Here is a 144179-nt window from a genome sequence, read left to right as displayed (position 1 = left end):
TATATACAGTACTTGCTCCATAGAGATACATTACAACAGGCCATCAGAGAATATTCTGTCATCAATATGTCAACAGATTTCAATAAATAATAATGTCCTTTAGCAGTGAGTAACATCACTGGTGTTCTGCCACTCCCTTTAGTTTGTTATCTACGACAGAGCAATTAGAAAAAAAAGGAACGTGAATTCTTTATTCACATGCAAACAGACAGCAACCCATTAAGGTGACAGAGCAACATCATTATAATTTGTGTTGTATTGTATTAATGCGGTTGCTTACCCATTGGAAAGGTTTTCATTCTCTTCTCAAAGTAGGTGAGATGAAGTGTGTTTATTAAGTACTGTCTGCAGCACCAAGTACAATGGGAATTGATTATAATGTTTTACAGGTGCTAGACAAACAGTTAAAAACACCTGCAATACGGAACACAAGCTCTTATGCAAATGGTATGTCACCCACAGAATGTATTAATTTGTTATGCAATCTGCATCTGAGACCTGGATTAAAACATTTTAATTAAACTGACTGCCATCCTGGCTGCATATTTGACACAATATTGACAGTGCAGTAGTGGCTGTTTCTAATTTTATGTCCAATCCCTAAATATTGCAATACAGAAACCATAAACCCTGCACTCAGTTTTTGAAACTATCATTCACTACCACAGGAAATCCTTGGTCTAAAAACAGACAGCAGAACATGGCTTCTGGACAAAAACATCACATCAAATTGACTTTTTGCCAGCATAATATAGTTCAAAAATATTCTTTTATATGAAAAAACTATTTTGTTATACAGAATGCAATTAAGAAAGAATGTAATTTTTCTCCTTAATGAATATTAGGAATACAGTCTGTCACTGATGCAAACACTCAATTTATTTGAAATGCAAATGGAATTGTCTTTGTAAATCAGCAGGCCAGCACTCATAGCTGGAGGCAATCCTTGAAGGGGGAGGCTGGAGTCCCCAGGTAAATCAGAATGCATGGCTGGAGGAGCACAGATGGCTCTCAACCCTGTCTATGGACAACATTCCCAAAGGGACATACTAGATTTTATAATCAGAGAGAGCATGTATTACACAAGTTGTATAAGCGACTGTATGAGTACTATGGGTGCCATATATATATATATATATATATATATATATATATATATATATATATATATATATATATATATATACTTTTGGCTGATGGGTTAGATGGACAACCCTTTGTGAAAGGTAAAGGTGAATGGGCTGCTCCGGGACTGAACATTCACCAGCTGAATCTGATTTTCTTTTTGCCCTTAGCGTCTTGTCTTCACTACAGGTTTCCATTGTTTTATTAGCTAATAATTCAGAGCCTTCTGCTTGATGTCATGATCTAAGGAAGGGAAGGTCTGGCCAGTAGTTGGATGAGAGGCTTTAAGTGAATACTGCAGTGAATGAAGTGGTTGTGACGCCTCTGTAGGGTTAGAGGTCACTCTTCTCTGTATTCTATTACTGTAACAATACCCCACCACCTCAGTTCAATCTCTGCATTCCCACCTTTCCTATTTTGATGCAATCTTCTGAGACTAAAAATGAATGTGTGGTGTGCTAGTGAAAATGTGGTGTGCTAGTGAAAATGTGGTGCTGCCTATTCACACCAGGACCTGTAAGTGCTTCTAGATATTTCCTATGAAGTTTCTTTACTTTTTCCCTCCACTGTATATCAAGACCACCTTAAAGAGTAAGTAGCGGGGTTTTGAAAAATATAGCTTTATACGTCCTGACATGTTGCTACAGCTGTTTAAATAACAGACCTGTCACTGTTTCTTTTCCTTGTGAACATCCTGACAACTTTTTACACTTATCATTTTAAAGTCTGTTTCAAATGTCTTTTCAACATGTCAGTACAGTCGAGTTTTAGATCAGGGGCGTGCCCTCTGATCACTGCGGTGAAGAGCGATTAGAAAAAGAAACTGCAAGTTCTCTGGCGACATCATGGGTCATTGGCCAAGAAAACCGACTTTAAACTTGTAAGTGTAAAAAGTTGTCAGGCTGTTAACCATGACAGTGACAGGTACAATATTTGAACAGTTGTAACAACACATGGGGATGTATAATGATACCTTTTTCGAAACCCCTCTTTAAGATCTCAGCTTTTCATTTAAAAATCACTATATAAAATGTATTACACAAGCTCATTCTGAAATAAACTGGAACCAACACAAGCTGTGGGTTGCTGCACAGCCTCAATTTTGCTGTGTCCTTGTAGTCTTGATGATTTATCGCTTGCTTAGAACCAGACTCTTATGGCACCACAGATATTTAACCTTGGTTATGCAATCCATTACAGAGAGAATGCATTCAGTCACTGATAAGTAGGAAGGGTGAACTCATCAATAGGAATCTGACAAGCCATCTTTAAATGTTTAGCTTTTAAAAGCTGGCAAGCTAGAGATTGAAACATTTAGGATGGAATGGGTTGCATAGTAGGCATATACACTTAGTGTGATAGTTATTTGCTTAAATCTACGATAAACATGTACAGTATGCAATAGAGAACCAGACCCAAAAAGATTATACTGTAGAAATTGTTATACCACCAACCTTGATGTCAAACTTCATGAGTATTTAATACAATGCTTGAAACCCCCTGAGTTTGCATACAGTGTAACTTGTATCTGTATATTATCCCATGACATTAGATATCACCATTTCAGATGGTTTCTGGACTCTTGAATATTTGAACTGCTTCATAAAGATTGTAAGTCGCCCAGGATAAGGGCGTCTGCTAAGAAATAAATAATAATAATAATAATAATAAAGAACACATATTATGAGATAATAAGCTTAAAACTTTAAATACTATTAAAACAGCTAACCTCTGCAGCACTTGCCTATGTCTGAATACCAGTCTGCTGTGCTATTATGATACAGTAGATTTTACACACAATAAAATTAATTGCAGTTTTCACAGCAGTTGATAGTCTTTGGAAATGGTGCTCGTTATCTACTTTTAAAAAGCATCAAAAGGACTACAGTGATGAGACTGCATGGAGGCGGCCCACTGGATCTTTTGTATATATTGTATAGTCTTATGACTTTTGCACACATGAGGTCAGTATCTGCGTTTTGCAGAATTTTTTACTGGAAATCTACAGTTTTATTGTTATCTGTGGTTTTAGAATGTTAGGCCATCTTAATTCTCTTCCCATTATAGCACAGATTATTGGACCCTCACACACTGAAGGTGCCATTTATATTTAATAGCTTGAGGGAAGGGTTATTGTATGGTCATATACGATATACATTACTACGAAAACAAAACATAACCATTCACTCCTTGCATTGTGCCCTTGAAGTGACCCCAAAGCTCCTCTGTGCTCCTCCTTACAATATCCTGCCCGTTCCATTGAAGTCCAGTGTAATTAGGCCACATAACTTTTCAGGAAAACAATATAATTGTTTTTATTAAACCCTGTACGGGAAGTGTGATTTCAATGGGAAATTGGCTCAAATTTAAAACATTTTAAAAAATTTAAAAAAAATAAAACAAAGCTGCTTGCTTTTGTAATCTTGAAGAAAACATAATGTAATCATTGCAGCATTATGTAAGCACTTCTGAGCCTAGTAAGTAAACTTCCTTGAAAGTAAGGTCACGCTTATCCACCCTCAGGTTATTAAAAAATGTAATCAACATTTCTCAGCTAGGCTAAATGGGAATAGCAGGGTGAGAATGTATTAACTGAATACAGATGTCCCTAGTGGATGTGAAGGGCAGGAATCAGCCTCAATAAGACCTCATTTTGGTCAGACTTGCATGGACTACAGTATCGGATAATCGGTAATACCCCCAGTTCACATCCCTGAGTCCAAGCAGAATGAAATGTGGAGGAAAGCAGGAGGAAAGGAGATTAAAAGATTAAAATAAGGCATTATCGATCAAGAAGGGATACTGGATGATGAATGTATTATCTTGGGAATGGTGACATCAGAATGACATTATCTGACCCGAGCCTTAGGCAAACCTTTGAAGGCTGAGAGACTGATGCATGCCATTACTACATCTACGATTGATTATTGCAATGATCTTTTTTTGTGGTATTTCAAGTTGTGTTTCATCTCGATTGCAGCTTGTCACAATGCTGCTGCCAGAGTTTTAACTAGAACAAAAATATAAACACATTACCTCTGTGTTAGCAGCCTTAGATTGGCTTCCAGTACAGTTTAGGATTGATTTAAGTTCCTGGTTTTAACTTATAAAGCTTTAGATGGCCTTGCTCCCCTTTACCTAAATGATTTGCTGACCCAATATTACCCTATTCGCTCTCTTAGATCACAGGACGAAGTTTTACTTAGTATTCCATGGACAGAGAGGAAAAAGGCAGGTGGCAGAGTGTTCAGCTTTAAAGCACCAAAGTTCATTTGTAAGGGGGGCACCAGCTCTTGCTGCTTTTAAATTAAGATTAGAGACACATTTTTATAAATTAGCTTATGTATTTTAAAGGGAAAACTTTAGCAGCCTATTTTTTACTGCTTATATATGTATTTATTTATTTATGTATTTATTTTTATAGTACTTATTTTTATCAACGCTTTTTAAAGTAATACTGTAATTAAAATGACTTGTTTAACTACTGTATGTAATTTAAGGCGGTATTTGTATTTTGTCATGTTATCTTTTACTTGTTTTGTATGTTATTCATTTGTGTTTTCAGGTGATTTATTGCAAAAGACACTATATAAGTAATGACGATTGATTGAACTAACCTAATATTTATGGCTCATGTAATTGACAGATTTTTTAGCCGGTGTCTACCGCAGAGTGCCCTTTTTGACCTTTTTTTAAATGAGACCGTAATGCATCAGTGGACATCTGGTGTGTGAATTTTAAATCAGCAAACAAATCTGAGTGCTCAGGACCAGACCTCTGAACTCTTAAATTATTCAGAGGTCGGTATAAGGGCGAAGAAAGTGGGGAATGAGGGCTTACTGGATTATATTATATAATACACCTTTACCAAATTGTCTTCAATAGCGATTTGCCAAGGGTCAATGACAAGGGAGCTACAATGGTATGAGCCACTGGTACAATGACACCACAGTGATGTCAGTTTCATATTTTGATAATGGTATCGCAGTGGTAAGAACCAATACATATAGGAAATACACTGTAGTAGCATGGTACCGTATCAATATCAGTGTGCTACCACAGCAGGACCACTGCATAGCATCTGTTCAAAATGAATTGTGGTGATTGGGTTTCTTATGGTTTAAATGGTGTTATTTAAACCTTTTTTTTTTTGTAAGGGTTGTCTCTGAAACCAGGTCTAAAAGTTCCAATTCTCATGCTATCAAGCACATGTGATTCACATTTTGATAAACAGCTGCTTCTGCATTCTGAGAGTTTTTTAGACATTTTCTATTGACATTTTGCACTTTGTTTAAAACGTTTATGCCTAAGAGTCATAATCATTTCACAACACAATGTATATATAATAATTGCATTAAATAAAATAAAAAAAAACAGTGTACAACCTAACCTGGAGTGTGTATCAAGTAGATATACAGTATGCTGGGCTTACTGCCTTTATGACAGACAGACATATCTGGCATTCAATAGTTTTTCCTGGTATTCTTTGTGAAATAAGCAATTTAAAGATGTTATTGAGAAGTATACCAATAAAAAAATAAAAAATAAATACATTTGTATGTTTGCACTATTTTGAGACCATAAGAAAAAACAGCATACATTGTGCAAAACTAACAAGGAACAGTTTACAACAGTTGAATTATACTCAGGTGGTTTGTAATGAATTGTATTAATGTATTGAATGGTGGCACTCTTCAAGATTGTTAAACGAGAAACACAAATAAACAAGAAACACAATAAACTGGTACCTTTGCATCAACACTTAGTATAAAGTGTTACCCAATAAACTGATATGAGTAGCATTGTGACAGCATTAATCACACATATGTTGAAGTAGGATACTCTGTACTACACTAATACCCTAATGTTCAGAATATGGGTTATATCTCTTAAGTAATGTGTGCCTCTTGCATAATGCAACCCTTTTGTATTTGACAATCAAAAACACCATTGCATACGATATTACTATAACCTGTGAATACTGGACATCGAGTGTATTATGTGCAACCTCAATCCAATGCAGTTGAACTGCAAATATGATTGTGGAAATTGAATGTTGTTCTCCCTGTAATCACAGGAACTATGTCAGGTTGAATTAAGTTCTGCCACAGATAAGGCCTTTATTCATCATGTAACTGGAATCACAGCAACAGAACCCCCTCCAATAAAGAAGCAGCATATCAAGCTGTCTCATTTACTTACTGTACTTAATATTCCCTCCCTGAGATGCCAGTTTGCAGCGGTAGAATTCTAGCAGTTTTTATAACTAAATGCATCCAACAACTAGGGAGAAAACCCTTACCTCAAGTAACATGCATTACTGTGTAGTAGTGGTTAGGGCTCTGGACTCTTGACCAGAGGGGTGTGGGTTCAATCCCAGGTGGGGGACACTGCTGCTGTACCCTTGAGCAAGGTACTTTACCTAGTTAGTAAAAACCAACTGTATAAATGGGTACTTGTATGTAAAAATAATGTGTACATTAAATAAATAAATAAATAAATAAATAATGTAATTCTATGTAAAAATAATGTGATATCTTGCAACAATTGTAAGTCACCCTGGATAAGGGCGTCTACTAAGAAATAAATAATAATTATACTTATTACAGAACCAGATTTTGCTAAAGCAGAACATAGTATTTACTTATAGTATAGAATTCTCTCTCAGTCTCCTCTGTTTTAGTACCACCAAGTTCATATTTCTAGGAGTAGATACATGTCTCTAAATACTGTAGACAACATACAATCCAAATAGAAATAGAAATAACGTCAGATGAAAAAACACCTTGGAACAGGGAATTACCAGAATTCTGTTTATATTTGACATAATAGTAACTGGTACCCATAATCTTTGGTAAATCCCTCAATGAATCTTTGCCTAAAGACAAAACTAAAATTGAAACTAGAAAGATTCTAAATTATTATGCATGCTGCAACAACAACAATAAAATCATAATCTCTATGCTTAGCTTGAAAGTGTGAAACAGAAAACTTGAGTCTACATGTAATTGCAGTTCACAGCATAAGAGAAACATCTTCTCTTGTGCACTGCATGCTATTATATGTTTTTTCAAGCTCTGTTTGGTTCCCACGTTGGCAGAGCTACTGTTTAGAGTCAGATGGAATAAAAGTGGTGGCATTCTAAGAGTTAATGTTTATAATCTGAAAGGAATGGGTGATACTGTAAACACGCCTTAAAATGCCAGTCATTCTTAGCTTGTGGAGGACGTCATACTGTTTATTAAAAACATTAGGAGTTGCTGAGTTGGTTGCTTTGACTTCCAGGCTAAAAAAATAAAATAAAATAAAAATAAAAACAACCAAAAAAAAAATGCCTCAGGCTTCTGCTTTTTTTTTGGAACATTATGAGTTCCATTTTTTGGCTTATAGTTTATAGTTATATAAAACCCTGTGTGCAATATTAAAAGCATAATACTACATTCACTTAGATATGAAAGGAATGAAAGTCTGCTGCAAGAAGAAAGCTGTTGTGCATTATTACACTATGAATAAACCGTGAATCCAGGCTCCATTTTGAAGGAACAGATGCAGGACATGAAGAGGCTGCTTGACACAATGAAACTGAAGGAGGCCAAGGCTGCAGAGAGCTGGGGAGATAAAGACAGCTGCTGAGGCAGGGGAAGGTTGGGGGTGCTTGGGAAATGTTTGTAGTTCTTGCAATATTTGTGTGAAAGGATCAGGTCTTTTTTTTTGGCTTTCAGACTGGCTTGAAAAATGATATTCCCTGAAACATGTTTCATTGGTAATGTCAACTGATTGTTTGTAATCGATCGTTCATGTACATTAACAATTTGATGCTTGACTAGAGCTCTTGATTATAGCATTATATTTCAAACTTGGCAAGACACCTGCATTTGAAATTGTTTTCATTGGAAAAGCTGCATATTTTGTGCTGATTTGAAGATTTTCTCCATGAATAACACAGATTATTTAAAGAACAGTATGTTTATGTACAAGCTCTATCTATCTATCTATCTATCTATCTATCTATCTATCTATCTATCTATCTATCCAGTGTTAATCGCTGCTTTTGGTACAGGTAATTGTATTTGGACATTTAAACCCTGGACAGGTGGCAAACAAAGGGAATGTCATTGCTTTGGGAACCAATACCACATACAAAAGTACCTTCAACAATGCAAGGCTGTTTCTTTTACTTTTCCACCTTAGAAAAGCATTCCATCAAGTCGTGTTATAAGAGTTTTTTTTTTTTTTTTTTTAAACAGCTTCAGATTCCAGTTAATAAAAGAAAAGACTAAAGAAAAAACAGAAATAAACCAACGGGTCAGACAGGATTCTAGAATATTAAATGACACTGAACACTGCAAACCAATATTTCAATGTTTTTAATCAAACGATCATGGCGTGATGCACGTACAAACCCTCATCTCTGCATTATTGTTTATTTTAAGGAAAAATAATTCCGTCAAGGGTTGGACAAGAAGCTTGAAAAAACCTTGAGACTGCTGAATACACGCACACACGCACGCATGCGCGCACACACACACAAGGGCATTACCAAAGTGTATAATTTTTGCATTTTTCAGAGAAGCTAAATATGGTATAATATGCTTCTTCTGGAAAACAGAAGGCATTCTTTTTTTCATGGCAACACATTCAACATGTCCGGGCTAAATTAATTACCATACCAGCTGTTGCCTGGATTTGAACAGGTGCACTTAACCTCTTTCAGTTCACCAGAATGACCCACAGGCATATTTAATATGTTCATTGTGAAACATCAGAAATGAACACAGCTAGATACAGGATCACTTTCTGACAGAGCACCTGAGAAAGCAGGGATACTGACAGATTATGATGCTAATCTTTTTTTTAATATATTTTTCATAAGCCTTGTAAAATCCTATGACCACTTCATATAGCATAATGTAAATACTTACATTTGTTTGTCTTTCATCTGATTGTTTGCCAAGATCTGAGCTCTTGAGATATGAACTCACAGAATCTGCTAAATTCCCACGTATCCGCCACACCCACACAAGGCATGGGACTTGCCAGACTCTGACGCTGGACCCCTATTTAAAAGCATCAGCTAGTCAAGGAGTTCATATCACCACTTTGTTTAAATAATCACTTTATATTATAACTTTAAACACTCAAATCATTACATTTGCAATACCAAGGTTTAGCTCTGACAGTGTATTTTTCTTGTTAAAATATATTTTAACCTAAACTTCTTTTACTCTAGCATTACATTATTGTAATCCAGTCAGGGAAAAACATTAGTGTTCATCTACAACACAGTTTTAATAATATTACGTCTAAAAAACACAATCCCTGTTAAAGGAAATATCTCATGCTTGTTTGGCATATGGCTATGTATTCAATATGCCACACATTTGCTAATAGGAGACTGGCATGTTGGTGCAGGCAGTGTACAGTGGAATAGTTTAAGTCAGCAAAAAGTCAAATTAAAAAAGTCAAATTTACTGGCGGATGCAGTGGGAATAGCGTGATGCCACAACACATGGGTAAGTGCAGCCCTTTCCAGGGAATTCAGGATAGGTATCTTTGTCCTAGTAGCCACAGGCAATATGGGTACTGAAGGAAACACCAGATAAAACCTCCCTTCTCAGACAATTTTGGATTGATGGGTAGAGCAGCTGCCTTTGAACCACAGAGTTGCTGGTACACTGCTAGCTATAGCCACCTCATACATTGATGATAAAACACTGTGATAGCTACAACTGAAGCTGTATTTTTAAGAACGGTTTACTCTCTATTAACATTTTAAAATGAGTCATCACTTTTCAAAGCTTTCATGTTTTTTGTCCACTGGATAGAACCAGCAAAATCTTTTTAGTCTGTAGAGAAGGTTACACATTCCTGTGCTTTGATTCACTCAACAGAGTGCCAGACCCCCTATCACCGATAGCATTCTTGCACTAAAGCATTCTTGCTTTAAAGATCAATTGAGAAATTTCAGCCATGCAGTTATTATTCATTTCTGCTATCCAACATTGATACATCCATAAAGACTATCTAAATAATTAATAGCCTCCTGTTAAAAGGACCTAACTGTTAAAGCATTTGCATTTTTAGGTGCTTCTGATGAGTGGGAATGAGGCATTCTTCCAAGGACAAGCTACATTGTCTAAATGAACAGAACGCTAAATTTTTCCAGTGATAAAAGCAGCAAACAAACCATTTGTTTTTGCACCTCACATTTAGTACAGTGTTTTTGCTTGCTAATTAATTAAAGATAATAAGATCTGGTCTAACAGTTTAACTTCAGGATTTTATTCAGTAGCATATATGGAATGTATTCCTACCCAAATTAGATTTTCAGGATCTTGGAAAACCTAGGCAACAAATAGGGCGAGTTCAATCTCTTTTTTTCAGTGCAAGGTGGATGGCCCTTAAAGCAACAGATTTTGTGATATAGCTGAGTGTATGTGACTGGGTAAAGATACGCCTCATACCCAGAAGATCATACAGTTAATGTGTACTTCATTTTCCCTTTTCCGATGAAGGGTCACTTCCTCTCCCAGCACAGAGGCATTTTCCTGCTTGTCATGATGATGAACAATACAATACAGAATGAAAACAGACACTTAAGCTTAGAAACTTGATTAGAACTCAGCATAACAGAGTCTTAGTCAGTATCGTTTAGGTGGCACACCCTGGATTTTAACTATGTGTGGCTTTTATATTCTTTTACCCTTTTCATTAGCATTTATCAGTGTAAATATAAAGGAAAAGAAAAGAAAATCACTGGCCGAGGTTTACCCGGCGTACTCCCTGTACAGATGTTTTCCGCTTCACCACACATTGATGTGAACTCACCGAGCAATTAGTTAAATTGCACTCCAAAGTTTAATGAGTGTAAACAGTAGTTTGATTGTGATGTGTTTTCACTGTTTAAAAACACAGTGTGATTCTAGTCCCTTTGGTGTTATTCTTACGTTATGGAAAATATTGACATTCAATTGTAATAATTGAGCTGTATTTCAACTCTACTGCAGTTAATCACAGTATGTTGCAAACACAGCTCTGCTGTTAAACTCATCCCTTTGGTAGAGGTAAAGAACATAATCTGTGTGACGATAGTGAGATTGCAGTGAATTTACAGAGAAACCATTATATATCCTTTGAAATCATCTTTATAGTAAAAAAATATATGTCTTATGTCAGTCTACACAACACCTGCTAGGGCGAGCCCGTTAACACATTAATGATACATTTCATTTATTTTTTATTTTTTGTATAGATGTACCAGTTTGGTGCAGTGTAAAAAGACCACTTCTTTATTTCATATCCTGTTTTCACGTCACCAAAAGCAACAGGAACTGGACTTAGTATGTGATCACCTACAAAGAAAAAGGCATGAATGATGGATAAAAAACAGACAAGTGGGGTTAAGCGTGTTTAACAACAGAAGAAAAAACAGAGGAAGCTATTTCATAATCCAATATGAAGTTAAAAAAATCTGTTCCAATCTTATTTATTAACTAAATATATTGTAAATGTACTTCAGGGTCTAAACAAGTTATTAACTGAACCCTTCTTTGAAATATCTAAAGTGAAGGTGCATCAGTAGAGCTTCAGGACATCCCACCACTACACTGTGATCCAACTATAAGTTCATATGTATTTATCATAGTTTACCATAAGTTTTGACCATGCTTTACCATACTTCTGTATATGATAAACTTATTACATAAATAGGACTAGCTTGTATGTTGACATGGCACTACAGATATCAGAAGAGGTATGAGTAAGGAAGTATAGCTGAAAGTGATTTGGATCCAAACTGACTGCAGATTTTTCACTATGGTTATCCTGCCAGACTAAATTTTCTTAGGATTGGCTTGTAAATACTGTATGCTGCAGAGGTGGACACAGTACTGCTTTACTGGTGCAATGCTGGCCAATATTGGATTAAGAATGCTGTACCAGTCTTAGCAAGCTTCATTGCAGAAACCACATTGAGTTTATTGACTGGTAAATAAAGTATTTTCTTGTTAACCAGTTGTCAATTATAAAAACCGTCACACGGTTTTAAAACTGAGAAACAGAAACCTTCTCTCAAGTTAAACTACTTTTTTCTTTTTTTTTCTTTTTTTTACAACAGCATCATAATATATATATCATCTTATTTATTATATTGTCCTTACATTTTTTTTGTTAGTCCATGGTATAAAAATACATTGAGAATGGACTTTCACAATAATATTAATGCCACAAGAATACACTTTTAAGATTGCATCCCCAGAAACACACTTTATGAAGAAGAAGCTATTTTTGCATTGAGATGTTCTTCACATTATAATACTAGGAGTCATGGCTGTCACATTTTCTGATACTCAGTAATGTTAGGCATCAGTAAATTATCTCTGCATTATGTCATATTTTTTCCCCTTGATTCACTCGTATATAAATGCAATGTAAATTGGACACAGATTTGAGCCAATACAACCACACAATGACATAAGCCATATTTGGCGTTAATGTTCGAAGGAATGACAGTTTGCTAAATTCCACAGAAGGCTTTCATAAATCTAAGCCTGAGCTAAACTGGCTTTAGGCTGAATTGCATAACTGCGCCTCTGTAATATGACTGTTAAGAGATTCATGTGGCGTTTTGCGTTAGCTTACTGTTAACTGAAGAAAGTGAAAGTGTTGCTTTTGCTTTTTTAATTACTAATATTTCATATTTTATCATGTTTCATGTTGTGTTGTGTTATTCATATGGTTTTGTATTGCTTTTTTCTTGTGTTGAAAGTACTTTGATTTTTTGTTTGTATGTTAATCTTGAATTGTGAATATGCAGATGTTTCAAAGATGAGTCTGCTGTTGCCTGGTACCTAATCACTTCATGTGATACAGTTCAAATTCACTCCCGTGACTTAGCTGCAATCTGACCCTACAGCAGAGATGCCAGGATGCAGCTGTTCATCTATACTATTGTAGTTGAAGCATTTGCTTGAAATAACAGTAAGAAAAATATTTTACTCACAATATAAGTTACTAAAGTTTATACAATTTAAGAATATGGATTGTAAACCATTGGTTACCTCCTCTGACAAGAACATTTCTGGAACCTATAAAAAAAAAGACGCGGTTCTTGAAGCATTGAGAAATACTCCAAATTGAAAATTGAGTTTATAGACTGGCAAATAAAGTATTTTCTTGATAACCCACTGGCAATTATCAAAACCTTGAAAAAGGTTTCTAAAGCTGGGAACAGAAATATTCTCTTAAATAAAACCACATTTTATAACATTTGTTATAACAGCTTTACGCTATCATCTTATTTACTATATTACATTGTCTTCAGCAGAACAGTTTGTTCTATACAGCATAGACTAACCACATGAATCACAGCTCTTTTGAATGTTTTTAATATACAGTACTGTTGTTGTTATTGTACATGTTTTAAATGATACCGCATACACACCCAGGTTAGCAGCAATCCATTGCAGATTGCAGATCCAATGAATGGCATTTTGTTTACCTTACGTGAGTAACAAAATGGTGGTATTGTGTCAGCAGGCTTGAATAGTGCAGTTTGTATTGCTTATCAGTCAGCTCAGCTACTTTCCTGTGCTTTTTACCACATCCTTTTCAAAGGGTCTAGTACGGTAGCTATATTTCTTACTCAGGAACCAAGAGTTGAACTTCTTCTGCAATACTGAGCACAAAAGTTACAGCACATCATTGCTCATACTGACTGCATGGTGTGATGGTGCTGTGTAGGACGGTTTAAAATGGGAGATGTACATTGACCAATGTTTGGAAATTGGTATGCAATAGGGGCTAATTTTTAAATGTATGTTCCATTGCATTATATAGAATTGATGTGGGGGGAAAAGTTTAATCTACAACAATCTTGTAACACAACAAATGACCTATAATTCTAAAATTAACACATGCACTGTTTACAAGAAACATACTACTTTACCATTGCTGCATTCCATGTTATTAGGTAATAAATCCTGAGGATTTGTCTTACAAGAGACAGAGTGTATAAAGAATATGCTTCCTTCTGCAATGCTGCAGGTTTTATGCTGTGTATATAAAAAAAAAAATCCTTGGAGGAAATGTCTTGTACAGCACAGATACATAAATGGATTTAATGATTACAGTATTTAACAGTGATTTTTTAAATCAAGGTTCATTACCAGTTCAGACATAAAAGGATGTGGTGCAGGTTGGACCCACACAATGGTGCCCATTAGAAACTGTATTAATTGTAGCTCACACAGCCTTCTGACAGAATTGGCAAGCTGTTATTAGTTAGTTTGGAAACGACTCAACCATATAGGAAGCATAACTTTCTTTCATCCAAGTTTTAAAAGTTCATGGTCTTGTCAGACAAAAAAAAAAAGAAAATCAGGCCAAATGTTAGTGATTGTTTTGTGAGATGGGAGTTTTAGGAAGTATAAAACAATGTACTTGTATAAGTCTAATCCAAACGTACAGTAAACTTGTGTTTATTGTAGTGTATTGCCAACAAAAAGAAAACAACCTTCAGGCCTCTAACTGGTGTTTGATAGATGCTGTGAGACCCAGTATACCTTTATATATTGTGGTACTATTGTTGAAACTCCAGCACGATTTGATAAGAGTCTTTTGAATCAGCTATTGACCCTTAGTGGTTAAAAAAAGCCTTTAATAAATATACTATAAGTATTCCTTTTCCTTTTACAATCACAACGTTCAACCGTTCACAGATGACCAAGGGATAGGTATTATGTATGTTGAAAGTTTTGGACAGTACTAGTACTGTACAGGTATTAGCTGCTAAATTCTAGTTTTATTTGTGAGCTATCAAATATTTCTGAGCTATCTAAGAGAGAGAAGTATTCTGTGCTCACTTCTTTTTTTCAAATGGACACCAAACAGTACCTCAGTATTGACCAATCACGGCTAGCATTGGTACAAAAGTTTTTTATAACATTCTACACATTTGATTTTACCCCATGTTTTTCTCCCAATTTGAAATGTCCAATTGCGTTTTTTTTTAAGCTCAGCTCACCGCTGTCACCCCTGTGCTGACTCGGGAGTGGTGAAGACGAACACATACTGTCCTCCAAAAACGCTTGCCATCAGCCGACCGCTTCTTTTCACTCTGCAGGCCCACCATGCAACCAACCCAGAGCTACAGCTTCAGAGGACAACGCAGCTCCTGGCAGCTTACGGGCAAGACCGCAGCCGTCTGGCCAGTCTACAGGGGTCGCTGGTGCGCTGCGAGCCAAGGACACCCTGGCTAAGCCCCCCCCCTCAATTGTGCGCTGCCCCCTGGGAGCTCCCATCCAAGGTCGGCAGTGGAATAGCCTGGACTCGAACCGACGACCTCCAGGCTATAGGGCACATCCTGCACTCCATGCGGAGCGCCTTTACCAGATGCGCCACTCGGGAGCCCCTACTCTTTATTTTAAAAGTTTATTTGCCTAACAGAGGTAAACATTGATAGCACCCCTCCTAAAAACAGTTTCTAAGGCTTTCTCAAACTCAGCTAAAAGTGTCATGAAAATGATAATAACACAAGCTTCCTGTTATCCAAAAGTTACCATTAACTGCGGGGGAATAATTCTGCTCCACTAGGGAATTCACAAGAAGCGTATAATATGTCTTAAGGAAGTTAAAATTGGGCAGCAATCTCAGACTAAAAGAAAGTATACTCAGTATGTTCTTGTCACGGTGGTCCCTTGGCACTTATTGGAAAGAACAGAGAACATGTCAAGCAGAAAGCCAGCTAAGAAAAAGCATGAGAACCGCTCTCATGCTGGGTTAGATCTGCCAGCCTGTCTGAAAGCTCAATTTAATCAGCGGGGAGAAAAAAAAAAATCGTTAGCATGGCTTCAACAACAACATCACAGAATTACTAACAAAACAACTGAAACATAAAAGGCAGGAGTCCAATAAAGATACCTGAAATTAACTAGTAGAAACATAAAACGGCCAGTCAATACAGATGTATAGTAGGAAGAACACTAAACATGCCACACAGTAAATAGAACATCTGTGCTACTCATGCATCGATTTCATCTCAGTCTTTATAAATAGAAGCTATATCACTAAACCACGGGTGTTTCCTGCTGCTTTTATGCAGCTATGTTGATGATAGTGGTGAAAGAACATGGTCTAACAAAAATGGTTTTATAACACTACAACTTTTTTGGACTATTTCAAAAACTGTGTTATTTTATCATATGTTTTTTTTTTATCATTGTTGTCATTATAATCATCATCATTCTTATCTTCACAAAAGAGATTAAATACTAAACTGTTTTCATACTGCGTAGTGTTCAAGCCCAAGTTTCTTCATATTGTCTGCTTACAGTTCCTTCAGCCTTCCTTGACATGCTGTCAGAGCTGGATAACACGTCTTATGATGCCTTGCTTTAACTTTCAGTAAATTATTAAACAGTAAGACTGACAACAGCCATATTTCATGGACACTCAGAAGCTAAGCCAAATGTAGCTTTGTCAGTACTATGAATATGAGGTGCTTCAGGAAGTGACGCTAGTTCTTGGACAGCCAATTCTCCAAATGTAGGGGTCACTGTGCTGTTGGAGATGAGCTATCCTTTGAGTTAGATCACACTGAGACCCTGTCTACTTTGTAGACAAAAGATTCCTTAGTATTATTTCTAAGAAAACAGCAGTGGTGCCCTCTCAGATTTCCAACAGGTCAAATTCTTGCCTTGCTGAATCCTCTCTTCCTTGGTTATGTGAATTCTGTTGGAAATGAGCTGTTTCTTCACTTCTGTATACATACCTTTAAATAAATATAAACAACTGTGGAGGCTACACCGGACCTTCCTTAGCTCTAATTGTTTTTTTCAGAAATGTGTTTCAGAACGAGGGCCTGAAGAATTGGCTGTGGCCATGCTATTACTTTATGTTCATATTCACTTTTACTCTCAATCCAGTAGAGCAGGCTTCTTATTACTATTATAACCAAAACTTCACCACACCTGGACGTATCAATACATCACAACCGAGTAAAAAGGATTCTTTCCATCTATCCCATATAAAAAGTGTCCCCTGAGGCTGCCAGTTATACAAACACAAGGAAATGAATGACATCACCCTACAGACCAAAACCAAAATACAGTACTGTAAACACTACATAAAAAGATCTTTTTAAAAGCCTGAATATATTTTAGGCACAACAATGCAAATTGTAGTCTCTGAGGAGGTCACTGTCAGATGCATTTAAAGGCTGTGTAAAAGTCCCTCCCACATTTCTATCTGGTGAGATCACACAGTGTTTCAGTAAGTCATTTTCAGAAGAAAGGAACCATAACTATCATAGCAGCCAGTGAGACAAACACAGAGGTGATTCAGATAAGCATTCCCTGGAGAGAATCGATTAAAAACTCCCTTGATTTAAAAGGAATACAGTGTTTCTATTACCTTCTTTACAGGAACTGTTATCTAATGAAACATCCAACACCTTAACATTATTAAACTCAGGGTTGAAGGGTGGACTAGTGCAATTTGATTTCTTCTCTGAATGTTTGGAAAAATCCTTCTCCCAGCGTAAATTCACTCAGCAACCTTGATTAGGTGGATTTAAACAGAATTACTATCCCTAGCCAACAGAGTGCACAAGTCATTGTGAAATTCAGCCACTAAATATACATAATCTCAAAATGAAAAACAACTTTAATAAAGCTCTTTAGCAAAATAATCAGGGTTTAACTACAACATTTGTACAGAAATTCTGTTTTGGACATAATTGGTAAAATTACATCTGGTTACATACTCATCTCTCTTTTTTTAATCTCACAATATGAATGTATTGTGGTACATCCCAAATGATCTGTTTATTTGTTGTAGTCTTGATGGCAACACCTTTGGCATCAAATCATTGTGGTGGTGTGGTGGGGCACTAATTAGTTCCACATATCTGAATATATTTAAATCTCTGCCCTGTGCATTTACTGCTATATGGATGCTATAATGCAACAATCAAATAAACCCATACCCATTCCCCATGTGGGGATTTACACAGAAATTTGACCCAAAGTGGGGGGATTCCATCACTTGCATGAAAGCTCATGATCCTTCTTATTTAAATACTGAATACTGTAGACTCCCTTTTGCTGGTTTTAAATTGGTCTGATGCATTTGATATGGTACTAACACAGAATCCATATTAACAATTAGCAAAGTCTTTGATGTAAATAAATAAATAAAAAATAAGATTGCATTTCAACAAAATATTGCTTGTTTTACATTCACCTAGCCCCAGACTCAGTGGTTTTGTGCATTCTTAAGATACAGCTTTATCCATTGCCCAATTGACAAATTAAAAAAAAAAAATGTAATGTGTCCCTAGGCAGACAAGTAGTTTATTTGACGTAGGTATTAGTAGATTATACAAAAATGAAGATAACACCTTTCTAGCAAAGATATTATTGTTTTTGATTGGCTGCGGAACCAAATATTATCACAATTGAGGAAGTGAAAGATTAAATCAGCATTTCTCATAGTAGGTAGTCTATCTGGAACAGTCAGAGGGGAAAAAAATGTATAATGCCTTCAAATATCTACAGCAATACGACTATGAAGTGACTTGCAGTCTAAATCAGTTGTGTGCCAGTGCAGAAGCACAGACTGGCCTTGAGATGGAAGATTGCGTATTATATCCTACACCCCACTGGTAAATATTTGCATACAGTATATGGCCTTAATATTAATATGCAACCCTTTAATCATGTACACTTTGGAAAATTAGGAAGGCTAGCATGGTGACATTGAAACATACTAAATATCAAATACCCCGACTGAAATGTTTACCTAAGATGGTATGGAATAATTCAATTTGGGATATGTTGCACTTGGAAACCTGACATGGCATCAAGACTTGGCATCAAACTGGGCTGTATCAACTGTGACTTGACCTTACATATCTTTGTATCAACCCGAGCCGAGAAGTGGGTATATCACACAACACACACACCCTGGGGTATCATATTGTGATTATACAATAGCTATGAGGTAATTTGAAATGGAAAACAGATAACAAAAATAGGTGTAAATATAAGTGTGCTCACTTTGACAACACAGCCAGTTAAAATGAATAAGGGGAGGATCCTTGGCATTGTATTATAAAAAATGACTAGCAGTTAGTTTAATTGAACGGCAGACAGAAATACAGATGATTATTTATAGATGTTTCCTAGAATATATAATGACATCTAAAAAATTGGTAAAATTGGTCGATGTTCCAGCAAATGCTGATATCCCAATATTAACCATCATCAATTATTGTTAAACCTATATATAAGGGCCATTTGGACTGTAATAACATGGCAACTGCACATGCAAGTACATAGTAGCTGCATAGTAAATACACAACCAGCTGTGTGAATCCTGTGCTGGCTGTATCAGCTGTGACGTTATATCTGTTGTGGTACAGTGCATTGGATGCTCCATATCAACGGGTGCAACTCTTTTTCCATCAGTACATTTAAAATCAATTTAAGTGAATGGTAAACCATTGCATTTATAAAATAACATGTTCCAATCAACTGTCAACATGACAAAAATCTAAGGGTAAAAAGAAGGGCATAGTTGTGTTTCTTGCTCTTTAATATGAATCTCTGTAACTGCTGTAATGAGGGATCAATAGACTGCCTGTGAGTCTGAGGGCACTGTATTCAACTGGGTAGAAAATGTGTCAGGATGATAAAGGCAGGATAGCAGGAGGCATAATTATAATATATATATAATATAATATATAATACCCAGCATGCAGATTTTACTGTATCCCTATCTCTATACAGTCCTGTGTCACCCCTGAAGTTCTGGTGCAGATTTACAAAGAGATTACACATTCATAGCAGGAACTGCTGGCTAACAGGGGAGGGCCACAGGTGTCCACATGGAATCAATATGACTTGTTTCTACTTAAAGCCGTAGTGCAACTAAAATAATATTACATACATTATAAAACATATAGAAAACACCAGGAAAGGGAACCAGATAAATGCCTTTGTGCCAAAGTGCTATTTACAGTAAATAACATGTTCTCCATCTTGCTTTCAAACACCAGGCTTGGTAGCAGTTGGCAAATTCATTCACCATCTTCATCATTCATTAAGAAAATGTTTCAACTGTAGTATTAAATAAGTCTAGTTCCCAGTGATTTTCCTTTAGCAAAATAGTGTTTGTAAATGAAGTTGTATATTCAGGCTTGCAGCACGCATACAATTACAGTGCATTATTTCAAATGCAATAAGTACCAAAAAAGATATATTAATTATTCAAAAGCTTATTCTTAAGCCATGTTCTAGGTTTTTGATTTTTTACATGGAAATGTTTTTAAATTGTATTGCATGTTCAAATTCTGTTTTTAGACTAAAACACCCCCATGTCAGAAAAATATATAGATTCTGTGGTGATTTGACTAACCACATGGTTTCCTGTAACTGTCTACCCAGAGTAGAAACAGTATTGTCAGACTAATTATCTCTCAGTCTTTGCTGTCGCTTCCAAATAAAAAAAAAAATGTAATGGCGGCAAGCAGTACAGATGATTATTTATAGAAACATTTTTAATGCAGTGTGTAATGACATTTAATAGAGAAATTCAGTGTTGTAGAAAATGTGATATCACAATATAAACCATTAATTTTTGGTTAACTCTTTATATTACAGGGTCTCTATTTAGGCTGGAATCACACAGTAACAGCACATGCTGTTATACAGTAGTAGGTGCATTGTAACTGTGTTAATCCTCTGTTATTACAGTGTATTTAAGAAACGTCATCTAAAATACTACCCAATCATCTATTTGCCCACATTAAAATGATATTGATTTTCAAGGGGCTCCCAAGTTGCGCATCCAGTAAAAGCACTCGCTAGAGTGCAGGATACGCTCTATAGCCTGGACGTCGCCGGTTCGAGTCCAGGCTATTCCACAGCCGACCGTGGACGGGAGCTCCCAGGGGGCGGCGCTCAATTGGCCGAGTGTCGTCCTGGGGGAGGGAGGGTTAGGTCAGCCAGGGTGTTCTCGGCTCACCGCGCACCAGCGACCACTGTAGTCTGGCTGGGCGCCTGCGGGCTTGCCTGTAAGCTGCCCAGAGCTGCGTTGTCCTCCGACGCTCTGAGGTGGCTGCACGGTGAGTCTGCAGAGTGTAAAGAAGCGGGCGGCTGACGGCATACGCTTCGGAGGACAGCGTGTGTTCATCTTCGCCCCTCCCGAGTCAGCGCAGGGGTGGTAGCGGTGAGCTGAGCCTAAAAATAATTGGGCATTTCAAATTGGGGAGAAAATAATAAAAACTAACTGGCAATGACTAAATTAAAAAAAAAAAAAAAATGATATTGGTTTTCCAGTTGCTATATACAATTCTTTCATTTAAGAAATATGTCCTCAGATGTTTGAGCATGTATACTTGATTCCTTAAATAACTTTGGGAATCTCTATAATCCAAGCTAGGATTTTAGAGGTTTAATGCCTTCTGCAATGGTGGCACCTATATTAGCACAGCTGTTAAGTAGATAGAGGAGATCCAGGATAAGAAGGAAGTTGTGACCTGTTTTGGTCCAGAGGTCTACTGAGCTGCTTGTACTTATAACAGTTCTTTGATTTTGCAAGATTTTATTCAGCAAGCAAAAATGCATCACTATCTTATGCATACATACAGATGATAGAGAGGTAGCAGCAGCAACAGTTCTTAATTCACAAGCACATAACCAAGAATTCAGCCGTCTCTACATGTGGAGGCTGTAGAATTTACAGTACTCCAAGAAATAAATACATCTCTGTGCAAATGCCAGGGTGGAAACATGTGGCTGTTTTGCCTTGGCAGGTTGGTGTGATTATGTGACTCCTGCTACAGAATTAAGGTGAGGCCCTCATGGAAAAACCTTCAACTGTGAATCTCACTGTCACATCATAATACCTCCCCAAATTAGAGTTTTATTTTCAATGCTTGGTAACTAATGATTAAATATTTTTTAATAAAGATGTTCATGAACATTTGATGCAAATTTACCAACAATAATCACTTACCTCACTTACCCCACAAGTTTTAAAAAATAAAATACCCATCTAAATTGCTTATCATAAACTCATGAATCTGGATAAGTTGCAACCTAGTCTTGCCCTCACCCTTACTTTGAAAATTAATATATTTTAGGTAATGTAATTACATTTGATTATCTAACTTGCACTGTTACCAAACAAATGTAATGTTCCATAGACTGCTTCTATCACAGAAAACTTCTTTAGGTGCTTACAATATTTTCAACTCCAACTGAAACACAGTATACCTTTGGGTGAAAAAGTATTGAGTCAAGACCATGTCAATGAGAAATGAACGAAGACATGCCACATTCTCAGAGATACAGGGTGTTTGCAGAGCTTTTTATTGATTTAGGCAGTGGCTCCTTGTCCTTGGCATTGAAGTCAAAGTATAGGGAATTCAGACTTTGCTCCATGTAGCTCTGGGCATGCTTGGCAGGTGTATGGATCTGGGCCAGCCTCCCAGTTGGAGTGCTGCTTCTCCCAGCAGGAGTCCTTGCTACATAAAGGTCACATGCATGTGACGGATTGGATTGGGTTTTGTTGTTTTAGGCAGTGAAAATTCTGTGGACAGATATTACCAGGCGTCAGACGTTGAACAATGTAATGAATTTCCCAATGCATGGGACAATAGCGCTGCTCTAAAAGCGCCACGCTCCCTTAGTCGAGCATTAAGAACACACCTTTATCTCACATGACTCAGACAGTGCTTACATGATCCGGTAACCATGACAACATTAAAAACCGGTAACCATGACAACATTGTGCATTCTGTCTGTTTCAACAGGTTTTATTCAGTTGACTGAATATGTTCTGCGGGCAACTGTTTTTTTTTTGTTTTGTTTTGTTTTGATTAATCAATAGTCTCTCACAAAATGTGGATTTTAACACAGGTTTTTTGTGTTTTATTTTTATTATTTTAAATAACAAGGCAACCTGACATGTTGCATCTCAAGGATTGCCCTTTGTAACCTTAACCCCAAAGCTAAACAAATAACCTTTAAAGATCCCTTTTCAAATCATGATACACTTCACCTGTGATGCACACCGTGAGGCCTGTCTGCAGTGCTTTCTTTCACCATCACTAGCTGTAGGTACTTCAATATACTGCATAGTACTTTCCCATACGTGCTCTGCAATATATATCTTAGCGTATCTTTGCTATCTTCCATTCTCTCTATCAGTAACCTGATACTAGTCTTCAGCTTTTTCTCAAAGCATTGCCACCTTGACTGTGTCACTCCTTGCAGTGCAGCATTACTTTCCCTTCAGTCATTAACTGGTACCAGGGTTCTTTCCAGTGAACCTCTGGCTGTATTCATAATGTGCTATGACTATTCCCTGAACAAAGAGTAACTGTTTAGTTTTGTTTTCTACTGCTATTGAATCACCACAGATTCCCATTTTTTATTTTATTGAATGGCTAAGGTGTATTCTACTGTACGGGTCAGAGGTTTTTGTTATGAATTCAAATGCTGTGTTATGAATTCCAAAAGTATGTTCAGTCCAACAGAGGAATACACTTGCCATCACCATTAGGCAGTATCAGACATGTGCGCCCATTTAAATTCACATAAAATTCAAATATTATGAAAAAATACCATGTGATCCCATGTAAAAAAAATAAAGAAATAAACACAGTACCATTGAAATACACTATAGTTTCCTGTAGTATACTGCACTACATACTCAACTGCATAGTGTTTTTGGACAGAGCAATTGTATCTTTTTGGAATAAAATGCTGGATAGAGGAGAAAATGTTACAAGCTGCAATTATATGTACTAGTAAACAAAAAACAAACAAAAAAACTGTTATCTGTGTTATAACATTCCTAAACAGAAATGCTTTGTCTTTATGAAGACATTAACTTGCACTCCAGCAAGCGATAATCTTGAAGCCCTTCTATGCTCTGTCAAAACAGAACAACATTTAATTAATCTTCCTGTGTCCAGACTCATACATGTTTCCCTCCAAACTGATGAGGCTATTCAATGGCTGCTGACAGATGTTGGGCCAGGATAAACATTTCCTAGAAACCCTTTGTTGCTCTATTAGGAAGGATGGTGTTTCGAAAACAATATTCCAGTGAGAATTATGTATTACTATAAACAGTATAAATGTGGCTTTTTTTATTAAAGCTTATAAGTAGTGATTTTACATTTTATGTTGTACAAAAAAGAAGTGTGCAGAAATTCCATGAGACTAAACAATAGATATTATAGTAATTCATGTTTTGTTAAGGCCTCAATGGGTATAAATACAAAAAAACAAATACTGTTGCAGATTTCAACCCCTTTACCAATGATATCATCTATTTAAAGTGCCTCTAGCGGTGAATCATCCGCTGTCATTACACCACTTTGGTGCCTTCATAATTACTGTAACTTACATTAACTGTTCATTGCATTGTGCAGTAGACAGAGGAAGCTTTGCATTTGAATATAACAAACGAGAAACCAAAAGATTTTCAGCTCAATGAAAGAGTGACTAAAGTCCCTTAACACACGACACTTACTTAATTGGTCAGCCAAGTATAAAAACAGCCACAGCTTACCTCCTTTTGTATTCGATTGCACACCTCTCCACCTCTTCCATCGCCACCCTTGCAGCTACCCCTTGACTTATTTAGGGGGGTTCTGATTGCCTCGTCCACATGGCCAAGCAACCGTCCCTCTGCCAAGTGGGTTCAAGGCACACATGTCGTATAGCAACATAAGCACAATCCTATCAATAGAAATCAATTCAATTCATTTTAAGGTGTGGGTTTTTCTCTGATCTCCTGAATAAGCTGTAAGATAATTGAGGGATAGATGGGTTGTTTAGAGCTACCAATTACGACTATCTTATCTGTCATTGTCTTTTAATGTGGCTGAAAACTGAAGAAAGTAAGTCTTTTTTAAACATATCAAAGCTGAAGTTCTGAATGCTGTGGTGGAGTATGTTTCAGCTGGGTTGTGTACATTTACTAAAAGTCTATTTACAAATGTCGGTGCGCATGCTTAGTGTCTGCAACATGGTGTGACTAATTCCTCTGGGAACAGAATCAAATGCCTCAATCTGTATGTCGGAGGTGGAGCAGACATACCCTCCACAGAAAGGAACTAGGACAGTTTACCAGTGAAATCTTACACATAAAAGCAATCAATTGATGCTAGCACAAACTGAACAACCATGTCTAAAATCAAAGACTTAGATCACCATAAGTAACTTTAATTTAGTTCTGATACATCCCCTATAAGGATTGACATATTATTATTGATTGCTGCATAACATTATGTGCCTACTTATTTGGTTGTCTTTAGCACTTGTGTAGGAATGGTTATCCAATAAATGTTGGTGCTGAAACTACTTTTAAAAAGTAAAATAAGAATGTTTTTAATTCTATAAAATGCTTATGGACATCCCTGGATGTGAAATGAAAATGAATGTTGATGTGATGATATTAAACATACTAATATTACTTACGCTCCACATGAAAAGGAGCAAGTCATTTTAGTTTAGTTTAGATATCTTTAGTTTAGATGTTTAAGTCAACCTTGGCAAGGAATACAGTACAATCTTATTTTCATATGACAGCAATCTTATTTTACATAATGCTTGTTGTCTTGCTTTTTCTAACAGTGTGCCCAAGTTTGGTGACCAAGGGGTTAGCTGAATTACATTGGACAACCTGTTCCAGGTTTCCTGATATTCTGATTAGTTTCACACAATCCAAATGCAATGACAATAACACAATTACAATGACCACGGGGAAATCCACCACCAAAATAACATAACCATTTAGCTTTAACTGAACAATTGAAGTTTAATTCACTAATTCCCATTCCAAAGTTACATACAATAACCATTGAGGTATTTTTAGGTCTGTGAAAGACAGTTCTCTAATGGTTACACTCCGATGAACCAGCTAAACTTAGACAGAAGACATGTTTCAGACATGTACTATGGTCACATAGGTGTTTTTAACTTCTTTAGATAGTCACTAAGATAAGAATAATACAAAGTGTTTCTAAACAACAAGAAGAATACATTAGTTCAGACAGCTGTAACATTTCATTCCTGTACCAAGTAGCACTTAATGATTATAAAATACTATTACAATTTTGTCCAGGCAAGGTTTTGCCCACACCAAGGCTCTTAAAGTTTGTGTACGCTCAGGGCCGGATTAACCCAACACTGGGCCCTAGGCAAGCATACACTTGTGGGCCCCCTATCCCTGAACAAATAGCCACACACACACATATACATACAAACATATATACATATACATATACACAGCTCTATATACAGTATAGCCTTTATAACTAGCCCTCCACCCTTTTACAGCTATAATTCTCAGTTTTAAGTTATTATGAACGACGGAATGAATCTGACAGAAAATTAAACTGTAGGGGATATGCTAAATACATTTCAGAATAAAACCGGAAAAAACTGAAGCCTACGTTAAATCCTGCAGCACAGCTTGACAATGACTTCCTGTTTTACTGAATAAAAAGGCAACAGTTCAAACAAACAAGGAACATCATATGAAGTTGAAAAACTGTAATATATAGAAGGCTGCTCAAACTTTTGTTTACTAACAGTAGCTCCACAGTAGTCCACGAAAATAAATAGTAAAAAACAAACATGCCGGTACCCGTACATTGTTGTGTCGTCAAATGCATTACAATTTACTGTACGCAAAATTGTCAATAATGTTTCCTTGTTTTTTTTTTGTTTTGGTTTTTTTTTGTTGATCGGGTGGGGTTTGACTCGCTTCATTAAATAAAATACCCTTTTCTCCAGAGCAGAGAGATCGTCAATGTTTTGGCATACAAGTAAGTTCGGGTGTTGCATATGGTAGATTTCTGTACCCTAGAGAATTTTGTACTCTTGATGATTCCACACCGACACAGCTGTATTTTTTCCAAAGATCGCTAGACGTGAACGGTTGATGTTTCTGAACAGTATTTACATGTAATAAAATGAAAATGTGTTTTAAAAGAAAGAAGTTTTATAAGGTTACCTTAATGACGGGTTTCGTGTATTGAGCAAAGCAGGAGGCTGAACGTACTGTATATCTTATTTTGCCACAGAATTAGTTTTGTCTTGTTTACAATATTTGTTGCAAGCTGCACCAGAACTCAATAGCTGTGCTTGAGAACACAGCGGGGCTCGGGCACAGCAATATTGCGCGTGCATGTCCACCGATCTTTGAAAAACTCTATGGGGTACAGAAATGTGCGTAACACCTGTCAGAACAGTTTGATTTTGGGACACATGCCTCGGTTTGAATGTCAGTGAGTGATTTTTTTCCCAGTTGAGGCGCAAATCTGAGTTTGGGCCCGAGACTGCATACCTAGTTACCTGCATTAATCCGGGCCTGTGTACGCTGTTACTGTTTCTGTTACAATATTACATAAGCAGCTAAACGAGACTTTCATAAGTGGACGCTGTGTTACTCAGTGTTGGCTATAATTGAATGTATTTTGACTGTAAAATGAGACTACCAAGTATGCACCTGAAAACGTTTTCTCATACAGTAATGACTGTAATTGTAAATGGCCTTAATTAACACAAATGTCAAACTTGGAACCAAAAAAACAGTTACAGCATCAGACTTTTTAATTAGCAGAACATTAAATACATTAACTTCATAGCTCCAGAGGGGCCGTGGTTATGAATGGGTGTCTTGAGCTTCTGCGTAACAATCAAGCACCACTGAAATCTACCGCTGGTGTATCAGTAGAAGAATGTGCCAAATAAAGTGCTCATAACATTGTGTACAGCTCCACTTGCAGTCAGGCCCAGCTCTCTTCCTGACTGAGTAATCCTGCTACTTCAGTAACTGCACAAATTCCATTCTATGTACGCATCACAGCCTAATATGGTCATATACACGTTTGACTGATAGAAAACTATGCAGCTACATCATGTTGTGCTTTCAGTGGTTTGATGTGAATGCTGTGGTTTTCCTATTTTCTTAGTTTTATACAGAAGCATACAATACATATTACTAACAATAAAGCAAACTTTCTCTGCAGAAACTGGCAGAGGTTATTTCATTGTGTTTTATTTTAAAAGGGCCTGCTGAAATAATATCCTTGCTATTGTGTAGAAAATAAATATGAGTGAAGTTCAGGTTACTGCAGCAGTTTTCCAGCAAATGTATAATCACAAGTGCTGGTAACTGACAGTTTATTGTGATACTCAGAAAACGTGTATTGAACTACAGTTTACACCCTCTATTGTGTAATGTTGGGAGATACATTTGTAAAAGTTGTATTTAAAAATCCTCAGGGGTAAGTAAATGTATATATCATTCTGACTCTATTCAAAGCTTTACATGCCCCAGAGGGGTGTGTGTTCAAGGTTTCTCACTGTGCCTAAAATAAGATTTGTATGTGGCAATATATTTTCTTTATTCTATGTCACAATATTACCACAATCCTAACTGTATTACCTGTGTTGAGATACTACTTCTCTAGTCAGATGCAGTGAGAATCAGACTAGTGGCTGCAGGGGGACAGGTTAATGGCTACACTCTGGTGTACCAGATATACCTAATGAGAAGAAATTATAGTAATAGCGGTGGGTGGTGGTGCTGGCAATTGGTGGTGGGTTGTTGAGAGACAGGGTTTAAAGGTTGGTATTAGAAGAGCGTGGGTGAAGACTGTTACAGTATTAGGTGATCACCCAATCCACACAAGTAAACAAAAAAACAATGCATGACAAGATTGCAGGGTTTAGAGTAAAAACAAGTTCAGCAAGAGTCTTTCTATAGAATGAATGAAGCAAACTGGGAACAGTATTGTGCTCCATCTGCAAAGGAAGGCTAGGAAGACTACGCTTTTATTCCTTTGTTGTTGGTAAAGGAAGTCCTAGATCATTTGTTATTTAACCCTAACACAGCTTGTACTTGGACTGATGTAAGCAGTCCACTTCTAACCCTGGAGTACACAGTCTGATATGCATAAAAGAAGAAATATGAAAAAATACCTAGCACAAAATATTATATTTGTGTTTGTGTTTGGCTGTAGGACAATTACATTTAAACAAACAGAAACGTAACAGGGGTTTTGGCTGGTTGTGATACTGGTATCCATGAAGTTATTTCATTATGCTTATACCTGAGACAAATGTACAGGGTGATTATTACTTTGAACTACTGTTATAGAAAAACATTCCGGTTGGTGCACCAAATGATGGTCTATAAGATTGTAGATCAACAGCAGGGGTCATAAAAGCCCTCTAACACAAATTGCATTTACATTTTCAAAGTTCGGGAAGTGCAGGGTTGCATCCTGGCTGTGTGAAGTTGTCAATCTTCACTATAGATTCATAGGGCGCTGTGACACTCTGGCAGATAGGGAAGTTAAAATCTTTAGGAACTATTTCTCCTGAGCATGCTATAGCAGACCCAACTGGCTAGGTGTGCGGTCACTACAAGCAGACACCTGCAGGGCTGCTTTTTGTCCTTTAGGATCCAGTAACTCACCAACATCCACTTTAGAGCTCCTGGATTTACTGAAACCGTTGGCTTGGTTGTGGGATCACAGGATGGAAACTGACCTTCAGTTCTTCTGAACTGCTTTGGGGTGTTGCTGCAGTGAGGTAACATTCTAAATTGGGAAGATAATTAGGCACATTTTCAAACACAGCACCTCTTAATTTTTTACACAGCAGCTTCACAAAGTGGCCAATTGGCTTTTTAACCACACTGTATGTTTGAATAAACATGTTTGGATTTAGAATTTAAGTGACTTTTATGCAGTATATAGTTACTTGTTACGCCAACACACACTATAATGATACTTCCATTTAAATTAATCTCTTTGTGGAGATAAGCTGTTACATATTTTGTATTCAGTCTGACTGGAGACTTTACAGTTGTATAATTGTCTGTTTTGACTGAGATTCCTTTCTAGTGGTATTTTCAAATGTTGCTCCTCGATAATTTAATCACTTACAAATACCAGACCCAACAATTCCCACTCACTTAAAAGCACACGCACGCACGCACGCACGCACGCACACACACACACACACACACACTGCCAATTATATTTTCAAATCAACAACTTTACAACCCACCTACAATGCATTTCGTCACATTTACTGACGAACAGCAAAGTTAACAAATGTATTTCCTTTGTAAAATACATTAAAAAAAATAAATAATCAAACATACAAACCCCCTTCTATCTATCCCCCACGTCCATGTAGATTGAATGAATTTGACTGTGGAGAAGGACCTGACATTGATATATCAGGAGCACCAGCTGTCTGGGAGTGGATCACTATTGGATGACTGACACTTTCGGCTTCTGTGAGTTCCAATCAAACAATGGAGTGGAGCTGTAGTCTTTGTTACTGAGAGGGTTTCCCACCACCGCTTTTACCTCTGATATGCTAATACAGGAATTGCTGTGTGTGGAACAGAGAGAAAAGAAAGCCTTTCTCAATAAGACTTTGAATAAGTGCTGAAAGTGGCACAAAGTTAAAAATGCATATGAGATTCTTTTATACCACATGGCTTTTAGTAAAAGAGGAAGGAGCCATCTGCTTCCTCTGTACAGCGGGGGAACAGAACATGAGTTTTACAAATTACTTAACTTTCATAAATGAAAAGGCATCCTAACAAACTGAATTTGGCCGAGCAATACAGGAATGACTTTATTGATGCACGCCATATTAACACTGTTTTTACAGAAACTAGCACTAATCAAATTAGCACTGCATGAACGGTGTCTTAATTTCTCAACCTCCTTCATTGCATTTGACAGCAATTGGTAAATCAGGGGGACTAGGTGGCACAGTAGGCTAATCCAGTGGCACAGTAGGCTAATCCAGTATCTTTTCTTGCCTTTCATCTCTGAGGGCCAGGGTTTGGGTCACGCAAGTGAAATATACTAATATAGTACTTCTCCCTTTCACTGCACAGAAATACAAATACTATACTTTTTCTTGGTTAATAAACCATGCAAAATGGTCAGCGCAGAAAAAATATTAGTCTGTAGTTTATCTAGATTAATATTAGACAAAAATACTTCAGTTACTCTGAAACAATGATAATGCAAGAATTCAGTCAATGTGCTATATCCTAGATATATGCAGGAAACCACTTGTGTTTTGAGAGCTTTTCCAGACACTAAGACTGGCCGCTTATCCACTTCACCACTCATTAGAGCTGTAAGTGGGTTATATTTCCATTAGGACCTGCCTCCAATAGTAATTAAAGTGAAATACAACAGAATAACAGGATGTTATGCTATTTAAGCACTAATCAAATCGAGTCTCATTATTTTGAATGGAGAAGGCAGAGAGATATACTGGTATACTGTATGCATGTATCTGGTAATAAAAGTGGGTTTGTTTTCAATTTCAACAGTATACATTGCTTTGCTTTTGTATTTCAACCTTATGTTCAGTTTTCTTTAGTTAAATAATTTTCTTGAAGTAAATACTATATGAAACAGTATGATTTGCTTATTAAAGTTTCACTTTATTTAATGGGACCTACTCAACATTAGTTCGTTGATAGGCGCTCCTACATAAGCTGCGTGGGAGAAGGCAAAATTACTGTACCAACAAATGTATTCAGAAAGGTGAGGCAGATTTCAAAGCAGTAATTACAGTACAAACTCTGAGGTTGTACTGTAATTACTGTTCACTGTTTTTTTTTTTACATGCGCATGTAAACTGGGCTATCAGGATTCAAATAGAAGGAGGCATTCTGTATTTCACAGTCCAGCCTGGTGCATCTCACCCCAGGCACTATGTTTATGGCAAGCCAAATGATCATTTGGAGATATCTCAAATTCATTTATAGATATCTTCAAATATTTTAAGATATCTAAAACACATTTAGTTATATCTGAAAAGGATTTCCAGATATCTTTAAATGGAGCTTTAAATGAAATATCTTTAAATAATTTTCAGCAGTGTGGAGTAGTGGTTAGGGCTCTGGACTCTTGACCGGAGGGTCGTGGGTTCAATCCCCAGTGGGGGACACTGCTGCTGTACCCTTGAGCAAGGTACTTTACCTAGATTGCTCCAGTAAAAACCCAACTGTATAAATGGGTAATTGTATGTAAAAAAAAATAATAATGTGAAATCTTGTAACAATTGTAAGTCGCCCTGGATAAGGGCGTCTGCTAAGAAATAAATAATAATAATAATAATAATAATAATAATTCAATTTAAGATATCTCGAAATGACTTCCTGTTCATTTAGAGATATCTCAAAATGATTTAAAGACATCTCAAAATGCATGCTAGATATCTCATTTAAAGCTCCATTTAAAGATATCTGAAAATCATCTCAGAATTTATTTTAGATATCATAAAATGATGTAGAGATAGCTTTAAATAATTTATCTAACATAAATATAATAAATATAACATATAATAACATAAATATTTCAAGATATCTTAAAATGCAATTTGAGCTATCTCTAAATGATCCTTTGGCTTGCCATATTATGTTAATCTCACTACACTCCTGCCTCTATGCCCCAGACTAGCCTACCATGTGCTATTATTGATACAAGCTGCATAAAGGCTTACTGCAGCATTCTCTGGTATAATACCAAACATAGCAAAAGCATGGTAACACCTAGGCAAGTTTTGTTTTCAATTCGTGCTCAATGCCCAGAGAAAAAACACACTTTGAATAGCATCTGCTGTCCCCACTTGGGGACTGAAAAGTGACTATAGAGTAAGTTCAAAGTTACATGTATACGTGTTGTTACTTCTGCAAGTGTGGATATGCCAGGAGTATTTCGCTTTAAATGAATCGATTAAAGAGAAATGTACTAATAGACCACATTGAGCCTTTGTCAGGGAAGGCAGTATGGCAAATTGACAAATGTATTGAACACTTGTAGCTGTAATGCAAAGTTTAAATCAACCTTATGACATTCTAATAGCAGATGCTATTAAAGAACAACTTAGTGTTAGTGCTTATTGAAATACGGTGAGAAGCTAGTGACATGATGATGTATTGAAAAGGATTATTTACACTCAGTAAATGTTATTAACCTTTCATGTCAACCTGTTCAATACACCACCATACTGTGAATACAACAGTACAGTATCTATATCCATTGTTCATTCGCCAGTTCCAGCAAGCAGGAAGTTGCTCAGACAGAAAGTAGTTGGGAAGCTCCTTCCAATCAGTATCATAGCCATTGTTGCTTTGGTCACAGCCACTTCTTATGCCTTTTAAATTGCAACCTGAAAAAATACATTACATACATAAAAGGGCATATTGAACATTACTCTCTGAAATAACCAGGTGAGATACTATAACTGAAAAGTCTCACAGCTGTGTGACATCATCTCCTGTGGAATGTTGACACAGTTGTGAAATGTTGGCAGAGCTGTGGAATGTGGTAGAGTTCAACATTTTCCATTGTGAATGCCTTAATAGAGCATTGCGATACAAAGAGAGAAATGGGTCTTTTGTCCACCATTTGAAAAGCACTGGACCTCTGGCGCAGTATTATCATTCAGACTTAATAGACCGATTTTGAAGAAAGTGCAAAGTTTGCTTCCAAACTGCTGTAAGAAAGAAAAACCAACATTGATATTTTACAATAAGAAACAACTTTGGTGCAGTTAATTAATTTTTATGTTGACTTGGTTCTCAAGTCTATATCCATGTAAGTACACAGCAATGGCCATGTAAGAGCAGGAACTATTACTAATTACTCACTTATTACAATGTAATTCTATGTCTATTCATGCCCTGTATGTAAGTGCTGCCCATGCTTTTCACATGCTTTTATTGTTTATTACAATGGTTTACTATACAATAAAAGGCTATGAGGTCTATACAATTTACCAATCTAAAGACAGATATTATCGAAATCATTAAACATGCCACTTCCTGGCTTTTTATATATTTCACACAGTGAAAATAAACCAAAGTGACTGTTAGTTTAATGTCTAAATGTTTTCATACTAAAATAAACTATGAAAATTCAATCACAAATGTTTCGATTAAAAACCTTTCTCACTCAATATTTCCCTGTTTCATTAAAAAAAAAAAAAACTATCATACAAACTGATATTTTTTTAAAATATAACATTTAAAGTAAAGAAAGCTGGGGAATTCTAACACCAGGAGCAATGCATATAAATACAGACATATAGTTCAAAAACAGAGCATTTAGATAAGACTGTTGAGACAGAAGTATCTTGGTTATAGAGATGCATCAATTTGTGTTCAAAATCTTCAACAAACTGGTTTTCTTTTAAGAGCCAGAATAAAAGTATAATATTTCCTTGGTCAGCTAATACATTAAATCCTGATGTTATGTCAATACGTTCCTATAACATTCAAGATGAATGGAGTGGTGTAGGGTCATTAGTGCACAGAAGTGAGCTATAAAGGGTCTTGAGTATCAAAGGGATGGTACTATAAAGTATGCCTGCTTCATTTAATTAACAAACAGCATGGATGCAAAGCTCCCCAGTTTAGCACATCACATAATGGAAAAGACCATCAGGTTTGCCATATTGTTCGCAATTCAAATTACTTATTTTATTCATATTTAAAGTCAAATGGATCCCTTCTTTGTAAATCATGGAGCCTATTCCTATTCCTACATATCTAAAAAGATGTACTTTAAAGAATTTTTGTTTTAGTTTTTTAGCCATTAAGAGGGTTAAAACAAATGCCAGCAGTTCTAAATACTACAGAAATACACAAGTGAGACTCCCAGGTATATTCAGTTACACAAGAGCCCTGTGTTTTAAGTAATTCAATCTGTTATTATTGAGACAGAGTAAGTAGACTCCTGAAGATTTCACTGGAGCAAAAATGTTATTAACCCATTATAGGCTAAATATGCAGTCCTACATTTTGTAGACTAAATATTAATCAAAATAAGAACAGTATATGTGGATCTACCGTTAACATTTTTATTGACCAACATTCCTGGTCATTTTCTTTGCAGAAAATGTCACCACGTCCCAAGGTCAATGCTATTCCCCTGTGACTGATTGCATGGGAGCTTAAGCTTCTTCAAAGCAGATGGGGAATGTTTTTTTTTATGTTTTCATTTTAATGAAGGCACTTACAACAGGGCTGTGTTTGTATGGTGTTGGTAGACAGTGTGTTTAGGTTTTAACTAACCAGGATTTGAACCAGTGACCTTTTGGTGTACAGGCTGTAGTTCCCCCTACAGAGCTTCCAATGCTCAAGGAATGAACTGTATCTTAAATTAGATTAGATGCTTGGTGTTCCCTACAAGGCCATCATTCTTACAGTCCAAGTTGCACACTTTGAATTACAAGATCTTGGAGCACATCATGCAATTAGGGTGGAAATACATAGATGTTTGTCTGCAACAGACTTACAACAACTACATGTAATTGCTTTTTCCTTTTTCTCCTTTTCCAGTTTCTACAATGATCTTAACTGCTCAATTTAACATTAAGATATATCCCAATGCATATCCCAACAATACAGTAGATAGTTGCATAATACACTATACTTTTTCGTCTCACACAATTAAGAACATAAGAACATAAGAACGTTTACAAACGAGAGGAGGCCATTCAGCCCATCTTGCTCGTTTGGTTGTTAGTAGCTTATTGATCCCAGAATCTCATCAAGCAGCTTCTTGAAGGATCCCAGTGTGTCATCTTCAACAACATTACTGGCGAGTTGGTCCCAGACCCTCACAATTCTCTGTGTAAAAAAGCACCTCCTCTTTTCTGTTCTGAATGCCCCTTTATCTAATCTCCAGTTGTGACCCCTGGTCCTTGTTTCTTTTTTCAAATGAACACATCAGAGTTGAAATATTTAACACATGGGTTTTAGTAATGTATAGTGAAAATGCTTTTAGAGTCTAAATGACATCTGGCAACATACCAAAAGCTGTTTTCCATCTTCATTTAGTAGTACAGTTTCTAATGTCTGCTGAATGTAAACGCCTTCGTTAAGATCCTCCAAATACCTGCAAGAACCCACACACAATCTCATTTGTTTTGAGAGCTATTTGTGGGACACTATGGCCTAAAACTAGGTTTGAACTAATGTATATATATATATATATATATATATATATATATATATATATATATATAGAAGATCCACATATTGTATTGATTTAAACTTTAGAAGATACTTAAGTAGAACTATTAAAAGGCAACAACATTGCTTGCATGGATGGTCGGTTGCACATCATATCTACCATTACATATCATTGGTGTTAATTGCTGTGTTGCCATTGACGGAAATCATATTTGGTATTAAAGTGTTATTTTATGCAAGCCTGCATTTTCATTACAAAGAACAAATATAGGTTAATGGTCTCACTTAAAGCATTGAGGGAGTCTAAGATTAAAGTACAACTATACAGTACACAGTACGATCACTTAAAGTCTTTTAATACAACTAGCTGCTGGTCTACTTATTTGACCAATATTTGTTCAGAAGTTGATTTTGTTCTTTTTTTTTCTCAGGGATTTCCTAATTGTTGTCATTTGCCCCAATGATTGTAAGCATCTGTGATGGCACCAGCAGGCACGCCACCTCTTCATGTTAAAATAACAGTGTCTCACTGTGTTGCTCAATTTTATGCTGGAACCTAATTCCCTGGAGTCTGTTTAATACACATTTCCATTGTTTAGCTTTATGTGCTTTATCAGAAATAAATTCCGATTGAGGTAAGAATTATCAAATGTATTCTATTGGTAAAATAATTTATAACAGGTTTTTTTTTTGGTACCGGTAGTCTAAAGACCTACTCAGACTATACTTGCAATTGTACACATTTTTATTGATTTGTAATAGATCTTTTTTTTATGTGGATCCTGGAGGCAGAAAAGCTTGCAATCAATTTGTCACAGTGCATCTCACAAATAATCCAATAATACAACACATACAGATATTATGTTTAAACCTAAATGCTAAACCACTCACAAAGCTGATATGGCACTGAATTAAATCTGAAATGGTCATCCTCGTCATGAGGTGTCTGAGCAGTTCTCTATGATATTAAAGAACACTATGTTATAGTGGACATACTTTTGACACTACCAGTGATATTTTGCTTACAACCAGATAGCATTATAAAACTGCTTTTATATTAAACAATTTTCCACTTTTTATTTGTTTTTTGTTTTATTTTATTTTTTTTACCAATCTTCCAGATTAGGACCTCTTAATTCAGTTACATTTAATTAAAATATTAGTAAAACACATATTTTTTTGAGTGTCAATCCTTTTCAATAGGCCTAAGAGTTTTTACCTTGGTAAATTATATTCTGGATTTCAACAACGTTGACCTATTCCTCTCAATAAAAACTATAAAAAAATTAAAAAATAAAAAAAGACTTAACAGGGAGTGACTGTTGCTAATGTACATGAGGCTGCAGGGTAGGTCTGGCTAATAAAGGTTAATGGTGTGCAGCCTGGCCAGCAGAAGCATTCGTTAATTCAGCTGTCCCCCTTCCAGCGCAGAGGAACAGCACTCTATAGAAGATGAATGTGTAGGGGAAGGGAGTAATTGAGATCGATGCAAGAAAGGGATCCTTTTGAATATGCAACATGTAGACAGGCATGACTAGGTACTTCAGCATACTAATGAAATACAAACATTAGCAGAATTTTTTTCTGCAAAACAAAAAAAAACATGTTAAGACTGTTTTTTAAAGAACATTTTGATTAATTACATAAAATGTGCAGTTTACAAACTGTTTTAGAGAGGATTAGAAGAGTACTCTCTCTCTCTCTCTTTTTTTTTTTTGGCAGCATGAGAATGTTTATAAACACACTTTAAAAACATCCCCAAAACCGTTGTTTAAGTTTTGTAAATATGTGAAAAATACAAAAAAAGCCCTGGAATTGTTTATTCAAGTTTTTTCACTTCAATGTTTTTTCTCCCTTCAGAATAAATGGTGCTAATTGAACACCAGTAGCTACTTAGTGTTCTTCTTTCCAGAGACTTAATAACAAGTTGCTTTGAAGGCTGTCGAAATGTAATCCTGGTTGCTTCATGCTGGCAACACATTAAGGAAGGGTCATTGGGGAAGCAGCATGCATTTACCAGTGCTGTAATTTACCACACAATCATCTATTGTGTTTTTGTGTTATTCTCTTTGATGCATGTGTGCAACGTTTCTTTCTTTTAGGGGTGTGTCAGGAACAGTTCATCCATTTACAGAATCGGGTTTTAAAGCCTACGTTTGAAATGAAAGTCAGACAAGGCTGTTTACAATATACTGTACCTTTAAGGTTTAGCCTTTTTGAAGACTCCCGTCTAACCCCACCTCCCAATCGAGGAAATGCATTGAGTGTGTTATTACAGTAAGCGTTGGACGCACAGTCCAAAAATATAATGTGCTAGTGTCTATCTTCCCATGAAAAACAAACCTCTTTATCACTTGAATTATATCCAGACAATTTTTTTTTTTTTTCCATTGCTTGTTCAACTGAAATACTAATTTCTTGCAAATGAAAAATACATACAAATAATCCCTTTGGCTACCCTTTGAGAAAAAGGTCAGTGCAAATGTATTATAAATTGACTGTGGCTGCTATGGAAACTTTCCCACACATACCCAGTGGGTGGATTAACATAGTATACTGAATTAAGGTAACAGCTGGTTCTCAATAACACTTGGCTGTTGCAACTAATGAGAATGTAGGCATGTTTATGTTTTGTCCCTATATACATTTGGGAAGCTACACCAATCTTCCATCTACCTGACCCAAAACTAATACTTGCCTCTGTCTTATGAACCAGACCCATGTGGTACATTCATTTGAGAGGGATCTCCTTCAATCAGTGCAAGACAAGTTGCTGTGAATCCTTTGCCAGGCATTTTCACCATCCATAGAAAGTAACAGCTTTTCAGAGCTGCTAATGTCTCCATCCTTGTCCCAGTCAGCAGGTACAGCACCACATTTATCCCCATGCCATGCTCACTACTTTTTGCAGCCACTATCCATTTAAACTTAGGCACTCTAGGCTTCTTTTTTCACCAATGAGACAATCACTGTGTCTTATCTTGTGTATTGAGCCTTGGTACAGTTAAGTCTAGAACTGTGAAATAAAGAATTAAAAACATGTTTATGCTTTACATGGATGTGTTACAGTTTCTGTGAAACTTTGGTTTTGGGTGTTTTTCTTTGTGTTTTAAATTCTTTGTTGCTGCTTCGCTTCAGCTATTAGATTACAGTATGTTTTGGGCAAGTAAAAATCAGCTCATATGATGTTAAATGTCAGTATCCTCATGATACACTCATTAAAGAGGAAGGAATAGTTCAGTGCCACTTGTTTTTTTTTTTCAATTGTTTTTCTCCCCGTTGATACATATGTACAGCAGGGAATATTGTGGATGCAGGTCTAAGTGAGTATGTCACACTTTACATACGGTATCTAGAGAAACACTGGTCCTTTTTGATAACATTTTCCCAGGACCTTTTTAACAGTTTATCAATGTTTTCAGAATATTAAGGCAAATATGATCTGTCTATCACTTGAATTTTAACATACCAGTCTAGTTCTGATGAAACTTTCTAAGAATGTATTTTAACACAAATTATTAATAGCATATCATAATATAATATTTCTCTGTCTGTCTGATTATCAGTCTGTATGTTACACTTCCCAGTTATATAGCTGTAAAACAGGTATGTGTGTGGCAAGGTGCCCGCCCCTTTTATTATTATTATTATTATTATTATTATTATTATTATTATTATTATTATTATTATTGTGTTTATGTGCGGGTTATGTGCAGCACCTGTTATTATATATTATTCGAGACCAAAATGTGAGTAAGGTCATTGTTTAATAGGTAATTAAGGCTCCAGCCACAATATAAAAGACCATCTCCAGGCTCCTCTCAGAGCAGAGTTGTGAGGAGAATTAAGGAATTAAAGAATGAATGCTACCCGCCAGCGAAGAAGGTACTCGTTGTTATATCAGAATAGCCTTATAGTTTTGTGTTTTTGGTTTACTTTGGTCCATGTGCACTTTTGTCTATTGTGTTTTGTTTAAATCTTTGTTTTATTATTTAATAAAGATACGGCTGCTGCCGTTTTAGCCCGTACCTTCCGTCTGTTTTGTGCTGCTTCTTGAATCTGACGTCACCACCCACACACACCGCTCTAGCCATCTGTGACAGTGCAGCATGCAGTAGGCTCCAGTTATGGTAAAAAGTGAATGTAAGTTTATGTAACTGATTGCTCTAATGGTATAATGATGTGTGTTTTATCAAATGTTTTTAATAGTGTTTATCAAATAAAGTAACCAATCCATAAATAAACAACTCACTCATTTAAGTAGTTGAAAGTGTTTTGTTGTAGACATAATAGTGCTAGTAAATAGCAGATGTTGTTCATAGTATTTTTCCAATAACCAGAATAGATTTATTCATTATTGTACTGGCAATTCCTTGACTACAATATTCAGTGTGCAAGAAAACAGTTTAAGGGGAAATTATATGTAGAACCAGCATGTGATACCCAATGTCTCCAAAAGATTGTTGTAATATCATAATTAAAACAGTGAAAAATACACTTCACAAATGTGTCAGTTCTGCTAAATTACATCATCCTTTTACCAAGGACACAGTTAGACTCTTACTGCATGCTAATTGAGCCATTATTCAAGCTTTGCAGTTGTTGAGTGCTGGCTGATGATGTCGTAAGGGCCCTTTATATCAGCTCTTATGCACCAATGAAGAGCAGGGTTCGTTAGCAAAGTAGGCTCTTCTGGTACCTTCTCTGCCTAAACATGTGAAGACCGCTTTGAACTTTAATAATAATAATAATAATAATAATAATAATAATAATAATAATAATAATAATAATAATAATAATAAGTGTCTTACTTTATCTCTAACTTTAATCAAATATTGTAACTTGGACAAAATCATAGAAAATACATTCTAACATTGGCATGGAACGATATGCTCAAAAACAAGGACTGAAATAGCCAGTTTATCTTAACGCCCAAGTGTGATCTGACCCACTTTTTAACTTCACCAAATACAATAAAGATACAATGTAAAGGGTTCCGTGACAGAGCAGGTTTACGAGTACTGCCACAGCTTCAGCACAACAGATATGTTTAAAAAACACCTTCACAGTATTTTATTTTTTAGGAACAATGGCAGCATTTGATTTGCATAACCCTCAACAGATCAATTTAAAGGAAACTGTCTTTTTGAGCAACATTCCATTTTATGTTTCATTCACTGAACAATTTAAGCACCAAATCTTGTACATCTGTTATGACTGGTATACAGAAATCAAATTAGTTTGGGTTTATACACTGTAGCATCTGAATATTCCTGTGAAAGGCAAGCTCCTTAACATGCTCAGAATTTCAATCAGCAGTAACACATAAGGAAGCAAACGGGGCTCAGGATTTATTTAAATACTTGCACTCTTTCTAGAGCAGCAATATCCTTTTTGTAACGAGGTGACCAGAACTGAACACAATATTCTAGATGAGGTCTTACTAATGCATTGTAAAGTTTTAACATTGCTTCCCTTGATTTAAATTCAACACTTTTCACAATATATCCGAGCATCCTGTTGGCCTTTTTTCTTATAGCTTCCCCACATTGTCTAGATGAAGACATTTCTGAGTCAACATAAAGTTTTTTTCATAGATTCCTTCAAATTCAGGATCTCCCATATGATATTTATAATGCACATTTTTATTGCCTGCATGCAGTATCTTACACTTTTCTATATTAAATGTAATTTGCCATGTATCTGCTCAGTTCTAAATGCTGTCTAGATCATTTTTAATGACCTTTGCTGCTGCAATAGTGTTTGCCACTCCTCCTATTTTTGCGTCGTCTGCAAATTTAACAAGTTTGCTTACTATACCAGAATCTAAATCATTAATGTACATTAGGAAGAGCAGCAGACCTAATACTGATCCCTGTGGTACACCACTGGTTACCTCGCTCCATTTAATCCTCTAATCAGTACTTTCTGTTTTCTACATGTTAACCACTCACTAATCCATGTGCATGCATTTCCTTGAACCCCTATTGCGTTCAGTTTGAGCATGAATCTTTTATGCGGGACTTTGTCAAAAGCTTTCTGGAAATCTAAATAAACCATGTCATATGCTTTGCAATTATCCATTGTTGATGTTGCATCCTCAAATAAATAAAGCAGGTTAGTTAGTTAGACACGATCTCCCTAAAACCATGCTGACTGTCTCCCAGGATACTGTTACCATGTAGGTAATTTTCCATTTTGGATCTTATTATAGTTTCCATAAGTTTACATATAATAGAAGTCAGGCTTATTGGTCTGTAGTTACCTGGTTCCGTTTCATAACAGCGCTATGACATCACCGCGATGGACATTACAGCACCGACCATTACAGTGACTGCCCATAAGAACATAAGAACTTGTTGCAGAATTGATATATATATATATATATATATATATATATATATATATATATATATATATATATATATATATATATTTGTATATGATTACTCCTCCACAGGAAATCCGGGATTGGGAACCGATATAAGGACATGATGTGTTTGGATTTTTTTTTTTTTTAATGTATATTTTGTAAAGATTTGTTTTTTAAATAAAGAGTTTAACTTTATATTGTTGTCCTTGCTTCTCTGCCCTGTCGTATCCGTACTGAACCCACTGTTTTCTTTCTAGCATGACGCTTTTATCCAGAGCGAGTTCACTTTTGTTGTTTGAAATTAAAATGTTGTAGTCAGATAATTCCCCTTTATGTACTTCCTTGGTACGTAGTTATATACACAGTTGTTTGTCAAAGGTATCCCAATGTATGCTTCTGTTTGCACACATTAAATGGTGATTCCTTGTTTCTTTGAAAATATATTTATTGAGGGCTACAAGAGCACAACACAAACAAAGCAGTAGGTAACTGTAACAAGCTGAACTGACAGTTTTTTGTTTTGGAACTTTTTTATATTTGAAAACAGAAGAATAGGGGGATTTTAGGAATGTACCATCTACATATATTTACCATAAATAACTGGGGTGTTTATAGGAATGTACTATATACATATATTCAACATTAATTGTAGGGTGTTACACTTCCATAAATTAGGGTTTGTAAACTTTGGACGACCACTGTATACGCACACACACACAGTATTAATCTATTCTCTAGCAGTTTACAGGATTACATTTTTAGGTGCCCTGCCAAACGGGCAAACAAACGTATCTACATATTGTGGTGGCGCTGGACAAAAGAAACACACCAAAGGCAGTTTTGGGGCCAAAATAGTGGTAACAACAACCACTATTTATTTCTTCCTTGAGAAATGGACGCTCTGAGAAATGGGATGGGGGGGCTGCTAGTAAACAAAGAGAAAACATACACACATCCAAAGCTTTTCAAGGTGCAAGGTAGAAAGATTTTAAAGTTAAACAAACATAGTACCCGCACACTTATATATTATGCTCCAAAGTGTTTATATTTTTTATTATACCCAAGATCAACATTTAAATCTGTAAAAGAGCTTCATCAAACCTGGTGTGCAACACGAGTCTCCCTGACACTGCTAGGTCATATTAAAACCTGCATACTGAGGGGGGCGGGTTATGTCGGCCAGGGTGTTCTCGGCTCACCGCGCACCAGCGACCCCTGTAGTCTGGCCGGGCGCCTGCGGGTTTGCCTGTAAGTTGCCCAGAGCTGCGTTGTCCTCAGACGCTGTAGCTCTGAGGCGGCTGCACGGTGAGTCCGCAGAGTGTAAGAAGCGGGCGGCTGACGGCACACGCTTCGGAGGACAGCGTGTGTTCATCTTCGCCCCTCCCGAGTCAGCGCAGGGGTGGTAGCAGTGAGCTGAGCCTAAAAAAAATAATTGGGCATTTCAAATTGGGGAGAAAATAATAAAAATAAATAAATAAATAATTGGCAACGACTACATTTATAAAAAGAAAAAACAAAAACAAAAGAAAACTGCATATCAAATAGTACTGTGGCCCTGAAGTGCTAAACACAAACAAATAAAATGTTAGCTACTAGAAACTAAGTGGGTCGTCACTGAATAATACTGAGACAGACACAGAGCATTTGGGTGTTAACACGCTGCACAGGCATGCAGATTTAATAAATCATTTTATAATACAGGCCCTACACTAGGGTACCAACAATGGTAATCCTAGCGCCAGATTTAATAAAGAAAAGAAAAAAATAACAAAGCTAAAAATAAAAGTTTGCCACACAAGGTGAACGCTAGTCCCACTAAAAGGAACGTTCTGCCCCAGGAACCTAACACTACGCAAACCCTCTCTATACTATTTGGGATCAACATCCCCTAAACTGACCCACTTCTGGGCTCCTGGAGTCCCAGCATCCTCACGGTGACTCCAGCTTTCTCAAACGGCCTCGGTCAGACATGAATGACTTACAATCAAAAAGGTAGCGACATGCCACAAATTCCAAAACGGAAAGTCGCTACCTTTTTGTTTGTGAGACACTCACTTTTTATCTGTTTGTAAGTCAATTTTTTTTTATTTGTAAGACGCTAACATTTTATTTGCTTGTGTTTTGCACTTCAGGGCCATCGTAAAATAGTGCATGGTTCAGCATTAGCAGTAATAATGACTGTGATAATGGCCTGACATAACAAATTTGTATCAACTCGAGTGATAATAGGACATCCTAAAAGTGTATCACATGCTGAACCATGCAGTATCTTTTGTCCGTTAAGCTAAAATATTACATTAAATTCAATTTTTGAGCCTTTACTGCAGATTAAGAGGTAACCAGTGGCAAATTATTTTGTTTCTGGTAGCTGGATTAACATTCAGTAAGTACTGAACACTGGACACGGCTGAAGTTTTATTTATTGTTCTCACAGCTAGATAATATGTCATACACAGTCTCCATAAAGAGGAAAGCATGCAGAGGCATGCTTTGTATTGCTAATGCTGCTAAAATACTAATACAGTATAATCAAGTTTATTTTATACTGAGATACAGTAAACCCTATACATACCAATCATGGTCAGCCTTGCAGGCAAAGAAACACCACAAGTATTATTGAAGCATTTGATATGACAATAGAAACTAAAACACGCACACAGTATTGATGTCAACTTTTCATATCGTTAATAATAATAATAATAATAAGAAGAAGAAGAAGAATAATAATAATGCATTCCATGTGGTTCCAGAATGTGATCCCATTCCCTTTATGATCTGTTCTACTGTGATAAAAAACAGAATGTTCAAAACAGCCACAGGTACAAGTAATGCCATTTTCCCTTAAAGTCTAGTGAAAAAAATAATCTTGGGATAGTGGCTGCACACATAATTAATGTACTGTCCTACTCTTTATGCTGAAAGTGCACACATTCATAGACTTGAGTATTTAGTTTTAATTGAAGATTTGTTGTTGCTGACATACACCGATAGGTAATTTCAAACCAATGAAAAGATTTGCTGAAGGATAAGTGGACAACAATGCTTGATGCTCACTGTAAAATAATGCATGTTGTTCCTGACTGAAACAAATCTAGATCAATGGGGTATCTTGAGGACCAACATTGAATACCACTGTCCTAAAGACAGGGATGCATGCAGGGAACAGATGATTTATCAGCCTGACATTGCCAGAGGTTACAGCTAAAAATCCAGGAGAGATGAACACAAGAAATGCTCAGTTAGCAAGTCTGTTCATTAGTTTTACATCAAGTGTTGTCAAATTAAGTTCAGAATGTCAGGAAAACAGATTGCTTTCAGCCTTTTGGGTATACGGTTGTGCTTTGGTTTAATCCGTGAACAAAGCCTGCTTAGATGCTGCTTCTATAAATTGAGCACATAAATCCATAAATGAGACAAGTTACACAATTGCTGAATAAAAAATAAGTATTGGAAGCTTCCATCAATCCCCTAACAGACTATTTATTTTGTTGTTGTAATTCATGGAATCTAAGACACTGAGCATCTTTGTATCACATCCCGTGTATTATTCACAACTTGTATACTTCCCTTGCAAAAATATATAGAGTATATACTGTATATAATTTCACTGGACATGATCCTCATGGAGGTGTGACCGAATCGTTTGGGCTCCAAGGCTGGGAAGCAACTGATACTTCTCCCAAGGGGCATCTAGAGGAGGAATGGAAAGATGACAGTGATAGTTAAATTTGGCCGGGGTCCCCATTGACTCGCGGAGAACCTTCCTCGTGGAGGACAAATCCAGCGAGGGCTGGGCTTCTAAGGCTGGGAAGTGAGCTTCACTTACCCCCAAGAGGGAGACCGTTGCAGAGGAGGGTGCAGTTGCAGAGGTGGAGAGCCAAATAGAAGAGGAAGCATAGTGGAGGAAGAGGGGAGGATAGTGGGAAAAAAAAAACGCAACACAGGGAGCAAACGCAAGGCCTGGGGTTTAAACAGAGGATTAGCAGATGTTATTGGTAGGAGGGAAGTAGGGGGAGGAGCCCTCATTCATGCCCCTGAATAACACACAAGTTTACAAAAATATGTGTATCAAAGTTATACTCCCAAAATTAATATGTTTTTTATATTATTAGGCTTCCAAGCTGGCTTGGGAACCCTATTGTTATTGTAAATATTTTTTATTATTATTATTGTCGTTTTTCTTCCCAAAACTTTAAACTGCTCCTGTTCGCACAAGGTGTAACACATTTTTTGGAAAAACCTTTCAAAATCTTCTTCTTGGGAACCAGTGAACCAATTGATCTGATAAATTTTACTATCAAAATGGTTCTGTTTGCAAACCGTTTAACCAAATAACTCCTAACTTGGTAGGCGTCATCTTGGAGACAATGGAATTAAAATATGGCAAAATGGTGTTCTTTCAAGATGGCAGCCAGACATACGTTTCGTTCTTAAATTTAAAACCACTTCAGTTGAACATAATTTAGTTGATTAACTCCAAAGTTGACAAGTGTCATCCCTGTGTCAATAGAATTGACTTTTTAAAAAATGGTGTTTGTGCATAAAGCATTATGTCCACCTGACGCATTTCTTTAAAAACCTTTTAAAATCTTTGGTCAAATGTAAAACTTGCTTATAACTCCTTACACAGTGTATATAGGTTAATGGTTACTATAGAACACAGATAGGAACCAATATATGCTCTATAAAAAAATTACCTTGATCGTGACCTTTGACCTCTCCTTAAGGTTAAACGTAAAATTAACTGATAACTCCTTACGGTGTGGAGATAGGATCATTGTTACTATTGTGTTAAAAGTTATAAAGCATCGTGAGATAATGAACTAATGCAGTATTTTCAATTGAAATCATTGTTAGCAATGCAAGTCATTTGCTATTCATAGGACAGTGCATTTAAACAAATTATTATTATTATTATTTTGTTTATTTAGCAGATGCCTTTATCTAAGGCGACTTACAGAGACTAGGGTGTGTGAACAATGCATCTGCTGCAAAGTCACTTACAATTACGTCTCACCAGAAAGACGGAGCACAAGGAGGTCAAGTGACTTGCTTAGGGTCACACAATGAGTCAGTGGCTTAGGTGGGATTTGAACCGGGGAACTCCTGGTTACAAGCCCCTTTCTTCAACCACTCGACCACACAGCCTCCTATATACTTTGTATGTGCCAAAATTAGATCTGACTAGGGTACTTTACGTGAAAAAATAAAGAAATGTATGCTAGAAGAGCTTTCATTTGACCAGTTTCAGTTACTGTAACTGGTTTGTTGGTGTTTGTGGTGCAAGTTTTGAAAACTATAGTTTAGAAAATGTGAGACTGCATACAGCCTGCACACATCTGATAGTGCGTCGAATTTTAATATAACAGTCTGGGAAAAGTATCATTAAAAAAAACAAAATGTGTTCAGACTTCTGTAAATAGATTGTTACCATTCAGCATTTTTTATTTAATAAGGGATCACCAAACTGATTACAGTAAGTCTGCAATGCAGTGTCCATTTTTCATAAATTAAGGATTAAAGACATTGTTAGTTACAGGTATACCTGAATATATAGTATAATAGTGGCATCTTCATGAATTATTTTGAGAAGAAAAAAAATAGGAGCTGAAGAAAAGCCAGTTAGTCCTCTTAGGACTGTTGTTTACCCACATGATTTCAGTATTAAAGACGAAGCCAAACAAATGTTTTGTTTATGTGAATTCTGCAAATGAAAACTAAAGAAACTGGAAGGATTATGCAATGTTTTTAAACACTTCCTGGAAACAAAAGTCAAGTTACTGTGAAAAGGGAAGTCTAATTATACTCCCTTTGTAGACTAGGAGGCAGATTACATGTAAAAATCTCTTTCGTTTGTGATTTATCGCCACAACAAAAGTTAGCTTTTTGTAAATTTACAGTTTGTATTTCTTATAAGTAAATGCATCATGTATTGAGAGTGTCTTATTGTTAAAAGTGCCTTTTGGACAAGCAGACCGTGAAGAGAAGCTGAATTTCTCAAGCTGTACCAAATCATTTCTGTATAATAAGTGACACTCTACACATGACATTTTAATGAATTATACTCCCAAAAACAGAGATTGTACTCAGGAAATACTATTGACAACTTATTTTTCTTGTTGTTTGTTTTTATAACACTAGAACTTTAAAAGACAGATATGAAAAAGACCAACACAAAAAAGAGCCACCTTAGGGTTTATAACTATCTGGAAATACCACCCATCAACAGTCTAAATAAAGCACCAATGTAGAGATCATTATATCATGAAGGCATGGACTTGTATTGTGACAAAATTGAAAAACTGTACAGATTGACAGTGAAATGTTACATTTTCGTATATAGTGCAGCACATGTGTATTCATCCAATGTTGGGGAACTTTTAAAAAATAATCTGTTTCAGTTACAAATTATGTTAAACAAATTATAACTAGTTACAATAAGTTATTATTTTGAAAAGAAAAAGTTACAAAAATGAACTATTACAATTACAACTTACTGAAAAGTGTAATCAGATTATAGTAATGTTTTACATGTAGTGGGTTACTCCCCAACACAGTTCATGTCTGATATGGTATTTATTGCAATTGTATTATACATTAATAATGTTTATATTTTTTTAAAATTTAAAATACATATCAACCAAATATGTTTGTGGTAGATGTTGTTGGTGAATGCTAGGTAAAATCCAAGTGGAAGTGGATGTTCAAATAATTTCTTATAAAGTTTTTGGACTTTGTTTATTACTGGAAGTTAATGATTTCAGAGTTTCAGTAGAACTGTGATGGAACCCATGTAGTTAGAAATCTGTAAGGTTAATATGATTACTGTTCCATTAACCTGGATATAAAATAAACAGCTTGTGCAACAAGCTAAAGGCAATTTGAACTCAAAAGAGAGCAATAGTTTTCTGTTTAACTGTAAGCAGCTGTAATCTGTAATTTAAAATGTGTGTAAATACGGTAATAGCCAGTAATTCAAAATCAAATGGGAAAAATGTGAAATGGTTGTGCAATTGTGGTGGGCAAGGATCTGTTTTAAGTTTAGGTGCTTTAAACTTTCCAAGTTTTTAAAAATCACTGAGATATGATAAATAAATTATACAAAGTGAATCTAAACAACTGGAAGACGTAAAGTTTACTTTGATATTTCATACACATACCAAGCATCTAGATCCATCAGTACATTCCTGGGCAAAATCTTCTTCAATCTAACTTGTATGGATTGGCTCTGTTGTCATCGTTATCAAACCATGACGCCAGATCGAGTGCCATAGTTAAGGTTCAATTTAAATCATACCTGTGCTGCAGATGCTGTACTTGTGTGCCTGTTGTCTGGTTCTCTGGAAGTTATATGGTTATTCCTCATCATAATTCCAGACAGCAGCCTCTACTGTATCTGCTTGAATGAAAGATAATTGTGACATTCCTTTGTTTACTTACTTACATACTTCCTTACCTAAATGTGTATGGGAAGAAAAAATAAGGCTGAACTAATACATTAAATATTTAATATATGAAGAATACATGTGAAAGGTTTTTGAACAACTTATTAGTGTGCTCTTTAAGATCACTGGATTCAATGCAATTGATATGACAGCTGGGAGATTTTCTGGAAGACAGACAGTGAAATTATCATTCTACTTGGCTTAAAAACAAAAGGACATTAGAATTAAATTTGTATATGTAAGCAATGCACAGATCAAGACATGCTAGCTTCCAACAGTTTTAAGGCCAAGGTGCGTGACCACACTTTTTCAGCTCCAATCAAGAACTTGATCACATGATCACTGGTTATGTGATCTGGAAAGTGATCACCAACTTCACCAGGTGAGTGACTTGGACCCAGTAGTGGCATTGTCATGTAAAAACCTGGTATGTCACATTTTCAGATTCATCAATAAAAAAAGATGGAAAAACTCTGTAACACAACAATTTAGTTGCAGAAAATATTATCAGGTTTCTGTAGACACCCCTCAATCATTAAAGCAGCTATGACAGGAATGAGGTAGATTACAAATGTGAACAGACATGTCTGACTTTGGGTACTGATTGAGTAGCAACAGGAATATGGGCTTTCAATGCAGTAGATATTTTCCTGAGCAGGATGAAACTTTGCAAGCACATTCCTGTCTATGTTATGCTCTACTGAGTGGCTTAAGTTAAGAAGCTTTTATAAATGATTGTCCAGAATCTGAACCCAGATAGCCGAGGAGTAGCAATATGGAAGAGGGAGGAATTAGAGATACTAGAATATATTGAAAAAAAATTAAGGATGAAGCAGCCCTCTGTGCAGTAATACCACGTGATCTTTATGAGCTGCACTGTGGCCAGAGATCAGCACAGATTGCTGTGCTTGATGTTATCTCTACAGGGAAAGCATGTTATCACTGGGATGAAAGATGCTTAAGCCAGAGCGCAAGAAACAACATGTCTGACAGACATCTCCCTGCATATTCAAATACTCAAGTTATACCGAGTAAGCTTCACGGTGATCAAAACAGTTGTATTTGTTCAATAAGGTATTCTGAATTATCTTGGTGATATAGCACCAGATTTATAATGCCTCCTACTGTGCACAGTTTGCTCCACTTTTGTTAAGTTCGAAAAACTGGCAAAAAACTGATACAAGCTGAAGCACTGTAAAAGGTATCCTGAGCTGTTTACTTCCGATTTTGGAACTTGGTAGTTTTATAACATTACAGTTTCTTTATCCCCCTCACAAAAATACACTTCGATTCAGGGACCAAAAGAGTCTACATTCTAAAAATGCATTTCTAATTGACTCCATGTCTCATACCTGTGTTCTTGTTACTCAGCATGCTCATTGGAAAAGGGTTTACTGAGAAATACAGCTCAAAACAAGAACATACAGAATTTTTTTTTTTTTTTTTTTTTAGGTACTAGTATGTTTTTTTACCCAGTGGTTTAAATCACAAACCCAAATGTCTTTCTAAACCAAGGGAATCACCCTGTTTTTCATGGCTCTTGTTTGTTTTCAGTTGTAGTTCATATTCTTTTAAATGAAATTACAAGTACAAACAAATTGTACTGTGTATTTGGAACACAGCCCAGTCCCAGTACAAGAAATCTAGTGGAAAATTTTAGCAACAGTTTAGTGTGCCAAGAACTACTCAAATCATATGTGTTATAATCATTTAAAAGATGACACGCACAGGGAATCCAGAAATAGTCAAATCAATCATATCCATTTAGAATTGCAAATAAGATATCTGAAATGGGTCCTTGTCATTTCTTGTGCCATCGAGCTCTCACATTTCATGTGATAAAAACCAAGTTCCAAAGAAAATCTAACCGACTTATTATATCTAACTTAGTTCCGAATTTAGCTGGTGTCAATCAGATTGAAAAAAACGTTTTACAGCCACTATGTAGGGATCCAATACTTTTCAATGGTCCATCTCTCTGTCATACTTGGATTGTGGTTGGACCTTATTTACAGATGAACTCTCGACTGCACTATTATGTCATTTTCCACTAGGATTCTGGTAAAGAGAAGCAATTGTAAGTATGTGTACCAAGATAGAAAGAAAGCTACACAGTTAACACAGAGAGCAGAATTCATTAAAGCATACTGTATGATCTATATGAGTTCTGTATGAGTTCCTCACAGAGCACTAGCAACATTATATTCTGGAGCCATTAGACATGTTTTTTTATTTTATTTCTTTAAAACCAAATCAGCTTTCCATCTAACTATCGAGTGCAACTGAATTCATGAGCTACTGTTTTGTTAATATGTCCAACGTTTGAGCTACTCAGGTCTACCGTCTTCAGTTTCTTACTATTGCAATTTTGGTCTTAAGCGATTATATATATATATATATATATATATATATATATATATATATATATATATATATATATATATATATATATATATATATATATGTAGAGGACCCGATTGTGTCTAATACTGTTTATCAGTAAAGATGAATTGAAGAGCGGGGGAGGGGGGGCATGATTATAGGGTCAGGTTTGATAATTTAGCACCAGTAGGCTAAACTTTCAAAACAGTTAAGCACCAATTTTCAAAATGATTTGCACCCCTGGACATGCCTGACATCATCACCCCACAGAATCATCTTAGCAAAAGTGATTTTTCCCTGCAGAGAAGGGACGAGTTAATAAAACACAAACAAAGCACATCATTATAAGGGATTGTAAACAATACCTCAGCACTCTGCGCAGCATTAACCCTTGTCATGCACACAACTGGCAGACTTCGAAAGTCACCCTTGTCTCAGTTTGTTCTCCAAACTTTCCAACCATCAAATTCATTCAAAAGCCCTTTGTTTGCGCTGCAGAAAATGTATGTATTTGTTCAAAGCTAGTCAGTTTCTATTCAAAAGTAATCACTCCTATGGAAAAGACTTGATGCAAAACAACATTTTGTTCTTAAAAATGTATATGGTCTCATATATACAAAAACTTCTACCTGGCAAATTAGGCAGGAATGTATCTCTCAAATGCACCAATACATCTTTATCAATACATCTTTACATTTACTTAAAGGCCACAGAAAGTAGCACCTTCAGGTGTCTGAATTGATTTCAGGTTGCAGTTGGATAAAGTTCTGATAATTAATTACTACTGATGTCCTCAAAATTCCCTTCAGTAATAAGCCTCCCAATTCTAATTCCTTAAAAAGCAATGTCCAGCTCATAAGGAAAACACATAGCCTGTTTGACTCATCCCAATCTACGCTCCAACCTTGTGTGTCAAAAGGCCAGGTTAGCAAATCTAGTTCAGACATTGGCTGGTGGTTTGTGGGCTAATATCCAGCTGGGCTTCGGTATAAAAACGTGGATTCCTATGAAGAAACAACAATTCTTTACAGTTTCAGTCCACTTATTGTTTTAAGATAATATTTGCAGTTTCTTTAAATTACATTGAAACTAACAATTAGTTCAATATAGTTAGTTGAAAAAAAAAGCACATGTAACTTCATATATGAGAAAACACAGTAGAGCCTAGAATACAAGGCATTTGTTTCTCTTATAGGTTATGAGTACAATATGATTTTCAATATTAGTTGAGTTCAACTAGTTGTGTTTATTGTGCTTTAAATATTCATAACTGTATAAAGTAACTAATTTAATAGCTGTGAAAAATAGGAACCACAATCTGATTAATTGTTCTTCGTCGAATGTTCAAAAAAACAGAAAATAATAAACTTCCCCTCAGTAACCCTTGTGAATGATTTCACTTATTTTAAGGTTCATAGCCCCTTAAAATCAGACCCAGACACAAGAATTTGAAGTTTTTAATAGCACTTCTGTGCTGTTTTATTAATTACAGAAATCAAAGACAAATGAACAAAAAACCCAAAACAAAGCCTAACTCCATCGTAGGCAGGTGGCATTCATTTATTATTAGAGCCAGGTGTACCCCATCCTGGCTGCCTCCTGTGGCATTCTGGGGGTTGTAGTCTTTTGGCCCCTCCTTGACTACATCTTTTCCCCTTCTTCCCCTTGGTCTGTTACACCCTGTTCTGAAGAGCCATGAATTTTGTTACTGGCACATTGTAAGAAAAATTAATAAACACAAAAAGTACTACTGAGAAAGCAAAACATGTGGTCTTTAAAATATTTAGCTCCAGGAAGTGGCCCTATAGTTATGAATGACTCCCACTCCCCCTTCATATAATGGTTTCTTACTGTGTCGTCCAAGCACATAATATAATGTTTTGTTTCAAGCCAAGAGAAAACATACCAACCAAGCACGAATGGAGCCGTGTAGATTAAATAGGGACAGTTTAATAATACAATTCCTTAATAAAATGCCTTATCAGTACTGAATAATATCATGACCAACAGCTTCAGCTTTACTCAGTTTTTGGGACCTTGTAACTGGTACGAACAATGTTGTTTTTTGGCAGTGTTTTTCAGAAAGTCTGTTCGCTGAATGAATCATCAAAGAAAGCCATGTGGCTGAGAACCCATTAACAATACGTTTCGACAGACTACTACTTTGGTTTAAGTTATGCACAGTTTCCCTCATCTTGATATTCAAGTGATGTTTTCAGTTTGAGTAATTATAAACAGAAGATACAATCTTAGTTTGCTGTTGAATAAACATTTAGTTACCTACTAGTAAATGACAGTCACCTTTAATATAAGTATTATGAATGCAGTTTCCTAAATCTCCACAAAGCACCAACCACACTTAAGGCTAAAATATATAAAACAAGTCTCTGCCAACATGAGATGTAAAAAAAGTGAACCCCACAGCCAAAAGCTTGAAGCAACATGTAAGTAAAGGGTTCATGAATCCCCTGACACTGCGACTCACTTCTGCTTTTCAGCACAATGTACTACAGTTGTTGTGCAAACAAAGCTTGTGGTTATTTCATAACAGTCCATACAACTTCCATTTTCTACATATAAGTGGAAGAAACTATGTTCCCTGTAAATGCAGTTGATAGTCACAAGTAAGTTATTCTGTATGGTAAAAGTGCTGTTTACTCTGCTTATACTATGCACTTATTGTAGTTTTCTATGGTTTTACCATTCTTTACCATCCAGACAGTGTCAGGAAGCAATGAAAAATGCAAACACGATGCTTGATTATATACAGTGGATTATTATCTGACTAGAGGATTAATTGGTTCAATTAAGTATTTAAGGGTATGATAGTAACACATATCTGGGCTAGAATGGCCTTCACTGTGCACCACTGCTATGTTTCAAACCTTGAAGATGAATAACGTAATGTCTGTGCCTGCATTGTCATAAGTGTAAATGGTGTATATTATTTATGTATTTTGTTTCTGGACACCTTGAGATGTGTTGAGTGGGCTGTGTGATTTTAAGCTTGCCGTATTAGTCATTACATCGACAGAAGGCAGTGTGAGCGAACTAAGTTTCCAAATCAGCTGTAGACTTCTCCTGGGCAAGCATTCTTATTTGTGAATCTGTCCACCAAGCTATCTTCTATGAAAATATCTTGCACTTACTGAAACAATAGCAGCAACAAGGCCTGTTTTAATGATCTTAAAAACACCCCCCTAAAGTTACAGTGTTCCTGTGAGGTAAAAAAATAAGGTGCCATACACCTTTAAGAGAGTTATTCCATTAATTTCCGAATGTTTTCCTTGTGGTTAGTAGTATTTTTTTTTTACAGTTTACCAGGCTTGCGGGCCAGTTTGTGTGAGTTACATTAGCAGGCCAGGGTGGAGGTGTGTAGGTGTTGATGGCCATAAGCTCACAAGGAATATTGAACACCACAGTAAAACTACAATGGAAGTAAATGTAGCATGAATTACCAGGGCTTTGGACTGGCAGCTGCAGCTCATAATTACAGAACAGATTGCCTCGGCAATGAAAATGCAAACAGAAAATAACTTGTTTTGAATTTGCCTGGCATCAAATGAGACAGGTTTGACAGTTATTTAGTTCTGAGATACTGGATGTATGGTAGAACTTTCAGGGCTAGTTTAAACACTCAGAAACACATCTCCTGCTATAATATAGTATGTATGTATTTTGCAATGCCTATCCTTTTATAACCATATGTAATATGGGAATAAACTCCCCATTACCTGAATGACAGTGCATCCATTTCCTTGGAGAGTTCTGCATGAATACAGTTCTTTACAGCAACTTTTAAAACATATTTTGGAAAATGGAGGGAATCTATTAAGATATTTGGTAAAACCATGATATCATTGCTGACTGGTTATGGTGTGCAACCATGTTCTATAAAGCAAGGCAAGTTTGTTAAAAGGTTGAACAAGGTTTGGCAGTGGTGCCATATACCAAACATGCCCTGGCAATAGTAAACATGGTAAATGATGGCCAAATGGGCCATGTTAATAGTTCAAGGCTGAATCATGAATAAATATATAGTTTTTGTGTAACTATAGCCAGCAGTTACTGATCCAGTTGATACCCTTTCACTGCAGTAGCGGATCATACCAGTGTATAAGTACTCTTTTCATTGTGACCAGTGCTACCTCATGGTTTTTGTCATCCTTCAGTTTCCATCATTAAAACTCTCTGTTTTTTGGGTTTTTTTCAGTACAAAAATCTCTGAAACAGAATGTTGCAATTTACACAAGGTACTGCAAAGCAATCCATCAACTGTGGATGAAAGAGTTTTGTCACATTTCTGCAAGTGCCTGCAAGTTTTGACTTCTGAGGAAATGACTGACTCCCTACAGGTTTTGGCATATGATGCACATTTGCTAATAGGTTACTGCATTCTACCTATTAAAAATTCATTTAAGCTAGGTGTGTAAGACAAGTGGTTTTTTTGGAAATTACCTTTAGTTATGGGAAAAATCTTTGTACCATTTGAAGTAAACAGGATGTTTCAATTGAATGATTTATTTTGTTGTGGGTTAGCCATATGATCCATTGAAATGTATTTAAAAAGATGTACAGTAGCCTACATATAAATAAAAAAAGATACTTAAATAATGTTTCAATATACTTTTATTCTGTCTATATTTGGCTTATATATACCGGTATTTTACATTTGGATGATTACTTTACTGGGATTTATAGTGCTTTATGTAGCAGGGCAGTGTTGTCTGGCGCAGTGTCATTACGGATTTAGATCCCAGCAAGCAAGGGGAGATTTAAAAGCATTGTAACACTTGTGCATACAAGCCTGTCTCTTTTATACAGTAAATAAGACACTTGGCTATGGAGAGCATGGTCACCAGTCTGTAATCAATCTCCACCCTGTTTGTTGATGCAGTGACTCTGATTCGCAAATGACCAGCTGCAGATCACCTACATTATGTTAAAATGAGACAGGCTCTTTTGTACAGTGATTAAGACACACTTGGGGAGTGCCCAGTCTCCCATTATTGCATGTCTGCAGAACCTTCCTATTTTGTACACATGCAAGATTAAAAGAATAAATGGGAAACATCTTTAAATGATGACACTAGAAAACCTTGTAGAATTACATTATTGTGCATCACATTACATCCAGAGTTACAGCAGTAGATTCTTATGCAATAATGCTTCCTTTTACTGGTCTTCTACAAAGCCACAATCTGCAGCTAGTGGAAAAGCTGCATTCTATGCCAAAGGCAGTGTTGCCTTCATGACATTGGCAGATGGCGCGACGGCGCTTCAGGCCAAATTCATCTCAATCAACACACAGTCTGCATGTCATTAGCATCTCTCTCAACTCCCACGGCTCCTGAGCTTTTCACTTTGCAAAGACCATGGTACTGATTGATCAGCTTACTCCAAACAATAATGGAAAAGATCATGGATTAAAATAAAATGAATAGCATTGCATAATTGAACATGCATGGCAGTGTGTATTACCCTTTACCTTACCTTGTACACGTGTGAAACATACAAATTGCATGCATTGATGTATGTTAAAAAATAAATAAACACTGTTCTTAATAAATGACAATGGTATCTTTCAGTCATAAATGGAGGAAAATAAATCCTTCAACGACTGGCAGTCTGTATAAGGCAATGCTCCCTTATCGCAACATTTAGAAAAACAATAGAAAAGAAATAGAGGGCTGAACTTGTAACTAGTTATGCCATAAAGGATGACACTTCTAAACTTTGAGAAATAAACTTACTAATAAAAAGATGTAAGGATATTTTGCTTCCCAGTTCCCATCAATGCTATTATTTCAAGAATGACTCATGCTGTACACACCTTTCTGAGATCTGAACTCTGTATATCCTTGATGATTTTTGCATTCAAATGTTGTCGAACAGTTTTGGCTAAATGCTGACATTAGGACATTTGACTGTTATCGGGTCATTTACGTTGCACAGGCAAATCTGAACTGGATGTCTGACATTAGATGGCTCACAATAGTACATGGCCTAAATGAAAGGACAAGGGGTTGCAGAGGAAGCAGACTGTGCCAGGAGAGCCACAAAGAAGCATTGTTGATGACTGTGAAAAAGAAGTATGCAGAAGACTAGAGTGAGCGACTAGGCACATGCTGTACTGTACATGCTCTACAGTTAATAAGTATTACAGCTTTCCAGCCCTGAGTTGTTTTGGAAAGAACAAGTGTGGAAGTGTACCTACCACTGCCCGCTTCAATATAAATATATTGAATATTGTTGTATTCCCCCTGAAAAAAGCACTAGTTTTAGTTCTATTTTAGTGTGACCAGGTAGCCAATGCTGCTGATTTTCTGTGCAATCATCTGAAACTGCTGAATTAACAATTATTTTGTGTTTGTTTTCTGAAATCTTCACCCCTGTGGGAAGACTACTGTTGGGGCCTGCTGGTGACTTAATTAGAACTAACGGGCAGAAAATGATTGGAGCCTCTTTCATGTACACGCCACCTCCTTCTCTCAGTAATGTCTGGTGGGGGCCCCAGTTGCGACATAAAATCCTGAATAATCACTCAAGACAACTGGGGCTGGCAGTATCTCATGTACAGTGGGTGGATTGAGCTGTTTCTGACAATGCTTCAGTGGACAGGGCTGCAGACTTGAACTGGGGCAGTTTTGCATTACAATCAACAGAGTATGTTGAAATTCCAAGGAGCTGGTGGAGGCTTTGAGTGCTGCAAAAGATAGCAGTAGTGATTTCACAGAAACAGGGTACAGGATGAAAACCTGTTTGGTGGCCAGCTGCTGGGAGATTAATGGCAGCACTATATAATTTTCTGTGTGTGTGTGTGTGTGTGTGTGCGTGGCAGGGGGATTTTACCATTAGAATTTGGTTGTGTCACTTTAGGTATTCATTCAAGTACATTTCACAATTTATTTGTTAGCATTTCACTCAGTACCACTTCAAAGTCCCAACAGCACCTAAACAACATATCATCTCTGATTTATTCAGCCACTTATTTAGTAAATAAACATATGAATACATGTTGTGTACTGGTTTTATGTTTTTGTTTTTGGTCTTTTTTTTGTTTGTTTGTTTTGTTTTTGAAATGTGCTTGAGATTCATTTCTCAAAAAATATTGCTTTGTGGTAGAACCAACCCTGCTTCACATGATAACCTCTGAACCCTGAATGACAGAAGTATCATTTCTGCACCAGAAACTAATATGACACTGTGGTCATTTTATTTAGTAACTAGGTTGTTTTTTAAAGGGAATGGAAAAACTATAAAACATCACAGATCTATTGTATGGTGCAGTGGCAACACAGTGTGGTTTCTGCCACTGAGCCCTCAGTGAGTAGTTCCCATCACATAATTAGGCACAGTTGTCAGTCTGCAGGAGAGAGGCCCAGGAATGAACTGCAGGTTGTTCAGATGTAGACTGAATAGCACTGACAGTTTCCTTGGGGAAGCTTGTATTATTTGGCCTCACTGTGCTTGACACGGAGCCAGTGCCACTGTCCTCTAATTCACACACCCTCTGTTAAAAATACTCAGACTCAGATTCTGCAAATAAACTATAAAAACACCTGGTGACTTTGAGATAAGGAATTCTGATACCTTTCTGTGAATTACACCGATCGTGCCCTGGTCTCTGGTTTATTGTAGTTACTCAAGTAAAAAGCTAATTATCTGTGTGTTTTAACCGTGGAAGTCAGTCTGTCATAAAGAAAAAGTGTCCAGCAGTGATGAATACCTGCAATGAAATAAAAAAATGGCAATGAAGCAGTCTGTTAATCTGTAGCTCTGAAAACAAAACTGCTGATGACATCATCTCTTTACTGATATTTCTCCCTTTGGACTGATTATGACCATGAACAGTGAATCATGCCATAGCTTTTGTAAAGTTTTCTCATTCTCACAGGGTATTGCATGTCATTTGTGTTCCAGTTTGTGCTTTTAATCCTAGATGTTAGGAGGGGAAGGACAAATGAAACAATGTATTTAAGTTGTGTTGTGCTACCTGAGCTTTAAGCTGTGTCTTTGATTCTTGCCAACCTTGACGAGCTAACAGCTTTCAACAGACGCTGGAGAAAACATAATCAATCAAGGACAGGCCCATGATGTCAAGAGGTCCTTCTGAATAGCCAAAACCCTTGTTTATATAACCATCCCCACCCACTACAGGTACAAAGTACTTAATATCTCTGAATACATTTATAGATTACCAGCTTCTCAATCACACCCACCTGTGAGATGTTAAGTAAAAATAGGGCAATGGAATGAATAATTATGGGACACTATTCATATTTCACTGTCTTTATCCTTTGATATGATTAACATTTTCTTTATGGAGACTAACAATGTCTTTGGATGTATTATGAGAAAAAACACTCAAAATGTTATATCACTGTTAAAATACTGTAATAGTATGTAGTATGCTATAAATATTGTGGTGTTTTGTTTGTGTTTTGGTGGTGGTTTGGCAGGAATGGGGTTAATTCCTGTCCCTGCCAAAAACATGTGAGAATGTGGCTGCTCCTTAATGGAATAATTGGTGCTAATTGGGAGCAGCCACTTTGTATAAAAAGAGAGCCCAGGCTCCATTTTGAGAGAGGAGTTAGTGAGTGTTGTGAATTGTGAATTGTGAATTGTGAATTGTGAATTGTGAATTGTGAATTGTGAATTGGTGTTGTTGCTGTGTTTGTATTTTATTTTTGTTCAGTGAAGGTGAATGCCCAGCCTGAAAATGTTTTTGTGTTTGTTAAACCTTTATTTTGGCCATTGTGCCGTTTTGTTTGGTGTTATTTTTGTTTATAAAACGCGTTGGTGCTTAAACTGCATCTTCTTTGCCTCCGAGTCGCTTTCCTGCCGCAATCCTGTTACACTTTGACATTAATTCAAATAACGCAATAATACTACTACGACTACTAGTAGCATACAGTATATCTTAATTTTTATTCTGTTTTCTATGAGTCAGACAGAGACTAATGATTGCTCTACTTGTCATGCTGCTCCATGGGGAGGCCCTTAGTTTATAAACTATTGGGTAATATAACTTATACATGTTACTGATGAAGCATTTTCCAAAAGTAATTAATTGCTGAAATATGAGGTTGTCAACTTGTAAACCTCCAATCTCAAAAATGCATCGCTGCAAGTCTCAGCTGCATTTTCTAGTGCTGAAGTAATGTGCTGGCAGTCATCAAGAATAGTGAACATGGTCTAATGGAACTAGAAAGGATTTTGCATTCCTATTAGATGGTTCATGCTTTGTGATACCCTGTCTGGTTTGCACCAGTATATATATATATATATATATATATATATATATATATATATATATATATATATATATATATAATACAATACAGCCAGGTTTACTTTCTTTTCCCTTAATCACTTGCAGTATATTATGGCCCATGCTGTAGGTACCTAGTCTGTTAAGTACTTCATCATAAGCATAATACTTGTAAAATCAGGAAAAAATAATCAGATTGACACTTATGCGCTGGTTGTGTCACTTTGTCTGTCTACAGGGTGAAAATCACAACTGCCTTGATTTTGTACCAATTTCCACCAAACCTTTAACATACACTCCTAGTCTCCTCTTGACATTTTGTATTGCATTTGGCTCTAATCTGATTAACTCGATTTTGTGCAAATATTTGAACCCTTTCACATACTGTGCACTTACTATACAATTATGAGGGCCCCTGTATGTACATGCACAGTTTTCTTTTAATTATTCTAATTGTTTTTTTTACCAGCAATCAGTTTAGTTTATAAACCTTGGCTGACATATTCTATACTGTGCATACCTCTGGAGTAGATAATATAATTCCAACTAATCTGTTCTGGGAAATAAGGGAAAGAATACTACTTTTTTCATATAGTTGTTTCCTGTTGTCTGCATTTACTGTATGTGTCAAATGCTATAAGCCATTTGTTTCTGAATTCTTCTGACACAATGCAAACATGGCATGTCACTAGGCTAATACACTTTAGGGAAGTTGCTATACAAATGTAGTAATTTAAGTTCTCCTGTCTTTACTTAATTATATATATTATTGTGATCCCATCTCATGACCACCCTATAAATTACATCTTTTTGTAACATTCTAAATCCAGGAATTCTCCATCAAAAAAAGCAACAAAAAAAAGATAAATTTAAACATTTTATTTTCCACAAAATGTTGTGCACTCCACGAATTCAATTCATTTGAACAAAGAAGCAAAAACAAAAAGAAAAACAAAATAATCATTAAAAAAAAGACACTTGATTCAAAGCATTTTACAGATCACAGGATCCCTGGTTGTATACTCTGTTGTCACACCCTTGGTTTTCCCCTCATGGACATGCACAGTCTTTCGTGCCAGCAACAGGACCAAAGAAAGCAGGTCCTCAGTACAGACTGTGTAGTCTTCTTGACTTCTTGTTGTAAAAGGGGTGTACAGTAGTGCAGTCATCTGTCTTCCTCCACTCATAATGCAACTTAGTTTTCTGTTCTTGAACTTATATGGCTAAAAACAATTCTTGTGGAGTGCACTGTTCTCATTGGAAGGTAGGTTTCCATTATGAAGCCGCTTTCTTTTCTTGTTCAATGGCTGTAAAAGAATATCAAAATATAATTTTGCAAAGAGCATAAATCCACAGCTGCATATCTGACTTAAAGGAATGTATTTATTTAAAATAAATTAAGAAAACAAAACAATAAGAAAACCTTACAAAATATATCATAAATAGACAGCAAATGCTAAAAGCAGATTTTTTCTAGTGAACAAATAAATTCCATTGCAAATATTAACAATAGTAATATATTTTTTTAAAACATACTTTCTTTTGTCGGCAGAGGGTTTTTCACCGCAGTCTCTGTCTTCTTGAGCTTGCTTACATCGAAGCTTGTGACCTCTTCCAAGTTTGGTTTGTCAGACATATTTGCAAGTTACCCGCCGAAACAATGCAAGAAAGAACAGTAAAGATTTCTCAGCACCCCGGATACTCAATTCTGAAACCGAATCAACATGTGACATCTAGTTTTGACAGAGTCACCACTTCCTCAGTTATAAATGTCCTCTTTATTGCTCCTCCCTTCCCCTTTCTCCTACACATATGGTTGTTTCTTCAAAGCAACTATTTGAAACACACTGATGATTAGTCAATCAGGGTGTACACCTACACCCTTGAGCAAGGTAGTTTACCTAGATTGCTCCAGTAAAAACCCAACTGTATAAATGGGTAATTGTATGTAAAAATAATGTGATACCTTGTAACAATTGTAAGTTGCCCTGGATAAGGGTGCCTGCTAAGAAATAAATAAATAATAATAATAATAGATATAAGTTATTTATGCTTTTTATACAGAAAATTCAAATTACAGTTTTTTAAACACAATAATCAGGCCTTGCCTCTTTAAAAACCTCCCCAATGTAATACTTGTACCACATTTACACACAGAGGCTCAGTCAGGCAGGATATCCTCACTCATGCAACCCCTACTTGCCAGCCACAACAAAAGCTACACATTTTGTCATACAATCTGGTGTTAGAAATATATTTTTTGGTTCCTACCCTAATCTTGCACTAACAACTTTAAAATCTAAACATTGCTTGGTTGTTTTTACTCCCACTCCCATCGTTGGTAAAGCCCAACACATGCGGCTTACAAACCTTGTTTCAGTACCTCGTCATCGGCTGCATTCATATAATTGGCAGCAGTCATTATCTGTAGATATTTAACCTGAGACCATTTTTTATATACACGGTACAAGATAAAACTGTGTTCTTAGTAAGGGGTATGGTGTATATAAGGGTAACTGCAAACACTTTCCATGTATCTGAAAAAACTGTATATAAAGCATTTTACCTGTTACAGTTTTTTAAGTAAAAAGGGTGGTTGGTAAATGCATTTAATAGCATGCAGTTGTCAGTTAATATACTTTACAACACAACTCAAAAGTTAGACTTATAGTTCTAGAAAAGTAAATTCAAGTTTCAACTTTCAAGTTAAGCTACAGTACAGTACATTGATTTCACCATCACATTATTCTTTATTATAAGTCGCCCTGGATAAGGGCATCTGCTAATAAATAAATAATAATAATAATACTATTGCAGAAACTAGCAATAGGGTCTCTAGATAACTAACCCTATAAAAAGTTAATTTAAATATTACACCACAAGAGACAATCAAATGTGCTTATACATTTTTTTTTTTTTTGTAATTATTCATTAATTAAAAAGATAACCTGCCACAATTACCATCACTCATACAGTATGTCTAATCATGTACTGTAATATTAGTCATACTGATTTGTTTAATGTTTAATGAAAAAGCAGTTTTTTGATTGGATCAATTAGAATTGTGTCCATTAAACATAGAGTGTTCAAGGGGTGTTTGAGTAATCAGATCACACAGGTAAGTGTTGCAATTTTTTTTTCTGCGTATGTATAATACAAAAGTAATAAGTCTGTTACTCAATACTCAGGATATTTTTTTTCTATGTAAAAGTGCACTAAGCTCCTGGTCACAGTGATGACTTGAAGATCTTAAGTCTAAGGGGAAGAGAGCCAATCCATACGAGAAGGAGGAGACAAACACTTCAGAGAATGCACAATAAAAAATATATGCTTTAGGCCTTCATGATCAAAATCCAATGTTTGTATTTCAGGTAATATTATCTGAGCTACCCCGTACACGCACAACAACACTGAATGTGTAGCCAGATGGAGAAAACAGTCTCCATAATCTGTTGTATGTAAATGTGGTCTGGCCCTTTAAGAAGGCTGCCTTATTGTTTGTAGTAGTTGGACGCAGTTCAGCTTCATTGGCACAATTTTTAAGATTTTAATCATAAGCTTTTGTTTTGTCTTTTGTGTTTTTATAGAAAATAAACAGGTCTTGGTGCAAAATGGTCATGTGGCAGCATTTCTTAAAAGGTCAGAACACATTTACATACACCAGATTATGGAGACTGTTTTTCTCCATCTGGCTAGAAATGAGTAATAGTTTTAGCAATGTACTGCTTATTGAATAGGCCATTCAACATGGCAACAACACTCACAGGTAAACCCTATTGAGTCTTGACTATTTCCCTCAACCATGAACACATTTCTGATGTCCCCCAAAAAGTTTAGCATGTTTATTAAAATAATTTCAACTGTTTCGCTACAATTTATGGATTTTTTAAATCTTGAAATAATGAATTATTTTCTTTATTGTGTATATGTTACGGTAAAAGTCAGAATATTAGCAAATTTCAAGATTTACTGGTAAATGTCAACATTTACCAAGTAAAGCGGCAAATGTCCGAAATAAACACCACTTCGGACATTTACATTTACCGGTAAATCTCAAAAATAACAAAGTGCCTTTGCCAAATAGCTTTCGGTAAATGTCCGATTTACCAATAAGCTTCGGTAAATCATTAGATTAACCAGTAAATGTCCAAAAAATAATATATTTCTTCATGATTCCAGACATTTACCACCTTACTTAGTAAAGGTTGACAGTTACCAGTAAAACTGAACATTTACCAGATTCTGACTTTTACTATAACATATACACATTGGTCCCAGGTAATAGCGAGTGCATTTGAAGACCATAATTAAATAAAACAGCCACAGAAATAACAAATAAGCTTTCCTCTGCTGCAGTACAGCAAGGCAGGAAATGAGATTTCTTGAATGTGCGTGTTGGAAGCCAGCCAACCTGCATTAAGCAGGTCCCAGTAACACATATGAGTGCAGTCATCTCAAAAGTAGGGCAGCGACTGCAAAAGCGTTGGGATGAAATTCAGTTATTTGTGAACATCTAAGAAAAATTTAATATGTGGCACAGTGAGTGCAACTTTTTTGCTCAATGTCGCTTCAGCTTTACATCACACAGTAACTGCACAAAATAATGTTGCAGCTACAGAGGGGGCTGACAGGAAGGAGAAAAAGGAAACTATTTTGTCCTCCAAAGGATTAGCTTTCTGGGCTGCATTTAATTGCATTTAGTACAATATTGTTAATGGCCCACTAATAAGATATCCCTACTAAATGTTTGTAACAACATAAGGTTACATTTGAGACACTTCTGTTGTTACTCAGGAAACAAATCAGTAAATGTAACTATAATTGTACAGATAAAGTTTTTTTTTTTACAGGAAACAACTAGAAGGCTGCAATCTTCAACATGTCTCATGAGGTAATGATGACTTGAATCTTACACTATTTTTAAGACATTATTCAACTCACTTTTATAGTTGCAGGATGGCCAACAGATTACATATACGGTTTTAAAATAACAGGATTCCAAGTACATAAACAATTTTAGAAAAAATAATAACTGTTGTATATTGAGTTCAAAAGACCATACGCAAGGCAACATCCTGGAGAGCTTGCAATTTTAGATTTGGTAAGACAACAGGCTATAAATATAGACAGGGCAGTTATTTGAAGTGCGTGAAGTGAGTAGAAGCCATTGTGTGAAGCCTTGGGAGTCACATCCATTTTGTGTTGCCTGGTGTTTCAGTTAGACATCTCAAGTTACAGACATCTCAAGTTTCTTTTACCATACATTATGAAAAAACAAATAAAAATAACAGGAACTTGCTGAATAGGGGAATCCATCCCATTCGTTCTTCTTTCTCTATGTAAATCTTGCAGCTGCCCTTGAAATGTTGGCAATAATTCTATTCTGGCATTGGCACACTGCTTTTCCTGAAACTCACTGATTTTATTCTGTTACAGGGCCCAAAAGAGAAGACAGTATGTCCATGCTTCAATAGTGAGGAATCAATAGAGCAGCGCTTTTTGGATTTAATAGTCAATCCCCCCTAAACTTCAATTCTATGTCACAAAGCCTGACCTCAGATTGTGGTATTTGTGGTTCCGAATACTACCTGACAATATCCCAAGACAATTATTGAGAACTAATAAACCAACACAGTATATAAAGCATCTTTCCTATGGAAAACAAGACGTTTATTTTGGAGAAACCAGGCATTTTGAAATTAGGCAACCATGAACTTTGGACAAACTTGCTCTTTGAAACACTAAAAATTTAATTAATCACAGATATAGATGTCATTTAGAATGGAATGTGATTATTTGGACTGTTTTATGTCAGAAAATCCACTGTAGTCCTATGGTTTAGTATGCCAAGTCTCTAGCAAAATATTCACAGGAACGAAATTAAAATATTTTCATCACAGTCAATGATGATTAATTGAGAAGCACCAGTGTGACTTTTCTTAATTACATATGAGACTGGTTTGTAAATGCCACCACAGAAACAGAATCTTGGCCTTACCAACTCCTCACGTTGGAGATTGGCCTCAGCACCCAAGAAACTACTGTACCGGTATGTGTATGGACATACCATATTTATAAGACAGTGCACATCAACTAACACTTTCCTCTGCCAGCAAAAGGGAGCAAATAGTTGGAAAGTGTCACTTCCAGTGATATATAGTATGCATCACAAACTGCTGTACACCAAAAAACTCTGATTTACCATTATCCCCCATATACTCTATATGTTAGGATATGAAGTTGAAATATGTCTGATCAGCCAGACCCTGGCGATGTCCGTCTTGGGGTTGTCATCCTAATGCCGATCTTAGTAACCTGTGTTAAAAAGCGATAAACTCGATTTAATGTGAAGCAGAAACCAAATTTTGTTCATGAAACATGCATTTTTGTGCGCAAGCTGTCAGTTTTAAATGCTGGAGAAGTTACATTTCTGCTTCACATTTCAGCTCTGATTGTAATGGAGCCGTATGTCACCTGGTATCCCAACATACCTACTCAAACTACCAACACTAGTGATTTTAATTAAAGTACTGAGTATGTCACCCTAAGACAAGCTCCAGCAGCAGAGATCATACCCAGTACCTTCTGCAACAAAAACAAGATCCCTAGTGCTTGAGCTAGCTAACAGTTTGTTAACCCAGAGAACCTTACCTGGCATATGACAAGTGAGCTGAAAAATATATCTGAAAGTATTCAACTTTCAAGTTAATTTGTTCAGACGATTGAGTTAAATAATGTTTCCTAAAAAAAAGTTTCTATAGCAACCTTAATTCAAGATTCTAGCCATGTTTCTAGCAACAGGTATGAATCTGTAAGAATTAGGCTTTCAGATTGAACATTCCTTTAAGGAAGATGACTTATATCCATCTTTCTTATCAGGCCAGCGCAACTGATCCCCAGAACAATGAAGGTAAATTAAAACACCAAAATTATCTATTAATGAAAGTTGACGACTTTGAAAAATAGCATTGCAATGTAGTTTTATGTATACTTCTTAATATTAATGAATACAGTAAAATGCTTTAAGAAAATACAAGGCTGATTTTATCTGAAGTTTGAATTGCGATTGGAAAGTGAGCATTACAGACTTTTCTTATCAGATAATTGTAATTGGTTTTGTGCCTATTAAAATCAGTGATGGTCTTTTAAATATAATGTAATGACTAAAATCCTGTTTTTCAAGGCAGACACCCAGCTACTGTATTGCTTGTCGAATCTACTCATAATCTCCACAGGAAGCAGAAGCAGCAATGAAGTGTGCTTCTTCTTTAGCAGCTCGCTACTTCCTTTCTATTCAGTATCAAATCCCCTTACTGTTGTTCCATGTTTTGTACATTTGAACTCATTATCAGGAAGTCGCTTGTAAGAATTCACCTTTTCAATATCTGTATACGTGTTTGCAGGGCTACCACTTGTGATTTAAAGACAGCTAAGACAGAACAGAACTAAAACAATAGGGTAGTCCTGAGACTCATATAAAGATATTTTAAATCACTTTGCTGTTCTGGACTGAAGTATCAAAACAATCAATACAATTTTATAACTCCAAGTTGGCTGTTTCCTTTGAGATTTCTGTCATCAGTCTGACATATTACAACGATGAGTAATCATGGGGCCATGCTGGAATACAGCAGTGTGGAGTAGTGGTTAGGGCTCTGGACTTCTGACCGGAGGGGCGTGGGTTCAATCCCCTGTGGGGGACACTGCTGCTGTACCCTTGAGCAAGGTACTTTACCTAGATTGCTCCAGTAAAAACCCAACTGTATAAATGGGTAATTGTATGTAAAAATAATGTGATATCTTGTAACAATTGTAAGTCGCCCTGGATAAGGGCGTCTGCTAAGAAATTAATTATAATAATAATTAAAACATGTGTTCTGTTTTTCCCACAGTGCTAGAAACACTAACTGCCATTGCAGTATACAGGAACATATATGTAGAGACTGCTCAACTCACACATGGAAAATTGCTTAAAAAGATTACAACAATGAGGGCCTATTGGGATCTTAATTATTGAAGCATTAGATCTGATTGAGTAACTTGCAGCATAACAGTTGGTGCTCTGTTTGTCAATCTTCATAGCAGCATGAAAATAGATTAGAATTAAAAACTCCCAACAGGTTTAATTAGTTGTTACTATAATACTGTATAGTACAATTACATTTGCAATTAAAAGTGTTCGTGCCATTACAGCTTATTCTTAGGTGCAACCTGAACCTACCATATTTTCCAAATTCCTGAATTTCTTTGGAGACTGTAAAACTGCTGGGAACAGCCGCCCAAGAATTTGAAACTGAAGCAAACTGAACTGTTCAGAAGTTTTTGGGGATCAGACAAGTGATGGAAGAAAGCAATGAGTACTTCAAATTGTTCCAAACTGCAACAGTTTGGACTGGAAATTGTTTTGTTCTGAAGTCACCTAGAAGTTTATAGCTAAAAACACAATTTCCTGTTTATATTTGCAATCAGCTCGTAGCTCTGTTTCTCCAATATAGATTAATATGTCTCTATATATGTCACTGGCTGTCTCTGCCTGGCTTTGAACTTGCTTGGAGCAGGGCATGTTTCTTTGTCATGTGACTATATTTCCTCATTTTAGAGAAACTGTGACACTGTAAACTTTGTTTGTTGGCCCAGGTTACAGTGTATTCCCCTTATAACAGTGACTATTACTGTGTTGAAGGCACACATAAATCAATGAAATGTACAATGTTTTTATTTAATGTGTTACTTTGACCATGAATTTCAGATTGAAGATTTATACAACTTGAAACTAGTGCAATGAAATGTACCAGGGAATAGCTCCTAATAATATCACAGTCCCATGATACCAATTGCATTGATCATATAATTCCTTTAAAGCAACCTTTACGTCACTTTTGCATACATGCCAACAGTCCCTATATGGCCGGGACAGTCCCGATTTTCTAACAGATGTCGCTCTCGCACCGTACTGTTTTTTTTTTTTCTGGCTCTCGCTCTCTTTGGCAGAGGATTGCGTTCACATGACCAGATCTCAGTTTATTGACATATGTCATATCCAGTCATTTTGCAGAAGTGTATTGATTCCTCACCGCTGCTGCAATATGATTTGATGTGTATGATTTGGAGTAAAATGTGGGAGCTAATGGAACGTGAAGGACTGGAGTTAGCCACACCCTTCATTTTCATACAGCAATCGTTGATCAATGGTAGTGTAGTGTTGAAGGTTCTGAGATATATATTAAATAAAGTCGGGTCCTGCAAAATAAAATTGTTCGTTTAACAGTGAATGTCCCACTAAACAGTTACCAAATGTTGGCAAGTATGCTATAGTAAAGCATTGGATTAGAACGTTTTCATGTAAGTTGTGGTTTAGTTGTTGCCCAGTATTGACATATAGTAGCACAATACATCAACACTGCAATTTATGAATATAGCTTTTTGATAATTAATTAGTACAGTACAGTCAGCTATACAGAATACAAATACACTGTATTAATGAACAAAGTTTCACAGTTTAAAAGAGGCATATTCGTTGTATCAACCCTTCTTTTGTATTTTACCAGGTTATTGATGAACTATTGGTTATTAGTCGACTCTTGTATTATGAACATTTTTCCTCCCTGTGCTTGTATATTACTTTATGTTACTGTGCTTGTACTGTATACAGACAGAATTATCCAAACAAAGTGGAAGGGCCCGTGGGATCATCTCTGTTTCCAACCATTCATCATCTTTGTGGTTGAGTGTACTGCTATGGCCAAACGTTTTGCATCACGTAGAATTTTGTGGGGGTCTGTGGTGGGGTGCCCCGCCCCTGTGTGTATTTTTGTGTTTTATGTTTTATGTTTTATGTGGTGTGTATGTATTGCTGCATGGAGTGTGGGTTATGTAGCACAGGTGATTTAAAATGTATGGTATTTAGGCAGGGGATTTCACAATCACTTCACGTGCAGATAAAATGTGTATTAGTATGTGGGCATGGGGATTGCACAGATTAGTTAACGTGCTGGGATTCAAGTGAATGATTAATTAGTAATTGAATCCTGGCACAGCTGTATATATAGATGCACAAATCATTCACTCGGGGTTGGGTGTTCAGGGCGAAAGAATGGGAGAGAGAAGGAGAGTAAATTTAAAATAAAAAGCAATTGCTAATCGGGCTGACATTGATCAGCACGATACTTGTGTGTTTAGTGTTCGTCGTGTTTTGTCTATTTGTTTTGGCCAACGTGCCGTTTTGTTTTGTGTGCTGTGTTTTGCTTTGTTCAACTGTTTTATTTATTTATTTATTAAAATGCACAAGCAGCGCATTCATCTCACTTGCAGTGTTGTGTGTTTCTTCCGGGTTTGACGTCACCACACAAGTCAGCTTTGTCACAACATCATTTAGATCTTTTTTTTAAACATCATGTAATCAAAAGCCCCTTTCACACTGGCACTCCTACCTGGGTCCGGACCCGGGTCCTGGCTACTCGGGTAACAATTCCACATAGTGTGAAATCACTTACCCAGGTCCCAGCGACCCACCTCAGGATCTGGGTTGACACGCTTTGACCCGGGTTGATCGAAACAAAATGCTTGATGGCCGTTCGAGAGCCGACGCAATAACAAACAGCCATGCCTGCATGAAGGTTTCACTTCCGCAAAGAACGGTTTTATTTATTGTGTTTAGCCATATTTTTGTTGATTGAGACACAGCATGAGCCAGACTGCAGCAGGGATATAGAAACATTTGCTCTTATCATCATTTGGGCCGACGGTTCAATCTAGAGACGCTTGGATGGAAGCGTCAGTAACAAGCTGCTTCCGGGGCATTGATACGCATATTGTTTACTTGCGTCTGTCACCCAGGTCAACCCTGCTTTATCATGAGACCGGGTCCTGACCCGGGTAGATCTTGCCAGTCTGAAAGGGGCTAAAGAAACTACAAAATTATATCGCAAAAGTCTACCGGAAGCCATAATAGTAGTACAGTATTTCATGTTAGATTTAGAAATGTCACATTTTTCAATTTTTGTCAGTTTTTTGTTAGGTATATGAAATACTACAAAGCAGTATGTAATTCAATATGTTAATGTAACATTATTCAGCAGGTTTCATTCGACTTTATGATGTGAAATGAGTTAATTATATAGGATGATGCAAAACCTTTGGCCACAGTCCAGGAAGCCCAGCAATTTCTTTCTCCTGACATCCCACTTAGAGCTACCCATGTCAGAGGGGTGCTGAAAACCAATACAGTAGGCTACCACATAACACAGGGCTTGCAGTGGTAACAGCACACTTAGTACCAGTGAACCACAAAGCATCATTCACCATAGCAGTAAAAAAAAAAAAAATAGCTGCAAAATACTTTTCATTGGAATAGCTTAATTTTGTTAGTAGAAGCTTGTCGCTAGTATTTACAGAACTATCATATTCCATTTAAATTCATATGAAATCATATTATTTATGGCGGCCCTTTATACTGTGGAACAGGTTATAAGGTGGTACAGTCATGGCTCCCATTTGCCCCATAATGCCATTACACTAACACTAGTATTCTCGTAATAAGGCGGAACACAAACAGCGTGGCCTCCTAACTATGGCTCCCGACTACAGCGTTATAAAGGGGGAGCACTGCATTAACAACAAATACACAATGGTGTTCAAATTATGTTAATTATGCAGAACCATATTGTATATTACTATTGTTTTTATAACTCATTACTTAGGTCTTAGCTATATGTGTTACTATTACTTGAGAAAAGATTGTTAGGTTTTTCTTATCAGCAGTAGAATACCAAATAACTGATGTTACCACGAGTCAACCCCACAAATATGTTGTGTATCTGTATCTGAGCACATTATAGAAACAGTAATAGCACTCAAGAGGACATTTCTTGCAGCTATTTGTTATGTTCAGTTATTTTCAATCATTAGCACAGCTTCACATGGCTCCTGCGTGATATGTGTGCGGCAGGGAAGTGGATTGCACAGTTGGTAAAAGGCAAAGGTAAATCTGTCAGGATGCTGAGAGAGAGACGAGACATCAGCTGGTAGCTTCCCTTTGTGTCTGTGTCAGCTGACTGTCTGAAAACCATCCACAGATGTGAACTGCATTACAAGGAAGGGCTACCTTTATCAGATCACAAAAAGAACAATGGTACCCAGACTGGGGAAGCTGAAGGGAAACAGCTTTGGTGAAATGTAAGAGTGGGGGGAAGGGCAGAAAATACTGTCTTTGTCTGATTTAGCAACACCAGTATAACCCCTACTGAGGGGCCACTCCAGGACACATGCAGTAATGTGCATTGGCAACTGTGCAGTTAATCAGGCCATTGTATGTTAGTATTAGTTGATTATTAAACCATATTCTTTATACCACATGTTTATCCATACATATCTCGGTATTCCTAATTTGACAGTTATTGTAAAATAGGTTTGTTTGGTACTGGCTCTTTTTTTTGCATGGGATATCTAGTAATAAATGGTTATTTCTTGTGACTAATGTCAACACATTTAGTTACAACGTTGTAGATGTTTTTTTTTTTTTTAATAGATTCTTAAACTAAAGTGGGACCATTGTTAAATTGTGTTAATTTCTGGAACACAATGAAAATCGTTTCACCAGTAATAGTGTGAAAAAAATAAGCACAACATGAAGACGAATGGAAAAAACACACTGCACAAAGATCCAGTCTGCCTGTGGAGATACGGTAAACAGTATTGAAGCAAAGGGGTGTCACAATTAATGCAGAATGCTCCATCTGCAAAATTGACCATTGGAAGATAAATCTTTGAAACCATCTCCAAAGGTCAAGCAGAGATTTGATTTGGGAACCAACCTTCAATCAATGTCAGCTACAAATAAAATCCAGGTACATTTAAACCTACTTCTCTTTGCAGTTGCTGTGTGCTAATAATACAGATATTAGTGTTTTTATAAGGAGGATGTAATTTAGTAATCCTGCCAGAGATCCAGATTTCGTGTAATAATAAAACCCTCTAAAAAATTACTTTCACTCAAAAAAAAAGTGTACACCTGTCACAAAGACGGCCGGAGTGGGTGGCGTCAGACCAGAAGCAGGAAATAAATCAACAGAGAAGTGTGGTTTGGTGAAGCTGAGCGAATGCTTTCGCTCAGCATTTAATAATCAGCACAGAAAATAAAAGGTTTGAAACAACAAAACACAGGACACGGCACTTGAGGCCAAAATAAATAGACGAACAAAACGGACTAGACAGACAAACAAACACGGTGAGCAGATAACACTTATTATTTTAACAATTACTACCTCCGTCTCCAATCCCGTTCTCCACTCACCGAACACCCAACCCCGAATGAATGCTACGTGTCTCTATATATACTGTTGTGCTGGGATTCAATTACTAATTAATTATTCACTTGAATCCCAGCACGTGAATTAATTCTGTGCAACCCCGTGCTCACATATTATACTTTAAATGCACGTGAAACACAGACCCGTTTATATCCCGTGTACCAATCTATACACCAACATTAACACACGCACCATACAACACATAACACACAAATGCACACAGGGGCGGGGCGCATTGCCACAACACCCCATGCAGTGACAGACTTTTGAATCCTTTAAACATGTGTATGAATGTGCTGCTGCTCAACTCCCTTGATATCATATGTGCCACCTTAAAAATGTCTTGCAGTGACAATGAGGTATAAATTTGGACTGGAACAAAGTAAGGAGAGAATTTGGAGTGAAGGAATTTGCAGATCCAACTCCACGGTGATGGAAAGCCATGCATGTACACCTAAATAGGCCCCACACTTAAATTTAAAGATATCATTGCTTACCTCTAAAAACCATGTACTGTAACAGTATACCCTATTAAAAACATATTAAGGTGACAGTGTTATAGTTTTATTGTAGCTTGCTTGTCCCCTACACCTGTGATGATGCAACTAAAGGACCCCTTTGTGCAGTATTAAATACAAATGTAAAACCAGTTCTCTTTATTTCTTAGTAAACACATTCCACTCTAGCTGCATGTTTACGTTAGGCCTCATACTTAATGACTTGTTTGGATATTGCTAATCTGATAAGAAAATTCACACAGACTTGTCATTGCTTGCTTAATTTAGAATGGGGTTCCTGCATTAAATCTTTAACAACAGGGCCTAGTCTGGATTTGCTATACAAAACAATTATCTAAGTACAAAAAAAATTATACAAATTACTCATTATGTAGGTATTCTACCACTAGTGACATAAAATCTCATAATAAAATAAAATACATGCTTACTATACCATGGTTCTTTCAAAACTACAAGCACAGTGACTAGAAGTACACAGCAAGTAAGATTTATTGAATTAGGTATTTAGCTATGAAAGGGGTTAGCAATGAAGAGAAAATTATTTGTTCTGAAAAAATATACAGAAACAAATTTTAAAAAATTATATAACTACATCAAGACTGCCTTTGCATTTTATCATAGTCAAAGTGAAGAGAGATTGAAAAGCCACCATCCTTTGGTGCCTCCACATGCAATTTTCAATGCTTTACGGTGAATAGGTTTTCAGTTGTACCTTTACAAAGTGGCATACTGAACCATATCTAAAAAGGAATTGTGAGGCTAATACAAATAATTCTCTCCCTTTCTTTGTCAAATGTGCTATGCCGCGGTAGTCTGTGCTTTGGCCTACAACAATGTTACAAGGGAACAGCTTCTAGGCAGCTGAGGCCAATACCTTATCATCAGAAACTCACTGGCATGAAAACAAGGAGTGCTGACCTTGGCCTTCCTTTTGATCCAAGTAGGGTAACGAACTAGCATGCAGTGGAGGGCAGACCTTCTGCTTAGAAGCATGAAGATCTTTCTTATCACTAGGCGAGAGGCAAGTTTTCAGATTAGTGGGGCCCTGACTGGGTTACTAAGCTAACATTCAGTCTGGACATCTGACAACAAAAAAAAGATTTGTTTAATATACGGGAGGGGCCATTTTGTTAAGTATATCAGAATGATCTGGGGCTGCAAATAAAGGCCAGGCTTCTCTTGAAATGTCTTAATGTAATGTCTTACATTACAATTGATTGTCCACGTCACACTGTCTTTGGGCCAATAGTGACATATGAGGGGGCTGCTTCAATGGAACCCCTGGAGCCATAAGTGAGACCCACGGCTTATCAAATCCAACAAAGAAGACACTAATTCATGATGTACTGCAGGGCTGTGCTTGCCATATCAGCGTGAAAGCTACCAAAACACTTGCCAATTAAAATGCAATGTAAATGTAACTTTACACTTGTAAAACAGTCAATCTCTACAGCTTTTCTTAAATGAGTACAGTAATTGCACACCCACTAAAACAATATTTGTTTGGCACCTACATTAAGCATTTAGAACACAATTAAACATAATAGCATGTGCAGTAGTTCTGAATACTGCAATAAACACACATATTTAAACAAATCCTCTACGTATGTTGTCATCAAAAGTAGTAGTAGTAACCATGAAAAACACAATATATCAACCTGTAAAATCTTCAATATGTTTTACAATAATGGTACCTTCTGAAGCAGTCTTTTTTTAAGCCATGTACCGATTTAAACACAATTCATGCTATCTCAGGGACATTTAAAACAAAACAAAAAAAACTAAAACCCACAACAACTTGAGCAACAACAGGCTGAAAACTCTGCAGAGTTATAAACAGATTTATGATATAAAAGATCCTGCTAGGGTGAATTAAATACTACCCAGGCACTGCGATAACAGATACAGTACACTGACAAAACAAAAAGGGTGTAGGATCTTCTGGGCACTATATTTGCCTCTAGGGAACTGCATAACACTGCTGGTAGTTCCTGCAAGGCAATAGGCTTGTGATTAAGTGTAGCCATCATTTACATTTAGATTCCTGACTTCGTGCTGATGCAGGCACAAAGTTCCTGCACAAAATGGAGGAAAGACAGTTATACACAGTCACTAAACAGTTCTTAGAAACTCCCAGTAGATGCTCTGCTACAAGTGTTTGTTTAGAATTTAAACAGCACCTGGTTAAATTGTTGAAAAGCTACATCTTTGTTCTGTTAATAAGCCTCTATTTTTTTTTACCCCCTTCATTCTTCTAGGTCATTTGGCAGCTGGCAGAGCTGGCCACAGTGTTTATGACGACTGGATATTTTTTTGGAAGTCAGTAATCCTATTCCCTTTTCAGGAGAGTAACAGGCACGTGCCAGGTTTAAGATCTTTAGGTAAGTGTGTAAGACAAAGCCGGCGGGGAGCATATTAGTAGATCAGACTTCACTCGGTTTTAAAACCATGACTTCATAATTTTAAGGTGACAACTGAAGGTCTCACTTTCCAGTAAACTACTTCACATCAGAGGTGCCTTAGTCACTGCCAGGGACCTCCTTCTTAAGGGTGTCTCCTGTGGGCAGCATCCTCTTTTCTCTGCAGAATACTGGCTGTTCTCACTGTATAATTATTGTACACTAACCACCAACAAATTTGTGACATTCGGCTATACACGTACTGTATAGTTCAATTTCTCTCATGAATGAAATCATTAATATTGAAGTGCAAAATGTAAATCATGTTATTAATTTGTTTTGCTTTTTTAAAGCACATAAGTTAAATTAGATTTACTGTGGCTTACAGTAAATACATCTCACCCTCTCTGCAGTTGACTTTTAGCACACCGCCTTCCATAGACTGTTATCAGCACTATCAAGACAATGCCACGTAGAGAAAAGGGCGGTTTCTGTGCTGTTCTGCAAGACAACTTAATGTTGCTTAATTTTATTTTGAAGATCCATGTCTAACTACCCTTGCAAAACCTAATTCTAGATCTAGAAACAGTGTTCCTACTATTAGAAATGAACTGATTACCATAATATATCATTAACTACATATCTAAAAAAAAGTCTAAGAGTCTGTTTAGTTATTAAGCATACATTAGAATGAATATAAACATTAATGAAAGACAAAATAAATGGATACCCTAAAAAGATAAACTGACATGTTCAAGTGTCCTGCGTGCTTCTCTAGTTGCACAAAGAGCATTATAGGACAGGAGTGTGACCTCAGAAGGGTTCAGCATCTCAGGCATGATTTTATCTGACAACCATGAACTGATTAAACGTAAGACAATTTGCAGACCTAGTCTCTTCTTACTTTAAGGTACAAATATCCTCTTCCATTTCAGGGAATGTTTTTTGCTTCCAGCAACAGCACACCCTGACAAATATTCATAAACATTTGATGTAACTTTTACAAGCCTTTAGCAGTATTTGTATAACAGATGTATTAGTGAAAAGTAATTTCCTTTCTGACTGTGAATTAACATTGATCTTTGAACGCTATTTACAAAATGTATGCTGATGTAAGTAACTTACCATGGACTTTATAGGAGCTTGCACATTGGCATCAATCGTAAATTATTTTCTGCTAAAAATAACATATTTTTTTCCAAGATTTTTAAAATGTTATGTGGATTTTTTTTTTTTTAAGTTAAACTACAGAGTATATATTTTAATAAAAAATACTTCGGAACACAATAATAAATTAAAAAAAAAACTTCTTACATGTATGCCGGGATTCTTACTGTACTCATATTTTAAGTAGTCCAGAAAAACATTAAAAGACTGAAAAATGAAACGTATAGCTATCCATTAAGATGAATGTCCAGTAAAATCTGCATTTGTAATACAATTCAGGTCCCCTTGCATTACAGTTATATATAAGTAGGAATTCTTCCTTTAGTGATCAGTCCAATTCCATGAAACCCCCATGAATCCACAAAAAGTATAACAAAGTGTTACATGTTTTAAAATTTTATTTGCATATCAAAACAAAATTGTGTGCATTCCAAGAATTAAAATCATTTCAACAACAAAAAATGGCACCCAATTCAAAGCATTTTACAGATCACAGGACCCCTTATTGTATTCAGATGTTAAGTGAGATCCCTGTAGTCACACCCTTGTTTTTCCCTCATTGACATGCAAGGTCTTTAGTGCCAGCAACAGGACCAAAGAAAGCCAAGACAGGTATGACGGACAGACAGCTCCTCCGTTGAGACAGTGTCAGTTGTTTTCATTAATTGTTGTAAAAAGGGGGCAGCACAATCATCTGTTTTTGTCCAATCATCACAATGCAACTTATTTTCTGTTACAAAGTTATAGAGCTAAAAGAAGTGAAAAAAAGAAGGCAATGCTTGTGGAATGTACAGTGCGTATTGGAAGAAGCGCTTTCATGATTCCGCTTTCTTTTCCTGTTCAATTGCTATAAAAAAAAAGATACATGTTAGTTCTGCAGAGATTAATAAACTTCTTGCAATGCATATCTTGACTTGTGAAATGAAAGCAGTTATTTGTATTGTGTTATTTAATGTACTACGTACTATGAAATACATTAACATTTTTTAACAATTGATATATATAAATATATATACAACATTTAGAAAATAACAGTTTTAGACAGATACAGTAATAGCAATTTGTATTGCACAATATACGTACTCTCTTTTGTGGGCAAGGGGTTTTTCTCATGAGTCTCCGTCTTCTTCAGCTTGGTCTTGTCGAAGCTTGTGACTTCAGTCAGGTTTGGTTTGTCATCCATATCTGCAGGGATCTTCAGACACAAAGGAAGAAAGCACATTTAGTGAGACATGCTACCTAGCCTCTAAAGAATTGCACGCTTGGCTGTTAACATTTATCATCATTGCCTCATCACTTATCCATTTAAAAAAAAAAAAAAAAATATATATATATATATATATATATATATATATATATATATATATATATATATATATATTACATTAACACTCCCTCCCACTGCCCTGATGACATCACACATAACAAAGAACACTACCTCGTTTTCCTTAAAACTATAATATTTTGCTGCATACATGCAATTAAAATTATTGATATATAATCTCAAGTGTTAATTTATTATGTATGAAGTTGAAAGCTCTGATGTTGGCAGACGGCACTATAACAACTGTCCTAAAATCTTACGCATAATCAGACTGCGCTCAATTTCAACCTTTCTATTTGTACAAAAAACGAATACTAAATTAACAAATAAACACTAATAATGAAAAAAATCTATTTGTCCATAACTACTTTTCTTATGACTCCCTTTTAATGTTGCGATGCAGTCATGAATTCTTCCTTACACACGCACACTTGCAAAACCGCGCTTAGCCCGCAGTCTGAGGAACAAGCACCAACCACCGCCCATATTTGACATCTTCCTTATCACGCAGGTTACAAAAATGCAACAAAGCCAGGATTGACACAGAAAGCTAATCTATTCATTCACCAGCTATACAATTTGACATTTGTAGGAAAAAAAAAATAATTTAAACTTTATCCAACGTTTATCCTAATACTTTACCAACCATTAGATTCAATGCAAAATTGCATACTTAAAATTTTGTTTTTAAAGAAAAAAGCATTGTCTTAAACTGGCATGTTTCCACACCAGCTATATTACCGAGTTACAGTAGCAATTAAAATATCGGTACAATCCATTCCTAGCCCCAGACAAAAAGTATGCAGGCAGCTGCAATAAATCGTTTGTCTTTTTTTTATGTGATGTCAAAGCAATATTTTTCCTAACACGTGAAGTATTATATCTTTTAATGCATAATGTTAGTCCATAAAGAATAAAAGCATCCTGTAGTGAACAATGATGAAAAAAATTAAAGAAATGTAGAAAGACAATAGTCTTTACTGCTCACCAGAATTTCACAAGCGTACGAAGAACAAATATCTTGCTGGGTGCAGCTGTGGACTGAAATCGGATGGCTGAAGAACAGTTATTATACTCTGAGATATGCAAATCAAACTGACATGACGTCAGTGTCAACTAAAAAATGCAACACGCAGCTCTTTAAATAATGAAATCCAAAAATATGTTTTCATATTTTTTAATGCAATATCATTCTTTAAAAATATAACACGATTTTAGTTAAGATATACACGTATATGTACATATATATATATAAAAAAAAACGTGTTGTATACTTGGACGCTTCATCATTTTCTTTTAAATCTTTTGCACAGCGACACCTGGTGGCTCTTTCGCCTATTGTCCTATTGTTTAAAAAATATATCCTGCATTTTAATATTTTAATAATAATAATAATAATAATAATAATAATAATAATAATAATAATAATAATAATAATTAACTTGAATAAATTATTCCAGAAGTGGCAAGCTATTTGATGTGCCACAACTTAGTAATCATCTTTGCAATAATTATAAAGTTGATCATTAGACACAAGCTTATAACACTGGTATTAACATAGCATTGCCGGAAATCAACATTTTGTGACTGGGTGAATACACCATGAATGACCACACTAAAGTGCTATACAGCCTTATTATGTTCTGCAGGGGAATGCATATCCCCACCACGAACATAGTGGAGGTACGTCACACTTTTACATATATCTAGTGAACCATTTGTCCATGATAAACTTGAAAAGGACATTCTTTAGTAGAAGTCATGATGTGTATCAGAATGTAGGAGTAGAGTGTGGGGAAAAGTTATAGAGGAGCGATATGTTGGTCTCCAAATAGGGAGCTGTTTATATCCTCTGTAACAGAGCAAAGAATAAATGTAGTCCTTGAAGTCATGGGAAGGACTACATGTCCCAGAAACCCTGGAGGGTTTTGAATATGGCCGATCAAGAATAAACCCACAGTTGGTTAATGCGGCACACTTGCAGCTAATTTACTTAATGCGACACACCTGCTGCTGATTAGTCAAGGTATTTAAACAGCTCAAAATCTGTGTGCTGAGATCTATAAAGGAAAGCAGGTATTATAGTTTGTGAAGTGTAAGTATCGGTAAACAGCTTAGCCGGCCGATTTTTAGTTCGAACTGAAACAAAGGTTTAGGTAGGACTCCAAAGGGGAGTAAGGATTTTGTTTTGTTCTGTTTTGTTTATGATTTCACACAGCATACCTCTTGTCAGAGGACGCTGTAATCAATAAAAGTACAGACATCGCCCTGTTTGAACTTGAAATACTGTTGTCTGCACTGGTTCATTTACACTAGAAGACAGAGGCCAAGATCCTGGAAAGTGGCAATAATATTACAAAATAAAGACCTTTGTCACAACGGTATTACAATTTTTTTTTAAAAAATGCTTACAGTACAGAGGGCCACTCATCTATAACTTAAAAGCACTCAGTCGAAAATACAAGGTAACATTTATACCAGCTTTATTTTATTAAATATTTACCTTGCTGTAGATAGCTCTGGAATTCCATAATTTTACTTGTAGATACTGTAGCTTCCGCAAACATAAATTATGCTAGAGAATTGGATTTGGATGCTACCTGAAAAACAACTGCAGTCAAAACAAAGCATTGTTTGTGAGGGTTTGTTTCCATATGGTAACCTTATAAAAACTTACCATATTAAATTACAGATAAGAAAGCTACTGTGTGGTCCAGGGGTTAAAGAAAAGGGCTTGTAACCAGAAGATCCCTGGTTTAAATCCCGGCTCAGCCACTGACTCATTGTGTGATCCTGAGCATGTCATTTAACCTCCTTGTGCTCTGTCTTTCGGGTGAGACGTAATTGTAAGTGACTCTGCAGCTGATGCATAGTTTACACACCCGAGTCTCTGTAAGTCGCGTCTGCTAAATAAACAAATAATAATAATAAATTGTTGTGCAAATTTACTATGGCAAAGCTTTAGAAGGAAAGGGTTGGAGGGCCTAGAAAAGACTCATAAAACAAAACTGCACTATAAAGGATGTATAGTTTGTCTAGCCATGACTGCAGAGCTTCACAATATAGAAAACACTACACCTATAATCAATGAAAAAATGCAGAACTCCTTTTGTGAGTAGGGCAATACAATACTGCTACTTATGTTTTGAGAAAGAAGATGTTATTGAAAATAAGTTATAAATTATGTAAAACTGGGATTTCACCTGAATGGATCTTTAGCTTATTAACAAATCATTAATTAGTATCTTTAGCGCTCCCAGAAATAGTCATGTTTAAGTACTGCCTCCAGAGGATTTCAAACAATGCAATTTTTTCTTCTTGCTACACTGCTAGAGAAATTGCAACTGAATAAATCACATCATTAGCAATATTATTGCTGCGCCTTTGTTAAAGACTCTGCATAGCACCACCTATTTCCTCCGTGGGTGTTAGGCTAATGGCAGTTGAAAAGCCCTAGGGAAAATAAACAAAGGAAAGCTTGTGCACTTAGCCAAAAAAAAACAACATCAATGTCATTCTTAAAGGAAAATCCAGCACACACATTATTCTTTCTTTAAACATTTATTTAAAAAATTATCTAAGCAGCCATAAAAACAGCCAACATTTTGATTGTAACATAGTTTTCAAGGGAGGCATGACATATTTCAATTAGACTTTTCAACTACTTTTAATATACACTTAGTTGTCACGAGTCTTCTGGCAGCTGTAAAAAGATATATCAAATAAAATATCACAAAGAGGGCAGTTATTTTTTCACTTATTTAACATCTACTGTTTAGAAAATTTAGAAAATCTACAAAGGTAAAGTTAAGCCTTAAATGGGCATGCCTGCCCTACTTTGGTGACATCTGAAAACCTTCATGGAGATATCCCAGTAAAGGGGGCAAAGGAAACTGACAACCATCTAAGATACAACAAGACAGATTACTTTCTGGATTGATTGTGTTAACCTTTTATTGCTAATTTATATTGACCACTGCTTGTGCACAAATAGGCATTAAAATGTTGACTTCAGTCAAGAAAACTAAACTCCTACTACAACTGCCTGCTTTTATATTTTGTTACATTGACAAATGTAGTATGAGACTGATGTTCTTCATTCAGTTTAGTGTAGTGTATAACCAAGACCAGCGGACACAGTTGAAAATGAAGTAGAGATAGTTAGTACATAGGGTAGGAGACACTTCTTTACACACAGAGTGGTGAGGGTATGGAACGTTCACCTAGCTGTGTCATTGATGCTAAAACACTGGGATCCTTTAAGATCCAAATTGACAAAGCTACTTGGAACCGGACACGCACTGTTGGACCGAACGGCTTGCTTTTATTTGTAAATGTTCATATTCTTATAAAGTACACGGTGCATATTTCAAAATGTATTCATCTCAACTGTAGGTTCCAACTATTGCAGGGGCAGGGAAACAGGTTGCACTGCTAGAAATTCGTTTTCCAGTATCCAAACAATCATTGCTCCAAAATGATGGATCGCTTGTCAAGGTATTTTGTGCTTTTGTGTCACTCTGCCACTGGTGTGAATAAGACCTTATTTGAAAAACATTATATTTATCAAAAAATGCCCTAGAGTTGCCTTTCATAGTGCCACCCTGCCTCTCCTGTGAATGCTCCCAGTGTGCATGGTTGAGTGCTCATTTCAAAACTTCAATACAACATGGTTCAATCTCTGAAGAGTTGCTTTAGGGAGTGCCCTGACTCTGGGGTCACTTCATTATAATACATGCAGGCTAAAATGGAAACAATGTAATTGTATTGGAAATCAGTTTCAACTAAGTCCCAGTCATTTTGATTCTCATGAACAGATGACAGGTTCCTGAACCTCCTAACTGGGGGCGGATGGGCTTAATTTATGAAAAAGGTTGAAGTACCTGTATTTGTATTACACTCCAGGACTGCCAAGTAGGTATATTCAGGCTCATATAAACACAGAATATTGCCAGTTTGGGGTCCCTTATCTGGGTTGGAAGAGTGAAATGTTTTCTAAAACTATTGACTGCTGCAATTTAAACATCCAAAAAACATATATACCAGGGCCCTGTTCACACTCAAGCCATTTCATAATGTTTTAGAAGGTACTTTGATCCAAAAAGTACGCCAAAAGCTTTGTGTTGTAGAGAAAATGTATAGTACTGTATGGGGGACCATTATGTTTGCGACACGGAATGCCAGTGATTTCACAGGTTCTGACATGTTACTTTCAGAATGGAATATCTTAATCACATCAAGAAAGGAGCAGCAACAGGCGGGCCCGACCGATATATATTCTCCGGTTATACAGGCTTACCAAAATACAGTATATGTTCTATAATTTATAAAACAGTATAGTTAAAGAAAATTAAAAAGCAGAATGTTTTTAGGCAAAATGTTACTGCTTTATCCAACAATAATGTTCCATTTCACAATGTCTTCTACTGATTGCAGCAGTAGTCTTAATCTTAAAGCTCTATTACAGCCTTTTGTTACACTGTTCATTTAACAGGAAATACCAAAACAGCTGGTACTTTAAGCAGGGGCTTATAAGGAAACAGCATAACCCATACAGGCCATCTTTGAGGCGTGCATTAACTTGCCTGCATTCCTGTTAGATTTTACACTTCTGTTTTTAGTGCAGTAACATCAATTAATATAATTTAGTACTCAGTTTTTTTGTCTTATTACACCCAGGAGCTCAAGAGCAGATGTCATCCTGGAGGACAAAGGCCAGCCCTAGAGTTTCTGCTTGAGCTCACCGCTGTATGCTGTAGCGCAGTGCGGAGAAGCAGTCCCAGATGATTTTGGTTCCCTATTCTGCAGGAAAGCCAGCCAGTAAAGCTGCCTGTGGAATTCCCAGCAAAAAACTTCATACAGCCAAGTCACAAACCTGTGCTCCTCTGACTGTATGACTTACCCTGCACACCACACAGACATGTCTATCAGGTAAGCCACTCAGGGACCCACATTTCTATTCAACTGTTATTCTTTCAAAATACCATTGCAAAATTAATTACATTGATATTCAACCTCTTCTGTAATTACAGATGTATTTAGAAAATGCGAATGCCATATTTCCTTCTTCTGTCTCGTTGATTGTTGGAGTTTTAATAATACTAATTATAATAATGCATATACCAGAATGCTGCCAGCTTCCTCATTCACACTGACACTCTGTTTAGTTGCTGTTATCCTCTGGGCTATGGCTCTGGGATATGACAGTTATTACAGTTAACCAGTCACATGGAGTGTTGTACATTCAAAATCTGGCTTTAAATTCAGTAAATGGTGTGAGTGAGGTTGTGTTCACAAAAATCCCCTTTAGATGGTAGAAATCACCTGAATTATTAGTATTTATTTATTTACTTTTGGAATCTCCAAAAAGACACAGATAGTTAGCTTTGATCATGTGTTACAGGCAGCAAAACTAGTGTGCTCAGATCCAGCATGCCTTGGTTTCTGTTATTCGTCTTCACATTTCCTTGTTTGCCATTACGATTCTATTTGTTTTCAGGTACTATAGATAATTCTTTGGAAGACCTTCAGCATATTTGGAACAAACCACAGAGAAATCTGCAATTCAGCAAAAAGCTCTTTCTTGTTGTAAACATGACTCAAGCAAACATGTATTGGCTTATTTAGTTTTGTAGAGTACTGAATTTTGGTATTGGCACAGAACAGGCCATTGAGAACACAATGATGCAATAACAAATAATCACTCATGTTTAATTAACTATGGCCAGAAATAAGGTCTCAGCTCACTAATTAAGCATATTATCACTGTGATGTTAACGCTCATAATTAATTAACCATGTGATATGCGCTGCAGATGTTGCTGATTCACCCAGAGTCAAATTCCCCAGTAATATCCACACTTCCAGGAGCATCTACACACAGTGTGTATGTTTCCTGAACATTTAGAATTGGATGACAACTCCTCCTATGGGCCAGGTTTTATTGTGTCACTGTGTTCCCTATGGCTTGTTCTATAGCAGTACTGAAATCCAGCACTTTATGCTGGTTCAAGCCAAGACTTAATGCCAGTTGTTTATACACCTATCACCTCTACATGTACAGACTGGTCACTATATTAAGAAGGGATGGACCATGAGTAGTGGGTAGAAATCCATTCTACTCCACAGCTTTTGGTTTATTGACGATATTGAATAAAGTAGTTTGAGATGATCCCCAGTACCTGAAGTGGGTATCGACCACTTGTGACACTTTTTAACGCAAGTTTTTGTTTTGTTTTGTTTAAAGCAACTTAATTAACAGCTAGCAGCTGTTAGATCTTTGCACTGTACAGTAAGTCATGTGGCAAGATTTCCTAATGTCATGTCTGCTTTATTCTCTAATAGTGTTTTCTAATATTTGTTTTTAAGTCTTGAAGTTTTTTATGGAATAAAAGGTAGCTGAAACACCAGTTTACACCATCCACACTGGACAATGTGAAGGAACCTGTAATGTATTTTTTAAAATATAATTATACAAAGTATATTGGCCAGCTATGTAAATGTGTGTCACAAACAGTGTATTTACAAACGTCTTTAATAAAAGTTAAAAAGTTAGATTTGCTTTAGCAAAAAAAAAAACAAAAAAAAAAAAAAACATTATTTTTTGTTTTATAACAAAACAATACATTTTGATTGAATTAATAGTCTCCCCAAACATTTAAAAAAAAAAAAAATTGGAATTCCCCTACTCACAGAAAATGAGGTAAAGTGCTATTGGCGACTAATGTCAACAACAATTTATCCTCATCATGCAACATAATGGGGTCTGTTTTAATGATCTAAACAGTAGCATATTTCAATAAGAACCCACATCACCTCCACAATTTCCCTGAATAGGAGGCTGTGTGGTCCAGTGGTTAAAGAAAAGGGCTTGTAACTAGGAGGTCGTTAGTTCAAATCCCACCTCAGCCACTGACTCATTGTATGACCCTGAGCAAGTCACTTAACCTCCTTGTGCTCCGTCTTTCGGGTGAGACGTAATTGTAAGTGACTCTGCAGCTGATGCATAGTTCACACACCCTAGTCGCTGTAAGACGCCTTGATAAAGGCGTCTGCTAAATAAACAAATAATAATTTGCATCTAAGTTTCTGAATTAAAAGCTTTACAGAGGATTGTATTTATTAAGCTACACTGACACCTTGTGGAATTTTGTGGATCTGCAGCCCTGTGTCCTCCATGTTGTTTGCAAATCTGAAAGCTTTCTGTTAGAGCCAGTGTGGAGTCTGTCTCATACCCTTGTCCACTAGGCTAATATTGAAGTAGCTATGTATGAACAAACAAACAAACAAACAAAAAAAATGCCAATATTATTTACTGTGCACACTCACTACTCTAGTGTATCAAACTTTACTATAAAATATGCTCCTAGCAGCTCAGCACAATATATTTTGTCAGGGAGAACACATGGCAATCATAGTAAACTAAAGGTAAATAGTGACATACACAAATTAATCAAAATGTTGTTGTTTATTTTATTTCCAATATAAAAAATATGTTTTAACCTTACTGAGCCATGAAGTAACCTGAATAGAGATTGTTATACAACACACGATTGTCCACTTTGATCACATTTCTCAGGCATTGCCAAAACCAGACTTCAGCATGGGGGTTCGTTGGCCATTCCAAGATGGAGCTTCTGCATAACCTTTTCCTTAGCCTCAGAAACTGAGAATGTTTTAACACAGGCTCCAGTAAAACAAGCACAATCACATCCACATTGTCATCCATTAATCTTTGGTGCGCCATGTAAAAGGCTATTCTAAAGTTCCCACTCTTCACATACCTGTCAGTCAGCACAAATACAGTCTTCCTGCTCTGTCGGATACTTTGAGAAAGGTTGTCTATGACAGGTACCCCTGGCTGCCAGTCCCTTTCTTCTAAACATATTAGCAAGGCCCTGTCTCTCTGGTCCTCTAACTTGACTCGGAGATTATTCAGAACCCAGTCTGATACGACTGGATCATTAGTATCATATGTAATAAAGACATCATAGACATTATCTGTTGATTCAAGGGGTCGGTAGCCCCTTACCTTTGCCTTAAAATAATGATAAAAATACCAAGCATCCCAGTAAAACAAATGTTTTATAACAGCTACCGCCATCGTGAACGTAATAACAAAGAACGAAAACAAACACAATATGGCTGATGTGATGTCGTTTTCACATTCAGAAGGGTCAAAGGTTATGATGCCCTTTCCTTTTCGATCTTCAGGTGTTTCACAGTTAACATCTGTGGCCAGACGTGGTATAGCAACATCGTTTGAATTTATCCACCAAATGAAATCCAAAATATCACAGGTGCACTGAAATGGGTTTCCTTCCAGATGTAATGTCTTCAGATAATTGTTTGGCCAAGATAGGAAGGTTGACTGGTTTATAAGCTTCAGGTCGTTGTGACTTAAATAAAGGTACTGAAGGCTACTTGCTTGTTGGAGAAAGCCATCCGACAGCTGAGTAATCTTGTTATGACTCAGGTCAAGTATTCTAAGAGTATTTGTGTAGCTGCTGAGCTTCTCAGTGACATATGTCAAACTATTATCTCCAAGTACTAGAACCTCAAGTTGGTTAAAATATGTGAGCTTCTCCCAGTCAAAAAGCTGGAGCCCATTACCAATTAAATAGAGCTCAGTTAAGTTAGATGGCAAATTACAATACACGTTGGATGGTATTCTTTTAAGTCTATTGTAGGATATATCAAGATGTGTTAAATTCAAAAGATTTTTGAAGAGTGTGATGTACCTGTTGTCATCTCCCTTCCATAAGATATCGAGTCGGTTGCCTTGGAATTTCAGCTCTTTTAGGGATATGCTGCTCAGCTCCTTGTTTGTTAAAGTAAAAATTTCATTCCAACTCAAGTTAAGCACTTTTAAAAACTGAAGGTTTTTTAGAAAACCCAGATTATGGGTGACTCCTGCCACAACAAAATAATGTGAATTGTAGCTTAGATCTAATACCTCCAGTTGCTGTAACTCTGAAAAAGCATAGTCATAGGCTAGGTCAATCTTATTATATGTAAGATCCAAGTACTTGAGGTTAGGAAGGTTGATAAACTCAGTGCCATTCAAAGCATCTGAAAACCCATTGCTTGAAAGATTAAGACATGAAATGTTTTCAAAGCCTTCAAACTGCTCAGGGGCGATAAAAAAAATGTTATTCAAAGATAGATCCAGTACTTGACCATAGACAAAGCACTCATGCTTAACAAGTAAATGAGATAAGTGGTAGTTACTCCCTGTATCGTCCTTATTGATATAGCTGCCATGATCCTTCACTGATGGTCTGCTTCCCTCATTAGCTGTCCCATAAAATAAGCCATTTCCTCTCGAATCAGGTGACAGCCTGTTCTCTGACAAATATATCAGTTTCAAATTAAAGAAATTTTGAAACTCTTTTAAGTTTGTGCGTTTGACAAAGTTTGTTCCCAGGTTCAGCACAGTTAGATTTGTTAGGTTGTAGAGGGAGCCCAGGTCACCCTGATCAATTTCTCTGAACACATATCCTTCAATATGTAAGATACGGAGAGACTCCAACTTCTTAAAATTGGAGGAAAGATTTAATTTCTGAGGATACTCCTTTATTTTGTAATTAAAGGATAAATCAAGCATTTCCACATGAGGTAAACTGTTTAAGAAGCCCCCTTGAGCTATTTCGCTCATTAAATAGTTGAAGGAAAGGAAGAGATGTTTGAGATTTGGGCAGTTTTCAAACCATGTGCTTTTTAGATATTTCAGAGAGTTCCCAGACAGATGCAGTGTTTGCAATTTCCTAAGATTCTGAAAAGCATTTGCATGTATATTAATTGGGGCTCCATTAGGGCAGGGCTCACAAGGGAAGGGAGCATTTTCACACCTGGGGCAATTGCCGGACAGGTCAAGAACTTGCAGTTCAGATAGACCCGACAAGTCATTTTCACGAATCAACTGTATTTTATTTGAACTGAGATAAAGTTTCACTAAAGAAGATGGCAGGTTTCTAGGGACTTGGGATAAGCTGTTGTAGGACAGTGATAAGTCATTTAAATTGATAAGGTGTGAGAAGCTTCCATTCTCTATGTAAAGTGAACCATTGCAGGGATTCCAATAGTAACAGTTTTTGTTTATAGAGATTTCTGTAAGATTTGGCACACCCGAAAAGTTCTTTTTACTGACTGACAATAAGCTGTTTGAATTTAAACTTAATATTCTCAGTCCAGATGGGAGACCGTCTGGCATCTGATGAAGAAAATTACCATCCAGAAACAACACCTGTAGTTTTGTCAAAGAGGAGAAAGTCCCTTTTGAAATATGTTTCCCTTTTTGTTGAAGGCTCCAGTTGAGGCTTATATTGATGAGGTTACTCAAATTGTGGAAAGACAGATTCGAGAGGAGTATTTCGTTTTGTGAAAGTTTCAGGCTAGTAGCATTCCAGGTAATGCCTTTAGGCACTTCCCTTAGTCTCCGAGCACTGCAGTCAAAATGAATCAACGTGTTGTTATGTGTCACTTTGACATCGCACGGAAGTGTCCTGGAAACCCAGCTCAGTGCAAGGGGGTTAGAAGCAAACCAGCACAGAATCAGGGAGAAGAATATCTTGTGGGTGAGGACAGCTACCTAGCAAAGAAAAGAAAGAAAAAAATGGTTTCAACACAAAGTCAAAGACAACAGTAAGGCCATAGAAACTTAAATACAAATTGCTGTGGTTTGTTTTAATATTTTACTGTGAATTTTGCAGAACTCAACTTGTTCGGCAATCCTTGTAACTATTATCTGTAAATTTCTATCTCTCTGAGCACTCGAAATCGCTTTTGAGTACATCCAAGTGTGTTCACACTGCTCTTATTTTTCAGGCTTAATTTTTTTTTTTTGTCCAGGTGCTATGCCAAATAGTGTAATAGGAAAAAGAGTGTTGCATTTGTAGCTTTTTTTTCGCCATCTTTGAATCTTGTCTGCCAAAAACTGTCGCATTTCAATGGTTTTGTATTGAAATGTAACAATGAAAAAGTCAACGAAAGACCTGGTTTCTCTGGACAGTAGTATCTGTACTGAAGGCTACACTTCAGAACTTCAGATGAAAACAGTAACATTGCTGAGGACACTGTTGTTTTAAATGAAGCCTCTGCTCTGAACGTTACAGTAGCTACATCTTTCATTCTTGTAAGAACGTGTTGCTGAGTATCTTAAATTTATCTTAACTTTACAGCTATTATACTTTTTTTTTTTTTTTTAAATATAGATATATTTCTAAAAAAGTGCCAGTGAGAACTATTTTTGCATCCTCAGCACATGATTACACACATTGATAAACAGAGACAGTATCCTGCTCCCTACTGTACAATGTTCTCTTAAATTGGAGGAGGTAGGTAGGGTGTTACCTTTTGGGTGATTTGTCACGAAATGACCATTCGGTGAAATGGTAAACTCTAAATGGAAAGGTCACATGAAAGAAAATTTACTAGTTTAGACAGCAGTATGTACATATTCTACTGATTAATAATATTACATGTCTTCCTGATTTTGGTAAATCAAGTGGTAAGGGTTTCACAACACAGCAGTTGTTTAAATTGTATTAGAAATTAAACAGCTTCAAAGGTCCATGTATCTGTTTTCGCATGTATACATTCTGAAGAAATTAATTTAAGACCTGATACAGGTTCACAAAGTGAAGCACATCACTGGTATGCAATTCAATACCTAGTGTATCTAATACAGCATTTTAAAATATTTGTATGAATAAAATGTATTTTGATTTGATAGGTAATGTGACGGCCTTGGTCCCGCCTACCAAGGGAATAAGTAGCTGCTCCGTGGAGATCACGTTCTCTTTTATATCGAACCCACAAATGCGAGTGATGCGACCTCGCAAGGTTTGTTGGTCGTCTTCTCTTTCAGGGAACCGGGGTTACATCTGTAACATATCGTTCCCTTTCAATTCGAAGACGACCAACAGCAATCATTTTGTGAAAGTATATCAAAGTCGTTGCAAGGGAGTGTGGGTGGAGACAGCATACTAATGTATGTGGTGTTGAGTGTGCAACCTCAAGGACCCTTGTGCCTAATGAAGGCACTGCGGAATCTACCACGTTAAGTTGGTAGAACCTGGTGAATGTATGCATAGTAGCCCAACTAGCCGCAGTACAAATATCAGTCAGTGCGGCTCCTCTAAAGGGGGCCCATGACGTAGCCACTCCTCTGGTGGAGTGCGCAGCCACCCTCCCAGGTGGAGGTAGACTGGCATTGGTTGCTGCTTTGAGAGGGCTTGACTCAGGGTCCTTTCACCATGACAGACGAAGAGCTGGTCAGACTGCAACAGCACTCTCGTCCTATCCACATAACCTCTCAATGCCAGAAGCGGGCAAAGTGAGTTCAATCTCCAATCCTCCTCCGAAGACAAAGGAGGGAGATAGAATGCCTCTAATTCCACCGGTTGGTTTAAGTGGAAAGCCGTAACCACTTTAGGGAGGAAAGTGGGGTTCGTGTGTAACGACACCCTGTTTCCATCATCCCAAATAAGCATACAGGCACTGTGCACTGGCAGAGCCTGTAGCTCACTAACCCACATAGCAGAGATGATGGCTATCAAAAAGGCTGTCTTCATAGAAAGATATTTCAATTCTATGGAATGTATAGGCTCAAACGGGGCCTTAGGGAGAACCTCCAGTACCACGACTAGACTCCACTCGGGGAGGACTTCTTTTCTAGGAGGACGTAACTGCCAAGCACCCTTCAAAAAATGTGTCGCCAGGAAATGAGCGCCTGGGGACACCGAATCAATGGAGACATGGCATGCAGATATGACTGCTAGGTACACTTTCAGCATAGAGGGGTATCTACCCTCCTCTAGCAGGTCTTGCAAAAATTGTAAAATTATTGCTATAGGGCAATAGATGAGGTCATGACCTCTGGTAATACACCAATTTTGAAAAGACCTCCACTTATAGGCGTACAATGACCTTGTGGAGGGGGCCCTATTATTCTGCAGTGTACTAACAACTGCGTCTGAGAGTCCTAAGGTAGACAGTTGGAGTCTGCCCGGTTCTGAGTGTCAGAGAGTACCTCTGGCCTGACTGAGGAGATCCATGTGTAGCAAGGCACTGAGGCACCGAGGGCGTAAGCACCGAGGGTACTGGGCCGGGTGTCTAGTCTGGACTGCGTGCAGTCACACAACCGGAGCAGCGCATAGCTTACAGTGAAGTGGAGCACAGCCTACAGACAGTATAGTAAGAAAAAAAGAAAGAGACTTTTTAAAAAAATTAACACTAGAATTACCGGGCATATATATATACCTAGAACTACCGCAGCAATCTTTTTTACGTTATGTTATATTAAAATGCGTATAAAACTACTGCAGTGTTGTACGCTACGAAACTGTTCAGTGTCAAATGTAGTCAAAACAGCATGTTTATTTTAACAAACCAAACATAGTGCTTACCTTTAATTCCGATTTCCTCACTTGTATTTTCCAATAATTTCTTTGTAAATCTGTTTTCCTTCAGGATATTGTCTGTGACACAGTTTTTGCAGCCTGCTTGTTACACGCGAGGGAAACCTGTTACAACACGAGCACTGACACGAGACTTGGGGGTGGTGTTGGAAGGGCACTTATGATTGCAAATGCTGAGCTATAAAACAGTGGTTTTAGCAGCCCCAAGACGACTTTTGACATGCAGCGGGAGGTTACGACCCTCTGAAGCAATAGAGAATAGTGCCCGAGATTTGTTTGTTTGAAGTGTTTTCTGTTTACCCTTTTATTTTGTGCCTGAGTTCGACTCTGTTAGCTATTCAACGGTAACTGGTGTGTGTATATATATATATATATATATATATATATATATATATATATATATATATATATATATAATGTTATTTAAAATGTATTGAAATATATATATACACATATTTTAATACTTAAAATAATTGCCAGATACATATTTTAATACAGAATCAATTGTTTATTAGCCTATTTCATGTTATTTCTATTAAGTTAAGTATTTATTGTAAGAGGTTTTTAATAACATAGGCTACTTTATTAATAGGTCACAGCTGCTGAGTTGGCTAATATATACCACACAGTGAAGCACAACTTCAGCTACAACAGTACAGACTCAGTTTCAGCTTTTAGTGGCGACAACACACGTCAACTATGGTGTCCATCGCAAAACAAATGAAGCGACAGCCGAAACAGGTTCTCAGTAGAGCTTATCAAAAGTGAGCTCCTTGTGAGCCTCTATTTTGATGTGGGGTGTGCAGACTTCCACTCCTTGATCATGGAGGACAAACCTCTCCTTGCTGCTGCAAGAAGCAACCAAAAATATGCCTGGAAAAGGAAATAAAGAACTTAATGGCTGCCAATAAAGATTCAATATATGTTGGTACCATCCATGTTAGGACACAACAGCATTGTTATTAGCTCATCATAAGCAATTTATAAATCAGTAATAATTTCTACTTTACTAACAATTTCTAAATTCACATATCTTAGCCATTTTGACAACCAATTCTGATTCTTACAAACTCAGGCTGAGAATTTAGCAGAATTTGTATATGCAGAGAGTTTACGAAGATCAATATATCTTTTTTTTTAATTTATCTTTAGCCTTATGCAGCAAATTCACTCTGTCATGTGACTTCCTGTCAGCAGAAATTTCATCGGGAACCAGGGCAGGTTGCATGTCCACTGCTTATTTTGAAATGTGCAATAGCTTTGTGGTATTTATTTTAAAGAGGAAATTTATTTTAAAAAGGAACTTGTAATTCCACATAGTTCTATTTTTCAGTGATATTTGTTTTTCATTGATATTTATTAAATGTGTGTGAAATCCTGACATTTGTTTGAATTGCCAAAAATCTACAAAAGTGCCCTGGAACTAATGTTATATATAATAAATGTTTTTGGCCAATAGAAAACGTAAAAAGCCTATGATGCTTTCATTTGTCAAAATATCTTAAAATACATTAACTAATAATTATGTTTTAAGAGTTCTACTTTATCTGCGAGAGTTAAAAAATAAAAATGTGTGTGTGGGGGGGGGGGGGGGGGGGGGGGTTGGGGGCACAGGTGTTGTGTGGCGTTGCGTTAGGGTCTGTTCCTTATTTTTGAGGTCATGAGGCGGCAACCCTACCTGTAGCTATTCAAAACAAACGCGAAGCTCTCAAGTTCTGCAGCACTAACCCAAACCCACTGTTTTTACTATGACAGTCAAAATGACAGCTGCAGTAGTGCTAGGTATAACGTATTATATCTCCATAAGTTTCTGCGACCCTGGGTCTACTGATGGTTTGAGATGTTTAATATATATATTTAGGCAAAGTCAAAAACGCACAGGTGCCTAGCTGCCAAATCAGTGGAGAAAAATGCATTTAAAAAACGTGATGCGCCAAAAAGACTGCTCCGGTAGTTCTAGTGTTAAGACCCAAAGCACCAAGGTGGGTGGGTCAGTATCCGTGGAATCTACTCGGCAGTGGGGCTGGAATCAGGCCCAGTGGAGGAAGCACACTTTGGTTTTTTTTGTTTGTTTTGTTTTTTTTAAACTGTAAAGCAGTGAAGACAACACACACTCACACACACAGCAGAAGCTGAAGGGTAGTTTTTTTTTGTTTTTTTTTTTAAGCAAAAGAGAACGTGATCTCCGCGGAGTGACTACTTATTCCCTCGGTAGGCGGAACCGAGGACTTCACTCCCCGGAGGGGCCTATCGGCAGCACTGACATAAAATGCTCAGTAAATACCTGACTTGTGGCAGGCATATCCCAAATACCCCAAAAGTATTGTTGTTGGTTGTCTTCGAATTGAAAGGAAATTATACACAATTTTAAATGTTTCTACTTCCATTTATTGCAGAGTTCAATAACAAATAATACAGTTTACAGTTAGCTGTATGATGCAGTTAAGTATACTGTAGTATACTGCAGTTATTCAGTACTAGAATGCCATATTCAGCAGCATTTACTATATGTTATGGGTATAGAGAATGCAGTCTTCTCAATACTAGCAGTAATTTATCAAATACGTAAGATTTTTGTGTGCATTTTTTTGTCTCTGGATTTTTGTCTCAGTACCATGCTTCACATAAAATGTATCATCACACGTAATGTATCCATAGGATTTCAGCATTTCTAATTAAACAACCCCTCATAGATGTTTCTGTAATACACATGCTACCCAAGTAAATTGAGCTGTGTACAGTAGAACAGAGACATGAAGTGCCCTATTGTTTTATATGGTATAATTAACTTTTTTTTAAACCTGCAGTTCATTGTATTTTGCAAAAAAAAAAAAAAAATGACAATATTGTCAACTTATCATTTCAAAGCAGATATACTGTGATACTAATGTGTGTTTTTATGCATCCAATAGTTCCACGTTCCTTTAAATAAACTGCAGAGTTAGCACATCATTTTCTTTGGAAACAGGAAGCATAGATTTACTTCTCCAATTTCATCTGCACAGTCAAACTTATATGATATGTTAGTGATAAAAATATTCAATCTGGCTAAGAGAGAAACATTCACTTTAGCACAGAGTCATAAACAATATTCCCTTCCTGTGCGCATGCAGTAGTTTGCACTGATATATTCCAAACACTAGCAATCTGAAGCTGATCTGTCCACTTTATTTAATTAGTTTGCCCTATCACATTATGCAGATGTACACAGATATACAGATAATACAAATATTCAGTCAGGACCACTCATGTGATTTAAACAACATTTTATTAGAGGAAAAAACAGACAAGCAAGCAAGCATCACATAATTTTAACTTGCTTGGTTTTGGCCGTCAGCCTTGCCTTTCTGGGCACTTGGTACTCTTTTAATATTTTAATTTTAGGCTTTTGGATTCAAAGTCAGGTTAGGATTAAAATGCTTAAGAACCGACATTATTTGGACATGGTTCTGCCAATGTCAGTTTTATTATGGACTGATTTACAGTATTTGCATCTGTTTTCCGTAGCTGAAAAACAGAAAGATAAAAGACATAAATCAATAACACAAAAATGGATTTACAAAGCTACATGCATACTTCTTGTGACTTTCCGCTGTATCATTCAGAGGGTGTGACATATTCAGGAATCTACAAACTTACTGAACCTTGAAGTAACCTGAATAGAGATTGTTATACATCACACGCTTGTCCACTTTGATCACATTTCTCAGGCATTGCCAAAACCAGACTTCAGCATGGGGGTTCGTTGGCCATTCCAAGATGGAGCTTCTGCATAACCTTTTCCTTAGCCTCAGAAACTGAGAATGTTGTAACACAGGCTCCAGTAAAACAAACACAATCACATCCACATTGTCATCCATTAATCTTTGGTGCGCCATGTAAAAGGCTATTCTAAAGTTCCCACTCTTCACATACCTGTCAGTCAGCACAAATACAGTCTTCCTGCTCTGTCGGATACTTTGAGAAAGGTTGTCTATGACAGGTACCCCTGGCTGCCAGTCCCTTTCTTCTAAACATATTAGCAAGGCCCTGTCTCTCTGGTCCTCTAACTTGACTCGGAGATTATTCAGAACCCAGTCTGATACGACTGGATCATTAGTATCATATGTAATAAAGACATCATAGACATTATCTGTTGATTCAAGGGATTGGTAGCCCCTTACCTTTGCCTTAAAATAATGATAAAAATACCAAGCATCCCAGTAAAACAAATGTTTTATAACAGCTACCGCCGTCGTGAATGTAATAACAAAGAACGAAAACAAACACAATATGGCTGATGTGATGTCGTTTTCACATTCAGAAGGGTCAAAGGTTATGATGCCCTTTCCTTTTCGATCTTCAGGCGTTCCACATTTGACATCTGTGGCCAGACGTGGTATAGCAACATCGTTTGAATTTATCCACCAAATGAAATCCAAAATATCACAGGTGCACTGAAATGGGTTTCCTTCCAGATGTAATGTCTTCAGATAATTGTTTGGCCCAGATAGGAAGGTTGACTGGTTTATAAGCTTCAGGTCGTTGTGACTTAAATAAAGGTACTGAAGGCTACTTGCTTGTTGGAGAAAGCCATCCGACAGCTGAGTAATCTTGTTATGACTCAGGTCAAGTGTTCTAAGAGTATTTGTGTAGCTGCTGATCTTCTCAGTGACGTATGTCAAACTATTGTCTTCAAGAGCTAGAACCTCAAGTTGGTTAAAATATGCAAGCTTCTCCCAGTCAAAAAGCTGGAGCCCATTACCAATTAAATAGAGCTCAGTTAAGTTAGATGGCAAATTACAATACACGTTGGATGGTATTCTTTTAAGTCTGTTGTAGGATATATCAAGATGTGTTAAATTCAAAAGATTTTTGAAGAGTGTGATATACCTGTTGTCATCTCCCTTCCATAAGATATCGAGTCGGTTGCCTTGGAATTTCAGCTCTTTTAGGGATATGCTGCTCAGTTCATTGTTTGTTAAAGTAAAAATTTCATTCCAACTCAAGTTAAGCACTTTTAAAAACTGAAGGTTTTTTAGAAAACCCAGATTATGGGTGACTCCTGCCACAACAAAATAATGCAAATTGTAGCTTAGATCCAACACCTCCAGTTGCTGTAACTCTGCAAAAGCATAGTCATAGGCCAGGTCAATCTTATTATATGTAAGATCCAAGTACTTGAGGTTAGGAAGGTAGATAAACTCAGTGCCATTCAAGGCAGCACCAATAGCATTTTTAGACAGATTTAAACAAGTGGTTTTCTCAAGGCCTTGGAACTGCTTGGGGGAAATGAAAAAAATATTGTTCTTACTGAGATCCAGTGCCTGACCATAGACAAGGCACTCCTGCTTAACATGTGGATTTGATAAGCGATAGTCCTTATCCCTATGCATGACGTGACCATTCCTGTCATGATTGTAACCTTCTACTTTGTAGAAAACCTTTTCATCACTAACCTTATCATACATGCTTTCGTTTGGACTGGATTGGGATGTCAGTCTGTTTTCTGACAAATATATCAATGACAGGTTAAAGAATTTTTGAAACTCAACAAAGTTTACATGCTTAAGAAAGTTTGTACCCACGTTCAGCACCGACAGATTTTTTAGGTTTTTGAGAGGGTCCAGCGAACCTTTAACAATGGTTTGGAACACATAGGCTTCAATGTGTAAGGCTCTGAGGGACGTTAGTCTTGAAAAGTTGTCTGAAAGATTGATTCTATCGGGATAGGACTTTTCATCATAGTTAAAGGATAAATCGAGCACTTCCAGGTGTGGTAAAATGCTGAGAAAGTGCCCTGTAGAAATTTCACTGATTAAGTAGTTGAAGGAAAGGTATAAAAATTTTAGGTTTGAACAGTTCTGGAACAAGGTGCTGTTCAATATACGGAGAGAGTTACCAGAAAGGCTTAGTTCTTCCAGTTTCCAAAGGTTCTGAAAAGCATAAGGATGTACTTCAACTGAGGCGGGATTCTTGCAAACTTCACAAGGAAATGGGGCATTAGTACACCTGGGGCAATTGCCAGATAAGTCAAGAACTTGAAGTTCAGTTAAGTTCTGGAAGTCATATTGATCAACATGCTGTATTTTATTCAAACTTAAATATAGTTTCACTAAAGATGTTGGCAGATTTTGGGGTACACGGGATAGGTTGTTATAGTTCAATGATAACACATTCAAACTGGTAAGATGTGAGAAGCTTCCATTCTCTATAGAGAAAGAAATATTGCAAGGGTTACCATAGTAACAGTTTTTGTCCAAATGGATCTCAGTTACATTTGGCACACCAGTGAAGTCCTCATTAGTGATGTTAAAAATGTGGTTTGCATTTAGACTTAGATTTTTCAGTCCTGGTGGGAGACCTTCTGGTACTTTCCAAAGCAAATTTCCATCTAAAAGTAATACCTGTAGTCTTGTCAAAGAAAAGAATGTCCTGTTTGCAATATAAATCCCTCCTGTGTGATGGTTCCAGTTAAGGTCAATGAAAGTAAGATTTCTCAAATTGCAGAAAGACTGATTTGAAATTTGATGTATTCTATTTTCTGAAAGTTTCAGGCTAGTGGCATTACTGTTAATTTCATCAGGCACTTGGGTGAGTCGTCGAGCACTACAGTCGAAAAATATCAAAGTATTATTGCTCTTCACAGTGACTTCGCATGGAAGTGTCCTGGAAACCCACTGCAGGGCCAGGAGCTCAGAAGCAAACCCGAACAGTACAAGGAAGATGACAACCTAACAAAGGAAAGAAAGACAAACTGTTCGAGCAGCTCTGAAAGGTACAGCTTCAAACAAAACGTTTTCGTTGCACTCAAGATTTACCAGTAATTTCAGTATCTCCCCATACCTGCATTTATTCTAAACAGACAGCCTTGTATTGCACTAAAACTAGTTTAATGTTTACCTATATTTATCTACCGAATGGAAAGTCTTGGATTTTATTGGTATAAATTAAGACTTCCATGTTTTTTTTTTTTGTTTGTTTTTTGTAAACTACCTGCAGTAAACTGAATGGCACTATTTAAATGGGCGGGACCTTAATAAAAATTACATGGGATATTAAATATTATTTCACATTTACCAAGTATTAAGCAGTACACAACACTTTTTTTGTAAGGCAGAAAAAAAATAGATAAGGAAAAGTTATTTGCACACCTGTGGGTGAATACAGAGCTTTAGGAAAACCTCATGGTGTAATTATCATTATTATTATTTATTCATTTGGCAGACACCTTTATCCAGGGCAACTTACAGGTGTCACAGGGCACAAAGTTTTAATGAACACAATCTTTAGCACACACCAACTACCAGTTAAGTTTCACTCTTATCAGGCTTTCTGCAAATCTACAGGTAACTTACAGAAGAAAACTAAGAATAAAAATAAACCCAAATATTATTGTGGCAATAAAACTGCTTTACATTTACAAAAATGGTCTTGCTTTTTTAAATTATTAGCATCGTACTGGAGGTAAGTTATATATCATCATTTGAAACAACAATTTAATTTTGCCTAGCTTTTTCCTTTACCGTCTTCTGTTCCACATAGAGAGGAAGATGTATTTTACAATGTTGACAGTGCATCATGATAAACAAGCAAGGCAATTTACATGCCACAAGACATCCTCTAAACATTTTGCAGGAAGGTGATTCCAGCCAGGTGCATTGTAGTCTCTGTAGTTTATTTATTTATTTTAACAAGCGCTTGTATATCAGTATTGGCATGCAAGTATGTTCAGAAAAATACATCTACAACCAGTCTTTGCATGAAAAAAGCTAGGTTGTTTAATAATGAAACGGAATGCCATTCAGTGAGGAAGTGATTGCAACATACTGTAGTAAAAAATCTGTTGCGGATAAAATGATACTGACTTGTCTGCTGCTTAATGTTACTTTATAGTTTATGGATTTTCTATACGTTTATTCCGAGTAAACTAAACTGAGGTGTTTACACGTTTAAAGGTATAATTACAAGTATTCTTCGCATGCTTGAGTGGGCCCAATTTGGGACAAAAATCTGTTAAAAAAAAAAAAGAAAAAGGTATTTTAAAGAAGAGCCCATTAAAAAAATAGTGTGCTACATATTATACTTGTATTATGGGGCTATATGTCTATTTGGAGTTATGGCTGTCAGAAGCCATCGTTAAGGGTTGGGTGAACATATATGGTCACTAAACACTACTAGTAATTAATTAGACATCCACCCAGCAGGGAGGAGCAGTTGACTAGTTTAGTGAAAACGTTCTCTTGATATATAGCTATCTTACTGACATGTTGTTCCTAGTTCAGAGCTGAGCTGAAGCTGTTGTTGTATGTACACAAGCTGGGGTGCGGATTAAAGTTAGTTGGTTGTTAAATCAATGGTGTTTGTGAGTTATTACAAACACTGGGAATACCAATTTATATTTGGTGGCATTTATATATGGGCCCATGAGCCTGGGCTCCACCAATATTCTGCAAAGCTGGCCCAGCCCCACTAATGTTTGAGATATATAATAATTGTACATATAAACCTTTTAATGTGAACGATATCTGTATACAAGATATGTTTTTAAAATCCCTCCTCATAATAATAAAATATGTGAGAAACGTACCAATGGAATAACATTTCACATCAAATTAGTTTAACAGGGAAATTAGAGTTATTTCTCCTTTGTCACCGGCTCTCGCAACAAAACCAGAAAGGTTCAGGTTGTGTCAGAATCCACTTTTTCTGTCATTTCCATATTCAATATTGTAGCAGGCATGACCAGACTGACTCACTGGAAAGGGTCTGGCATGGAAATGAGGAACAGAGGATGCTGAGATTGGGAACTGTTCATTGTTGTTATTTCACTGTTTTATTTATCGTTCATAATTGCATTTCTTGTCGTGATTGTTGTGTTGTATAATTCTGAGATTGTTGAATCAGTTCTGTGTTTGCCCTTGCTTGAGTGTGTCACCCTGGGAGGCGGTGTAGCGCTCCGTGGTGGGTAGGGGGGAGGTGTGCAGGCGGCTGGGCATAAAGAAAACCCGGATAACACTGCTTCACCCGCAGAGCGACGGATTTGTGGAGCGGTTTAACTGGATGCTTGCCACCCAGCTCGCTATGTGGACCTCCCAGCACCAACGCGACTGGGATCAGTACTTGCACCTAGTCCTAATCGCCTACCAGACTGCAGTCCAAGAGTCTACAGGGTGCATGCGGCGGCTCTTATGTTTGGGAGAGAGCACCGCACCCCAGTGGATCTTGTGTTCGACAGGCCACCCCAGCTCCACACCCCAGAACCGGCTGGCCCTGAGTACCTACAGCAGCTGCAGGATGGGCTGTACACCACCCATGCTTTCGCTCGGGAGCACCTTACATCGGCTGACCAGCGGCAGAAGCGGGCGTATGACACCTGCTGCCGGGGCCATGGATTCCAGGCTGTGGAACAAGTCTGGGTTTACTGCCCCCGGTGACAGAAGGGACTCTGACCCAAGCTGGCCAGTCACTGGGAGGGCCCTTGGGCTCTCATCGAGAGGCTCTCCGAGGTGCTCCATCAAGACTACTTGGCCCCATACCGCTCTGGAGCAAACTTGGTTGCCCCCACTGCCAGCACAGGTCCGGGAAGCAGGGGGAGCGTATTAGGCTGACGAAACGTTCGGCCCTGAGATGGGGGCTGTGTCAGCCTCTCCTGAAAAGAGGCTGTCATTCAAATGAGGAACAGAGGATGCTGGGACTGGGAACTGTTTTTGGGGAAAATGTTCATTGTTTTTGTTATTTCACTGTTTTAATTACCGTTCATAATTGCATTTATTGTCATAATTGTTGTTTTGTATAATTCTGAGACTGTTGAATCCATGCTGTGTTTGCCCTTGTTTGAGTGTGTGACACCCTGGGAGTTGATGTTGCGCTCCGGGGTGGGTAGGGGCTGCTTGTGACTGTGTGCATGAGAGCGTGTGGATGGTGATAGGTGATCTTAGTTGTCAATAAAAAAGCATTGTACTTGAAAAAGCCATGGTGTGTGCATCAATTACTCCTCGCTACAATATTATGTTTATGTGTTTTTTTTTTTATTTTTCTATTCAGTATTATGTTTGTGTATTTTATTTTTGTAATCAATATTATGGTTGTATATAAGTCTGCCTATGAAGACTAAAAAATCCCTTGTGAACTACTATGTATGAGCCAAGAATGACTGAATCACTTGGCTGTTCTGCACATTCAAAAGAACCTTACAGATTAAATAGACAACATCTTAACTACTTCATTTTGTGAACTGAACAGTGCCGAAGTGTTTTTGCTAAGTGGTAAGCTATCACTAATCAATATTTACTTTTACTTTGTACAAACATGAATGCATAATTAAGTAGACTAGTTTCTCCTGTTTGCTGGCTTAATTATTTTGGTGTAGAACTTGAGCTGTGTGCACTATGTCCTGCCCATATGGCATACATAATAACAATAGGGTCGGAAATGGTAGTGTTTATAAAATGGGTTTTCAAATATCCTTTATACTTTGGGAAGCAATTTAATTTATGATCCAAGTTACAAAACATGACTGAAAGTCTACTTCAGCTGTGTATATGCAGTCAATCATTATAATGTAATTTATGCATATTTTTGTTATTTATTGATTATATTCTTATGCTTTATTTACAGGAATTGAGATTCATTACTGTGTATCTTATTGTATTTTGAGTTATTCTTTCTATGCTGCTACTTTAAAAATGACTCTATCTGAGTTATTGTTTATACTCGATCAGACTGTGAGTGACTTAAATCTCCCTGCTCTTTCAGAAATTAAAGGCGATTTCATTTAAACGCACCGTGTTTGTGTGTTCACAGCCAGCAGCCAGAGCAGCAACACAGAAAACGTTCACAGTTTAATTGGAAACCGTTCAGGGCCTTGCATAAAAAACAGTGTATATGTTTTGTGTTTTATTATTTTAAATTGTATAAAGACAAAATGCAATTAAATCTACTCTGCGTCTTTTTGTTTTTATTATTAAATGTTAGTCTTGTGGTATAAATAGAATAAATGATGAATTCCCATTAAATACAGAAAATACACAACAAAGTGCAGAAGACTCCAATAACCCACTCAAGCTCTACATTCATGGGTTATGGATCTGCACTTTGTTGTATATTTTCCGTTTATCCCATATATATATACCATGTTATAGTACAAACAATGTGTCATACTAAACAAGCAATATATACTGTACACCAAAAGTATATATTGAAGTACACAGCAATGATCATTTTACATAAGGTAGGAATTGGGTTTAATGAAAATGTTACATTTTTATGTTTAAAAGCAAGGCTTTCAAAGAGATTATTTTCATTTTTTCTCATAACTTGGGGGCTTCACCTCCAGTCCCCGAAGTATAAGGGAATCTGACCCCTGCGCACCACAAAAAATGTACAAACGCAGTGCTAATGCTTGGTGGTACCATAAATTTCGAATTGTTTTCCAATCATGGTTTATCTCTCTCATTATTGTTAAGGTCTTTGTTCTCATTCTACTGGACTAAAATGATCTTTAAACCCATAGCATTGTATCACCCACACTGTAACACTTGTTGAGTCATATTGTCCATTTACACAACAAAACTGAAAATATTTCCAGGCTAAAAAGTAAATTGAACAGGCTTAGATTTATAGTAATATGGAAGATTGACTCTTGGAATGCACTCCAAAGGAATGGACCATGAGGCAAATGGGCAGCAGTGTGGAGTAGTGGTTCTGGCTCTGGACTCTTAAGCAGAGGGACGTGGGTTCAATCCCAGGTGGGGGGCACTGCTGCTGCACCCTTGAGCAAGGTACTTTACCTAGATTGCTCCAGTAAAAACCCAACTGTATAAATGGGTAATTGTATGTAAAAATAATGTGATATCTTGTAACAATTGTAAGTTGCCCTGGATAAGGGCGTCTGCTAAGAAATAAATAATAATAATACACCTATCTTCAAATCAGAACACCAGCAGCTGGTAAACCTGAGTGTAAGCATACAGTATAACATATCTGATCAATTAATTATTAGTTTGCATTTCCTAATTAGGTACATAACAAGAGATGATCAGCAACATGTTAACTATACCTAAAAACAATAGACGGATAAGGTTAGCTTACCATTTTCAGAAAGTTTAGAATGTGTGTACTTTATGCCCAAAGATTAGTAGAAACAGCCAGCTCTTCTTAACTTCTCTTCAGCCTGTAATGTGGCGCGTACACGTCTCTCTTCAGAAAAAGGAAATGTTCTGGGTTAAAACCAACTTCCCTAATACTAGTAAAATGACAACAGGTGCTATAAACAGTGTAAGTAGTAACCATATCAAAATGCCAAACCTTGTGTTTGCAAACGCACAGGTAGTTTTAAAATGGTTGCAGGTCAGTGATTCTTGAGAGTGGGACAAAATTGATTTTTTTTCTTAAAACTGATCAACTTTGATTATGCTTTTTAAGTAGGATAGTATGAGTTATTAATTTATGTAAAGATTCAACCTAAAGATTAACCAACTGTTAATGTAATTGATAACAGAGATTTTGTCATTTCCTTCAGACAACAGAAAAAAAAAAATCTTGGAAGGTTAAGATTTTTTTTAGAGTTCGTTTAGGGCTTTTATCTTTCATTGCGTATCATTGTGACACACACACACACACAAAATACACCCTGTACTGAATTTGTTTTTACCAAATCTGACAAATAAAAATATTTTTTAAACTTATAAAATAAGAACCATTTTCACAGTTCATCTGTATTTTAATAAAAATTGTAAACTATTTTGTCTAAAACTCTGCATAATATCAGTATGACGGAGTTGATGCAATGTCTGACGAAGGTGACTATACAGGAACACAACGACTTTCACATTAAAACTTGAAACAGTAGGAAAGTTTAGATCAAGCCACAAATATTACTGTTAATTTGAGATTATAAAAATGAGAGGAACAAAAGAGAAAATCTAACATTCAAATTACTTGTATTTGTTCTTTAAATTGTTCAGAAGCTTCTTTAAATTTAGAATAAGGTTATTGTTTATACAGTGAAAAATAAAATATATATAGAAAAAATGCTAAACTAAGCATCAACTTCAAAAATATGGAATTAAATCATTTTTTGGTGGATCCAAAAATTACCATGATGACTTTAGCTGACCACCAGTGATTGTGACTGTTTGGATTCTTAGTTTAACTGTTCAGAAACCTGACTTCTCATTTTTTGTCTAGTACATCCCACTGTGCAATTATAATTGAGGCAGGTTTTGTCCCAACGCTCAAGAATCAGTGAGCTAATGAAATAATCTATACATTGCACCTGTCATGATGCACTTCAACCTGCAATGTAGATCACATATCACCAACAGTTCAAGAGGAGGGGACAATTTCATCCTCTAGATGAAATGACCAAGGAACTTCCACACTATGAAAGTACAGTAAGACAGGCAATTTTAATAAGGCAACACATTTTGCTAACCTACAAAAGTATGGTATCATATGTAATTTTAAATACAAATACATTTGTTGTGAAATTAGATTCTTTCATAATCGTTCATATGAGCTACATATTGCCAGGAAGTGTAGGATAGCCACTCTGGTGCACCAGCTGTACTTAGACCGAGGTGGTTACAATTGAATTATGGTACCCACTATGCCTTATAGTAGCTTTAAATATGTATCCACATACCGGTATGTAAAACTTCTAAAATTGCCCCCAAAGTTTTTTTCTTATCACAGTTTTAGTGATACTTCTTTAAAGCAACTTTAAATATACAGTGTTTACTCGAATTTAAGTCGCCCCTGAATTCACACTAGTGGGGTTCCCGTAGTTAAACCAGGCACAGACCATAATAACAGTGAGTAAGTTAGAGAATCAGACAGCGATGGAGAATCCACCATTAAGCAGTACATACCTTAGTGTTCCTCCAGATAGAGAAAGAAAGATATATAAATAAATGATTGTTCATTTTGAAGCCGGACCCGCATTGATCATTTCAAGAAGTACTATACCGGTAATATTATAGTATTACACAGCCTTTCGATTGCGTCTCCATCTTCTGACACATCTCAGATGCCGCACTTTCTCTTTTCTTCAGCAAACAAAATTACTTCTCTTTTAAAAGCTGCATTAAAAATGTTCATGAAGTTCGCTGTGCAGCCATTTTAATATACCGGTACTGTACAGAGAGTAATATCTGTATTAGGCAGTACTGTGTACAGTTGGTCTTGTTCAAGCGCACCAGAATAATTGACATGCGCAAATGTAAATTGGTACCCTAACTAAAAACCTCAAATCCAAGTCGCTCCCCCCAAATTTGAACTTTCATTTTGGCCACAAAAGTACATAGACCCATTAAAAGCGTGTTTTCACATATATACTGCTAAGTAACTAAAAAATAACAGAAATAAAGAAACCAATCTAAATTGAACATCAAAGTGGATTAAGTATTTGCAAAGAAGTCAAGTCCCTGTTATTGTGAAAATGTCTCTTTTAAATAATATAAGATAAACAAAAAAAAAATGTAATTATCATCTAATCAGTGCCTGCTCAAAAAAGCAATTGATTTACCAGCATTAATGGGAGCTTACCTAAGTGTGCCAGGGTGCATCAAGCTAAAAGGCTTGTTTCATTTTTTATGTATTGGATGAGGAAGTTGGATAAGGCACAGCAAATTTCAATAAGGGGGGGGGGGGGGGGGGGGATTTTTGACTGACACTGGAAGTTCTTATGGGTTAAAAATACTTTTGTATGAAGAATAATGTTATTCTTTATTATAAACCTAATGTATTGTCTCAGCCAATCAGGGTCCCAGAATATTGGTCATTAGCAAAAAGCAGATGCCCTCTAAAAATAGCAGGTCTTTAGAATCTTGAAACTTGGGTTATGCAACAACATAAATAAAGCAGCCTGTGATCCAGTACAAAAAATAACGTAAAAATGGATTTGGTTACAATAACTTTAACCCATTAAAAGCCATTGTCCTCATTTGAGGGCAGGCTACATTGTAATTTTTTGGAACATTTTTAACTGACACTGACCTGTTATTTAAATTTTCTCTTAAACTATGTTATGATAACTTACTCTAATTGTGTTAACCACACATGTTAAGTCTGCAGATATATTCCTTCATATGCTTTTATGACTCCTCAATATAACATAAGAAACTGAAGCTTAAAAATGATACATTTCTTGGTGTTTTCCTTCCCACAGTGATGATAAAGCTCCATTTGCTATGTGTTGATCTTCATAGCCGGCATGACATTTCACTGGTCTGATTATGGGCAGGTCTTTCTCGACTTTCAAAACAGAAACGCAGCAGTTTGTAGCCAAAACTAAGGAATATTAATACTGTGAAGAAATATTAATTTATAATTTATCAAATTGCACAAATACAGCGTGCGTTCTGAGTTTTTCAAAGTTGATGTTATTTGGTACTTATTGAGTTAATATCCTCAATAGAGGTTAATACCTGTAGATAGTAGCTCCAGGTATACAGGCAGCATTATAATTAGTATATTATAATTTACTGTTTATTGCATATTTTTACCTTGATTTTCACTTCAAAGTTTTAAACAGGAATTTCAGTTGTTACTTCTGCAAATGTTATTCAAACTGTTAAAAGAAAGCATTATACTGTAACTAACCAAAAGATAACTTTTCAAGGTCAGAGTTGCAAATTTGGCTTTGCTCCCAGTACTGTGAAACTAAAAAAAAAAAAAACATTTACTGTCCACTCCATATCCATTATCAACTCAACATTATAAAGATACACTGGGACACATTCTTCAAGATGTAAAGACTTTTATAATGAAAAATATAAAGTCTGGTATTTATGAAACATTTGCAAACTGTCTAAATGTATTCCAAAGAGGCACCCGGCTAAATGCATAACATATAAAATATAAAATATAAAAAAAAATAATGTCAGATTGGCATTCACCTCAATTCTCTTTCCCTTGCAGATCAAGCATCTATCCCCTTGATGCTTTGGCACCAACCGAAGTTCAGCATGCCCGTTTGTTTGAATGTGTTCCTTTGACCGTAGATGAACAGAATTTTACCCTATTTATCAAAACTAGTTTGGCAAATAAATATTACGTTTTATGTGGTTAGTTTAGGAACATTATCAGGTTTATTTTCTTTCCATATCAGAGGTCAATGCAGGAAACAACAGTAAAAGTAAACATTGCTATATTTTGTTTGTAATAGTACAGTTTCTGACATGCTAGGGAGTAGGCTCTTTTATTTATAGAAACTGTGGCTGTTTTAGAGCAGTTGACAAATAAAACAGAACTTGAGCATATGTTATAGAGTTCCTCTTTTATCTTCACGTGGTTCAATGTAAAAATACAGTGGCTAATAATATAACACTAACTAAGAGCCTACTATATTTTTACTGATATTTTAGACTGAAAACTCTAGGTACCGTTGACTAAAATAAAGTATTTTAAGCTCCAATCAGATAAGTAAATTATTTTTCAGCAGCACTGACTGTACTGCTTGCTTTCTGTACTGTACTGCGTTGTATGTGTCTTGAATACTCAACAATTAATTTAAATTTCTGAATTATAATGTAACAAATAAGTGCATGACATTGTAATGTTTACAGGAGTTCCACTATCTGGCGCAGTAGTAGTGTAAGCAAGCATGGCAGCACTTTTTTAAAATGTCTGCAAATTCACATGAATTAACACTAATAACCATAGTACATGTACACAGAAATACAGTAGATAGAACATGCATTAATGGTTAGGAATAGACAACAGTATCTTAACACATAACAGATTACAAAAGAAAAAGTTATTTTTACATTTGTGTTCCTCAGTAATTCATTAATTAATCCAATTAATCTAATTTTCCATTTGGCCCAGCACATGCATAGTCATAATTTATCAGTAAAAAATGGTGTTAATAGTTATATTTATACATATCATTCCTCATTAATATCAGCTGTCGTGATTAAAAAAATGCATTTTTCTTATTTCACTACTATTTTACAATAATATATATATTAACATAATGTGTTGCTATAGAAAGCAATATTGAACTATAGAGTCTCCCTGAAGAGTTTGTTATACTGTGTATTGTTCTCTGTAGCCAATGCGTTCCTCAAACACTGCCAAAAATAGCGCTGGGCTTGAGGGTTTTTGGGCCATTCCAAAACAGAGCCTCTGCAGAGTCTCTTTCGAAGTCTTAGATACTTGGAACTCTGAAGCGATCTTTCAAGAAAAACCAAAATAATCACATCAGATTTGTCATCCATAAGTAGTTGATGAGCCAAATAAAAAGCTGTCTTGAAGTTCCCACTTGAGAGGAATGTGTTGGTTAGGACAAACACAGTCTTTCTGCTCTGTTGGATACTCTGGGAAAGATTGTCTATGATTGGAAGACCAGGGATCCAGTCTCTTTCATCTAGGCATAACTGGAAGCAGGTGTCACCTTTGTCTTCCATATGGATACGCAGCTCATTTAAAACCCAGTCAGAAACCGCAGAGTCCTTCTTGTCATACACAATGTAGGCATCATAGCTGCTGTTTTGCGAGGACAAGGTTTGATATCCCTTGAGTTTTGCAGCACAGAAGTGGTAACTGTACCATACATCCCAGTAAAAGAGATGACTTGAAATTGAAATCACAAGGAGGCAGAGAATGATTGATGTTGACAAGATGTGTAGTATGATGGAAAGAGAGTTGAGCTGACATGTGTGAAGATCGATGAAGAGGACACTGCGGCCTTTTTGTGCTCCAGGCGCTGCACAGGTCACATCTGTAGCCAGACGGGGAATGTTGACTGTCGTTTGGTTAATCCACATAACAAACCATAGATTATCACATGTGCACATAAATTTGTTCCCGTTCAGCAGTAGGACCTCCAGTCGATTGACAACATTTTCTGGGAAGCTAGACTTCATGATAAATTGGAGTTGATTAAAACTTAGGTCCAGATATTTCAGGCTAAAAGCATCTTCGAGGAAATATTGGGTGAGCTTTGGGATTTGATTTTTGTGCAAAATCAATTTGGTGAGAGTTTTGGTGCAGTTGGAAAGCACACGAGGAACAGTCTTAAGTTTATTGTTGCTGAGGTCTAGGACTTGTAAGTGTGTGAGCAATTGCAGCTTCCCCCAGTTGAAAGACGTCAGCTTGTTGTTGTTCAAGTACAGCTCACGAAGTTTTGATGGCATGCCTTTAAAAACCAGTTGAGGTATAAAATTAAGGCTGTTGTGAGAGATGTCAAGCTGGATTAAGTTTGACAAATTTCTAAAATAATAACTGTACCTTGTGTCTCCATCTCTCCATAAAATATCAAGACGGTTTCCTTTGAACTCCAATATTTCCAGGGAATGGCTTTCCATAACTGTGTTTGTCGAGGTTGAAATTTTATTATAGTTTAACAGTAGAGTTTGAAGTTTAGGCAGGTTTTTGGTAAAGTTCAACATGTGTGTTATCCCCTCTGACAAAAAGTAAAAGTTATTATGACTAAGGTCTAAAACCTTCAAATTTTTCAATTCCTGGAATGCCGTAAAGTACAGCAAATCAATGCGGTTGTTGGAAAAATCTAAATACTCCAGTTCAGAAAGGTAAAAGAACTCAGAGCCGTTCAAAGACTGACTCATGGCATTGCCTGATAGATTGAGACATCTAAGGTCACCAAGATGTTTAAACTCTATTGGGTTAATGAAAAATATATTATTTCTGCTTAAATCCAGTGTTTTTCCAAACCGACTGCAATCTTTATTAACAATCGGATGCAAGGAACCAGCCTCTTTGTCCTTGGACTTGCAACTGCGTGCATACTCATCATACCTGAAATAGTGAATATCCCGGACTTCTCCATAGTAGAACTGTGTCCTACTTCCCAATGGAGCCCTGGTAGTATTTGCAGTTGAACAAGACCTTGGAACATAGGGTGAATCGTTAGAATAAGGTGATATTTTGTTATCAGAAAGATTAATGATGTGAAATGCCTGTAACTCTCTTAAGATACTCAGGTTGGCCAATTTAATGAAGTTGGTTCCGAGGTCAATAATTTCCAGTTGTTTAAGTTTTTTCAGCGGCTCAAAGGCTGCTTCACTTAATTCTCTAAAAACGTAACCCCTGATTCTTAGGACTCTGAGCGAGGTTAAATTACAAAAGGTTTCAGAAAGACTTAGGAATGGAAGATATTGCTGTAGCTCAAAGTTAAATGATAGGTCTAACTCTTCCAGCTTGCTGAGATTCATCAAAAACTGGGCTCTTTCAATTTCTTTAGCCAAATAATTTGAGGAAAGATCTAGAACTTTTAGCATTCCTGTATGTTGGAACCATTGATAAGGGACTGTCTCAAGAGAATTGCTATGAAGGCGTAGTATCTTCAGATCTTTTAACGTGTCAAAAGCGAGTAGATCAATATTGATTTGGGCATTATTAGGGCATGGAGTACATGGGAAAGGGGCATTGTAGCATCGAGGGCAGTTCCCACTCAAATCGAGTATTTCCAGTTTAGTCAAGTTTATGAAATCATATTTATCTATGTGTTGAATCCTGTTATTATATAAGTAAAGCTCCTTTAAACTTGGGGGTAGGTTCTGAGGAACTTTAGATAAATTATTTGATTTGAGAGATAATAAAGCAAGGTTCTTCAAGTCATAGAAAGCCCCATATTGAATATCAAAAGAAACATTGCATGGATTGCGGTAGTAACAGTTTTGACCCAGGTAGAGCTCTTCTATGTTTGTTAATTCTGAGAGGTTTTCTTTAGAAATTGCAGAAAACTTGTTTACTTCAAGGCTTAGCAGCAGCAAGTTGGGAGGCAAGCCTTTAGGTATTTCGGAGAGCTGGTTTCCATCTAAGTACAGTGACCTTAAATTTGTAAGTGAGGAAAAGCTTCCATCTTCCACATGAAGACTTTTGGTGCACACATGATCTTTGGGTCCTATTTTAACAGGCACGCAGTTACATCTGAAATCAATTTCAGTGAGGTTCTCAAGTCCAGCAAAGGACATCTTGTAAATGTTTGGTATATGGTTAATGGTGAGAGTTAAATTTGTGGCATTTGCTGGAAATCCCTTTGGCACCTCTGTAAGTCGACGTTCATTACACTCAACTAGGACAGTTGTTCCATTTTTTTCCATAGACACATCACAAGGAAGGCTTTTGGGATACCAGCTGTCTGCAGTGAGTATTGAAGCACTGTAGCCAAAAAAGAGGATGCAGGTCATCCAGCTCAATGAGCTGTTCCAAAAAATCTGGAATGAAAGAAACATATTATTATATTACTCTATGTTTAAACAGCAAGGGCCATATACATTTTATCAGCTTGCTTTGTAGATATTAGAGTAATGGGAACTACCTTACAAATACCACTATATTTCAGCAAACAATGCTGCTGCATCAATTCCCTTTTAAAAGCACACAGAAGTAAATACAATGGAAGATCAACATTTCCACAGTTAAGGTTATCTTACTCTTACTCACATATGCCAATTACTTTAGGCAAGTCATTTTCATTGAGTCACATGACTAGACATGGATGTCTAAAAAATACAATGACTATTACTATTACCCTTAAGTGGTTTATTTACCCATTGCATTCTTTTAGAGCATGGGGAATCCCCCTGTAATTTATCAACCATCTTGTATTGCAGGATTAGCTCCTAAAATATGAGTTAGTGAAATCCATGGGGATGCAGGTGCTGTAACAAATCCAGTTGTGGCATTTTCAGACTGGGTAAAGGTTACTCAAATTAATTCAGAGTTGTTGACATTTAGTTCTGAGTTCTGAATAAGGTTCAGTTTATTTAATTTGACTTAAAAAGTGGAACAAACATTACAGTGAAGGAAAAGCTTAATGAATCTGACCATATATATATATATATATATATATATATATATATATATATATATATATATATATATATACACATACATACACCACCCACTCGATATATTGCGGGTGTCGGGGTCCAGTGCAAATCCGTTATATATCGAGGGCTGCGATATAGCGAGAGACCCATAGAAAAACAAATAGGCTAATAACAAATACTGTACAACCACTCTCGTTTTATCGTGGGCGTCAGGGTCCAATATAAATCCTCTAGCAAACCTGCTTTTTCTCATTTTTTGTATAAAAAGCAGCACACCGTTTTAATTTGTACTGCGGAGGGTAATTGCTTCTTATCAACTTAAGTCTCCAATTAATTTCATGAATCTTCCCCTCCTTTCTCAAATGCCCAAACCGCTCAATTGAAAGAATCCATTCCCAACATAGGAGGCTTGTTGCTAGGGAGCTGACGTCACTGTCCTGTGACTTTTACTAGTGCATTGCTTAAAAAACAGCTTCAGCAAGTAGACATTTAATTTGCTTTGTGTTATTGTGCAATACGTGTGTATATGATAACAGTACGACATTAATGCTTTATTATTAATTGTTCTGTATATTTTAGTTTGTGATGTGCAATACAAAATAAAACAAACAGTAATTCTAAGTGAAATTGTCTATGTATATTGCAGCTAAGGCATGCGCAGTTAGACTGTAAAAATGGGGAGCCAACTCCAGGACCGCGATATATCTGATTCCGCAGCGAGGGGCGATATAACGAGGGGTGGGTGTATATATATATTGTAACACAGTGGGGATGGGATTGGAGTCATCCCCGCAGTAAAATGTGTGGGTTTGTTTTGTTTGATTGTATTGCTTTATTGTTTAATTGATTTTGTTAATTGTTGTAGTATTAATTATCCCCTGCACCTGGTAGCCATTGTCAAATTAGTACCAGGTGCAGGGTATTTAAGAGAGGCAGATAGTCTGCCCATGGCTGCTGAGAGAGAAGGAAGCAGGATAGGTGCTCTGCTTCCGAGCAGTCGGGTGAAGAAAGGTAGTGTAAACCTGTGTGGTTTGTTTCATGGTGAAGATTTTGTTTTGTGTTCCAGGTAAACAGCTTAGCTGTCCTGATTTATAGTTTAGGTTCCTGTTTGTTTAGTTAGCGCTCGTAAAGAGCTAGGTGTTTATTTTGTTTTGTATTTTGTTTATGTTTGTGTTCATTAAAAATTTTGCGCAACCGCGCTGTCAAAATCCATTTGTGTGTATTGGGTCTATTTTTAAAGGGGCAACGAACTGAGTGAGTTGCGATCCTATTACATGTGGTGGCAGCGTGTGTGGGCGCCCCTAGAGACCCAGAAAATGGATTTTAAAGAACTGATCGAGGTGATCAATAAAAATACCGCCGCTCAAAAAGAGCAGAATGAGAGATGGGAGAGAGAGCTGGGGTTGGCCCCGCTGAAGAGACAAGTGCGGGAGCCGACCGAACTGGAGCTGTTGTTCCAAAGGTGGGAGCAAGCGAGAGGAGCCCCGCAGACTCCAGCCCCAGAGCCCAGTGGGGAGGAGCCGCTGCTTCCAGAGTCCAGAGGGGAGGAGCTACCGCTTCCAGAGCCCAGAAGGGAGGAGCTGCCGCTTCCAGAGCCCAGAGGGGAGGAGCTGCCGCTTCCAGAGCCCAGAGGGGAGGAGCCGTCGCTTCCAGAGCCCAGAGGGGAGGAGCCACCGCTTCCAGAGCCCAGAGGGGAGGAGCCGCCGCTTCCAGAGCCCAGAAGGGAGGAGCCGCCGCTTCCAGAGCCCAGAGGGGAGGAGCCGCCGCTTCCAGAGCCCAGAGGGGAGGAGCCGCCGCTTCCAGAGCCCAGAGGGGAGGAGCCGCCGCTTCCAGAGCCCAGAGGGGAGGAGCCGCCGCTTCCAGAGCCCAGAGGGGAGGAGCCGCCGCTTCCAGAGCCCAGAGGGGAGGAGCCGCCGCTTCCAGAGCCCAGAGGGGAGGAGCCGCCGCTTCCAGAGCCCAGAGGGGAGGAGCTGCCGCCGCCCGAGCCAGAGGGGGAGGAGCTGCCTGAGCTGCAGCAGGAGCTGCAGCTGAATGAGGAAGAGGAGCTAAAGTGCCCGGCACCACCACAACCCCGACCTCCACCCCAGCAAAGCAGTCCTGCGCTGGTGGGTACGGTCCCTTGCTCCGTGCTCGTGGACACCATGCCGGAATGCATGGACCTCCCTGTGCTCGACCTAGTGCCCAGGTCGGGGCACCACCAGGCACAGTTGCTCACCTGGTCCCTTGCTCCGCTCCCCCTGAAACCTCAGACGTCACGACGCGGTCGTGTGACGTCACTGGCGTTCCCCCTTCCTCCCGCTGTGTTCCCCCTGGAGTATCATAGGTCGTTGCGCCGGTCCCGTGGCTCACACCTCTGCCTGTTGCTGCACCGTCCAGGGTACCGGCCTACGCGTCGGTCGCCCCTAGCAAGCCGTTTGGGTCCCTCCTCGCCGGATCATGGTCCCTACCCTGAAGCGCCGGAGGACTCCACCCATCCTCAAGCCCACCCGAAGGATCGGGAGAAGGTGGAACTTTGTGGACTCGAGGGTGGGTGGTTATGCTTTAGGGGAGGGGGTGGCCTTGGAATGGCCAGTCAGTGTTGCACACTTGGGGGGGAGGATATGTAACACAGTGGGGATGGGATTGGAGTCATCCCCGCAGTAAAATGTGTGGGTTTGTTTTGTTTGATTGTATTGCTTTATTGTTTAATTGATTTTGTTAATTGTTGTAGTATTAATTATCCCCTGCACCTGGTAGCCATTGTCAAATTAGTACCAGGTGCAGGGTATTTAAGAGAGGCAGATAGTCTGCCCATGGCTGCTGAGAGAGAAGGAAGCAGGATAGGTGCTCTGCTTCCGAGCAGTCGGGTGAAGAAAGGTAGTGTAAACCTGTGTGGTTTGTTTCATGGTGAAGATTTTGTTTTGTGTTCCAGGTAAACAGCTTAGCTGTCCTGATTTATAGTTTAGGTTCCTGTTTGTTTAGTTAGCGCTCGTAAAGAGCTAGGTGTTTATTTTGTTTTGTATTTTGTTTGTTTGTGTTCATTAAAAATTTTGCGCAACCGCGCTGTCAAAATCCATTTGTGTGTATTGGGTCTATTTTTAAAGGGGCAACGAACTGAGTGAGTTGCGATCCTATTGCATGATTATATATATATATATATATATATATATATATATAAATCAAAAGGGGTTAACAGTGGTAACAAACCACCATATTTTTTTTAGTATATAATTTCAAATATATCCATAACTTCAGACACACTCAACGATAGATTATAAATGTAAAGTTCTGAAACTAAAGGGAAACTACTTTAAAGTATCAGGTAATCTCGCTGGATTGCATAACCTTATTTCTAGAGTAATCCAGGAATAACCGTCAACAGATTCTACTTATCCTGGGTGGGTAAAGCTTGCTGAAATCAACCCCTTTATCAACTAGACAAACATTTTGGCTATTGCCTTTATCATCATTAAACCGATGAAGGCACTAGTGGGGAAAAAAAATCTTACTTAATAAAAAACTGACAAAAACTGAAAAAATAAAAAATCTAAATTATGTTCATATAGTTTTTTTTTAAATTATGTCTCAATACTAAAATTCAAGGTGGTGCAAAACTTTTGGCCATAGTTGTACATTTTCTGAATATTTAATTCTACCTGTTTCATATGCTATTATGTGAGTCTAGTTATGTGCACATGGCATAATAGTATTTTTGATCAAATAAAGGCAAATGTGTTATAGTCTACTCTTTAATATGAAATCCTGTGTTACATTAAAAGAGTTAACAGTAATAATATATAACCTGATCAAAGCTACTTGATATTAAAAAAATGTGGAAGTGATACTTACCATTTTTGCTGTTTGTAAATCAGGTAAAAAACTCTTTCTTTTTTTCTTTTTTTTCAGTTGTCCTCCTTAAAGGATTTTCTTTGTGTGACAGAAAGTGGCCAGCGACATGCAGTATTATCTCCAGGAATTGGTGAAGCAAGATTGAAAGATATATAGGCCCCGGTTGGGCTCCACTCTTTCAATCTGAGCACATTCTTCAGTCTGCTTTGATGTTGAACTGCACAGGAAAGCTGTGATAGAAAGTGAATGTGCAGCCCCTAGTTCCCCAATGACACAAATATCCAGACCCTCATATACAGTATATATCAACACATTTGAAGTTGATTGTCTTATACTGTGGATCAATTTAAACAAAGATAAAGATAATAAATAGTTTGTTTCTGCTTTTTTACCAGTTTGAGAATAAAGGTAAGAAAAATAACAGAAAACAAAGCATTGTATAGCTTTTTTATCTGAACACGTTTTTTCTGTGTCTCTCCATGTGCATCCAGCTGCAAAGGTGTCATGTCATAGACTGACAGTTTTTACCCTTGACATGTGGAAAGTTTTGTCTTTCATATCTCATGATCATAAGTTTGCCCTTATAAAAGCTAACCATGGTATTTTTTTTTTACGTGCCCCATGCTTTGTCCATGGTAATAGTATGCATTTACCATAGTTTACCCTGATTTGCCATGTTTTTTAATATGCTTTACCATGTCTCTCTGGGCTTTACAGTGCTTACCTATGCTTTCAATGTGCTTTATTACACTTTGCTATGCTTTTACTATGGGAAACTTTTATAAGGGTGAATGTAATATGATCAAAAATTGCACAGTTCTGGGACAGTATTTTTTGCTGTATCACATATCATGTGTAATGCATGTGTTCCAAAAGGCAATTACAAGCCAATAGTTAACAAACAATTGTTAATTAAGTTAAAACAAGGGTTAATTAAGTTATTTAGGGGTCAGTTGTATCCAGAGAAGTATCTGATTGTTTGCACAATTAAAACATCGTTTAGTTATTATGGTATACTGTGTCAAGTTCAAGCACTTCTTAATAGAATAAGGGGAGGCAAACAGGAGGACAAATCGATTGCATAAACTCCTACAGTGCATTGTTTGTGTACTGGCTTACAGATTTTCACATACCCAGCAACAGTTAATCAAGAATAACAAATCAGAGTATATATTTACTCCTTCAGTTTATTAATGTTTAAATGTATCGAGTGATCGCAGATCTACTTCGAATCCTAGCTCATAGACAGTCCAGGCAGGCTGGTGTCTTTGCAAACACCATTAATAATATATAAAGCAATATGGTTACATTACGCACCTCAGGCAGTCCAAGGCACCCATTTACACTAAATGCATACACTATAAAAACATCTCTAAAGCTAATAATAATTCTATCCTATAGCATCATGCTTCAATATAGGTGAGATATAAATTCAAGATTACGCTTACCCTCCGCAGAGAAGTGTGTCTTATAATATAAAACAGAACAAAGAAAGGACACCAGAGGCTCTGAATACAACACCAGTAGTCAGCCTGACCAGACAGTCTGTGTTACCAAACTTAACTGATAACTAACTGTAATTTTGCTCCCATATTTATATGACTTTTTCTCTTCCTTTGTACATCAGAAGGCTTAATTAACCCTAAAACCTCTGGTTTGTTAGACAGCCTTTATCTCTAAAATGAATAATATACTTTTTGGTACCAGGCTATCTCCCACTTCTAAGATAAGGATCTATGAGGTTTTCTCTAAAACTAATAATTTGTTCTATGGAGTTCCTCTCACTTGTTTAAGATAAAAATTATAAAAGCGAGGGGCCCTTAAGTTAGAACACCTGTTCTGTCAGGAAGTTTGCCTACTTAAAACATATTAGTCTGGTACCATAAGAATCCTAGTACTTTTACAGTTAAGAATAAAACAAAACCTTTGAGTTAAAGCACCTTTGAGCTATGTCAGCAAGTGCTGTCTTGGTTGCTAAAGCATATTTTCTTTTATCATGAGAATCCTAGTACTCCCTGCAACTGCTACATGCGTATTCCAATAGGCCCCATCAAGGTTATTGAGGCTAGTTAAGATCCTTAGGCCTAGTCTGATGTGGAAAATATGCAAAATAAGCACAGGTGTTCAGGCAGGATCTTTGTCTAATTTAGTGGTGCATAAATTATGAGGAGAACATAGAGGAGGTTTTTCTACATTACAGGAGCCAAGCAGCGAGAACTCAGCATACCTGTGACGAGAAATACTGGATGCCCGGAACAAGTCCTGCTACCTGCCATGGAGAAGAGGGAATCTGAAGCAAGACCTTTGCCTTAACAGAAGAATAATTGAACCTGCTTGTTTTCAATATAATCATGTTGTAACAGCCAGCAGTTACTGAAAAATAACCATTTCTCTGAAAATAACAAATTCAAACACCTCAAGCTCCTAGTTCTTTCCAAACTACCCATATTTTCTGAAAATAAGTTGGTACCCAGTAATAGCCACCTAGACTATGCATTTCTCATCAGTTAAAAACCAAGGTGTTACTTGGCCTTGTAGTATGACCGTCTAAGGCTGACCGCTGTGGTCTAGTAATGTGCTTCTGAAGAAATATCACAGAGTACATTTTTGCTTGAGGTGTTAGAACATGATCCAGTCAGCATGTATAACTTAGCTGCTAGCTTGCTGAAATTAATTATTCTAGTTAAAATGTTGGATAAGCCTATCATACATATATAACCAAAGTAATGCATTATAATTATTTATTACTTGCAGTAGGTACAATTTTTGCTTAAACATATTATAAGTATTTTGTAGCATGTTTTATTATTAAACATTTAGTGAGTTTGCTAGTTCTCTAAAACATTGTAACCACATAAGCGGGGGGGTTGTGGTGACATCAAGCAGGATGGGTTGGCATTTGAAGAAGGCCTTAAATACCTGTAGTCAAACCATATCAATTTGTACTCAATCTTCAATCTCGACCTGAGCTCTTGAGTTGCCAGACCCAGCCTTTGCAGGTTGAATCCAGAACCGAGACTCTGCCTGAAAAACCCTCACCTACATGACATCACCTACTTGCTCTGAATTAATTACACCTCAAAGAGGGCAAGCAAATATTCATGTATTAAAGAGAACTAGAAGTAGAATATGCATGTGCATGGTGATTTAACTAGATTTGTAAGATGGAATAACACAGCATTGTTCATGAAAGTTTATCTTATAAGAATTGAGTTCTTAAATAGGATTCTCATTTTAAAACATATTCTCAGTAGGAACTACTTTTTTTCCAATTTTTTTTTTTTTTTGCAAAGTAAAAAATAAAATAGGATGACATTCTCAAAAGGTATAAAACTGTTGTAAACTGTAAAATGTTTTTTTAAGAACGAGACGAGTTCTGAATAGAATCGTTGCATGTTGTTCATTAAACACAGCCTCCCTGAAGGAAGCTGTTATCACACTATAAGTGTCGTGTCTGGTTTTTGTTCCTCTCAAAGTTTATTGGGTCAATAAGCTCATTTCACTTGAGTCCAGTGCATGAGTAAAACATCTTTAAACCACCTGGAGTAGTGTTCCTCCTCAGGTTTACCTTTATACAGCTCAAACTTGACAATATCAATATATATATATATTAAGTACTGCAAGCGTAATTATTCTTGAGGTTAGCAAGTGATGCTGCTTGAGTATTTCATATTTACCTTGATTTGGCTATAATAGTAATAGGTGAATGGCTATCTGCGTTGTCTGAAACAAACCTTGAGCATTGTATAAATCCCTGTACACAGTACATAAATACTTACATATATTACTCTGCTTTCAAAATCAGTGTGAGTTACGATTTCCCAGTAACATGAAAGTGAAACCCAAAAGAAACAGAAGTTTCATAAAAACAGAAAAAAGGAGTTTCACAACCACCACACCATTCAGCCATCCGTTAACAGAACAGAGGGTCGTTTTAACTGTAGGGTTAGAATTTCTAATAACTGTAGACAATCCTTTCATTAATATTAGGAAACAAAATGCTGACTATATTCTATAACCCAGAATTGTGCTCTTTCTTTAAAAAATGCAGGCAAGATTTAAAAACTTTAAATTTACTGTTTGTTTGTTTGTTTGAAAGATTAAAACATTTAAATAATTTTACAAAACTAGAACCAAACAAGAAATAAAACTAAACAAGTTATATTTGTTTTCACCACCTGTTTTGAAATTATAAAAGCAGGTTGGTACAATTAATGTTAAGTTATTCATTTCACCACCAAAGCTAACAAAGCATACAGTGTACTGAACATGGTTCTCTGATTAGGCAAAGCATCCCCACATTAGTGAGCATGATGAAGTTTTGTTCCACTCAAGTATAGTTGTTTCATTCAGCCTCCTCTTCACCTGCAAATACTTTGAATTCTTCTGCAGCAATATGATCACATTCACATTTAAATTTACTTCAAAAAGCCTTCTGAGTGCACCACTTTTTACACGTGTGTGTGTTAAAACAATCTTCTTCTTGTGATACATGGGATTGTTGGTGAAATATTACATTCTGTGCCACTTTTCTCTTCTAGGTTAAGTCCCCCAAAGATCCAATCAATGACATCTGGGTCAGTGTATCATGAGCCATAGATATCATAGTCCAAGCTCAGTAATTATTAACAACCATTGAGGTAATATCAATAGCAATAACTCAAAACTGGTGACATTTGGTATATTGTAGTTAAGCTCATTTTCAAGTCAGTGGTGAATGAAGACAGCCGATACAACAGGGAACATTTTTAAGAATATCTTGTACGGGATCTGAAAGAGGGTGCATCAATATAAATATATCATACAATGTGAATACGATTTAAAAAAAAAACAAAAAAAAAAAACAGTAAAACATTAAAATAAGCAGACAAGTCATTGTCATATTTTCCATAAGTAGAAAACACTCATAATGGAGGATGCTTGATTAAACCTTCATTTGTGGACCTTAATATTAAATATTTATACTGTAAATCCGTTTTTTCTACTTTAAAGTGGTATCCACAGCTACATCATTGAGCTTTCAAATCAAGTGACATGATAAAATAAATGAAGGTGCCATTCAATTCAAATAGGATAAATAACTAGATAAAGCAATAACTAGTATATACAGTAGTAATCCCCATCAGGTTCCGCTGCTCTGTTCAGACACAACGACTGTCTTCAGTGCAGTGATGTCATAAGCCGCATTATAATAAAAAAGACTTTCACAAAGTTTCCTTTAAACCCTACAATTAGTTTGGTTTATCTTCACTGGACTCTAAGGTCCCATTTACACTGGGTACAGCTGCCTCTGTAGTAAGTATAGTTCACAGAAGTGTGAAAGAAATATACTCGGTTCAGTGGCAAACATATAGGAACTATCAAGTGTACCAAACAGGGTCAAACTCCCTGAAGCTGTTGCTACATGAGTGGTAAATCCATGAGCGGTAAATATTCCAGGCTTGGCGTTGATGGAACATAAATAAATAATGATTTACTCTGAAACATGAAATGGGTTTGCAGATATTGGCATCATGTGATGTGCATGAATAAAAATGTCACCTTGGTGTAAGTTGACTTTGCCTGTTATGCATTTATTTTGTCCACAACATGTCAAATAACACAGTACTGAAACAAAAAACAGGATATTCCCCGTCATTTGGATTAGACGTAAAACTGAGGTCCTATTCTAAGTGAATCTGCAGCAGCAGTTGTTGATGCATAGTTCACCCCCTAGCCTCCAAGTTCTGCGTCTGCTAAATGACTCTAATAATAATAACAATGGATATTTTAACTTCCCAGCATGCACGACAAGGTGGTCTTCTGTTCAGTACACTTGATGTGTAGTGTGAAAGGGAAATGTTCTTGGTACACTTAAAAACTCAGTACACACCCAGTGTGAAAGAGAAATGAGCAGAGTAGGTTTCCCCTAGAAAGAGCCAAGTCAGTGTACTGTACCCTGTACATTTACAAGCATATCCAGTGGGAAAGGGCACTCTAGGAGTGGAGCTGTCCACCCCTGTTCTAGGAGCACATAGATAAATACAGGACTCTATTCAAGAAGCTTTGGAGACGGGAGTTTAAATAATAACATTTTTCAAAGTCTGCTTTTATGAATAAAACAACATTTAACATTTACGAAACTGATTTCTACTGTTAATGAAACCTACACCAATAGTAAACTGGCAATATATTTCACAAGAAACACCTGGTGCACTTCAGGGTAACAAGCATTATTTGTTGTTTCAGAAGCAGAAAACAGGAACCAAGATAAAATCCAAATTCAGACCTCAGAACAACAAACACCCATTATAGACAAAAGGAGAAGGCTAATGCAATACACGTGTCTTGCCACTATGACTTGTAAAGCACACATCTCATGCTTTACAACCCTCTCATCCACAAAAACCTAATCTGTTTTGTAATACAGTTTCCCTTAATGTGCAGATTGGGAAGTGGAAGAGTAACCAATAAACCAATTCCCTATTTTCACTTCTGCAAAAGTCAATACTGCCAGTCCTGTGACCAAGGTTACTTCATTCACTGGAGCTTTTTTATTTTGTTAACAAATTGTATTAAATGATAGTCACTACCAGTAGTAATAGGCACATTAATACAGTATACTTATATAGGGATTCCAAGTTGGTATATTTTCAAGAACAGGTATATGCTTATATAGGTCAAAAAAGATAAAAATTTAAAATTAAAAAACAACTCCAGCCTCCACTAAAAGGAAACTATTATTAACAACAACAACTGCAGACTACTGTTCAAATTTCAATGGCAGGTATGGCAATGAAATCACTTGACAACTGCGCAGAATTTATGGAGAGTCAATTAACTTGACAGATGCATCTTTCATCAGAAATCTTTCGCAGGCAGAAGTCTGCAAATGCAAGATCTTTTGATCTGACAGATCACACACAAGTGTAAAATGTTGGTTGCCTGTCATGAACCCGTATTCAGTCTGGCACCCTTTTAAGCAACTTAACAAGGGATAAACCACGACTGCGACTGTAACAATACACAATATGTTAGTGACAAGTCGTTGCTAATTAGAATTACAACGAGCTTAAAACGGTGACATGATTTAGCATAACTGAGAAAATAAATTGAAACAAAACAAACAAACAAAAAAGAGAGTCAAAAAAATCAACTTTTTTTTTTTGTTTTATTGAGAATAAAACTGTACTGGTTTTGCATTTCAAAAAATATTAATTATTTCTAGAAGTGAAAACTGTACATGTTTTGTGCAGAAGCTGCCATAACTTAAGCAGACATGACAAGCATTGGAAAGATTAATATTTCTTTAAACTCCTTCCTCGACTAGACATTTTATCAAGTCCAAACTTACTGGCTAATATCCTGAGCATTCAATACAAAAAATTGCTGAAAAAAGTAACATTTTAAACACTGCCAACAAAAGATATTCTTCTGTATCATTTAAAAGTGTTAGACATAAACTTAAGACTTTATATAGCAAGTGAACAGTTTCACCCAAGCCACTGACATAAGGTAGCTAAATTCTTTGTATTATATATAAAAATTGGTTCTGCTATTAATGCACTTTAAAAGAAGACCAACTAAATTTGTCATTCAGATTGAGTTGCAAACAAAATGAGGTACAAGAAGAGCATGAACTTTTCGGGTTTTTTTCCCCCAAATCTTTACCTCCCTTTAAAATGTTAATTAGTCGTTATTAAGCTGTCTCTGCATCCTAATAAAGAGAAAACTACTAATTAGCGACTGGGTTTAAGATTATGTTTCTCTTTGCTACAAATCAAAGAGATTTTAAATGGACTTCCTATCAGTGTACACCCCGTACTGGGTATTTTATGCTGAGAAAAAAATACGTTTAAAAAAGGGACTTATGTGATCAAAAATAAAACCCGAAAACTTCAATCCATAGGTATAAGGTAAGCCAAGCTCCTGCTTTAAGGCAACATTCACTGTTCTGGGGAATGAAGTATGCATGTGGCTGGGTGTGAAGGTGTGGAAAACTCTGAAAAAAGAACCCCTTTAGCTGGAATGGCTACTCAATAATTGTTTAAGTCAATTGTGTGCAGGCCAATTGCTCTGGCTTTGCACTGGTTCAGGTAGGTGCGTCACAACTGGAGTCTTGAAGCAGAAGAAATGCAGGTCTTTGTTTTCTTCTCTATTATAACGGGACATGACTGAACAAGTAAGACACAGATTCTCCATTGTGTGTTCTTCGGATGGCTTCAGCAAGGATCATTGAAATATCAATCACCTAAAAAGAACAAAACAAAACAGATTGTTGTAAACCAGGGATGATGAAGTGAAGACTATCTAATTTATATGTACAGCGCTTGAACCAATGAAAACACAAATGCAGGATGTAGAACACAATTTTGTGTAACCAGGCTGTTGCTCAATGTTAGACAAAGGTCATCCTTGACACGCATTATACACCGTCATAACTTTTCTAACCAATTGGATTGCTCTGTTGCGATAGATTACGACACGATACACTACTATTTCTGATTTAAGTAGTCTAACCTGAAAACAAAACAAACATTCCTTCACTACAGTGACCATGGAGACTACTGCATAAAAAAAAAAAAGTATGCAAGGGGAATTGCTTAGCTAACGCAATGGTTTGTAAAACAGATTTGTATCATTGATATTACGATAGGTTAAAACAATGTGTCAGTAAAGCAGTTAATTTTACTGGACAACACCAGTAACGAAACTTAAAATGAGAAAAACAGAGTACAGCATTTTACCAAATATTGCAAAAACACAAAAGCCAAGCTCTTTATTTTTGTATACAAGCGTGTCTACAGCATGATTGTGCCATGAATTAGCCTGTTACCATTTTAATAATAATAATAACAATAATAATAATAACAATAACAATAACAATAATAATAATAATAATAATAATAATAATAATCTTTATTTTTATATAGTGCCTTTCACAGTGGACCACCATCACAAAGCAGTTTACAAGATATGAGACTAGGGTGTGTGAACTATGCATCAGTTGCCGAGTCACTTACAACTACGTCTCACCCAAAAGACGGAGCACAAGGAGGTTAAGTGACTTGCTCAGGGTCACACAATGGCTCAGTGGCTGAGCTGGGATTTGAACCAGGGACCTCCTGGTTACAAGCCCGTTTCTTTAACCACTGGACCACACAGCCTCCTATAAGGTGGAAGATGGAAATGCATCACTGGAGATATTCAATATAGGCAAAGCCTGTTGAGAATTGTTACCTGAATCTTTGGGCAGTGTTTCATTTTTTCTTCCTGTGGAATGGTGTTGGTAACTACAACAGCCTCAAATGCAGCATTGTTTATCCGGGAAATGGCAGGGCCAGAGAAGATCCCATGGGTCAGTATAGCATACACCTTGGTAGCACCAGCAGATAACAATCTGCAATGTACAAAACATTCAAAATGGGCATCATCATTTGGTAATAGTTCATATGTAATAACTTGTTTATCACAAACCCAGTTAAATAAAGTAAGGGCCAGATTAATTTAATTTCTAATAAAAATAAATATGAAACAAGAAATCATTTATTTATATTCATAAAAAAGGTCCTTGCTATTTCCGCTGGTTTAAATATGCATACGACATGAAAACGACACAACTGACACTTGTCTTCGTATCTGCACTTGCCAATTTCCGTCTCGTCTTCCTCCATTTGTCGTCATGTGTTTCAGTTTTTGTTCGGTCATTACAGTGCAAGCTGTTCCAAAGAACCCTGTTCTGTCTCACTTCCTTGTTGCTCTGCTCTCTGGAGTACTCACTTCTCAGCAGCATGGCAGACTGTGCCACATGTGTCCGCCATGTCATCTACGAGAATAGCCACCCGGTCTTTCACATCACCCACTAAGACCATTCTATCCACTTCGTTGGCTTTCTTTCTTTCTTTGTGAATGAGGGCAAACTCCACGTTCAGTCTGTCAGCAATTGAGGTGACTCTACAATAAAACAAATGGTTGCACAACTTTGAAACATTTGCTTCACTTGCTTTAGGAATGTGTTGTGTTATTTCAAATCAGGCTGTCCTGTGATATAAACTGTGGCCCAAGCCAGATTCTAACCTGGGCCTCTAGAAATGAAAGGCAAAGCAAGCAGCTGCATTATCACTTTTCCAAATTCTTCACTGAAGTAGGGTATTACTACTAGATACAACGGAGTCTCTGTAGCATTGCTTCCGTCTGTTGCAAGAGTGAAAAGGGCATTTTTCAAATCTGTGGCCAGTTCGGTACTTGTCACAGATGCTAAAGTTGTAATAAATCGCTGTAGTTTTGGCCATACCTGGAGGCAATTTCACGGTCAGGAAAAGCCGTTTTCACAAGTGGGCCTACGTGATCTGCAGTCGCAATCTGCAGTTTGTGTTCTATTAGAAAGTTCGTAAAGTGTCTCAGCTTTAATTAAATCACCTTTTTGTTATAAAAAAAAATTAATAATCCAAGGGCCTACTCTGTTTAGCTGTTCATGCATTCCTTTCATGTTTAATGGTTTTTATATGGTCATGAATGTCATTTATTCTGCCGTGGCTCATGCTAAAACCACATCTGCAGTATTCACAATAGGCGTGGTTTTCCAAAATCTTACTTAGTTTAATAAATGTATACCTCTTTGTATATTCTTTGCACTTCTGGAGTTGTATCTTTTTTACTTGTTTTGCTGCCACTTCCATTCATAGTTTTATTGAAACTATAAGTTAGCACCTGCCTTTAAGCAACCCCACTGCTTCTGATTTCAAAGCAAGCTCTGTCACTCAAGAGAAGCACCCAATTATATGCTTTTCAGATGAGTACACCCCCTAAATACCATGGGAAGTGCAAGTTCCTCTCAAAGAGCGCCGCACATACAGCAACTTAATACAACTGCATACGAAGACACTTAACTGTTGTTTTAAGGGCTTTGCCTGTAGCACCGTAGCAACTACGGTTTTCATGCAGTCGCTACGGCCAAAACCTAGCAGTTGGCATCTCTGCAGACCGCATTCCAAATATTATTATCCAGTCACCAAGACAAATGACTGATTAGAAGCAGCGCATAACTTTATTGAAATCTAGAAGTATAACAAAGGAAATACCAAAACACTGGTAAGAGAACAGGTAAACGAGTGTGTATTTTGTGCACTTTGGAGTCTCTCACTAGTCCTTGATTACACCTCAGATTTCATCTCTTATTTCCTCGGAAGGCAAAGCTCACTTCATTCTGTTAAGCTTGGTCTAAAATGGCCATCAAACTTTGAATAGAGAATTTTACTGCTACAGTGTATGACATCACATAAAACAAGTCTGCATGATTCATTTTCATCTTGGTTGGAATGTTCTAAAATCTCTTCTGGTGTATGTAAACAAAGCAAAAAAAAAAAAAAAAAAAGAGTCAATTAAACACACCCAAAATCATTAAAAAGCAACTTAAACACACATTTAATGAATTGAATATTTAAAATGCTCAGTTATACCTCAAAATGTGTAATGTGTAAAAAAATTACACTGGAGTAAAAAGATTTGAGACAAGGCCCCACAAAAGTTATGTTACTAGGAAACAAAAGCAAAATATACAATTTAGACTACAGCTACCTCTGGTGGTTAAATAGTATTATTGTTGCAAAGTTTTAAACAAATTTTTTTTTTCAGGCATCAAGTAGTTTTGATGTTGTTTGTTCTAGAAACAAAGCTGTACCTTTTAGAATCCCAAAATAAACAACAATACCTTTTTGCTCCCCCGGCATCAGGAGACACAATGATACCGTTTTTCCATTCTGGGATATTTTCTTTAATCCACTGAATAACAGCAGGCTCTGCATACAGATTGTCCACAGCAATGTCAAAGAAACCCTTAAACAAAGACACAGCCTTAAGAATTAGCTTCTACTGTAGGTCTGACTACGTAACTATAACAGTTCATATCACATTTAACTAGTAACACATCATATTATCCACTAAACCTATATAAGTTGTGTGAGTTGTGTGCAACTATTCAGCAACACCACAAAGCAGAAAGACCTCAGTGACTTTACAGGTGGCATGATATTGTGTGGACCCAGGCTATCGGTTCATCCTTCAACACAGTGGCTATATTTATTTATTTATCTATTGCATTTATATAGCGCTTTGTATACAAAAGTAGCGCTAAAGCACTGTACAGTACATAGCAGAAAAAAAGAACACACCACAATACATTTGTATAGCATGTCACACAAACAACTGCCACAATCAGACCATTTAAATAACAGTATACACAATACAAAAGCAGCAATTTTAAAGTTGCATTAAAACCCACTAAGATAAGAAAGCCATTTTATAAAAGTGCATTTTTAGTCTTTACTTGAAAACTGTAATGGCCCCAGCTTCTCTGACAAACGAAGGCAGAGCATTCCATAATCGAGCTCTACAAGAAAAAGCCCTACATCCCGTCTTGCTTTTGTTGACCCTAGGAATAACCAGCAGCCCTGCATCCTGTGATCTCAGAGTGCAGTTTGGAAGATACGGGGTCAGTAACTCCTGCAAATAACTAGGTGCTAATCCATGCAGGGCCTTGTAAGTTAACAGCAAAGTCTTAAAATCAATTCTATGCTGCAAAGGTAGCCAAAACAATATGCAATATGTTCACTTTTCCTAGTTTTAGTCAGAATTAGTCATGTCAAATCAAGATGATGTCAATGAAGTTTCCTGGGTGTTCCTGGAATGGCATCGTTTGCAGAAAACGACCATTGGAAAGCACAACTCCAGCAAGACAGGGAGAGAGATGAGGGGGTGTTTCAGACAGCGGTGAAGAGGAACTCCTGAATGATTGATTAGATTCTGGCCTAGACGCATTATTAATTCCCCTTTTATATCACACCATTAATTATGAGTGTTTTGTGTAATGTATTTTGCAGTCTACAAAGCTCCATAAAAAATACACATGGTTTACTGTCAGTTGTTTATGGAGTCAGAATACATTTGAAAAGGGGTTTTGTAGGAGAAAATAATGTTGAAACAGTGAAATGAAAAATGAAATATTTCTACCCGTGTATTATTTATAGCAGTAAATTAAAAAAAAAAAAAAAAAAAAAAAGGATGATCTGTAACTTCAACACATCACCCAAACCCATTAGCTGAAGGAGCCCAGCATTTACTGTGAACTTTGACCTAAAAGCTGAGTAATACAAATTGGATGTCACCGAGATAACATGCTTAGAAACTTGCAACATCTCAAACAAAGCTTTACAAAATGGTGATAAGTATTTTTTTTTTGTTTGTTTGTTTGTTAAATCATATTTCTGGAAACCCTTGCTGGGCTTTGACATTTACAATTTAACATGTGACTATCATTTTAAACCTATGGGTTTTCTTTTATTTCATAAAATAATTGTTCATTTTCTACTCCTCCTTCTCCTTCTCTTTCTCCTTCCCCCCACACCCCCACCAAATCTAATGCTTGCAACTGATTTTCTGAAGATGGCATTTTGGACTATACATTGTTTGAACCCCTACTTTGAAACTCACCTGAATCTGTGATGCATGCAGGTCCATGGTAATGATGTGATCTGCTCCTGCAACTGACAGCATGTTGGCTACAAGCTTTGCAGAGATGGGAGCACGACCCTGAAAAAAAAAAAAAAAAGAGATATATATATATATATATTATTTGCAATCTATATAACGTGAAATGCAAGCCTGAACATTTAGGGTAAATTTATTTCATGTGTATAAAAAGGTAGTGTATACCTTATGGTGCAAGTCAGACTCTGGTAAATCTTAGGTTTTTACTGGTAAATGTCCATTTCGACATTTACTGAAAGCTTATTGGTAAAGGCACTTGCACTATTCTATTTCGGACATTTACCACTTTACTTGGTAAATGTCGACATTCACCATTAAATCTTACTTACCGTAACATATACACAAAAAAAGGAAACCAGATGAACACATTAAGAAACCAATGGATTGCATTCACAGTCCATCTGGTTGTTTTTTTGACATAAAAATCTGCTGTGGTGAAGATGCATGTCACTTTGGTAAAATGCAAAACATTCTACAAGTTCTTTCACATCATTTGTTGGAACACTTTCATGGTTACAAAGTTCCAGGCACCATGAAACTAATTATATCAAATGAAGGTCACTGGGCAGAAGAAAGTAACCCTATCCAACCTTAGCTGGAATGAATGCATTCAAACAGCATAGCATGGAGAATTTGCAAAAGAAAAAAATACAGATTACCAGGTTTTTTTTTCCACTTCCAGAATATTGTGAATGATCATCAACAGCCATGTAGGATTAATCACATTTGAATAGCTGGTTCAACTATATGTTGCATTTAAATGTAAACCTACTCTGAGATATATACAAACACAGAGAAAACTGATGTTTTTATTTTTTTTTATTTGATGAGGTCTGCTTGCCACAACGGTCTGTCATATTGCCTGATCTAGTATGGTCTCAAATTCTAGAGAGGTTAGGCTTGGTCAGGCCTACATTCAAGGAAACTCAAGTACTGCAGCACGCGTTGTGAAGAGTTGAGAAATTAGGGGGCAGTGTGCTGTTAGCAGTCATGTACTATGGAAAGGATATCAAAACAAGCTCCTGTCAAACAATCCTGGTAATTTCCCCATGGCACTGGAACCCATTTTTACTTCTACCACTTCTCTCTCATTTTTGGTATTGTTAATATTCTGGATGAGTGGGTCATCTCAAACTGCTTCTGCATGAATTAAGCAAAATGAAAAACAGCAATGCGATTGTCACCTACAGGCTTTATTTTCTGGCTCAGAAATTAAAGTGATGATGACCAACATTACAACACTGAACTGATTTGTGGCAATTAATATTTTACCCCTGTCTGGTCAAACAGAATATACTGTAGGCACCAGCCAAGCTGTAATACAATAACAATTATATCTTAAATAACAAATAAATAAATAAATAAATAAATAAATAAATAAATAAATAAATAAAGAAAGCACTAGTGTCTGTAACTGCATCATATCTTTAGATAACTACTAAAAGTATTACAGTTTTTTTTTCATTTCTAGAAGGGTAATTCTATGTATGGTCCTAATGTGCTTGGATTTGATGTTTGCAGCAACACAAAACCAAGATGCATCACATCCCTGTAATTCATTATTATTGTAAATAAATGTTTTAGAGGACACACCCATGTCTACCAAATAAGATATACAAGTTACAGCAAGTACACATGGCGATCGGTGGAACAAAGTGCTAAGCATACTTCACTGTTTTTTTGGGAGCAATACAAAGCATCATTGGGGGCATGATGATATCTAATTTAATTGTTTGACTTCAAATTAAAAGTATCTTTTTAGCTATGAAGCTATTTCTTACTCTAAGCGAGACACCCCACAGAATTGAAACCATCTAGAAAGTTTGGGACTATATTTGAAATGGTTGTACTAGGTCTTGTATTGCTGCAACTTTAATTGCTTACCTTATCCTTCTTGTCTTGTCTGGCATAAGGGAAGCATGGAATAACTGCAGTCACCCGGTAAGATGACGCAATCTTACAGGCATTGATCATGATCAACAGCTCCATCAAGTTGTCGTTGATTTCCCCACATCCACTCTGCACAATGTAGACATCCTCTCCCCGAACACTTTCTCCAATCTCGACACTGGAACAAAACACGTTAGACAACAACCGTCAATACTCTGCAGCATTATGTGATTGTAACAAAATAAGGACATCAACCTTTACTATTTTGCACTTCCATAATTACCTACAGATGCCTCAAACGGGCAGTTTCAAAAGAAACAAATCAACTGTTTTCACCTTGTTATTTTGCCAGTCACATAGATTTCTATAAGAAAAGGCAGCACTTTACTGTAGTAAAAAAAACTTGCACCTTGTTAATGGGTTATTATCCCTGTACTGTACCTTGGCTATTTAATCCCTGTACACAGTATCAGGGATATTTACAGTCTGAAAAAACAGCACTGACTGCAACAGCAAGCAAGCATGGCTGGAAAAAGAAAAGCAATAAGCAACAGCACATAAATTCAGTGTAAATAAATTGTCTCCATTAGATGCTGTGCGCTTGCTAAAGCATGCTTGGAACTCTGTCAGTCAGCAAACAATGCAATGTTGCTTCAAAAAGCTGGGGACAATGTGGGAATGGACCAGATTATGGACTGGGGAAGGGGGTTGGAGTACTCTGTAAATAATGTGTGTTTGTAAACTGTTATTCTTGTTCAGATCCGTTAGCATTCTCTGTGCGTTTTGGTGCTTGTGTGACTAGAGCTGAAAGACGTCACTGAGGTGGGTGGGAGCAGGTCTGACACGAGCAGTCAGAGAGGGGAGTGTTGGATCAATGAGTGAGGAAGGGGAAGGGACTTGGGTGTGTGTGAGGAGATGTGTTTGAAAGAGAGAAGCAGGATCTGGCGGCGGGAGAATTGAGAGAGAGAGTTGAGCGGTTGAGGTTGTGAGTGAGAGGAGAGGAATGAGAGCCATTGTTCACTAAAAGCTAAAAAAATTATAATAAATACAGCGGTTTCCTACTGCTTTGAACCGCAACTGTTGTCTGTCTCATTACATCCTGGAAACCCCACAGCTCAGAGCTACAATGTGTAAATAAATCCTGTTTGCTGTCGGGGCACATCAACTTCAGCCTCCGTCTCAATCTCTTGCCTGTCACTCAGCAGCGAATGCATGCATCCACATGGAAGATGGCTACTCTGTCACAAGCATTAATACCCTGTGTCTTTCTGAACAAGGGATTTAGGGGAGCTCCCTAATAAAAGCTGAATCTCAAAACGATAATAATATAGTACAGTAATTGTTATAGCTGTATAATGGGATTTAAAAAACAGGATTCATTTATCTGCCTTTGTACATATCCGCCTTTACTCTGGTCCCATCACAGTCGGATATGCGACGGATTACTGTCTTTTTACATTCGCAGGTTTTAATACATCTTTTTTTATTCGTGTAATGAGTGTCTTAAATATTTTTAACTACAAACACACTGTTTTGATTACTGTACTGGCGATTGGGGACATTTTGAATGTCAGGTTATTGTGTGGGAGTTTATACCATCCATCGCTTACTGCGGGTGAATCACGTTAACACAAACGCGCCCGTTCTAAGCGTTAGCGACTGTACTACATTAGGTTAATGAAAGTCCTCAGCAGCATTCCCCAAGGCTAAATGCGTGGATTTTTCGCAATAACTGGCAACAACCTTCACACTTAATTTAACTTTTGCAAGTTATTATCATAAATATCAACCTTAAAATCGAGACTCCAACACCTCGAGGTAAACCTGTCATTTTGAGAGCATTCGTGTAAAGCATTAAATAAGCATATTTGCGTCTGTCTTGCAGCGGATTTTCCGATTCCCCTCTGTAAAAATGCACGTCTGTGGCGGAGTGTCCCGCCCCTATATATTTATTTATTATTATTTATATTATTGTTTGCGGCGCGAATAACAGCGCCGCGTATTTCTTATTGTTTTTATATTTAAAACCTCGTGAGGATGCATGGCTGATCAGCTACTGATTATTTAACTAGCTGACAGTCACGTATCCTTACTAAATTCGTGCAGACTGTGGCCGAGGGGTTAACTAGCTGTTAATTATCTTATTACCCCTCTGCCACAGTCACAGAATGTCCGGAGACACACCTCTTGTTAAATTTAGCAAATAAGGCAGAATTAGCAAAGAAACAATTGGGAAGATTAGCAAGTACATTAAAAGGGGCACTATTTAAATTACAAACCGGGCGATACATAGCACTGAACCTGTGTAGAGCAGTCAGTCAGCAGTACGCGAAACTTAATTTGGAGTACTGTACATAGGATTACTCTCACATGACATTGGTCGGCTGTTAATAAACTGTTTTATATTTGCAATTATTATTGTAATGCTAGCAATAAGATAAACAGGTCTTTTCAAAACACCTTCATTTGTAGACTGAACTACATGGTTAGTAGAAGACTGCAAATATTATTCTCACAACTGTGCTGGACGTTTGTTTTCTGAACTGTTTGGTATATAATTCTTAGGTTTTCCTGCTTATTCTAATGCCAGCAATGAAACAAGTGATGTCTATAAACATTAGGACAGGTTTGAAGTGTCTCAGGTGCTTTGCTTACAAGAATTGTATTAAAAAACTCTTGGCTTTAATCAAAATAAAGAATTGTGGTAACATGTATTAATTTATTTATTTTAACTATCAACATTATATTTATGTTCAAATGTTATGCTTAATACATTGATAAAAAAAAAAAGATGGGGAAAAAAAACGGAATTGGTCATTTTTGAAAAAACGAATTTTCTATTCCCGAAAACGGAAAATCACTAGCCCTAAAGATGGCTACAAGAAGGCAATGCAGGCTCCAGTGTTTTATAGTATAAAGCAATTATATGCAGGCTACCAGTTAAGCATGCAGTCTATCTCTATGATAACAACTGATAGGGCTGCATTTGTGATAAGATCTCAGACAGGCTTCATAAAAGGTAAATATGTGCTTCATAAAAATGATATACTGTGTGTATATATATCTATCTATATATATATATATATATATATATATTATACACACACCTCCAAAATTATTGGCACCCTTGATAAAGATGAGCAAAAAAGACTGTATAAAATAAAAAATACCAGTACTGAGCTATATTGTAATTTTCCAACATGTGGAATATATTTGGCTTTACTAATGATTCAATGGAATCAATCAAAATTACACATTTCTCAAATTATAAATTTATTTCCAAAAAAAATGAAGTGTCACAATTATTGGAACCCTTGTTTTCAGTACTTTGTGCACCCTCCCCTTGCAAGGATAATCAAGTCTTTTTCTATAATGTTTAATGAGATTGGAGAACACATCGGGAAGGATCTTAGACCATTCCTCCATACAGAGTCTTTCCAGATCCTTGATATCCATCGGTCTGCGCTTATGGACTGCCCTCTTCAATTGAAACCACAGGTTTTCAATGAGGTTCAAATCCGGAGACTGAGATGGCCATTGCAAAATGTTGATTTTGTGGTCAATTAACCATTTCTTTGTGGATTTTGATGTGTGCCTGGGGTCATTGTCTTCCTGGAAGATCCACTTGCGGCCAAGTTTCAGCCTCCTGGCAGAGGCAATCAGGTTTTTGGCTAAAATGTCCTGGTACTGGGTAGAGTTCATGCTGCCGTTGACCTTAGCAAGGGCCCCAGGACCAGTGGAAGCAAAACAGCCCCTTAACATCAAAGATCTACCACCATATTTTACAGTAGGTATGAGGTTCTTTTCTGCACACGCATCCTTCTTTCGACGCCAAACCCACCGCTGGCGTGTGTGGCCAAAGAGCTCTATTTTCGTCTCATCTGACCATAGCACCCGGTTCCAATCGAAGTGCCAATGCCGTTTAGCAAACTCCAGGCGATTACGTTTGTTGGTTGCTCTCAATAAAGGCTTTTTTCTGGCAACCCTTCCAAATAGCCTATTGGCATGGAGGTGGCGTCTAATTGTAGATTTGGAGACTTGGTGACCCCAAGATGCAGCCAAGTTCTGTAATTCTCCAACTGTGGCCCTTGGATTTCCCTTTGCCTCCCGAACCATCTGCCTCACTGTGCGTGGGGGCAAGATACACTTGTGTCCTCTACCAGGCAAGTTTACCACTGTTCAAGTGGTTTTGAACTTCTTAATTATTGCCCTAATAGTGGTAAGTGGTATATTTAGTTTTTTTGCTATTGTTTTGTATCCATTGCCTGATTTATGAAGGTCAACAACCATTTGTCTTTTCATTTCTGAGTTCTTTGCCTTTCCCCATGGTGGTGGATGACAAATGGATTTCATATGCGTGTTACCTCATTTTTATACCCCAGTGAAACAGGAAGCCATGGAAGGCCACAATACAGTTCCTTAAGACTGAGATGAACTTGAAGTAGAATGTTAATGCACATTTAATTTTGTTTGATTTTATTTATAAGAATCTTTAGGGGTGCCAATAATTCTGACACCTATCCTTTTGAGAAAGTTTTTTATTAACAAGTAATAAAAAAAACTCTGAGCAATTGTTTTAGAATAAAAGAATATGGTTTTCCCATGTATTTGAGCATAAAATATAGCTCATTACCTGTGTTTATTTTATACAGCCTTTTTTGCTCATCTTTATGAGGGGTGCCCATAATTTTGGAGGTGACTGTAGGCTATATATCAAAAAAAAAAAAATCAGGAGGATTCAGAATCAAAAGGCAGAGCCACAATAAATGTCTTGTTTAAATTTACAGTAAATTGTAAAATTGTTGCGATACTTGTGTTGGAATATTTTCAAAATTGTATAATGCAACAAAAATAATATATTAAAAGGGTTACTGCGTGGTCGATGGTTTCTCACTGATAATTTACCATTTGCAAGGAAAGAAGGGATGGGGATAATGTTATCCTCCAGGTGAAAGACCTCTCCTGCCTACTAACCCACATTAGAAACCTGTATTAGGTTAGAGCAGTCAACAACTGTATAAAAGGTGGTCTAAATTCCACCTTCAGTGTTTATTCATAGCAAACATTATTTCATAATCTATTCCCACATACACTGTAAATAAAAAACATTGAGACAAATGGTTACTCAAGCCCTTTTTTGTGGAATGTCTTTGAAACAAGAGGTCTGTCATTGGCACATGTAGAAAAATGAAATCAAAGGTTATCAAAACAGGCATTTTTGCAAGCTTCAGACATTTCCTCATTAGTATTTATTTATTTGTTAGCAGACGCCCTCATCCAGGGCGACTTACAATTGTTACAAGATATCACATTATTTTTATTTTATTTTATTTATTTTTTTTACACATTATTTTTACATACAATTACCCATTTATACAGTTGGGTTTTTACTGGAGCAATCTAGGTAAAGTACCTTGCTCAAGGGTACAGCAGCAGTGTCCCCACCGGGGATTGATCCCACGACCCTCCGGTCAAGAGTCCAGAGCCCTAACCACTACTCCACACTGCTGCCCGGCATGTACGGTATGTTATGCCTCCTTTCACATACACAAGTGGGGGGGTAAACCTGTATCAGCATGGCCCATTATGCATGACCAATTTAAACCTTTTACCTGTGTCTAAACTTATCAATAGTGGTGCTTTACCATACAATCCAAGATGTGAAGTAACTATTTTGCAAAAGGCCTAGCACCAATTGCACGCAGCCAACAAGTTAATAAACTAAGTAATTCAAACACATCGTCGCAGATTAAACCTCTAATTTACTTAATCACTTCCAGACTGCTTTCACTTTCCCTGAAAGCCCATTCAAATGACAGTTTAACAGAACTGTTCCATATCTGCACTGTTCCTAATCACGGGACTACCCCCACCAATAATAATGTAAACGGATGCCACCAATATGAGGAATGCATGCAGACTTAAGCCTTCCACCCAGGCAGAACATTTCTCAACACCAAAATATTCTGGTTTATTAAAGCAGCAGCGTCCTGTGCACTTTTAAACTTTTCAATTTCAACTTACATTTAATGTTCGGTTTTCCTCAGTCTACATAAATATGCAAAAAAGACTCAGAGCTTTATTAATGTGAGATTTGCTCAAAATGACCAAGCTTTAAAAATCAGGCCATTTATCCAAAAACAAATCTTATCACCAGACCATTTTGATAATAGTTAATAGTTAATAATAGTTTTAGCTGTAGGGATACAGGATTCTTCTACGAGTGCTACTGCACTTCAAACTGTAGCAGCTCCAAGACACCAAACATAGTATAAACTAACTCTGAAGGCAGCAGACTAATAGATACTATTGCTCTTACCAATACCATATTTACTGTAACTTGAGTATTTAGTGTATCCCTACAAACACTTCCTAAACATAGCACTACAAACACACACCACCCCACTACTGTAGATACAAAACAAGGCTTTAATACATGGTTTATAGTGGGTATTTCAAGTCAAGCACCTAATTTAAAAACAAAACAAATGTTAGCAGTTCATTTATGGTCAACTGCTTTGACCCATGCTTAGTATAACTGAATGTCAAAAGAAGGACTAAGTAATCAGGGTAGCTGTATGGTTGATGCAATGATACCACTGGTATGTTTCCATGAAACCTTGGAACTGTACCCTGGAGCTTTATTTGAGTCTCTCTTCACAGAGATAAAAATGTAGTTTGTCAGTCAACATGGGCCTGGTAATGTATTTAACACACACTCATTACTACACTTGTCTTAACACCATTATTGAAGAAAGAACAGGCACAGCCTGTAGGCACCAGCAGGCAGTCTTTGAATCTTCAAAATGGACACCAAAATATTTTTAGCTAACAGTCCCAATGAGAAGGACCATCACACTTATGTTAATAATTCAAAATGAACACACTTATTTGTCTTCTGTATTGTCAAAATGTTGTGAATGTTACTGATCCTCTAAAACAAGAATACAATGTATTTATTCTTTTTTTACATTAACTCATACATAAGGGTCACACATTCACTGTAGCCCAACAGACAGGTTATAATGGACAGTAGATGTCCGACTGCTAAAAGAATACACTTCAGCAGCACCCACGTGTTAATATCAACATTGGGAATAGCAAGCAACATCAAAATGCTACGGCATGACCCTTTCTAGTGTTACCCAAAACAGACCCACACAGTGTCAGCCCTGAAGACCAGAGCAGAAACCTCATGACCCGTCAGTCATTACAACAGAACTAATCAATACACTGCGAAGAGCGTATTGCAACATGCAGTACCAAGGTGCGTTATCATGGGGGGATCACTTGTGTACTCTGTTGAACCAACAATTACATCAGTAACCTATCTATAAACTGTGTTTAAGACTTGCACTAACTGCATGTTTAAAACTTTATCACAGGGGGGTAAAATGCCCCACCCCCAACACCACCGTTAATATGATAACTTAAAATTGCTCAGTATCCCTAGTTTAAAAAAAAAAGCCACCTCCACTATTTTTTTTTTTCTTTTACGTTGTTACTTAATATTAATTTACAGATAATAAAATATCTGTAGGCTTGTTCTGCAAAACGAGGGAGGGATACTTTTTGGAGTTTTTGCTGTTCTACGTGGCAATGCTACAAATACATATTTTGTCATTAGGTGCAGCGTCATTCTTAAACAGAAAGTGTTATGTAATCCACATGGAAAACATGTTGAATCAGCTTATCACCATCGTCTTATCTGCGTGTTACAGTACTCAACTAGTAAAGCGCAAACGTTGAGACAGTCCACAGTATGTAAACCAAGCACAGAATCAAGCAGTCTACATCTCGATGGCAAAGGTTTACAGTGTGATCTACTGTAGCGCAGGACTCGTTTACATGGCTTGGGTTTCACCAGGAAACTATCACTCAGTGGGTTACATACACAAAGCATTTGCGTGCCAGCAAATGCACTTCAACGTATTTACTGGAAAACTGGTGTTTTATGACTACAGCTCTGTTTCTTCTACTCCTCAACCTGGCATAACTTGCTTCAGTTCTATCCAGTGCCTCTAAGGCCCCCTCCCCCACTCAACTGTGGATGGAAAACACGTGATTAAAAAAAAAACTGACAAAAGAAGCAAAATTGTGGAATTGAAATCCTCCCTTATGAAAAAAGTAACAAACAGATGGTGCAGTCGCCTGTTTAACTTTAACCGAATGACGTGTTGCCGATTACCATTGCAACCAACTTGCAAACGAAACAATTTGAGGGTCATAAACGCGGGTCATAAAAATGGACACTAAAAAAAAAATAAAAAATAATAATAATTCTTGGACGTTATGCAAAAGACACAGCGCCGACGCAAACTAACCAAACTAGGTCTGCATGATGTATGCATTGTGCAAAAAATAACAATTTACAGGCAATTAAATTCAGGCTATATCAGACCGTGTTGACGGGACTTGTCATTGTGAGACACAACCGAGACCTAATCGAATTTCCGTTCACCGCCACCTTCTGAATAATTGTTTTATAATTGTTACCTGTACCAAACAATAATAACGCTTACCATGTTTCTTGGTTGCTGAATTTCTTTGTGACCACTTTTCCTAGTTCCAGTCCGAGCCTGTCTGCCACTTTTTGTGACAAATCGTGGTGCGAACTGCCACTGAAAATTACTATATTTGGCATGGCGAAAGGCTTATGTACAGCGCGGGAAGGGAAGAATGAACAATTGCAGTATTTGCAAAGTCTTAAGGCTATTATTTTCCCGCGGTGGTATTTACTGCTGTCTCCTCTTCCTTGTTTTTCAGAAAGAACTGGTTAAGAAGCAGATTTGGCGAAAGGATATGATGCACTGAGCCCTACCCACTCTCCTCCCCTTCACCTTCTGCTCGGTGTGTTTACATTTAAAGGTACAAGCATATATATAAAAGTCCTTCTATATCTATGGGTACATTACTCTCGAACGTAGACGTAGCGTAATTAAAAGATGTAATTCGGCGCTTTCAGTAGACGCTACATTATTATTCGAAGTGCGTGTGTGTGTGTTACACCCGAGGACCGGGCTCTTAACCATTGTACAACAAGTAGATGTTTGATTTAATAGTTAACAGTTTGTTCAGTTATTTTTGTGAACTGATGTTCTCATGATTGGATCTTGCCAGCCCATGCAGGACTGATGCGTTTTGATTTACATCTTCATTACAATGGTCTTTGTAAAGCGAACACTATACTACATTCTATTGATAGGAAATACATACTAAATTAGATATACATGTTTTTCACCTTCTAAAGAAAATAAATAAATAAATAAAAACTGTGTTTAAACCATGGTGTGCTGCTGTCAGAATTTATTGGTAAGGTACTGCCCGTTATTGCTACCTTTGTTTTCGTTTGCTGGAATACAG

General features: G+C 36.9%; 4 protein-coding genes and 1 long non-coding RNA gene across 8 annotated transcripts in view; all 5 read right to left on the bottom strand.

Annotated features, from left to right (window-relative positions):
• LOC117406682 (epidermal growth factor-like protein 6) overlaps positions 1–30518 on the bottom strand; it is a 69642-nt gene extending 39124 nt beyond the window's left edge. Inside the window, exons 1-3 of one of the 3 annotated variants that reach the window (XM_059028991.1) lie at positions 30332–30518; positions 29635–29758; positions 24712–24881 (exon numbers count right to left, since the gene is read on the bottom strand). In XM_059028991.1, coding sequence (XP_058884974.1) covers positions 24712–24752 — 41 coding nt within the window. In that variant the 5' untranslated portion in view covers positions 24753–24881; positions 29635–29758; positions 30332–30518. Of the gene's footprint in view, positions 1–24711; positions 24882–27162; positions 27273–29634; positions 29759–30331 lie in introns of those variants that run through there. The other 2 variants (XM_059028993.1, XM_059028992.1) reach the window with 2 other exon arrangements.
• Positions 30519–62521: 32003 nt separating this feature from the next.
• On the bottom strand, positions 62522–63668 carry LOC117407458 (uncharacterized). Its single transcript, XR_004545062.2, has 2 exons — positions 63194–63668; positions 62522–62964 (listed from the first exon to the last, which is right to left on the bottom strand). It is a non-coding gene; the product is annotated as an uncharacterized LOC117407458 (long non-coding RNA).
• A 15760-nt stretch (positions 63669–79428) lies between these two features.
• LOC117406516 (toll-like receptor 8) lies at positions 79429–106971 on the bottom strand. Its single transcript, XM_059029661.1, has 5 exons — positions 106864–106971; positions 88879–91961; positions 81361–81433; positions 80132–80243; positions 79429–79895 (listed from the first exon to the last, which is right to left on the bottom strand). The coding sequence occupies exons 1-5, from the start codon at positions 106864–106866 to the stop codon at positions 79864–79866; spliced, it is 3303 nt and encodes a 1100-aa protein (XP_058885644.1). The 5' UTR covers positions 106867–106971; the 3' UTR covers positions 79429–79863.
• tlr7 (toll-like receptor 7) lies at positions 106875–119611 on the bottom strand. 2 transcript variants are annotated; one of them, XM_034012390.3, is made up of 3 exons: positions 119403–119611; positions 110673–114956; positions 106875–106971 (listed from the first exon to the last, which is right to left on the bottom strand). In XM_034012390.3, the coding sequence occupies exons 1-2, from the start codon at positions 119403–119405 to the stop codon at positions 111780–111782; spliced, it is 3180 nt and encodes a 1059-aa protein (XP_033868281.1). In that variant the 5' UTR covers positions 119406–119611; the 3' UTR covers positions 106875–106971; positions 110673–111779. The 2 variants fall into 2 exon arrangements, with proteins under 2 accessions (XP_033868281.1, XP_033868280.1); XM_034012389.3 differs by lacking the exon at positions 119403–119611 and having other exon boundaries at positions 110673–114980.
• Positions 119612–126533: 6922 nt separating this feature from the next.
• Positions 126534–143626, bottom strand: LOC117407498 (ribose-phosphate pyrophosphokinase 2-like). Its single transcript, XM_034012601.3, has 7 exons — positions 143339–143626; positions 134811–134994; positions 132870–132968; positions 131092–131216; positions 129162–129335; positions 128622–128781; positions 126534–127632 (listed from the first exon to the last, which is right to left on the bottom strand). Exons 1-7 carry the CDS (start codon positions 143458–143460, stop codon positions 127540–127542), a joined length of 957 nt encoding a protein of 318 aa, XP_033868492.1. The 5' UTR covers positions 143461–143626; the 3' UTR covers positions 126534–127539.
• Between the last annotated feature and the right edge of the window lie 553 nt (positions 143627–144179).

This window comes from Acipenser ruthenus, chromosome 8 (genome assembly GCF_902713425.1).
Source record: "Acipenser ruthenus chromosome 8, fAciRut3.2 maternal haplotype, whole genome shotgun sequence".
Lineage (NCBI taxonomy): Eukaryota > Metazoa > Chordata > Actinopteri > Acipenseriformes > Acipenseridae > Acipenser > Acipenser ruthenus.
The sequence above is the reverse complement of the archived record's forward strand: the minus strand, read 5'-3'. Positions and strand labels throughout refer to the sequence as shown.

What these genes read in the sequence shown, in the direction of transcription:
- LOC117406516 (XM_059029661.1), bottom strand. An exon ending in CGTACGCTTGTGAAATTCTG is followed by an intron (nt 80,244 to 81,360) that starts GTGAGCAGTAAA and finishes TTGTGTCTGAAG; the next exon opens with ATCCCTGCAGATATGGATGA. An exon ending in CCCCTTGCCCACAAAAGAGA is followed by an intron (nt 79,896 to 80,131) that starts GTACGTATATTG and finishes TTTTTTTTATAG; the next exon opens with CAATTGAACAGGAAAAGAAA.
- tlr7 (XM_034012389.3), bottom strand. Translation starts at nt 114,974, where the DNA reads ATGTTTCTTTCATTCCAGATTTTTTGGAACAGCTCATTGAGCTGGATG.
- LOC117407498 (XM_034012601.3), bottom strand. Translation starts at nt 143,460, where the DNA reads ATGCCAAATATAGTAATTTTCAGTGGCAGTTCGCACCACGATTTGTCA. An exon ending in TTCAGCAACCAAGAAACATG is followed by an intron (nt 134,995 to 143,338) that starts GTAAGCGTTATT and finishes GTTTTGTTCCAG; the next exon opens with TGTCGAGATTGGAGAAAGTG. An exon ending in AACACTGCCCAAAGATTCAG is followed by an intron (nt 127,633 to 128,621) that starts GTAACAATTCTC and finishes TGTTCTTTTTAG; the next exon opens with GTGATTGATATTTCAATGAT.